Source organism: Lates calcarifer, linkage group LG12, assembly GCF_001640805.2.
Source record: "Lates calcarifer isolate ASB-BC8 linkage group LG12, TLL_Latcal_v3, whole genome shotgun sequence".
Lineage (NCBI taxonomy): Eukaryota > Metazoa > Chordata > Actinopteri > Centropomidae > Lates > Lates calcarifer.
In genome coordinates this window covers 11,766,385-11,907,673 of record NC_066844.1, presented here as the reverse complement: position 1 = coordinate 11,907,673, position 141,289 = coordinate 11,766,385, and the positions used below count along the sequence as shown (strand labels likewise).

Below are 141,289 nucleotides of genomic sequence, written 5' to 3'. Positions count from 1 at the left end.
CACAATCCTTCTGTCATCTTTCCATCTTATCAGCTCTAACTCTGCGGTATATAACAGCACCATTCTGCTCTTTCTGTCTTCTGTCATGACCAGCCTCAGCCACTCAACTGTCATTTTATGTTGAGCAGCTAACTTTTAATCTGTAATGAGCCTAAAAACAATGACTAAATAAATAAATAAATAAACAAACAGAAAAATAATGTAAATGAGGTTGGAAGTTACAGTTTTACTCAGCTATCTCTAAGTTTAACCTTGCCTGCTCTTTGTCAAGCTCTTTGTCAGGCTGGTTATCATTCGATATTAACATGTTCTGACATTTTATGCATTTTACTATTAAAACATATAGATGCGGAATTACATCCAACAGAGGTCCTTGAGCAGATGTGAACCAGGGACATTGTAGGTCTTGTTATTGTCATTATCATCCGACATTTTCAGTATGCTGAAATGTGATACCTGGCTGCCAATACAAAAACAAAATAAATGATGAATAACATTAAATAAAATAAAAGTTTTATTTAGGTCCTAAAATATGACCTAAACAAACTAAACAAGACCAAGAATTGTTTGCTGAGCAAGAAAAGTTTTCAATACTTACTACACATTTCAGGCAGTACTGAATTATTACTCAGCCTTGCCTGACAATGAAATATAAAACAATCAGAGATAAATTAATAGGAACTCTAGTGACCAGTTGCGATAGGACAGTATCATGACAGGTGGATTATAGATAGAACTGTAAAATGCAGTACATGACTACAGTGGCAGAAACCATGCAGTTCATTAACCTTTCTCTTGTTTGGTTATCAATTAGAGATTATACAACAAGTAGTTCCGACCAAGCAATCTGATTGGTCAACAAGACATTTAGAATGTTACTCATCACTAAAAATATTACTCCGCCATATGTATTTTACTTTGTTGGTAATAGTTGTATAATCGCAAAATTACACTCATTTATTTGTGCAGTAGGCTATTGATTTAGTTCGGTCAATTAATTAATAAAGCATTAATGCCAGCTCAGAGTTCACTCATCTGGGAGTAGAAAATTATTTCTGTTGCTAGGTCGTTACTAAGGGTCTGATTATTTGCCGTAGTGGTAAACTCGGTTCCATTACACATAGGAGTCCACTGGCGTGACTGATAGTGTTCCAGTTAATAGTCAGACCCCATGTATTTCCATGGAAACGGGAAAAACACTCGCCAAAACCTTTCAATTTTGAGAGCAAATTGCTCCTCAACATGGACAGATTTTGATTATACATTTTGCTTTGTTGGTAATAGTTGTATAATTAGATCATTTGAGCACTTCAGTGATGCTTGCGGACCGCATCACAGCTCAAATGACGTTAAAGCACATTCTCTCGGTTAATATTGTTTAAATATCTAGCGTAGTGCCAATCAATCCTGACTAAGTTGTCATTAAGTTTCTTCTTGTACTTGAACTATTGATATCATATGACCTAAAAGCTGTAGTAACGTTTTAAATCTTAAGTTATTCTCACGCTTTTTGTTGGTTTTTGTTTAATAAATTTTGTCTCAGAGGCCATTTTATGTTTAATGAACATTTTTCAAGTTTTATTATGAGGGTAGATCAGACGGAAGTAGGTGTAACTGAGGGTCATGTTACACAAGTCAGAGTTTGCGTTCTTCAGCAAACAGTTGGGAGTGTGGAGTGGTGACTGATGGATTACTCTGACATCTGCTTCATTCACTCCACAAAAACGTTGCTACAAAAACCACACTGCCCCCCAGAAATGCTCCTTGTCTCATTGAGAGGCCAGACTACCCATTAACAAAGTGGTACCCATGAAAAACCCAGATAAAATTTGGATGCTATTTCTATTGTGGAAATCATCTCTCATGATATGGCTTCCAAGTAATTCTGTCAAGTTGAAATAAACAGAAAGCAGACACAGATGGAGTGGGAAACTATTCTCATTGGACCACTCTGAATTAATAAAGGCTGAATAAGTTAATTCTCCATTAGTGGCTAGACTATTTTTTGTTTGTTTTGTTTGTTTCAGCTTTTAATTCAATGTGGATGAAAAGTCTGTAAAGTAAGTAAGTAAGTAAAATAATTACTTTCACTACTTTTTTGGAGAATAGCGTGAACAGTTAGCTGTTCAGGTGAATTTATGTGTCCTTAGCATTTTATCATACACACTCCTTAACTGCATATCAAATTAAAGCATGCACTATCTAAGAGTGACACACACTGACTATAAAGAGAAAATACAGTTTAGGTCAAAGAACACAATGACTCATCCTTCACAGGCTTCTGCAACAAAAAAACAAAACAAAACAAAAACAAAGAAGCAAGCACCAAAAGCAGATCACTGAAGCACCAATGAACTGTTTCATAAACACAACTGTTTCATGGCCAAGGTCCCAGGTGTTCAATGCCTCTGCTTGTTCAAGGGGTTTGGAATTGCTGGTGCCAAACTCTGTGTCTTTCTGCATGCAGTGCACCTGTGAACACCTGCACTGAGGTGGTATTTCAAGATTTATGACTGTCACACTGCTCCTTGCATGAGCTGACTGTTATTGCTGTGTCTGCCTGTCATCTCTGATATGTTCCTGAAGCTGCTCATGTGAGTGCTGGAAGGTGTCATGCTTGGCTTGTGCAGGAGAGGTTCTTTGTCAGAACATAGATTACAATTTACACATACTCTGGAAAACCGAAGATTTTCATGGAAGGATGCATACAAGGTATGGCTATTAAATAATGAGACTGCACTGACTGAGTGTTATATATTAAAAGCTGAGTATATATGCTCAATTCAATTCAATTCGATTTTATTTATATAGTGCCAAATCACAACAGAAGTTATCTCGAGGCACTTTTCATATAGAGCAAGTCTAGACTGTACGCTTTAGACTATTATACTATATATTTTTTGTACATTGTATGGGGAACACTGCATGTCATGTGCATGTGTGTGGCACAAAAGATTTTGTGTAGGCAGAGAGGATGTCCAAGACAGTGAATGTTCTGGACGTCCATGCACATCAAAAACTTCTGAAAACATTCAACAAATTGAACAAATTGTTCAAAATGATCAACAACTCAGTATAAGAATGATAGCAGAAATGGTCTCCATTGATAAAGAGACAGTTTGGCAAATTTTGCATACACATTTGAACATGACAAAAGTGTGTGTCAAAGCTGACCCAAAACATCTGTGCGCCAGCTCACACTGCACTCTCTGTAAAGCAGTTTCTGTCCCAAAAACAAATCGCAGTGCTTGATTACCCTCCCTAATCACCTGATCTAGCACCGTGTGACTTTTTAATTTTTCCTAAGATGAAATCTGTGGCCAAAGGAACATGTTTTGAGTCTGTGTCAGAAGTTAGAATCAGAGGTTCTGAGACAACTGTCTGAAGACGACCCACTGCACTGCTTTGATCGTTGGAAGACCCAAATGCAGAAGGGGAGTATATTGAAGGAGAAAGACATTGACATTTTTTTTTGTTCAATAAAATTACATTAAAGCATTAGTCTCATCATTTAATAGCCATGCCTCATAAATCAAACACTTCATATCAGGTACTTTAAACACTGCATCTACAATAAATCATAATTTGGCTCAGAAGTGATGAATGAATGATGTGTTATCTGCTGGTTAAAATAGGCCAAGATTGGAGCATGTCAGATGAAAAACGTATAGTCCTAAGTTAAACTTCTGCTGTCTGATTGTAAAAAGCTTTAAGTATTGAAATAACTGTACAAGTAAAGCAGATGCCATATAATTATAAAGGTAAAGGTAAGTAAAGGTGCATTTCCCATTAGAATATGCACCTTGTTAAAGGTATTTTGCCTTAATTTCATACGCAAATTATTGCACAGCTAATGGGATTTTAGAACTTGTGGCCATGTGGATCTTTTGATTCACAGGCTTGGTTCAACAAACTGCAAAAGATTTTTTTTTCACTTACGTCTAGTGGTATCTAGCCAAACACATTGTTTTGTTTTTATTTGATCAGGTCCTGAGATATCAATCTCTGAGGTTTTCTGGCTCAACTCCAATACAATAGAGGTGAATGGAATATTGTTGGCACTTGCAAGGTTAAAAAATTACATTTGAAATGGGACTGAATCACTTTCCCTGTTACTCTGGATAATTCACAGAACACGCAAATAGCTCAAATTTTTCCCAAGGCACTCTTAAGCAAATACTCACATACACTTATGTACATTTAAATTGATACTGGTCACTGTAATCTTTCCCTTTGTCCATATTGGCTGGGAAGAAATGCCTTCCTAATGTGATCTTAATAACAGCCATTGTTCCATTCAACAAATATGAGACTTCAGCAATCTGGATTAGCCAAATCAAGTAGGTATATTAGACTCAGTCTTGCTGTTTCTCAGTGATTGTATATAAAGAGGGATGATGTGTCTCCACTTTCTCCCCACTGCACAAAAATGCCCATACACCCGCCTGACCAGTCATGACTCAATCATAGCTGTCAAGTATCTGTCATGATGTCACACCCTGGTTTTATAATGTCAAAAAACTAATTAAAACCAAACTCAGAAACTCGGAAATTAACTCTTTAACATATATCAGCATAATAATAGCTACCATCCATGACAGAAACCATCTTTGAGAAAAATATATTTGTTGTGTACTTTGATTTTTTAGTTTGGCCCATGTCCCATCTGCTAATGTGGAGGGAGGGGGGCTTATGACCTATACTGAATTCCTCAAAGGGAATTTATTAAATTTATCTGTTCATTGCCATAATTAAAAGTTTTGAAGTCAGTCAGAGTCTTCTCTCTCTCACACACACTCACACACACACACACACACCTACACATGTACACTCACACACACACACACACACCTACACATGTACACTCACACATGGCTATATAAGTTTGTTCCTGCAAGACTGGAGCCCCTTTTACACAGATATCACGCAATTTTGGTGTTGAGAAGTCGCGAAAATGCCACGTGTGACTTGATACAGCATGCTGGCATCATACAATCAGAAGCCAGCTCACCCTTTTATACAAATATCATTCAGCTCTATAGTCCATTTGTATAGCGTTTTCAAGGTGGGATATTGCGCCATTATTCCGTATCGCTGTTCTGTTTAAATGGTGCAAAGGCGGAACAGGTGGGTCCATATTGCACCCCCGCCAAGAAAGGTGTAGCCTAGTCATCAAAGTGAATGATGTTTGTATAAAAGGGGGATCCAGAACGGAGGAACAGACATTGATCGACAACAATGGTGCTGTGTTATATATATAACGCCCCTGATTCCGAGATGCCGGCATTCTGTATAAAATTACCCACTGAAGCAGCATTAAGCCACCTTCATCTGTCTCTGTGAAAACAACCAAACGCAGAATATTTGAGGGAATTCTTAACACCAGTACTGGGCCATCTCTGCTTAAAAAGGGCTAGGTGCTGTGTTTAAAGATGGGGCAATGAGGTAATAAGGCTGTGTAAAAAGGGTTTAAAAGCCTTCAGGCAAGCAACTCTGTGAGGGTTGTCTGTAGACACAGTGGTGCAGTTTACATATAATGTTTGCCATTTTTACTATCTTTGTTTAGGTGGCATGGTGGTACAGTGGTTAGCACTGTCACCTTACAGCAATATTAGCTTTGGCTCAACTTTTGAAAGCATTTTGCTTGGTGGATTTTGTCCATCTTTCACAGTGGAATCGAGCTTGGACGTTATCACTTCACTTTCATACTTACATGGTATGTGAGTAATGCATTTAGACATATTTGAAAAAACTCAACCCATCTCCTGAGTGGCATCCACTTCCCACTTGTAATTTCATTGCGGATCCTACCTGAGAGCAGGTGTCACAATGCGGACACAGTGTTCTCATGATATTTTCGTGACAAAAACAATTTTTTAGAGGATTATATTTAAAGGATAATATGGGTTTCTAATGTTGCAGTCATGCCACCTACTTGTTTTTACCATCTCAGTCCAAACAGAGATCCATCTGTGGAGCAGGTAGCCATCCTGCTGGTCCCAGTCCCCCTTTGTTTCCTGCAGTGATTGACAAGTAGCTTAATCCCAGAAAAGCCAAAGGAAAAAACTAGGGATGCTCCGATACCACTTTTTTCAAACCGATACCATACCGATACCTGGATCTGAGTACTTGCCGATACCGAGTACTGATATGAGTACTTATTAATGCCATTACACTTCGTACATTTATTTAAAAACCTGTTATTTTCATCAGATATTGTTTCATTCTCTGGCTGTAGGAAATTGCTGTGACTGACATTTGAACATTCCATTATATATGGCACTGCCACACATTTTACTCAAATAGAAGTACTGTTTAAGTACTGTTATTGACATTTTAGCATTCAACTACATCTTTTTTTTTTTTTTTAACAAACAGAATATCTTCAAGGCAGGAGTGGGCTAAGGCGGAATGTTTAAAATGTCCAACTATTTTCCGTCCGACTGCCACATCATCAGCCATGCTCCTCTGTGCTAAAAGCCCCTCATTAACAGCCAGCTGGAGGGTGTGTGCGACACACGGCAGGCTTGGGAGTCCAGCGTCACTCATGGCTTTGATCATGTTTTTTGCATTATCACATAGCACAACATGAACAGAACTTTTAGGGACCCCCCATGTCTGAAGCATGTCATCAAACATACCTGCAATGGCTTGGCTGGTGTGCGAACCCCCACATTGTTTTGCATGCAGGACGACTTTTCGCGGCGTAAAATCCTCGTCAATCTGCTGTGCAGTTAAACTGATGAGGGACACTGGGCTAACGTTGCTCGTCCAAATATCAGTGGTGAAGCTGAGGGCCGAAATGCCTTCACCACTGATATTTGGTGGTGAAAGCTACACAACAAAGTTGTGTCCACACCGCCGACATTGCTCCTCCGTGCTCTCACTTAGCACCTGGCCGCCCAAGTGAACGTCACGCTGCCTCAAAGTGGTATCGGGCTGTGGTATTGGAACACTTTCACGAGTACGAGTACAGGAACAGGGTATCGGACCCGATACTCGATACTGGTATCAGTATCGGTGCATCCCTAGAAAAAACATATAGATCCACTTATTTACACTTTTTTTCTCCTGCAGGCCTTTCTACCACATGTGTGGCATGTATCTGGAATTACACTCCACATATGAAAAGGATTAGAAATTATTCTTGTACTTGTGTTAGCTCATACCCAGCTGCAAACTACCTAGAGTACATAGAAGAGTATCACACTATTATTGGAGTTACAGTTTAGGGCAAACTAAATTATGAGTTGTCCCCAAAAAGGTGTACATCAGACAGTACATCCCCTGCTTGTTTCACTGTAAAAATGTGTAAAGAATGCAGTAATGACACATGGTGTGCATTGCATGAACCACTCCACTGACAGGACATGGGTAGTATGTCCCCGTGGCCACACTGACATGAAAACCAAATAAGTGAGAGGATAACAGAAAGAGAACTCTAAACGAATATGTTGCTTTCTATTGGCTGAGTGTGTGTGAGTGAGTGTGTTCATGTTTGTTAACACACTGGCCATACTAGTTTCATATCATGAAAATATGTAAGTGTTGTATTGACAAATCTTCATATGTTTTTGTGAAGATTCTCAGTCATCCAGGTCATGCTATCAGATTGGGTGGGAAGTGTCTGTGAACTGACCCATCCTCAGATCTCTCCACAGATATGGTTTAGGTCTGGGCTTTGGCTGGGCCAGTCAAGAACATTCAGGGACTTGTCCTAAAGCCACTGCAGCATTGTCTAGGCTTCATTCTTCAGGTCAGTCTTACTGAAAGGTGAACTCTCAACCCTCTCAGGTTGCATGCATGCTAGATCAGGTTTTCTTCGAGGACCGCTCAGTATTTGGCTGCATTCATTGTTCCCTCAATTGTGACCTGCCTCTGAGAAGCACCACCGTAGCTGCCGCCAACATGTTTCACTATAGGGATGCTACTTGCCAGGTAAGGAGTAGTGCCTTGTATTTTTTAAATATAGTGTTTGGAGTTCAATTTTTGTCTCATCAGACCAGGGCATCTCTTTCCTCTCATGTTCTCAGAGTCATTTAAATGACAATGGCAAAATCCAAGTGGGTTGTCATAGGTCTTTTACTCAATGTGACTTCCATTTTTCCACTCTACCCTCAAGCCCCGATTGATGGAGTGCTGCTAAGATGGTCTGGCCAGACCTGGCAGGTTCTCCCACCTTCAGACTTTTGAAGCTCTGTTAAAGTGAGCACTGGGTTCTTGGTCACTTCCCTGACTCAGGATGGCCAACTCTAGGAAGAGTCCTGTTGATTCCAGAGTTCTTCCATTTCACAGTTTGAACGCATCTACGTGAGGCTGGGCATCTCATCATACATGTCATACACAAGTTTGAGGCAGATCGGGTGATGTTTTCCCTGCTGCCAGTACATGGCACTATGAACGAAAACTTGTATGTAAGACGTGTTCAGGCCAGACAAGTTTATTCAAGTATGACCCCTGAAAGTGGCAAAAAATACATACATTTTGCAATTTCCTGTCAAAATAGACAACTTCTTAAGTTTAGGGCAGGGCTCCAAGAGACTTTTTTGTACATCTGGGCATGCTACATACATGTGCCAAATTTCATCCACCTAGGGCAAACTAACTGCAATGGCAAGGGGTGTTTCAAAATTTGTAGGGAGTGCTATTAATCCATTTTGCCACACCCATGCACAAAACCCATAAAACATCTACATTTTCACCATGCCTGAGGCATTTAGAAAGTTTCATGAGTTTTCAAGCATGCTTAGCCCCTCAAAAATATGATTCATTTGGCAGAGGAAGAAAAAGAATTAAAGCTGCAAGCAGCGTTGAATGGGCCCTCACACCTCATGCTTATTGATGGACTGGCAGCCATCCAGTCATTGCAGGTTGTACAGCATGGTTTTGCAATTGCATGACCATTAACCACAGAACAAATTAGTTAAAAATCACATAATGTACCCCTCAGTTGGATATTTGTATCATGCATGAAGTCAGCCACCTGCACAGATAGAGCCAAAGAGCAGCTTATTCCTTTGTTTTTTTGTCCTCGGACTTGACAAGTACACTCTTGGCTGGTTTTAACTGGAATGAATGTCTCTGATCTAATGTGAAATGGTCCTTTGTCAACCTGTGTCATACAACATAGTTCTGAAATTGCATGACCAGTGGACACAGCACAAATGAGATAAATATCACTTACTGCGTCCATCAGGTGCATATTTGTATCTTTTGTGAGGCCAGCCCCATGCACAGACAGACCCTGAGAGGAGCTTAACCCTTAACCCTAAGTGACAAAACTGCGACAAGCAACGAAAGAAACAGACCATAGCTCCAGATAGAGTGCCTGAGTACTTTTGTGACTTTTTTTAAATGAGTACAAATCTTCATCACAATAAAGCATGCAAAAGGTGATAGGGTCTAATACTTTCTGAAGCCACTGTATGACAGCCGAAGTTAGACGTCTTGTCTCCGCTCTAATTTCTCCACCTGAGAATCAAGAGCAGACAGGATGTCTGAGCTTTGTTTTCCTCCCTGAATTCTGGGTGTGCTTAAACTACCTCTGCAGGACCTCGCCACATTATCCCTACATCCAGTCAATGGTCTGTTTCCACATTTGCATTGCTTCAGTTAGGAAACTATTCTGCTCACATTCATCGACCACATATCTTTATGAGTTTCATGAGGAATTACTGAGATAAGACACGTCCACATTGTAAATGTAGATGACTATGGAGTTTGCACCACAACTACATACTTCAACAGCTTCTGTTGTAAAGTTCCTAATCACGGTTGAAGGAAGAAATTGTTTCTGCCCGGATGTTTAAATGTAGATGCAAACTTTGCTCTGCACTGAAAAATATATCTTTTCATTTGTTAGTATTGAGGTTCACACTAAGGTCACTGCAATGGCACTGCCTTATAAACTGTGGAAACTAGGAGATTAGTATAATGATGAATGTAGGGCTTAGTCATTTGTGCTGGCAGCATTAACCAAGGATTGGATCAGTGAGCTGTCTGCTGTGTTGCTTTAAAATAACAAGTTTCAACAAGTGACAAGACATGGATTCTGAAGGGAAAAAAGATCTCAGCTCCCCTCTGTGCCAAAAGTCATGCGTTGGAAACTATATCAGCTCTCACTACTAGCTGTCTGTGAACATCCTAAGTAGGTTTATATGACAAATTTAAAGTCAGATTGCATGTTAGCTATCAGGGTACTGACACTGCAGAGGAAACAATGGTGACTTTTACTGTACCTGTGGTAACCTTTCATCTCACTGCAGCCTCTGATGTTCAGACAAAGTCTGGCAGAGGTAAAAAGGGAAACAGAGATACAAACCCTCTGAAAATCTACAATGCAATTATACTAGGAAACCAGTGTATTTTCAAGTTTAAAGAGATTCCCTTGTAGTTTGTATGAGCATCGATACCTGAAACCTGCAACCAGTGATGGTGGCAGAATTCCACCGCTTGTCATTGTTTTAATAACAGATTTTTCAGCTCAGTACGCCATATGAATTACATCAATAACAAATAATATCTGGATCTCACAATTTACATCCAGTGGCCACTGCAACCTAAAAACACTTTGCTAACATAGTGCATTTACTTGGTTGGATACATAATTTGAAATGCTGAGCCAGGTAACGTTACCTGCCTTGTTAGCGTAGCTACCAGTCCCCTCTTCTGTCAGTGTACTTGTACTGCTCTCCTTGAGTGTGTGTGCAGAGGTACACAATTCAGCAGTGAGCCTAACTCAATTCAAATGAATACGGGAGTCAGGATATTGCATCCAAATTTCTTCGCTTTATTGGGTACAACCTTCATATAAAGTCTGGATAGGAGTGAAACTAGAAAACATAAACAAAATACAGTGACCAAGATATGTAATCAAATCATGAGCTACTGTGTAGACTCCTCATAGCTATAATGCATTAGTAAAGGGTACAGCAGGTACTGGATACACTAATACTAGAACAGAGAAATACAGAGCTAGAGCCCATTTACAAACTTGAAAACTTCCATGACTCTGATTTCGATAGCAACTAATGAAAATAATACATAACAATTATGTATTGTATTGTTAATACTTGAACAGACTACAGCTCTTATGACTCAAGGACAATAAAACAGGTGTGGCTAAGACATGTGGCTAAGCTATTAACAACAACAGCTATTAACAACAACAACATACAAGGTCTTACAAAAATACACTACGAGAACTGTTTTGTATTAAACCATTACTTACAGACAATGCTTTCAAAGGCTTAAACAAAAAGGATTGTAATAGACCATGCAGAAAAGATGTGGCTGCAGGCCATGTTTAAAGATAACTAAAGGCACCAAGAATGGCACTAATTCACTAAACTAACGACCGAAAAGTACTTAAGTAAAAACAATCTAAACAACTAACTCTTGGTAGTTTTTACTTCTTTGTTTTTCTGATGTGTTTGTCTACATGTCTTTTGATTGATTGGATTTTATATTATGAGGTTTGTGCTTCAGCTGTGAGAAAGAATCCAGAGCGTCCTCAATGCCACATAAGACTCTCTGGATGTTTTGGCAATGCATGTTGAGGAGCGGGGCTTCTGAAGGAGCAGTGACAGAGGGGTGTTTTTGTTTTGATGTTGAGTTCAAATATCAAGTCATTCTCCAGAATTGTTTACTTCACCTTAAAATGCCCAAAAACTGTGTTCTCAGAGTTTTCTTGTTAAAAAAATTGCAAAGCTTATTTTTAAAGTATTTGAAATCCAGTCTTGTTTACCATGTTTACCATATCTTGGCATGTTATCTTCACCTAGGTGTGTGTATGGCAAGACCTCTCTCTCTCTCTCTCTCTCTCTGTGTGTGTGTGTGTGTGTGTGTGTGTGTGTTGGGGTAGCTGTGGCTTAGGAAATGGAACACATTGCCCACTAACCAGAAGGTCAGTGGTACGATCCCTGGCTCACCCAGTCTGCATGCCTAAGTATCCCTGACCAAGGTACTGATTTTCCAGATTTTCCCTGATGTATCAGTGGTGAGTGAATGGGTGTGTATGTTAAAGCACTGTATGATTTTGTGTGTGAATGTGATTCAGTGGTCAGTATGACTAGAAAAGTGCTATATAGGTGGAGTCCTTTTCCATTTCCATTTACCATTCATGTGTGTATACACAGAATGAGCAAAATCGGGACCCACTCATAGAGGAACAGCTCCACAGCACTACTAGAGGTCATTATGTCTAAATTTTAATGTGGACTATGATAGTCCGTAATGTCACAAAGGAGAAAATCATAGAAGCTCTGCACCTGGTGACTACAAATACATGTGGGATCTAAGTTCATATTTATCAGAATAAGAAAAATAAGGCTATTTTTTCCCTCCGCTCCCTGAGATGTACATTCTGCTTTCCCATGGCTGCCTCATGTTGCTTGTTGCTGTCCCCCCTCTATCATTGTTTAGACAGCTTGAGGCCTCCTCAAGAGGGGAAAGTTGATATTTATGTTCCTGCTTTCAGACTGACCATAAGCAGGAGGATCTTTTGCCAGAACCCAGGCAGCCTGCCACTGATACATGCTTTTCTTCATTTTATTCTTTATTTTTGGGAAAACACAGACAGGCTAAGTGGCCCTCACATTTAACAGGTGAGGCTTTCTCTGTGTCTTCTGTATCCCATGAGTGCAGGCAGGCTGCATCACTGAGTGCTCCACATACACATATGTTCCATGGAGCTCCTCTGGATGCCCCTCTTTTTCTGATTAATCTGTTAATATGTTCCATCTTCATTTGGTGTTGAGTGTGTTCTGGTGATAGCTAACTGCAGGAGCAGACCTCTGCTACCGCCTGATTGGCTTAGAGTCTAGTTCAGGATGAGCTCAAAAGTGTCCATCAGTGTCATTCTCCACTCAGAAAAACACAGCTGGCCAGACCAGTGATGTCAGACCAAGGATGATAATTAAATAACTAATGTTGGACAGGCTGATTGACATGGAGCTATTATGCTGTAAGGACACAAATGATGAGCATGAAGAAAAGGAACAATAACAGTACTACTTGTCAATTGCATAAATGTAGTGTCAGTTTTCTATCTTCTTTTAAAGAATAATTCATGTTAATTGTAACTGTTGTATCATTATTGTGTACATGGTGATGATAATTGACAAGCCAACAGTTTACAGACTATTTAAACCACTTTATTTGAAAGCAAAAACAAAAGTGAGTGCACACAGAATAATTTTACTGTTTGGTTTGTTTACTCTGTTTCACCTAGGACGTTTTAGGAATATGCAGGAGTACATACAACCCAAACATGGGTGGAAGCAGAAAGGAAAAACTGCTAAATGCAGAATCAGTTGGAAGTTGGAAGTTAAATTGTAAAACTGGTGGTGGAAGCTTAAGCTTAAGCTTAAGTACGTTGCTAAAACAATGCTTAAAATGGCTAAAAAGAGAAAGGGTAGATGCAGAAGCTGAAAGTTAAAACCAATAGCTGAAGCATTCATTTGAATAGCAAAATTGCAGACAAAGTTGAACATTGTGCAGCTTGTAAACAATTTGGATATGTTTTTAAGAAAAGTGATGTTTCTTGTTGGAAATTTGCCTTTGGACTGGCAGGGAAGACTTTTGAAGTGAATTGTGTTGTGGCATGCAGCAGTTTTCTCAACGTGCTCATCTAACTTTTTCCACAGTGCTCACTGCACTGACTGCCAATATTAATGTTCTCATTGAGCACTCTTCTCTGGTGAGTTGATGTTATTTGTTGTTTTGCCTCCATGTTTAACTAACGATTTGTTGTATTTTTTGCATAAAAGCAATTATTTTATCCATTTGAATTTAACGTGTACTGAGCTAACATTTAATTATTATTTAATTATTAAGTTTAATTATTGCCTCTCTCTCTCACTGACATAACCCTAACTTTGCCTGCAAAAGTGATTAAAAAGTAGAAGCCAGTATAACACTATTTATTGGTTATAACATTATAATTCAAGGTGGAAAGTTAGTGTTTTAAAAGTTAACAAAACAGTGGCCTGCTACAGAACTTTGTGCATGTCTGGGCATGTGGATAACTTAGAGGCGTAACATTAAGTGAGAAGTTTCACGTTACTTTTATGGTAAAAATGTTAGAACTTATCATGTATTTAACATTTTGTAAGGTATCTACAAACTCAGGCTTTGAAATGAAGCAGTGTGGGAAATAACAGTTGCAGTTGCAGAGCTGCACCTGGTAATTGACCTGTGTTTGAATTTTTGTTTAGTAATTTAAAATTGTTTGGAAATTATTTGTACTTTATTGGGTAGGTAAGGGCCTTATTCTGCCAGGGAGTTTAAATACATTAGGAATGCAGTGTTAGGTTAAAAATATTAAAGTTACTGAAAATACTAACAACTAAACACATTTTTTTTTTTAAATGTTCCCTTGTATGCCCCCCAGATATAGTACTTTTGTGAAAATTTTGCAACCTGTATAGGTTAAATCTTCTCTCTTTTAGCCTGAAAATGAAGCAGTTGGCTGCTACATGGAGTCCACAAACTGGTATGTTGATATTTTAGACATTTCTTGCTAGGTTACTAAAATGGGACTAAATATGTCTAAAACCTATCTCAATGTATCCTAGTTTCAGCTTTCCAATGGCTTGGAGGTGCAAGTTTTGCGCTGCTGCCTGTGATCAACAGACACAGTTGCTTGAACACCATTGTTTGGATCATAGCAATTTGTCCTCAGTAAGCCCATTGCCTTGTCTCTATGGTGGCTGTATCTGCACATTTCAGTCAATAAATGCTTTGAAAATTCAAAAGATTCAAGCAGCCATTCAATGATAAAAGTCTTCACAGTCATTTAAGATCACATTTTAAAACACACAAGATGGTGGATTGTCCATTCAAAAAGTGTCACTACCATACTAATGTGTATTCCTCATTTGGTGGACTCATCCAAATTGTGATGTCTCAGATTTTAAGAATGAGGTTGCCCACACAGAAACTGATAGCCAGTCAATGCAGAGTGAAGTTGAATCTGATGAGGATGATCCCTTTCAGAATTCCCCTGAATTCTAAGTGTAATCCTCCAGAGTCTGGTGATGACACAGGTGCATTGCAAGCTCAGTTGAGAAACAACTTGGCTTCTTTGTTTTTGAAAATGCACAGTGTTCTTCATGTATCAGAGATGATTATACAGGACATTGAAAACTTGGCACAGATATTCTCATTGTCTAAACCTCTAGTGAGAGACGCTGTCATCAGGGATTTTCAGGAATGTGATCAGGCAATTAGTGACTCCCTTCTTCATGAATTAGTGGAAGCTTTCATGAAAAGTAATGTTTTTGTCAGTGCCATATCAGATGGTGCAGAGCTGCCCACTACTAAGCACAGGAAATCACTTGTAAGGACTAATTACCCTCTGGTAATGCCAGTGCAGTACACTATAGATTCCAGTGGACACACAGCAGTGTATGTGTCAATACTACAGATAAATGATGTTTAACAATACTGACATTCTTGACAAGATTCAAGAAAACAAACCATTGCCACCTGGAAAGTACATGACTCATGAGGATGGAACATATTTCAAAAAAAATTTGCCATTGTCAGAGGGTGGAGAACTGAAACTTTCTCTGATTTTGTATGTGGATGACACTGAACTAGCTAATCCTTTAGACACTAGGCACTAGAAAGATCCACAAGCTTTGTGCAGTATACTGGTTGCTTGCCAATGTACCTAGTAAATATAAGTCCAGTCTGCATATCATTTAGCTAGTTCTGCTATGAAAAGTACCTGATCTGCTGAAATGTGATTATCAAAGTGTACTTTCACCTTTGTTAAGAGACTTGCACACTCCTGAGCAGGATGGTCTTTTCATAGAAACTCTAGGTCAGTGTATCAGAGGCACTGTATTGTGTGTGGTAGCTGATAATTTGACTGCCCAGTGTTCACCTGCCCATGGCCTTGCAGGCTTTGTGCAGAGTTTTTTTTCTGAAGCAGAGTTAAATGTGAGAACAAAGGCCTGCCATGATAATCATGTGCAGAATGCTGTGCAGGGAGAAAATGCAACTCACTTTGGTATTAAATGTGAGTGTGCTCTTAGCAAGGCATTGCAGCATTTTGATCTCATTACTGGTTTCCTCTCTGACATACTTCACGATCTCTTTGAAGGTATAGTGTTGAATTTTCCATATCAGCATGCTGATAGGCTTGATAAACCACAAGTGATCCCCAAAAAATTTGCAGCCAAACTAAGCATTGGCAGGAATGGGCATGAAAACTGCACTTTGTTGAGGTTATTCCCTTATTATTATTATGGTAGGAGGTAAAGTCCCAGAAGAAGATGAAGCCTGGGCCATATTGATGGACCTCAAAGACATTGTGCAACTGGTGTTGTTTCCATCTCTCACAGAGGAGTCCATCCAGGGCCTGTTGTTCAACTATGGACCATAAGGTTTGAAGGAAAACATCACTTTTTCAAAAGGGTGAAAACTCGCTACCAGGCATCAGTGCACCAGCATTTTTCAGACCCGACATACAAGCTTCTAGCATTGCCTCTGTCCAAGTTGCCACGCTACCTCAAGTGGCAAAGACTTCATAGAGACAGAGACTGGAGCCATAACATATACAGTGCACCAAAGGTCTCCATAAGTGGCTCAGAGTTTGCAAGGGGAATCTTTGTCTCTGCAGGTCAGACTGGAGGACTTCCAAAATTTAGCAGGGTTGAGCACATACTGCTTGTGAATAACTCTGTTTCCTTCCATTGTAGAGGCTATGACTGCTAGTACAGTGAGCATTTGAGATCATTTGAGCTGACATGCTCAGACAACTTCTCTGTGTATCAGCTGTCAGAGCGAAACGACACAGTAAGTCTCACAGCGTACAATATTGATGGGCATCTAGTGTTGACACAAAAAAGATTTATTTTGACCAGAGATTTAAAGGATTCAAATGTTTTTGGAAGTGTGGCCCTATAGAATCTCATGGAGCACTGTGGGGAAAAAACACAAGTGTAATCTCACATCCAATATTCCATTAATGACAATGCCCAGTTCTCACAAGCCTGAAAGAAGTGAACTAAGTGATTGTTTTTTTGTTTTGGTTTTTTTTGTAAATGCTACGCATTTGAAGTTAATGATACATAATACAAACCAATCAATGTATGTTTTTCATTCAAAACTGATAATGTGCTTGTGTGCTAGTGTTGCTCATTAATCCATTCTCTTCTCTTTCTCTTTAATGATAGGAAATGGCAACTCAAAATAATCTAATTCATGTCCATATTTCTGCTGACATTGTAAGGAAGATGACATTATCTTCACATCCAGAATCTGTAGATGAGCTGAAAACCACGATAAAAGAAAGGTTTAACCCTTGTGCACCCCTTTAGAAAATTATGATGTTTTACCCTTGGGCAAAAAATTTTCCTAAAATCCTATACTAAATCTTTTGACCATCTTTAAATTTACATGTAATTCGCAAATAATTTTAACCCTTTAATGCCATTTTGGGAGGATAAATCCACACATTTTAAATGATAAAAACACAAAATATCAAATATTTTCCATATACTAAGTGCAAAAATGTTCAGTTCCTAAAAAATGATATAAAAATATTATATATCAATATTTTCAGTTTCACTGCACTAAATCTTTTGACCAACCCTTTAATACCATTTTTAGAATATTAACCCAGAGGACAGCAGGACTGCAGTCAGAGCCCCCTCCTGTGGGCATAAGAAAGAGAGAGAGAGACAAGGATGTTCAAAATATGATGAGCAAAAAGATTTTCTGTTTTCCTATACACACACACACACACAAAAATATTTTTTTATGCAAACATTCATACCACAGTTTAACATCAATACCAACACAACCAGACCACTTTAGTTGTAATCATGTATTCTGTTATCAAGCAATAGCCAGAAATGCATCAGAAAAAGGCCTCAATGAAACTGCATATAATGGAGCCCTCAGCCATATAGTGGAAAATGATGTAAAACAATGTTTTATGCTTATTAGAGTAGAATAAAAAATATATGTTATAATGGAAGTCAATGGTGCAAAAAATGTTTTGAGGGTAAAAGGTGGAAACTTTTCTTCTACACAGTGTGTTATAGCCCTTTTATTAGATCAGAGGTTGAATTTAAAAATTGGCCAGTTGTGTTCTCTTGTAGACATTGAGGAGCTTCCACAGAAGGCTGTGTTAAAAGTGATACAGCCTGAGAGTGATGACAGTTCACTAGCATCAGATGACACAATAATATTACCCCATGCCATGATCCCAGACAGAGTTGAGAGATGGCCTGCTGTTTTTCCAGTGCTCACTTTTTCATATGAGGTGGTGCTCATACTTGGAGAGGGAAATATTGCATTTGAGAGAACAGGGAAAACTCTGTGGTTGTCTAGGGGCCAAAAACATGAAATCGTTGAGACTCATGCAGCCAAAATGTGTAGTTTCAAAGCGTACAATTTTTTGGGGTCGAAGAAGCACATGTCACTAAGCATCCACGTTTAAAAGAGCCAGGATCTCAGACAGGATGGTACAGTTGGAAAAATAATCTGTTTAATAATAAGTTTAAAATGGGGAACTACCTCACAAAGTTGATTCAGGCAGGATTTCGTGAGGTAGCTGTGGAAACAACCCAGAGAAACAGTCTCCCCACACTAACATTAAAAGACCAAAGAGGGCAGAGGTGAATCTCCTCCCAAATTTTGCAGCGTTGATACAGACTACCTTTGCCTTGCGGTGAAAAGAGGTCATCAGCAATGAGCTACCTGTTGGAGAGATCCTGGTAGCCCTTAAAATTGAGTCCCAGGTGAAAATAGTATTAGTACACAGATTTGATTATTTTCTGTGGGTTTTTCGGTGATAACTTGAGCAGTATTATTTTGAAACGTTACGTTTGAAATACTGTTTTGTGATGCACTGTTTGACTTACTAAATAGAAGTAAATTAGTAAAGTAAATTTCCTGTACGATAATGCAGTACCTTAACCATTACATAAAAAAAGACAGCCATAATGTTTATCAGTAAAGTTAGACATACAATGTATGTCAGGTGCCTTTAATCCATATTCAGGGTTCTGTCCTTGAAAATCTATAAAGATTACAGCCCAGATTTTCAGGTATGGAAAATGTGCTGAAAATTTGTAAACTTAAAAAATATCCTGGAAATAGTTAGAAGCTCCTAGAAAATAATAAAGACACTTGTGGTGTTTTGGATCATTTTTTGGTGATGATTTCTTTAAAAGAGTGGGAAGCCTTATATTGTTCATTTCAAGAAGTAATAGTTCAGGAAAAAAAAAAAATCTTCTGGCTTTTTCTGACAGTTATTGCACTAATTCAGGTATTTAGCATATAGAGGATTAGAATTTTACAAAACAGTTGTTTGTTGTTTGTTTACTCAATAAAACTGTGAGTTGCATTTAACCTTGATAATGTGTTTTCAATGTATGTGTATTGCATGGAGATTTTGAGTTAAAGCTACTTAAAACAATTTATGTAATTAGTTTCAAAAAAGTACCCGAACATCTTATTTTGAGTTAAACTTAAGGAAGTTTTTACTTGTAGTGGAGTTAGTAGAGCTTCTTTCGACTTGAAAATTTAAGTAAATATAAAGTGAACAACTTTGTTAAGAGAAATGTTACAGTAATAAAAACATTCAACTTACTTATCCTTGTTTTTGTTTTTGCTGTGAAAACAAAAACAACTAATAAAAAGTAATTAATCAGAAAAATTCGCACCAAATTAAGTTAGTGTCACTTAGAATTACAAGTAAAAGGTACTTAATCAAGACTGCTTCTTTAACTAAAAACTTTAGTCAATATTAATTTAAAATTTTTATGTAATCAGTTTCAACTTTTTTTGTTAAATTAACTTATTGGGTTTTACAGTGTATAATGGAGGTGAATGGAATTTTGTTTAGGTACTTTAGGTAATTTTGTTTAGGGTGAATTGGTTGAGTCAGTCCTTTAATGATAAAAGTTTTGGCCACTAAAGGTAAAGTGACGATGCCGTCAAAAATAATCCTATGATTAAGTTTTATCAATTAGCCTCATGCGAAGTGCAGTAAACTTTAAAACAGCTTCAGTTCTCCACAGTACACCCGTACTTAGGAAGTTTGTTCCAGCATCCTGGATAATTTGCCTCAGTTCTCAGTGTCTCCTGTCTTTTCATGTAATCCCAGACTGACTCTGTGATGTTGAAATCTGGGCTCTGTGGGGTTAGACCATCTACTGCTGCATGACTTGTTGTTATTCTTGTCTCTGAGGATAGTTTTTTATGATGCTGACTGTGTGTTTGGACTTGTTGTCCTGCTGCCGAATTAATATGGGACTGATCAGACATTTCCCTGATGGTACTGATGAAGGATAAAAGTAAAAACAACAGTGTCTAAATTGCTGTGTATGGTACATTACAATACGACTGCAGACATTGCCAACTAATCAAATGTTGCCCTATAAACATACCTGCATGTAAAAAGGGCACTGATAGGTTAAAACTATAGTCTGCAGATTTACAAAACAAAATTGTACACCTGTACAAGAATGTATTCCCATTGTGCACCAAAGTAGAAAGAAAAAATCTGATCAAATCCAGCTATTTACTTACTCATCCTTAATTTCTGGGCCACATGAAAGGCTAACCTAACAGAAACACAATGACCATTTTCCCCCTAGTATACTGTAGCCTCCTCTGGAATGCTTAGTGGGTTCCTGGAAGCCATTCCCCATTCAGCAAACAATCACTGCCAGGTAATAAAAGAAGCGTTTGTGTGTTATGTCAGCAGTGTGTGCGAGGCTTAAAAACAGGGAGATGGTGTGGCAAGATTGCATTCAATTTTCCTCCCAAAGGGGAAAGGTATACTATTATTACCAGTAGCTACTAACATAGCTGCAAAACTCTGAAATAAAATGTGGCAAAGGCACTGTCAGATGATACTTGTGCGATCATATCCACCATAAATTGCTGTTCCTGAAGTCCAGTGATTCTCTGGTTACAGGTGCTGGTACAACAAAGGCTTGTCCCAGACAAAATCCTTTATGTGTCTTAACATGAAAAAAATATGCAGAATAATATTACAGAATTCAGTGTCTCCTTTTACAACCACCAATCTCTCAGAAAAAAGTCCGGGTAAAATGAGATTTCATTGTATATGGACTTTAACCAAATTTGGTGAGTGCTCATTCCTGTTGTGTTTTTCCATTTGTTTATGTTAACAAAAAAGTTACTGCTTTTGTTCATGACACTTGAAAAGTGCTCTGTTTATTGCAGTATAAAACAGCAACTAAATTCTGACAACAATCTTTTGATTTCGTAAGCTTCTGTGAAATTTCCTCTGAATGCACAGACTTGCGATCCATCAGTAGTGTAGGAGGACAGACAGCCTGAGAGGAATAAAGCTAGTCTGTACATGTGTGTTGTCTACATGCTCTTTAAAACACAGAAACACACATTTGTTTTGTCTCATCTGCCTGTGGTGTTACCAGGAGCTACAGACTCATTAAACCCATTCATCATTCACTGCAGACTGTCACAGCAGTGTGGGAGCTGGAGAACAGCAAAGTTGTGGTTTGGAGCAATCAGTATTTGTTGATAATCCTTATTCTGTCTTGATTTGGGTGAATTTCTTATTTATTATGCTGACTTCTCTCCATGAGCTGCTCTCAAAAATGACCTTTTCCAGACATACAGCACTGCTTGAGATGTATCTATAAATGTGTTGAAAAGTACACAATATAGTACAGTTAAGCTATACTTTAGGTCTTTTGGAATCAAGTTTCTTGAGGAAGAACACTTCATTTTTTAAAAATTGATCACAGGGAACACACATAGTTATATTTGTCCATTGCATCACAATGTACCACAGAGCCCCCATGCCTGGACCTTAAATAACTCTCAGTTAACTAATGACCTCATGATTCTGTACAATTATGTCTTTGGATGATCAGCGGGCTATGGTCATTGTCTAATTACAAACTCGTGCTTTTCTTTATAATGAAGTCAAATAAAGCTGTTGTTGTTGTGATGTTATATATTGAGGTCAGTAGAACAACCATATGTAGTTAATTACAAGTTGCACCCAACTTATATATCAAAGCTGTAGCTAAAGACAAAATTGCATCCAAATGTGTAGTAAATCAAGCATTATTATAGTGTTCACAGGATATTTTACAGAAAGATTTTTTTTTTAAAGTTTATATCATAAAACCTTTTTCCCTTGGAGAGACTATCTGGTGATTTATGGTTAAAGGTTTCTATATGAATGAATGTATGTGCTTGTCGACCCCTGGATTGTTAAAAGTTAATCCTCTTAGCTCCACTGCAATGTTAAACACCGACAATGAAGCCTCATAATGTGGCTATTAGGAGCAATCTCATGGCTTGGGAGATGCTAAACAGCCTGGTGTGTTGGGTTAGACCCCAAAATAGGAGAATGCGCCTTGAAAGAGGCTATATCTTTCAAATCGTCTGGCTAGTAAGCAATTATAAAGCTGCCTGTCACATTTTTCTCCTTGACTACAGGGGTTCTCTTTCAGAGGAGCTCATAGACCCTCCGATGTGACACACAAGCACCCTTCCGGCCTTATTTGCATTCAAATGTGATAAAACTAAGAATTGACTTTCCCCCACAGCTGAACAGAAAATGGATTAGGTCAAAGTGACAGGCTTCTTGTCACACTGAGGAAGAAAAGAGGCCTCACTAAGCTCAGCTTTGGAAGAGGGCTTTGCTTTGCTATCCCTTTCACACTTCCAGTGTTCTCAGTGGCAGCTAGCCAGCCATGGTGAGTGCCTTACAGACAAGGTTAGCCATTCAGCACAATCTCCTCCCAGTATCATGGTGCAAACTCTCCCCAGCTCTAAGGTTGGACTGCAGTTATGTGAGGTTTGATTTTTACAAAGATATCACCAGTGTGATTTTTTTGTCTGACCATGAATGTGTATCAGAAGTGTAAAGCTCTGGATGTATTTGTCACAGTCAAAATATATTTCTTAAACTATGAGTAGTCATACAGACAGGTCAGGAATTAAAGAAAAACGTGAAAAATGAGTGGAGAAACAGGATGACAATGACCCCATCAATAGGGCACGAGGAGTTCACTGAATGGTTTGATAAAAACAATGTGAATCATATGTTAAGGCCTTCATAGTCACCAGATCTTAATCCAAATGAACTCCTGAGACAACTGAGATTTTGGATAATTGTAGAATCAATGCCAAGGCAATCTGGAGCTCTTCTGGTGGTTCGTAATGGCCCAATATCTTACTAGGACACTAGGATGACAGTAGGATGTTGTTTTGTTTTTTTTATTTGTCATTCATCTGAAGTTTCTTGTGGTTCCCATACGTTCCAGAAAAATCAATTATTATGTCAAATGTAAAACACAACTTAAAGCAGCAGGAAAGACTGAAGATGTCCAGACCCTGGACAGTGGGGCCACTTTTGATTCTGTTGCAGTCTCAAATTTCTCAAAAACTGCTGTGCATATTCTAGTAAAATTGCCTGAAAGTTAAGCCATGAGCAGAGGAAGAGCTGATAGTTTTTTCTTACAGGAAGTGCAATCGCATAATCATCTATAAAGAGCTTTGTGTGTTGGCTCATTACTCCTGAACTGCCTGGAGATCTTGGTTCAGGACAGATCCCTCTTTAAAAAGATCCACAGATTTTCTGCTATTCACCGATCCTCATCAAATTTGGAATGTTAAAATATATTTTTATTGTAATTTAGTGCAAATCCAGATGCAGGTTAGAAACTTATGTATTATAATAATAACAAATATCGAGGCTCGCGCAAACCTCCTCTTATGCTATGGTTGTCTGTTCATAGTGAGACAAGCTTCACTCAAAGATGTATGCCATGCTGCATTTTAGTATTTCTTTCCTAATAGACCCCTTCCCTATGATTGTTAGCCCCAGATTAAAACCAGTGGACTGTCCCTAAAGCAGTTTGTTTAAAGCTTAGCTCTCTGTTGACATTGGCTTAATCCACTGCGAGACACAGGATGCTCCAATTTGAAAACAAGGAAACACAGTTCCCTTTACATTCTGTGGAACAGATGTTCACATCACCACATGATCATGACAGGGTTTTTTGTAATTTCTTTTTTACCATATAAAATGTGCTAAAATATTTTGAGAAGCTGAAAGCACAAGAACTTTTCACAGTTCATGACAGCGCGTGCCAAAATAATACCAAATGTTATATGATTGATTGATTATGAATTAATTATGGCTCTGTGTTGCCAGTATACAGTATGTTAATGCATACAACCTCCTCATCACTTTGATTATTAGAGAGCTCAGGAACTGCAGCACCATCTGGAGGCTGATACTGTCTGAAGAATGAATTCCATCATTCATCAATGTGTTCATTCTACATACTATTCATACTATTTATATTTATGTATCAATTATTTTTTAAATTGTAACTATATACACTAATCAGGCACAACATTAAAACCAATCACAGGTGAACTAAATAACATTGATCATCTGGTTACAATGCAATCTCCTGTTGGGAAACATTGGGTCCTGGCATTCATCTGGATTGCTCCCTTGACATGTACCACCCACCTAAACATTGTTGCAGACCAAGCACATCCCCCATGGCAACAGCACTCCCCAACAAGAGCAGCCTCCCCCAGAAGGACAATGCTCCACACCACAAAAACTGCTCAAAAATGGTTTGAGGAACACAACAAGGAGCCTGAGGCATTGACCCGGCTTCCAAACTCCAGAGATCCCAATCTGATTGAGCATCTGTGGGATGTGTTGGAACAAGCCAGATCCATGGATGCCCGACCCCACACCAGAGGACTCAGATTTGCCAATGTCCCAGTGCCTGATGCCACAGACACCTACAGAGGTCCCCTGTCCATGCACAACAGGTCAGAGCTGTTTGGCGGCACAAGAGGGACCTACACAATATTAGGCAGATGGTCTTACTGTTGTGGCTGATCAGTGCATGTCGTTGTTGTTCATGTGAAGAGATGTGAATTAATAAATCTGATACAATGTCAAACAAAATAATTAAGTTAGTAGTAGTAAAGTATTATATATCACTATAATCATGTTCAGTCCAAATGGCAAATGTCTTTTTGACAGTGCTTCAAAAGGCTAATTAAACATGAATTAGAGTTTGTGATTTTGCTGCATGACCAGGTGACATTAAACGATGGTACAGTCATGCTGATGTGGTTCTTCATCGGCACTAATGATTTTGATGCATGACCAGGTGACATTAAACAATGGTACAATCATGCTGATGTAGTTCTTCATCGGCACTAATACTAATAACGCTAATTGGTAACTAGTATGAATAAATGAAATTTCCGAATTGAAGAAAACACTATCCTCCATTACCTCTTGAGGTTGGGGATGTTTTTGTTGTGTTTATTAGGAGGATGATATGTTGTGTTCGATTAGAGGAGCTGTAAATTTGTGTAATATACTAAAATTATTTGATAAACAGGCTGATGTCACTTTGAGTGTCAGTCCCCCACTCTCCCAGTTGCAAAAGGCTTTTCTGTTAAGACATACCAAATACAATGTTTCAACAGTTACAAATAGTTGTGAAATGTGGGAAAAACCTGTCTAAGCCTTGATCCTCAGAGCAAGGAGAAGCAATGTCAACTGTGTTGGTGAACCACTGACAGATATCACAGTGCTGATTCTATCCTAGTTGGCAAGTAAATTTTAAAAATATAAATCATCCAAATAAATATACAGCATTACAAGTGCTTTTAAGTCTTTTTAAATTTACGTTTCAGTGAATGTGATGAGGGACAATCCACAGTCCTCTCTGTGTATAAAAATGTCTAACTCTAAGATTAATCAAGTGGATATTTTCTGAGGTTACAGTCTTTTTAGTTCAAAATTCTGGCTTTGTTACTATCCTTCTAATGCATTATATCGCTACCACCATGACAAAACAGTTTGCTCAGTGTCTCATTATAATGAGAAAAAATGGACAAGAGAAGTTGTCTCATTCTAGCAGCATCTTTTTTCAAATTCTAACAACATATTATGTTATTATGACATTCACCAAGCACATCATTGGAAACACCATACTAAAAGGCCTACTGGTTAGGGCCTTTGTTTGCTCTAAAGACAGCCTCAATTCTTCTTGGCATGAATCCCACAAGATATTGGAAACATTCCCTTCAGATTCTAGTACATGTTGATGTGACTGTATCTCATAATTTATGAAGATTTGTCAGATGCACGTTCATGTTGCAAATCTCTTGTTCTACCACATTCCAAAGGTGTTGGTTTGAGACTGGGATATCTGCATCAGCTGAAGCTCCATGTACCATAAGGGCGAAGACAGTGAGAGGGAGGGTTGAGAAACAGAGAGATTATTAATGCCAGTCAGACTCTGGCCAAGTGTTCAAACTTACAGTTTTGGTGACTTCTATTGTAATTCTTTCAACATGTATATTCTTTTCTGAACTATAATTCAAAAAATTGTACAACTGAATATCTGATTAGATTGAAGTTTCAGTAGGTTTTTACCTGACAATAATTTCATACAAATATATATCTGGCTAAAAACCATACAGTTGTGGTAGAATGGAGATGATAGTGAAGTTGGTAGAGTAATGTTAAGAAAGATCAAGGCCACAGTTCACATCTGCACCTGGTGGCTTTAATGACATAAATGATCTGAATTATAGGGCAAATGTTTTATCTTTTCTATCGTCACCTGCATATAGCTGCACTTTGGAGCTAAGCTGTCTTTATTATTACATGTGCTGAGAGAAGGAACCTTCCAGGTGATGATGCACCAAATAAAGTGTGTCCAATCATCTAGTCTATATCTCTTTTTTTCTCTTTTTCAAAGAGAAATTTAAAAGTGAAATGTTTATGCTGAGTGTTAAGTCTAAGGCCCCTTCATCTGAAACCAATTAAGTTAATTATGTCCTCATGTACGGTGATGACTCAGACAACAGGAATATTACTGAACTGTCCCAATTAGTCAAAGGGCCTGTCTGGGAGGAACGCTACATCATGGCAAAGAAGAGACCGATGTTAAGCACAGGCCCTCCTCCCTTCCTGCCAGGGAGACAATGAGAGAACTGTCACTTTCCTGAAGCCTGAGGCTGAGAGATAAGTGATAACAAAGACAGTGAGGCAGAGCCTGATGGTACCCAGTTATCACATTAGTGCTCCTTTATAGTTCATGCAGACAAGAGAGGAGATAAAGGCAGAGAGCTGATGTCAATCATCAGGCACTTAAGAGGCAGGTGAAGGTTCTCTGTGAAAACAGAATTACTTTCAAGAAGATACAGGCAAGTGATAATTAATATGAGCAGAATACAGCACCTGGCATTACATTAAGTTGCGGTTCACCAGAAATGTTTACTAACTCCAAACAGATAAAGGTGGGTTTGTGCTGGGAATCATTGAGACTGACTTTATTGTATAAAGAAGCACGGTGGCAGAGAGAGGCAATAGCTTGAAATGAAAGAAGTTTACGTCCAGTGCCAATGATTACAAGTGGCTGGCTACAGCTTATGCTCTTTTGCTCTATTGTTTTTTTGTAGATGTAGAGATAATGCTGCTAGATAGATTCAAAACTGGTCTAGCGCATGATTAAAATGTAAGTACTTTAAATCAATAAATGCTCTCTGAATAAGTATAATGCAAAATGGTTACCTTAAAAATCCCCTCCACTCTCCTTTCAGACATCAGACTGGGAGGTTGTGTCTAACATAGACTTTTTTATTCTTCACTTTTCATATCTGAGTGCATGAACCAAGTCCAATGCTTGGAGTGACTTCTAGGAGAGACAAAATATGGGGATCACGGTGCACATTTTCAAACAATATCACGATAATATACTTAACAATATACATCACATCTTGGATCTTGGGCTAAAAATCTAAAGAAAAATAGATAAATAAATAAATTAAATTAAATCTCTTGTATAGAAGGTTCGTCCCTTATGACAATGCAGAAAATGTTTAGGCACTGGGTTGGTTGATGCTGAATGTATCAGCAAAATGTTCAGTGACAATATGTCTAATTTGTTTTCCACCATAATATCCAATCTCGCAATACAATATATTGTGCTGACTAAAGCATCTTTTAATTTTTTATGGTTATGTTTAGGCTCTCACTGCACATGGTCAAGGATAGGGATAGATGGTGGTCTTGATTTAATACATTAGTCTGCAGTGCACAAAACATGACACGTTTGTTATTATTTGACTTATTTTACTGGTTGAATAATGGCAGCTCAAGTTACAATGAAATAGACATTGTTCTCCCTGTTACATAAGACTTAGGAGATGTGGGTCCAGTGATCTCAACACATAATCATTAAAAAGGTGAAGTGAGCAGTTTAGTAGTTAACTGATCAATGATCACTTCAATGGGTGAGAAATAACTAAGACTAACAACCTGTGAAGATACTAAAATTTGACTTGCTCACAATTCAACTCATCTGTGTGTTTGTATTAGTTTATGGATAGTTAGCTAGCCAGCAGTTACTCTTAAGTAGACTGCTAAAGTGCAGAAGTTATTTTTTCTGGCAGTTTTGGCAGTTACCTAACTGTTTTAGGTGCATTCTGCCACCCTCTGGAGAAGGGCAAACTCTGATTTTCACATGGCCAAGGAAAACATGGAAGGACTGCAGTCAGATTTATAATCTGGTGAACAGAGATGTATGTGTCTTAGCTTTACCTTTGGCTGGAGGAGGTATTTGTGGGTAATGAGAGGGAGGGTGACAGCTGCTTCACAAGCATGCCTCACAAACATGCTGCATATATGTATTCAGGAAGTGCAACACCTGGTCTTTGTTGTTCATTGTCACAGTGAGTGCATGCAGACTATGTTCTAAATTATCATGTCTTCATAGATGTCACCTCACTGATCCTACCTACCTCCATATTAAGTCATTAAGTTCTCAACCTCTCCCATACAGGTTATTAATAGACACAATTTGTGCTTAATTACAGGCTTATGATTCAAAAGTAATTACAGGAAGCACTAAGCTTCTCTTTGAAGTGAGATCCCAGTTTTCTGGAAGATGGATAAGCACCAGTCCTCCGGATCAAGCTGATACCTTCATGTCGACAGTCTTAGAGGTCATAAAGACAAATGTCTGTTAATTTGTAAAACACACAATTGTTTCTTTTCAAGATTGCACATGGCAGCAAGCCTATATTGTTCTCTGCTGCAGTGGAAGAGACAAATACCTTAAAAGTAACACTCTTATTTGTATGTCTTTTATGTCTTTGAGGTGTCATTAGTTCAGGAATTTATAGCACATGTAGAGCTTTAAAGTTTTCTGTTACAGAGATGAATAATATCTCTGCATTTAAGGCATTTTTGTTTTACATTATAGGGAAGCTCAAATAAGCTGGATTTCTACTGTCGCCAGTTCATTCATAAACACAGCTAAACATATGAGTGGCTGAATCGAAGGTGGCCTATTTTGAACAGTGTTCCCTTTATGTGTCCCCTCCTGTGATCATCTGACATTTTCTGCTGTTTTATTCAACTACAAATCACTTGTCTCAGCTGTTTGTTAAATAAAACAAAATATGTTATTACAAGATATATGCTCCCAATACAGTGGCAAGAAAAAGTATGTGACCCCTTTTGAGTAATCTGGTTTTCTGCATGTATTGTTTATAAAATGTGATCTGATCTTTAGCTGAGTAACATTTCTGAATAAACATACTGGTATCACAAATAACACACAAATTGTTGCATTGTTCCTGTACACACTGAATACATCATTCAAATATTCAGTATTGGTTGTAAAAAATATGTGAACCCCTTGGCTCACGATAGCAGCAAAAGCTATGTGGAACCAGGTGTTAGCAAACCTGAGGCCTGTACTATGAAGCAAGTTCAACATACCCAAGATATATTTTCGTTATATGGCTTCACTACCTTATATGATATGTGAAGTAACACTGATATCTGCATGTTGTTTCAGTTCTAGCAACATCCAAAAATGACAGTTAACAAGGTGAAATGTGAATGTGAAATAAGTACATGAATGATTTTTACTCATTGAGTGAGCTTTTTTGTCTCTTTTGTCTAATGGTGATTTACTCTGAGTTTTTTGTGAAAGTATGATGTAGATTAGTTATAGTAAAGTCAGACTGTTTCTGCTGCCAAAGCAGTGTGATAAGGTCGATCTGACTAATATGTGGATAAGAGCATCTTTATTCAAACAAAATGAAGATATAATTACGTGATTACTTACGGTGACAAACTCTCTCCCGTTTGTTAGAAGCTCTGTTGGACATATAGAGAGACTGGAACAAAACAATTCCACAGAGCTATAAAAAAAATATCTATTCATCTTTATTGTTTGTCACCTTATTGTAAACTCTTTTGTCAGGATCGTGCAGAAGTGACAACACTACTTTATATGTGTGTGTGTATATATATATATATATATATATATATATATAGATATATATACACACACACACACACACACACACACACACACACAGATATATATATATATATATCACAGTAGTATAGCACACAAGCAGGTTTTACTAGTGAGGACAGGACTGCACCGGAATTCTTGTGGTGTGCACTAAGTAGGCAGTAAAAACACTATGTATCTATCCAGGACTCCCACACACAGTCAGCCTAGTGTAAAGTGGTCATGCATCGCGACTGATCTGTCACCAGATGCTTAGTGTGTCCCACAGTTGCTGACGGCCTTGGCCTGGCTCTTTGTCTGTCTGACTGCTGCACAAGAGAGCAAATTCACATTCCCCACATCCACAGGCAGCCCTTAGCACTGCTCTGAAGGAGAATACTTTATAACGACACACATTTTGTCTGCTCAATTTGTCATCCAGTGAAAGGATGTACATTAGCTGTGGAGCTATTTCCAATTTGACAAGCAGACACAGGGAGCATCTGGTCTTTATGGTGTGGTCAGCTGCAGCCAGAAACCCCACTGCTCAGCACTAGGTCAGGCAAGTGACCTAGCCAACAGTAACTGTTTATAGAGTTTTGTCTGCTGCGCTGTTGCTGGGAGTGGGTGAGGTGTACATCACAGAAAGGCTTCCTGCCTTAATTCACAAGAAGACAGAAGTATCAGCACAGCCTGAAACTCCACGCTAAATGGGGAAGTTGCCTTTTCATAAAATTTATTGTTAGCGCTTTATCAACGTGCATGATATGCATCTCACTAAGACTGCTTGAACTGCAATAAATGGTATATTTCCATGTGCTCTGCATTCACGCTCTACTTGTCGATATGTTTGGCCAATCAGATGGAGCTGTTCTTCTGTGTTGATTCTATAAATTGAGGTAGAATCTCATGGAGCGCTAGGTAGTGAGCAGAGTTTATGCTTGACTTTTTCTGACAGTCAGTATGTCCGTGAATATTCAGAAATTCCGACCATGAACAACCACCGGACATATGCTTTAAAAGTCACATAACAGCTACATTTAAACAACAATAAAGCATAAACAAGTCACATGATCAAACACTGAGTGAAACAGCAGAAGTAAAACCAAACTTTTGCATGATATGTGTAAAAAGGGATAACTTGTTTTTTTAAAACTTGGTTAATGTTTTTGGTAGTGACGAAAGGCTTTCGAATCAGTGCAGTATTGATCAACAGTGAACCCAGACACCATCAATAGCTGCTGCAACAAATGCTGTCAACAAAGTAAGCCTAAAATAAATTATCCTTTCAGTTGTCAACATATTTTATACGTCACACAACAGACTATTCATTTGGCATATTTTCCAAAGTAAGCCTAAAATAAGTTATCCTTTCAGTTGTCAACATATTTTATACGTCACACAACAGACTATTCATTTGGCATATTTTCCACCAGACATTTTGTTTTCACCTGCTAGTCAACAATGCATGATACCAGCCAAAAGCCGACATATGCTAGCTAATGTGTTGTTTTGCCAGCGAGGTGTCACAGTCCATGGGTGTCACAACAAAATGCTCACACAGTGTAGGAATGGCATGTTGTCTTTTCTAATGTGTACATCAGTCAGGAGATCTGCTAGAGTATTGAAGCTATGGTAACACAATCACAATGCTGGGCTGGCTAAACATACTGTCTGCTGACAATGGTCAGCAAGCAGAAAGTGCATAATAATTATTCTCATAAACATCATCCACTCTTCAAGGTAGATAGTAGAGTGCTGCACAGGCTTTGACCCCCATGAGAACATTGCCTCACACAAGTTGTGTATGAAGAGGCAGAGAGCAGCAAAAGAATAACTTTCTTCATTAAGAGTGTAAATTTTTTACTGTTATTTGCCAAATCAAAAGTTCCCAGGCCAGTGGTTACAATGGTGGCCAGTGATCTTGAAAGGATATAACTTAAAGTTGTCTCCTGTAATGCATTTCATTTTTTCAGTGTCAACAAAGCCATATCATTATACAACATTCAACATTGATATTGCACTAAGATAGGGAGATCAGAGGGAAATTTTGACATTTTTTGTACTTCCTTCCATCTCCCATATGTGGTCTTTGACCACTCCACTCTTTAAATTTTTTTAATTTTAATCTTGGCAAAAGGAATCACAGATAATGGTATGTCTGTTGTGTAGCTCTTCTGCATATTAAGGCACCTTGTACAAGTGTCATCTGCTAACCACACTGTCATTGCTCGTAACTAACCAATAATGTTTCAGGTTGGGTAGTCCTAATCCTCTCCTTGGTTTGGTCAGTTGTAACACTTTGTATCTAGGCCCAGAATATAGCCCAAATGTCTCCAAATGTTTCTTTAAATTAGGAATGGACTTTGCTGGATCACATATATATATATATATATATACAATTACATCATCGGCATAAAGCGACAGGCTATGCTCCTCCCCATTCACCTCAATATGGTTTATGTCTGTGCTATCCCTTAATAGCTGCGCAAGGGGTTCTATACTGAGTGTGAATGAGAGGGGCCAAAGAGGGTCCCCCTGCCTGCAACAACTTCCCAATTGAAACATCTGTGAGAAGCTTCCATTAGCTCTCACTGATGCCTGTGGGGATCTATATAGGAGTTGAATCCATGAAATAAAGCTATTTCCTAGGCCGTATCTCTTTAGTACTTTAAATAAAAAAATGTCAAATGCCTTTTCAGCATCCAAAGCTAATGCCATGAATGGTATTGCCAATGATTTGGCATGAGACATAACATTTAAAACCTGTACGTTTTACTGTCTGTTGTTTTTTTTCCCAATTGTCCTGTATCTCTTCCCAGTGGGCAGGGGGGAGGTGATGTCCGGGGTGAGTGGGATCCTTTAGAATACAGTCGGCCTTCTTTTGAAGTCTGCAAGTGTGGATGTCTGTGAGGGGGGGTAGTGTTTTGTCGATGGCACGCCTGACCACTTGTCGCAGGTCCCTCCTGTTCTCCTCTGTGCAGGCGGTGAACCACACAGAGCAGCAGTAGGTCAAGAGGCTCTCTTTAGCTGACCGATAGAAGTTGGTCAGGAGGTGATGAGGGAGGTGAGCTTGCTTTAACTTCCTGAGGAAGTAAAGCCTCTGTTGGGCCTTCCTCAGTGGGAGATGTGTGTGGTCCAGGTGAGGTCAGCTGAGATGTGTACACTGAGATTTTCTGAAGTCCATAATTATTTCCTTGGTCTTTGTGATGTTGAGGTCCAGGTTATTGTGATGACACCATTCTGTCAGATGCTGAACCTCCTCCCTGTAGGCTGTCTCATCATTGTTTGATATAAGTCCTACTACAGTGGTATCATTAGCAAATTTGATGAAAGTGTTGGTGGAGTGAAAGGGGGAACAGTCATGGGTGAAGAGGGAATAGAGGAGGGGGTTGAGGACACACCTGTGGTATGCCAGAGTTCAGGATGAGAGCGGATGAGGTGTGATGTCCCATCCTGACGTTCTGTGGTCAGTTGCTCAGAAAGTCCAGTATCTATGTGCACAGTGAACTGGCTAAGCCCAGGTTTCTCAGTTTTCTGAACAGTTTGTGAGGGATGACTGTGTTAAAAGCTGAGCTGAAGTCCACAAACAGCATCCTTACATAGGTGTTGTCGTGGTCCAGGTGTGTAAGGGTTATGTGGAGTGCTGTGATAACTGCATCCTCTGTTGATCTGTTTGCCCGGTATGCAAACTGGTGTTAGTCAAGGTTAGCAGTGATGGCAGACTTAATGTGAGAGAGGAGGAGTTTCTCAAAGCATTTTGTGAGTACTGTACTTTTCTTTGGCACTGGGATGATCGTGATTGACTTGAGGCATGTGGGGACTGCAGACTGTAGTAGCGAGAGGTTAAAGATGGTGGTGAATACCTCTGCTAGCTGATCTGCACAGTCTTTCAGAAACATTCCCGTGACTCCATCTGGACCAGCTGCTTTCCTCGCGTTGACTCTGTGCAGGGTGGATCTGACCTGATGTTTTTGCAGCTGTATGGGGTCGTCAAGTTTGTGGCTGTGTAACTGTCCTTGTAGCCAGTGAGAGTCTTTATCCCCTGCCACATGTGTCTGGTGTTGTTGCTGTTAAAGTGTTCCTCTATGCGCTGCTTGTACCTGCAGCTTGGCCTCTCTGATGCCCCTTCTCAGCCATCTTTGTGCGTCTTTGTAGGCCTGCAGGTCCCCAGATCTGAACACAGTGTCCCGTGTTCTGAGGAGGGACCTGACCTTGCTGGTGAACCAAGGTTTTGGGTTGGGGAACACTTTAACAGTTTTTGTATCCAACACACACTCAGCACAAAAGTTTATATATGAAAGGACGGCTGATGTGTGTCCTTCCAGGTGTGTCTCCTCAACAAAAATCTCCCAGACTGTGTCTTTGAAGCAGTCCTGCAAACAGAACAAACGCAATAAAGACAAAAAAGCTGCCAAACTTGAAGAGCGCTGGGCTGCTGCATCTGGACATGCCACCATCTTGACACAAGTAGATATCTGTCTACCAGCAATAAATCCAGTTTGATCTGGATGTATCGGAGTTGTAATTACTGTTTTAATTTCCTCTTTTTTTATCGTACCATCTATAGCTTGCAACATTTCCTCTGACAACCTTGGCAGTTTTATGTTTTCTAAGTAATTGTCTATTTTTCCAACATCTGTACGTGTCTTCAACTTTAGTGAGTTAATTATCAAGAGCCCTCCTAGCATTGTGGTGGGATATGTTGGGTCTCTCTCTGTAAATACCTATTTTAAAGAGTATGGTCTAGACCTGCTCTATATGAAAAGTACCTTGAGATGACTTTTGTTGTGATATGGCGCTATATAAATAAAATTGAATTGAATTGAATTGAATTGAATTGGTAAACATGTCAATTCATCAGTCACATTGGTTGCTTGGTTGACTGTTCACCTAGTGCCATCAACTTTTGTTCCATAATCTTTAGCAGAGCATTTTAAACACCATAGAACACATACACACCAATGGTGATGGTTAATTCAAAGTGCATGGTGCAAAACTGGAAACTATAACTCTCTGGGTCTCTATTCCATTACAGGTCAGTATTGCTTAGCAATATTTTGCCACAGGTCAATGGTACATATTCATGTGTCAAAACTTCACCAAAGTTGAACTTGATTCAAGATTTGTGTTGATCCACTTGTCATGTGAGTGATTGTCAAAATCCATTTAAATTGGTAGATGAAAAATTGACCAATTCAGCTGTTAAATGGCAGTGTGATTGTAAACATCCATTACAATTTAAGACTATACATACTGTAGTAGTGCACACAGTTTTCCTTTGCAATTATTACATTTTAGGTGCACTCACATATAGTTTTACTCCCAAATGAAGTGTTTTAGATAATCATAATAAATGATTTGTTTAAGGACTTAACAGAAAGCATATATGGTAGTAAGTATTTCTTACCTTGTCAGATCTTGTTGTAGCAATATTGCACTGTTCTCAGATCTCAGCAAATACCTTTACCATAACTGGCAGAATTCATGAAAACAATGAAAATACAACTCTAAAAAATAAATTAAATGATCCAAATCTATCAGTAGCCAAAACAATAACATAGGCAAGTGCACACAGGACCACAAAAACTGAAAAAGTAATTCATTCAAATGCAATCCAATGATCTGTTGTCATTGTTAAATTGCTGACACTTACAGTAAATATGGGATGAATATTATCTACATGAACACATATTATTATTTTTCTCTCCTAAACAGACTTCTTAACACTTTATGGATAAGCCCAGTACTTCACCTGAAAACCTTGACAAATCACATAGAAATTTCTGCATTGTGATTCAAATGCCCAAAAATTCACTCTGAGACTATGAGTAATGCCTGCTTGCCATTGTTTGCTGGTTTTTCTTGTGCATGAATGCACTTGGGTGAAACCCTGCATGTGTGATTCACTTGTATCTTGTGGAGTCTGGTGGAAGCCTTTTCACAGGCTGTAAATAAATCCCCTTGAAACTGAGCTGATTTTGGCAGAGCCCAACAAGTAGTTTTGATTGAGGCCTAAAGTAATGTCACAGTCTGTCTGTGTGCGTGTGTGTGTGTGTGTGTGTGTATGTAGTCTAGTGTAGTGTTTTGTAGTGTCACACCAGCAGCACATAAGCAGAATGCATGCCACACAGTGAGAGAGCACTGGGATCCATCATCAGAGCCATTATCCTTTGTTGTAGCCAGACCCACCTACGTAAGGCGATGAAAGTTCAGGTTAAAGTGCATTCGGCTAAGAAAAGCTCTTGGCTCTCCACTTTCTTGAATCCCCACGTTAATTTGGCTTGATAGGATGGAAATGTTTGCATCCATTACATGACTCATTGTGCAGGGATCTTCAAAAAGAGTTTTTTAAAAGTACTTAGTTCCATTTTCTTCCTATGTATAGATATTGTTATACTACTGACATATATAAGATTTATTTATGTATTTCTCCATAGATTGTAAAGGCAGCTAGAGGGTAATGAAGCCCCAGAGGGTAGGTCAATGGGGCAAATAGGACACATTTGACTCTTATTTTTCAGGAGGATGTGACCAGCACAGCTCAGACCTCTACTGTATGCATGTGGTAGCAGAAAGCTGAGCGAAAGATATGTTAAAACCTAGACAAATAAAACCACAGTTTTGTTGGTTACTGTTTGTAAACAGTACCATAGACTGATCTTTTCTAAATGCAATACTTACTTGCAAAGACAACACCTGAATGATGAACCTTTTGTAAAAAAACATAAGGTGAGGTGGAGGATTACTGATTGAGTGTGCAGAGGGACAATAATAGGGTCTAGATTCACAGAAGGCTACAATTAATTCCTCCTAAACCTCACAGCCAAACCACAAACACAGAAGAGGCCACCCACAAAAATGTTTCTCATAACAGCTCCAATCTCCACTGATAAGCCCAAAGCCAAGGTAAATAAGAACACGATCCTCTGCCATCCTCCTAGTTTACACTGTAAATACTGCAGGAGTGTGCAAGGCAGTTGGTCAACATTTCCTCTTTTAAATCTGCCACACCCCACCTAGCATTACAGGTCGTCAGCTGTGGGCTCGTCAAATCCAGAGGTAAAAATCCACTTCTTGGAGTATTTCAGAAATCTGGTCCAGGGATCAGTCCAAACAGCTCCTGTGAATTTCCCTGTTCTTTTCACTGAAGCATTGTTTGTTCAGTAGGTATTAAGATACTGACTGAAAAAAATGCTTTTAGATAAAAAAAAAATGCAATGGTCAATTTAACAATTGAATGGATAATCTGATCAATTATTGTTAACCTTTAAAACTGAAATGTCTCATCTACCAAAACAGCAGTACATGACATTTCCAAACCCTCTTTCATCTTGAATCTTGAAGTGTACATGCTAACCCATCCAAATTCATTATCATCCCGATGATTTGTACAAGTTAAATAGATGAAACAATCCTTGAACCCTTTTTGTTTATCAAACAGAGAGCTTGGTTAAATGTTTGCCACATCAGAGGGGAAAAATAGTCAGTTTGGGAGGGGAATTAACAGGAAACACAAAATCATGTGTTGAAAGACAACTGATGGAACAGAGGAAGAGTTGTGCTTTGTTCGTGTCAGGTGTCGTCTCTTCTCTGACCCCAGCGCAAGCTTTCAGACAGCAGCGCACACACCCTGCATAAGAAATGGCTATGGTAATTTGTGTGTGTGTGTGTGTGTGTGTGTGTGTGTGTACACTATATATAGAAGATGTAAGCATTCAACAACATTTAAGATACAGTATTTGTGAAGCCCTCTCTCTTCTAGTTTGTACATGTTCTTCAGTAAAGTACAGTACATGTTTCTGTAAATCTGACAGTGCCACCTAAAGAATGTAATCAGTGTCTGTGCATTTCCCCATAGTGATTATGTTTACGTTCCTTTTGTAAATGAGGGTAGAGGGTATTGCTGTATTGCTGCTGGTGCTGAGGATCACCCTGCGGAGTTTATTAATAATATAGCAATATGATGGTTATTGCTTTTATAAAGCAGTTATATATATATATATATATACTTGGCAAGGATTCATAAAATATGCAAATCACCCAAAAAATGCAATATTTTATCGATAACAAATAATTAATGGTTGCCAAGCAACACATAGCCAACACACTGGCAGCTATATAGACTGCTGGAGAGACGACAAATGTTTGAAGGCCAGCCCAGAAGCTAACATTACCCTTATTCCCTCAACAAAAAGCCAGAGTTTTTTTCATTGGACTTTTGAATTAATGCTGAAAATAAGCTTTGTGACCAACAGAAGTTTTTGATACTTACACGCTTTGTTTAGCAAGAAAACGACTTCCATTATTTTTGGAGCCTAAATACAAACACCAGAAGAAGATAACATTAGCACACTGCCCTCTTCTACAAAAGCCTTTCCTCTTTGAAAGTTAATAATAGTTTGCAAGAGCTTAAGTATAAACATAAGGCTGTAAAGTCTGACTGGTGAGTAGATCAGTTTCGTTTTCTGCATTATGATTTAGCCATTTGTTAGGAACTGCCTTTTTAAACATATTTATGTCCAGGTTTTATGACTCATTCTTACAGCACTCTACTGACACATAGATGTCAAAGATTGGGGTGATTATTAACATTTATCTGGATATTACCTCATAAATCACATGAATACTTGTTTACAACTCGTCACTTGTCTGGCCTCATCAATGATGTATGATTCAACTCATGGTGGAGATTAAAAAAAATCACAAAGAGCTCTATAACCCACAGAATCTGGATTATAAAGACAAAAAAGGAAAAGGCAATCAAGGAGGTCTCCTCATCAGTTTATGTTTTTTCACCTTTTCTATAATAACTGTCATCAAGAAAATTAGGGCTGCCTCCTAAAAGTTGGTGATTTGGTGCATGAATCATTGATCCAATGATTTGTTAAACTTTTTTTTGCTGCCTCACCATTCACACAGAGCAACGCAGGAGCAACACTAGGTCAGGCAGTAAATGTTGCAACTGTGATGGAAGTACAAACATGTTGAAAGCAGAGGGTTTTTGTATGCAGATTTGCATACAAACACCAACAAGCACAAGCAGGAGCACAGGCTTACATGAATCAGCCTTTCATCTTCTGAATGTAGAGATAATGATCAGCATCCACTGTGTGCTTCGCATTAACGCAGCCATGAGTTCTGGGAATGCCAAGACTCCTCAACACAGCACCATTTACAGAATCAATATAAAGCAAAGTTTCTCTATGGTCTGAAGCTCAGTAGCTGGTTATCCCCCAGCACAGTTCGTTTCATGATGGGACCCCTACCTTTGTGTCACATAGCAACTCAAGCATACACCTCACTTCATAACAACTTAAGAATACAGAATACTAACAAATCAGTCAGCTGAACAGATGATACTTCAAAACTATTTTGCCAAAACAGATTTTTAAAAGAAACATGAATGCCACTTAAATTATTTCCAGGGGGAGTGCATAGCTTCTTTTACCCCGGTTTTTTGGTTTTCTGACCCACAAACTCACAACAACCACTTGAAGCAGGAATCTGTTTTCAGTGAAACAGCTCTGATAAACCAACTATACCAAATAACAACTTAAATTCACAAGGTGGCCAGAACAACTCCAAATAAATGTTGGTCCCTTTATACTGGATAATGAACATGTAGTTGCTGACTGCAGCATAAGGATATTTATAAATTCACAGTAACTGTCTCAAATGATGAATAAATATAGTTATGTGCAATATTTTCATCTGAAAATGGACATGCAAAACTGGCAGTGCAGTATGTAGAAAATATGTACAATATTACAACACATGCTACTGTTAGTGAATAAATAGTCTCAGTATTTTCAAAATATGTGTAAAAGTGGCATTGTTCACATGACACACACAGGTGAGTTGTTGTACAGTGCTATGGAGAATGGCAGGAATGATTTCCTGTGTTTCTTGTGACAGCAAACCTGAATGAGTCTGTTGGAGAATGAGCTCTACTGTCTCTGTATTGTATCATGAAGGGGGTGGGATGGGTTGTTCATGATGGAGAGCAGTTTGTTGAGTGATCTCTTGTCCCTCACTTACTCAAATGTTTCATCATGTGTCCAATGACAGTCCCAGCTTTGCTGATTAGTTTGTGATTCTGGTGGCATCCCTGGCACTGATGCTGTTCCCCCAGCAGACTACTGTAAAGTAGATGGCACTAGCATCCACAGACTAGTAGAAGATCTCCAACAATTTGTTGCACACATTGAAAGATCTGAGCTTCCTCAGGAAATAAAGTCTGCTCACCCCCATCTTGTACACGGCATCAGTGTTGGTGCTCCAGTCCAGTCTGTCACTCGAGTGGACACCCAGATATTTGTAGTCCTCCACAATTCCAACCTCCTCATCCATGATGGTTATGGGTCTGGGCACAGTCCTAGTCCTCCTGAAGTCCAAAACCAACTCCTTGGTCTTGTTGACATTTAGGACCAGATGATTCCTGTTGCACCACTCCACAAAGTTATCTATTAATCCCCTGTATTCTGACTCTTGCCCATTTCTAATATACCCCACCACTGCAGAGTCATCTGAGAACTTCTGCAGATGGCATGATTCAGTGTTGTTCTGAAAGTCAGGGTGTGCAGTCAGAGGTACCAAGCAAGCAGGGGTGGTGGTGAGGTTTTTGATCCACATGCTGCAGGTGATTGCCTCCACTACACCTGGGTCACACTAAAGCAACAATCAGAACCCCACACATATTATGAATATCACCACATGAATATAAACAGACATGATGTGATGTTTCTCCTCCTCATTTATACCATAATATGATCATGGATTTTACATCTGAAAATTAACAAATGACCTCCCATAACATTCACCTTTCACTCCTCTTCCTGATTTTTTTTTTTAAATGAGTGTATTAGTGCCAGAGACTACTGAAGCTTAATTATTTTTCAGCTGAGATAATCAAATGAATTATCAATGCTACAGCTTACCTTGTACAGGTACTGAAAGCACTAGAAGTAGCATGTTGATGGTCTATTGTTTTCTCATAATTACTTACTGCTCATCTGTCCTTGAAGGACACTGATTTATATTTACTCATGATAAGAGCACAGTTTCTTAGCTGTAACAGCTAAGCTTCACTGCTCATTCATCATAGCAGTTTGGAAAACTGGGTCATAATAAGGGACTGTTAATCGCTTTTATGTTGTGTTTGTGTCCTTTATCAAATGACACACCCACACAGAATTCACTAAAATTATTAACAGTGCTTATAGACTCCAGCCCCCCCACGACCTTTAAGGGATAGGCAGTATAGATAATGGATGGATGGATTTGTACGTCCTGTAAACTAAGAGCTTTTGAAAGAAGAGTAGAGGGAATTACCACAGTGCCCCGGGGGCTGAGACAGAACTGATAATTGCTGCACTGCAGTCATTATGGCATGCAGTGAGTAATTAAACGGCTACCTGTAGTTTCTTGCTGCCTTACAAAAAATATGAACTGCTCTGAAGGTCAGTGTGAACAACTGTTTTCCACTTTCTGTTTTACCTTCATAAAAGATAATTAAATGAAAATCACTATTTTCAAACAGGTTAGACTATGAAACTAATCAGTGCTTTTATATTATAAATGGAGATATACTATTGTTAATGGATGGATGGATGGATAGATGGATGGATATTTTATGCGACAGGGGTTGCTCACAGTATCAAACCCACAGATATTTCAGCCAACACTGCAACTCTGCGAGACTTTTTAATCCACTTTTGCATTTGCTGCTCTACAAGTCTTTGTGTTACCTTTATGTATAAACCAAACGTTGTTGTAATTGCAGTGATCCATTAGTCACCAGAATAAAAATGGTGATATCTTTACATAGTAATACAGTCCAAGAGGACAACTTCTTTGCAGATGTAGATGTTTGTTCCTAAAGAAATGTATCCTCCTGAGTGCAGCTTTGAGCCTCTTAATCATAGCTCTGGAGTGACCTGTGGCTGATTCAGCTGACCTGAGGATCAAAGCAGCTCAGTGTACCTGTGCGAGCATCACTTGTTGAGTACAAAGGCCGGTGCTGTCAACCTGACCCTCAATGTAGCTGACCTGTGGCATCCAAGCTGACTCAGATGTGAACCTGCCCAGCCTCAACAAACACACTGTTGGACAACTTCAAACACAGCACTCATTTCTGAACTTCATTACCTCACATGAAAGGCAAGATTCATCTTTCCTTTGAGCCAGACATTTCATTTGATGCAATGCACTGACCTGTATGGGCACAGTGCATGTTAGGTTCTTTACAATCAGACTTGTGTCTCTCACATTACATCATGTTATGTGTATAAAAATGACATCTCATCCTCTTGCTATAGAGATTTCTTTGGTTCTACGATGATGAAGCTCTTATAATGTCATTTGGCAAAAGTCAATGCCCTCATTACACACTACTGCGGATATGAATGAGGGAACTCATTTCCTAATGTTTCTGTTACATCAGCTCTTACAAAGCAGTTACTCCTCAGTGAACCTGGGAAGCAAAAACATTTCAGAGTTGGGGGAAGATTTTTCTCACTTAGCCAAAGGAGCAGTGCAGGGCTCTGTGAAGCAGAACTGGGGTTTGAAAATAACCTGTCAAGCCACTAAAATTCAAAATACTTTTTTTGAAGTCAGTGGAATGCACTTTCCCCAGTCCCTTAGCTACAACCCATGGCCTTTAGAGTCACAGTAAAATGATTGCTTTCTGAACAGCACAGGATATGTTTTTTTACAGGTTACAAAGGCAAGCAAATTTGGAATTTGATTTACTAACTTAACTCTCTAGCTGCCTCAAAGTACCATAAGCTTTCAGCTAAAAGGAAGTTAAGTATAGCATTTTACTGGTTTTACAAAGTCTCAAAACACCAATAATTATTATTTTGCTACTATAGTGGAACATGCTGCAAACATGATATTTATATATAAAGTTGTAAGCACGTTAGCTAAAAGTTGCCTTTTTGCACATGCAGCAGACATTAACAATATTAGCATTCATGTTCCTGCCCACCTGATGAATAAAAGTCAAATATTCACTCTGCTTTTACTCTACTTTTGGCCTTCATAAACTTCTATCTGGCTAAATTATCTTGAGCTGCTGAATGCTCCACTATGTTCAGCAGCCAGTCAGTAACCTTGTCTGTCTGCTGCTGGAAATAGTTTTGTTGAGAACTGCAAGACTGAATTGAAACAAACAGTTGCTGGGCATAAAAATCAAAACGATGAGCTGAAGGACACTAAAAAAGCTCTCCAGAGCTGAGTAGTCCAGCAGAGTTGTTTTTTTTTTTTTTTACATGACCACAAGCTTGCTGTTAAATGTATGTATCGTTGTAATGAAAGAGTTCTGTATATAAATTAATTAAGCCCTGAATGAAAAACTCCTCTGATGACCAGAAATAACATACGTTTTACCAGTTTATCACAGTTGTATTTTCCTCACTTATAGAATACTGTATTAATTTTAACAATCTTCTTCATGTAAAAAACATGAAACTGAACTTAACAGTGATAAGCTACATGTCAGCCAGGCTCCCTGAAGGCCGGAAACATGTAGGTTAAGGAATGATGAAGAGAACTTTCAAGTCTTTCATCCTCTTTTTACAGTCAGTGCCGCAGGGAAAATTAGTGCTTGGTATGTAAGGGAAAGTCTCTCCCTTCTTCTTGTCATATATCCATGTACATATGTATTGCTGAAAAAAAGTTAACAGACAGAGAATTATATGTTCGACTCTTTTTGGGATAAAATGAAGCCTTCACAATTTTCATAGTTGACCATAATTTGTCAGTGAGATTGTGCAAGTGTTGTTATTATCACTCTTGTTATCACTCTCTCTCTCTCTCCCTCTATAGTATAGGCTTTCTTGGTTTGTACCTGCATTGTGTGACCCATTGTAGAATCTCTTAGATTAAAAAAAGCTTCTCAAGGCACTGGGAAAGTTATACATACATACATACATACATACATACACACACACACACACACACACACACACACACATATATATATATATATATATATACGTATATATACACGTGTATATATATATATATATATATATATATATACTATATATATATATATATATATATATATATATATATATATATATGTGTGTGTACATATGTGTGTACATACATACATACATATATGTATGTATGTATGTATGTATAACTTTCCCAGTGCCTTGAGAAGCTTTTTTTTAATCTAAGAGATTCTACAATGGGTCACACAATGCAGGTACAAACCAAGAAAGGCCTATACTATACATTTTCAATGCATCCATGAGGTGGATGAGTAAACGATAAAGGAAACACTCAGACTGCATTGCCAGAAAATAATCAGTTATGTTCACCTGACAAGCACCTTGAGCAGCTGTGTCAATTATTACCTCAGTTTGTCAGGAACAAAGGTTGGTCTATGGTGTCTACATGGGAATTGTGAGCTACACATGAGCTCAGCAGTAGAGCTCATTTTCAATCTGTATCAATATAGGATGCACTTAGGCACAGTATTAAGAGTGGGTCACCCACATTTTGGCACATCTCAGAGCTCAGCACACGTACACCACTGTAGTCAAGCATATAAGATGGAAGAAAATAGACCTGAAGCCCAAAATTGTGTTTCAGGTCATGCTTATATGCTTATAGTGCCATTACATGGCATGTAATGACAACTGGATTGATTCAAATAAGTGAAATGGAGGGCTTTTGAATAATTGCATTTTTCTATCAGTACCTTTACACATACACTGTGAAATAAAGAAGAACAATGGGAAGACATAGAAAACAATAGAGACTGAACTGGACTTGTGGATTTGAAAGTTTATTTGCAAAGGAACCTCCTGACACACAGAACATGTCAGTACTTATACCATAGTCAATATCTGTCTCCCTACTGCAGTCACCGCTGCATCATTAGTGATACGCCTGTCTGATAGTTATGTCTATCTACTTCTGTCCAAGTACACATCATTCTTTCACACTGCTTATACAAGTACATACACACATCACTGTATCAGACAACTCATTACACCATATAATCCCCTGTTGAGGGTTACTAGACCAACAACCTTCGGTCAATGCAGGTGAAACCCAGCATCCATTTGCTGGGAAAATTCCCCCACGACCCCAACAGACTCTTCAGGTCAATTTTGGGCAATCATGGTCTCCGCCTGCACTTATCATATTTCAACAAACATTATTTATAACAAGTAATAATGTAAATGTATGTATGTATGTAACATAATCAAAATCAAAAATATTTCAATCAAAACCATGAACTAATGTAATCAAAGTCAAAAAAGTATCAGAATCAAAGACCTAAATCAAAATCTCCTTAACTACTAAACATGTTGCAATATGGCATCTACTAATTTTTCTACTAATGCATATGAGTTACTGTACCTAGACTGAAAATTAGATGTAATGATATTATCCTACTTAGCAAAAACTAAACAGATATACAATTAATATCATAAGTACAATGCTTAACAAATTTATTAGACCACCACCCAATGTAAGGTTTATGCCAGCTGCCCTGTTAATTTAGGGCAGTAAAGTGCCCTAAATCATTTTTTATGTTTCTGTAATAGTTAATACACCAGCATATAGAAGCTCTTTAACCGAAATGATTTTTAGTGCTAAAATATAATTATTATTGTTATCCATGAATTTTCAAATGTACTGTTTAAAAACAAACAAACAAACAAACCAAAAAAAAAAAAAAAAAAACAGAAAAAATAGTCAAGCACATTATTATTCTTTATTAATAATGTGCATGCCAAATTATAGTTATTTACTTGCATTCCAGAACAAAAATATTTGTTTAAATGTTATGCTTGATTAATTTCTGACTTCTCAAAGAAGCCCAGTGTGGTGGCTCAAATTTGGGTATAAAAAGGTGAATTCAGTTTGAAATTCCTCCTCAAAACGGTAAAACGTTGAGAGCTCAATGAAAATGAAAGAGTCTGCGTTAAAGCACTTCATGATGCTGGATGGTCTCTGAAACAAATAGGGAAAGACATAAAGTGTTCTCACAGTGTGGTCAAGTATGCTCTGGAGTCAATTGCCATGACTGGTACTTACAAAATGCGCCAAGGAAGAGTCAGGAAACAAAAGTAAACTGAAGCAGATGTCAGACACCTCAAGATTTTAAATACTAGAGACAGAAGGACTCTAGCACTGCTGACCTTCAGGCAGAGTTGAATGCTTCTACATCAGAGTCCGAGAAAGTCTCCAGAATGACCATAAGTAGATGACTGAAGGAACAAGGCTTAAAGGGAAGAATAGCTGCTAAGAAGCCATTATTGAAGCCTGAAAACATCCAGAAGCACCTCAGACTTGCCAGGGAGCATAAACTGTGGACTGTTGATGACTGGAAGAAGGTACTCTGGACGGACGAGTCCAAGTTTGAACTCTTCCATCAGCATTGTCATGTTTATGTCTGCAGGAGAGCTGGAAAACATTTTGATGCCAGATGCATTGTACCCACAGTGAAACATGGTGGAGGTTTCATTATGGTATTGGATTCTATTTGTGGATTCTATTTGTGGGCAAATTTGTGAAAATCAATGGTATCATGAACAAGAACGTCTACCACAACATCTTAGTGCATCATGGAATCCCTTCTTGACTGAATCTGATTGGTCATGGGTTCATATACCAACAAGACAATGAAACCAAGCATACTTCAAAGCTGTGTAGAGACTATTTGACCAAGAGAAAGGAATCTGGTACTGGAACTGATGGACTGGCCGAGTCAAAGTCCGAATTTGAATCCTGTTGAACAAATTTGGGATTTAGTAGATTCAATGATTGATCGCATAAATGTTTAATCTAAGGCAAGTCTGCGGGAACAGCTAGAACCTATTTGGAACTCAATAACAAAAGAGATGAAATACATAAAAACAATACCAGCAAGAATACAACCTGTTATCAAGGCCAAGGGAGGCCATACAAAGTATGTATGGGTTTTTTTGTTATTAAGTGATCACACGAACACTAAGGCATCTTCATACCATAACGTTGAACTTCATCATCATAAACTACATACCTATCAACAAAGAATTGTGATGCCTATGCAAACTGAATCATAAGATGGAAATAACACTTATTTGTTTACAAGGAATACATAAAAGGTTTTTGGCAGGCAAAAAAGGCTGGAAGGCAAAAAGTGTCTTATCACGTGTGATGCAAAATCTGTAATCTGTGTTGCGAATATGAGAGCATGTGCACTCATGTTGTTGGTTTCCTGCATCTCCTTGCACTGTCCCCTGCATTAATCTGGACACTTGGATCCAATCTGCTTCACCTTTGACCTTGATGGCTGTTTTGGTTGTCAACAGAACCAGGAATGATCATTTCGCCTAGGAGACAGATACATACACCCTCACCAGAGGTTTGATTAGTACAAAATCTCCAACTTAAAAAGAATGAATTAGCTCCTCTGATGGTTTTGGAGGTCTGCATAACATCTGCCAATGAAAGTTTCTCTGTTAGTCTGTTAGAGTAGTTAGGTGTCAAAGTCGGCTTTGGCCCTATGGAGATAGCCTGTGCATCATTTGTATGATTTCTATATTTTTTAGAACTTTGGTAACTTGTAATATGCACAAAATCTATTGACATCTCTTCATGGAGAGAGTCTTTGAGATGTGCTTGTCTCAATAGTAGCAATATAAAACTCAATTCGACTGGATTCAAGGGAAGGGAGTACTCTAAAGAAATTTGGGGACTGGATTTTTAATCCTTAGGAAAGTAATGTGTAACATATTGCTTACCTCTGTTTGTAAATGCAACTTCAGGAATTTTTGGTAATTTTCATTTCATATTTTCAATCAAAGCTCAATCAGTGTCAGTACTTCATTACAACTGTTTCAACAAAACACAGAACATCTTCAGTGAATTCTCTGTGGTATTATTAATAAAAACATAGAAAACCTCAGAACAACTTCAGAAAACCCTTAATAATGTATTAATCAGAGCTTAACCAGCACAAACACCCGAACACAACTGTTTGAACAACCACAGAATAACTTCAGAGAATTATCAATAATTCAGCTCATCACAGTCCCATTCAGAATGCTTCAGCAAAAACATGCAGTATAGAACATTGCAACATTCAACATAGCAATTTATAACATCAGTTATTAATTCATGGATTGCCACTCCAGAAGGAGCATTCATCTCCCAGATTCTGACCGTAGCTCCATTACTTCAAGCCAACCATGCAGTATTGGGCTATCTAATTTTAATTTACTCTTACTATGTTGTTTTATTATTGTGGCTCATAGGCTCTGTTTAGATACACCTTCTCCTTTCTCCCTCTCTTTTCTTTTTTTTCTCACACTCACACAGTCTCTCTCTCTCTCTCACACACACACACACACACACAGTGAGACACACACACACACACACACACTTTTCTTTCATTCCTGCTTTGTTTTAGTCACACGCACATATATTGTATTTTTCTTGGGTTTTACCTAGGTTTTTTACACTGCTAAGATCTATATATTATCTAGAATTTAGTTGGTGCAGTGGTTTTAATGACTCAGTTATTGATTGTTTGGATTATGTTATTTGTCCGTTTTACTGAAGTCTTATTAGGAGATATTCTACTGGGTATATTTCATTATGTGTTTGTGCACAAACATCCTTTCCTAAAAGTGTGATTTAGTCTGATTTAACTCTCACACAAGGGAGAATTCATCTCAATCAAGGCTTATTCTTAATTATCAGGGAAACAATGAGGACACAGTAGGGAAGTTTGGGTGGCCTTTCCCTTCTTTCCCCTTATGGTATTATCTCCTTTATTGACCCCTAAGTTTAAATGTGGCTTAAGTGTGTCAATTCTGTAGCCTCTGAATGTAACAGCTGTGTTATCTCTTTATTGAGGAGTTTGAGAAGTGTCTCTTAGTTGTTGCTATTTCACTCCAGATAGTATAGACAGTTATCATTTATTATTATCATTAAGAATTAGTCGGACCCGTTCATAGAGGCTGCAGAATAGTTTTCTGAATTACACACCAATATTACGTAGCAAATTACTTTATTGTTGTTCGTTCTATATTCTATTTAGCGTGCTTCTCTTTGTCTAGTGAATTACCCCACATATATAAATTATTAGATAATTCCTTTGTTTCCTTATTCTCTGCCCCCGGGTTAAGGGTTACTGCCGTACCTAACGTGTTACCTTAACCCTTTGTACTCGCTGTACATCAGACTTTTGAAGTCTACTTCAGCGCAATACCTATTACGCAGTGTTACCTTTTTCCCCCCCTGTTTGAGACACTTACTCACATAGACTTTAAGTCACGTAATACCTATTAGGTATTACCTATTAGGTTCCCCTGCTTCAGACAGTTAAGACACTGCTATATACGAACATATAGACATACATGACAGACAGACATAATTCGAATCCACAGTATTTCTAGTTATTTCACAATTTGGTTCTTTTCTGGAGAAAATTATACGTTACTCGCTGCACTTGGGCTTGGGTGGGATTGAAGAAATAATGGCAAAAAGCCTCTTACTTTATTTGCGACTGTGGTCAGTGTCCAGGTGCGGCCAGCAGACGCTTCTCTTTCCTTCCAAACTCGCCAACAAACAACGCCTGTATGTCGTGGCAGACAGAAAACAATGGGGACTGAACCGTACTTGTGGATTCGAGGGTTTATTTGCAAAGGAACCTCCTGACACACAGAACATGTCAGTACTTATACCATAGTCGATATCTCTTTCACATTGCTTGTACAAGTACATATGACCTATACACATCACTGTACTAGACAATTCATTACACCATAGATTATGATAAAAATGAGGAAGATTTTTCCATCATGGGCTTATCCAAGAAAAACACTCAATCACTTGATCATGATTGCTGTTATGACAAAGAAGAATTAGTCACAATGAGATGGTGCTTGACAAATCAAGGAATATTCCAAAACACATTAAACCTGGGAGGACTCAGATAAAGTATGACTGATTGTGAATGTGCTGACAACTACAAGGTATGCTGCACAGTAAACAAAATGAGGATCTTACGTAAGCAGAAGCTGTTTGATTTCTTAGTTGGTTTTGTTAGGCATACACAGGCCTCACTGACTGGTACAGAATGATAAAAGAGGACTTTTGTATCTCTGTCATAAGCCAGAGTAGAGGAAGAATAGTAAACAGTCTGCAATCAAGGGCATCAGTTTACTGGAGCCCCAGACAAGACCTAGCATTGGTGTCACAGAGGGTGGTCTCTAATTTGGAAGAAACACATCACATCTATCCATGAAAAAACTGACATGATTTCATGCAGAGTCTGCATGATAACCATCCACTAATCGCTTGGACTGACACATTATAATACAGAAGATCTAATTAAATGCAGCAGTTACATGGAATCAATGGTGTGGTTTAATGGTTAGGAAGCTCAACAGGTTACGCAAGCCTACTGAGCAAGTGAACATTCCCTCAATAGCATACCGAGGCTTTTGGAGTGATACAGTCTGCTGCCCCCTATTGTCAACCTGCAGTTACTGCAGAGAAAGTTAGAGAGCACTATTAAACTGACTGTGTCTGATACTCAGGGGCTGAAACATTTTAATAATTTGGCCAAACTTGAGCACAGTTGAAAAGATGGTGGGCTTATTTGTGATGAGTGAAAATGTGTCAGCCAGTCAGTCAGTTTCTTTTGCTTATCCAGAATCGGGTTGCGGTAACTATTAGTAGTTATGATATTTTTTATTCAGTGTAATAAACAAATGCCAAATAAAAAACTAATATGATATAATATCTGTATATATCTGCCGTTTGTAACTCCAAATAGCCTACAGATATATTATGAGACATTGGGCCCTTGGACAATGAAATCTCCACCCCTCTTACAATGGCGCATGACCCCAGACTGAAAAAACTCTTTCTGGTCGTTTTTGTTATCTTTTTGCATCCCTTTCTAGTTGTTGCATTCAACAACTGTATCTTTGTAGTTGTTTTGCATCTCTTTATGGGCATGTACCTAGTAATGATCCATGATCACGACAAGCCAATTACTTATCACCTTATAACATCCATGACTGACAATGTAATATGTTTACAGTTTTTCTTGATTGCTTATACACTATTACCGGGTTTATTAGCTAAGAATTCAAAACCATAACAGGATTTACTGAAAAACAAATCAGTTTCCCTAAACTATAAACACTATTTCCCTGTTTTGACAGATGATTCAACATTGTTGAACTGTGCAAAACTCTACACACAAATCCCTTCTTGTATCACTGCCCACACCAGCTGCTCATTTAGAAAGCACTACCAGTCAATATTGAAGGGAAAGGCCAAGGAGACAAATTGTGTCAGATTATTGGAGCACACAATAAGCAGCATTACTCACTGCCATTTTTTACATTAGTGTTTTGAATTGATCTCACTAGTGTGAAAGACTATGTTCTAGTGTCTGGGTGTTTGAGGACTTTTGTGTTATGTCTGAAGCATAGACTGTATATAACAGTCTGAAGGCAATGTTTGGTTTTTCAGAAAGAGTACAAGGTTTTGTGTGTTTAGTAGTTTAGTTTTGACCCGGAAGTTTCTGGAACTGAGAGAGAGAGTTTTGCGAAATGCAGGCATAATTTGTAGTTTTTCTGTCCATCTCTGCTTGTTTCCAACTACTGGCTCTTGCTAACTCTAGAGCATTCATTGGCTTCTAGTTCTTTGAAGGTCACCTGGTCCTTCAGAGCAACATTTTCTGAGCCCAGCTTTTTTTTTTTTTTTAAGAATTCATAACCCTGCGAGACTGTCCTTATTTGGGCCATGTTCTGCAGCCTCTTATCCAAGTCGGAGAAAAACATAAATACTGTAAATAGCCTTCACATTAGATACATACATACATCTGCTTTAAAGCACTGTGAAGCCTCAGTCCTGTAGTGTGATCAAGGCTAAGTAGTTTCTCTTAAATGTTGAACTATTCCTGACACCTAGACAAAGTGTCATGAGTTTTTGAGCATGTTTAGGCCCTCAAAAGGGTGCCTGTTGCACTACGGGAATTTAATACAGGATTTTAATACAGGATTTTTGATATCTTGTATAGTTTTTGAATAATCACAGTTTATATTTTATGCTGACTTTTGACAGTTTTTGAGTTTATAATGGGTCTCTATTGGTGAGTGATGTCAGCAGTAATGTCATCCACTCTTTACTAACTGTTTGTACCTCTCTCTCTCTCTCTCTCTCTCTCTCTCTCTCACTCACTCTCTCTCTCTCTCACTCACACATACACACACACACATGCAACTGTGACCTAGTTCTCTCAATTTTAACTGTTCTTAAACTTCTTCAGATCATTTGTCAAAGAATTTCTTCTTTCACTGTATTCTAAGGCTTTGTATTTCAACATCCAGCTTTGGCTGTGTATTATTTGCCTTTAAGCTGATTCTACAACATGTTTCTGCTCTCTCTTTTTCCATTTAATGCACTTAAGCTTCCAGCTCCAGTTTTACATTCACCTTCAACATAACTTCCAACTTTTTATTCTGCATTTAGCTGATTTTCCATTCTTACACATAGGCGCAGCAAAATGGCTCTATAGCACCTGCTGGAATTTTTTAAAGCCCCCTTGCCATTGGGCTTAGTATGTCCTAGGTGGATGAAATTTGGCACATGTGTAACATGCTAATAAGTACAAAAAAGTCTCCTGACGCCATGGCCTCAAACGTAGAGGAAGTTGGTGAAGTACTCTTAATAAGTTTGTTAAAAATTAAAAGTTATTAGAAACTTTATAGAATATCAAAAGGTGTGGCCATGACGGCCTCTCAAGTTTCAAATTTCACAGGTTTGATAATGATCCTGGCCTGCACACACTCATATCTAAACATTCATCAAATGTTAGCCGGTTGACCCGATGCACTTCAAATCTGGTCAGGAAATTCATTCATTCATTATGACCAATTGTGAAAATTGTTGCAATCTGTTTAAAGGTGATCCTGTGGTGCTGTAACCAATTTCAGTGTTTCGCCATGAGCTAAAAAGTTGATGTAACTCATGCATACGTTGTTCAATCTGGGCCAAACTTCACACAAAGTGTCCTGGCCTGATGACATTGGTATGTCAATACAGTATTTAATTTATGACGTTTACCGGGACTTTTATTTTGAAGGGGATGTCACCGGTAGAAAAACAGACGGAGCGTATACGAGTAAAACTCGCGGGTTTTCAGCTGTTGTCGGTATGGGTCTCAATATGTTTAGCACCGGCAGAGGCACAAAGGTCTGTATTTAATTTAAGCCAGTGTTCCATTTTGTGTTCATTATTTTGAGACTTTCTTTAGGCAAGCCTCTCGTTGATTGTGTCACTGTGAATTTCTTTAGCCTACTATGCTATACTGTAGTTTCTGATGTTGATTAGTGTTCTGTAATATATATATAGAATGCATAAGACTGCAAATAATTATTATGACAAATGTTAGTTTAAAAGGGATAAAAAGGGCAGACATTTCATGATATGAACAGACAATAAATATCTTCAGTATTTCATAATTTTTGTTTCATTAAAATGTGGTTGATTTCATTTTAAATTCACATTGGATTTGGGAGTGAGTAATGTTTTTGTATATTTTATATATTTGTATATATTTTATTTAATGTAATTGTCCAATAAAGGTGTTCCATCAGTATTTAAACAGAGCCAGTACCATCATTCAACCAGGGATGTTACAACAGCCTTAAGACCTTCATGATGCCTTACTGTGAAAATTGTGAGGTTGCGTTGAGGGGCGTGTCAGCAGCAGCGCGGCGTATTCAGTACTTTTACATGGAGTGGTAGCTCAGATATACAATGTCCCAATTGGCCCAAACTCAACATGTTCTATAAGAGTCCCTCCCTGAATACATCTATAGGGGTCGTACTGATGGGAGTGGCAAAATGACTTGCCTTGCCATTGGACTTAATTTGTCCTAGGTGGACGAAACTTGGTGCCAATATGTAACATAGACACACAAAAAAGTCTTTTGATGTGATGGCCTCAAACCTATGGTAAGTCGGCCATTTTGATTTTAATATACAATTTTTGTTTATTTTTTGCCATTTGGGGATGAAACACCCTTATCATTGTTTAGCTTAGTTTGTCCTAGATGGACAAAATTCGGCCCACATGCGTAACATGCCAAGATGTACAAAAAAGTCTGGGGGCGCCATGGCCTCAAACCTACAAATTTCATCATATTGACTTCAACCTTGGTTAGGATACTCTTAATGAGTTTGTGACTTAAAAGTTATCAAAAGATTTACAGAATATCAAAGGGCATGGCCGTGGTAGCACCTCAAAGTTCGATGTATCGCCATGACACAGGAAGTTGCATTTAACTTGCTATAACTCTGTTATACTTTGTCCAATCTGCCCCATTTTTGACAATAGGCCTGTCGTGAACACATCTACGTCCCACTAAACAGGTATAGCCATAGTGTCACCTATTGACAACAGGAAATGATGTTGATTTAAGTTTCTACTCTCATTGTCTCATGCAGCATTTGGTCAGTCTGGGCTGATTAAGCTTCAAAATACAGTGAAAAGCCGATGATGACACACTGGTCTTAGCGAGAGCCACAGAAGGAAATGTGTCCCGTTGTCGTTTCATCCAGGTGGGTTGATCTGATTCACCTCAAATGTGGCCAAAAAAGCACTAATATAATAAAGGTATTATATGGTGAAGACTGTGGGTCTTCATGTGAAGCCCTTGCTGTGGCGGTGTGGTGAGGTTTGATGCTTCACCATGAAACAGGAAGTTGTTGTAAGTCCCATATGCACTGTCCAGTCTGCCCCAGACTTCACATGTCTGATGAGTGTCATGGCCTGAACACATGTACGTGACGATATTCAGCTGCAGTCATAGTGCCACCTACTGGAAACAGGAGGTGTTTGAATAACGGATAATTGGATTTAAATTATAGAAATGTGCCTCAAACAAAACTCTATCTAATTGGTTTTATAATAGGGCTGTCATTTTTTGTTTGAAAATCAAATGTTTATTCAAACATGGATTAAAAGTTCATATTTGAACTGCAATGATCTGAAGTGTAGGCTGCAGTCTTAAAGTGCATCAGACCATTTGAAGTAGTTTGCTTGTGATCCAGCAGAGGGAGCTCTATCAGCATAACCCATTAACCTAAAAAATAGCCCTATTTTATACAATACATTTTATCACACCATAGATAACCTGGTGTGTGGTAATGTTAAATTGAACCTACAAGCTCCATTGTGATTATCAAAAGAACATGTATTTCTGTGGTAATTAAGCCTACATTGTTTGAAAGTGACTAGGTCTGTTTGTATTTGTGTATTCAGGACACAGTGGTCAGTAACTGCTCTTCCTCTGTAACTCCATCATTTCTTTTCTTCACTCTCCTCATCTTCTCCCATATGTCTTCCCTTTGCCAAAGCTGAGCATGGATTGATGCAGTCTTTACAGTTTTGTTTGGGTCATTTAAGAATTTACACACACAAAAGTGCACAGTGCACTGGCAGCTGGCCAGCACCCCCAACAGGTGAGGGGTTATGAGGGCCCAATCAATGCTGCTCGCAGCTTTAATTAGCTGTCGTTCCCTCCGATAAAAGATCTTAAGGGAAAACCAGCAGAGTCTCAGTGGATTTTCATTTTTGAGAAATATGTTGAAACCTATATATATATTGAGGTTACAACTGTTTAGTAGACATGGTGAAATGAACCTGTTGCTATTTAAGACATGAGCAGAATATGTTACTGGAGGTCTGCTTGTTCTCATGTTACAATAACAAGGTGGGACCTCATCACGTATAGTTGTCTTGATAAGCCTTTCAAGTTGAGACACATAATCAGAGAACACACCCCCACGTCTGGGATGTCACCTCAATAGCCGGATGTGTTCAGACTTCAGCAGAGAGGGAAGAGGCCACTCACTACAGACCAGTGTTACCACTGTGCTGGCTGAGCAGTTTCCTAAACAAACTTCTATATTATCCATTCCCAATTAAGCGTTTTTAACTGTTGAGATTAACTGGGATGGGTATAATTTAGTTACATTTGGTTACATTTCAAAAGCCTTGAAATCTGGTGGGTCTTTCACTTTATGGTTCACAAGAAGTGGTGTTTTAGATAGTTGTGTTTTGTACTAAAACAGAAAAACCACCAGCAGAAAGCCAAAGCTGAAATATTACAGCACTGAACATGAACACACACACACACACATACTTGGAAAATGCAAAAATATCACAGCAGCAAGTGCTCAGTACCAAGGTGTAGATGAAATCAAAATAGTGGGGCACTACTTTTCAAAAAGTCATTGTAGATATTGTAATCAAGATAAGACTATAATAGCAATAATTTATTACAACCCAAGACTCTGTTCCTTCAGTGCGTTAAAGCCACCATGAATCAAAAGCAACATGTACACAGACCCGGCACAAGCAATCAGAAACTTAATTGCAGATTTGTACATGGTCTAGAAATCAGATCTTAGCCAGTGAATAACCAGCAGCCAGCAGTTCAAATTGCATTAAAATCTGAAGCCTTATATGAAAAGTGCCCTGAGATAGCGTCTGTTGAGATTTGGTGCAATATAAATAAAAATAGACTTGACTTGAATTTAAAAGGCAAGCTATCATGGTAGCTCAACTGTGATGTTGTTTCCTCTGCCAGTTTTCTGTTCATACAAGACTATAGGTTAGAGTGTGATTTAGTTGAGGATAGTTTATCTGTTATTCCAAGTTGGAAACTAACAGTTATTTCTAAAATTCCCCAGCTTAACTTCCCATGGAAAGTTTCCAGAAAGTTTCTGGAAATTTCCAGGCCCTTTACAACCCCACCTCAACTAAAAGAATCTATGCCAAGGAGCTTTGAATCTGTCCTGCAGTCTCATGCTGGAACAGTACCTTATTATGACACTTTAACTTGGTTTGTCCATTACTTTGTCACACAGTAGCTTTATCCCAGAAATATCAGTGTTGAGAATATAGCTTCTAAAATTCAGTGCACTGTTTATTTATATGGTGACCTGGGAGTGATTCACCCTGCCTACTTTCCATTTGAGAGGCTATCTGTTGGGATGTATTAATAGGCTGGGGTAGCAAAGCACACACACTTTCCGGGTGGGAATGTTGGAGGGTGTAACGCACACTAAAATGTTCCAGGATAAAACTGTTAAGATAAGAAGTGCTCAGAGTTACTCTGAAGCAGGTGATTTTCAAAATAACATCTAAAATTAAATGTTGATACAATTGATACAAAATAAATAAATATTCACTTAATATAATATAATAGGATGGAGCTGTAGGGAGTGAGGCCCTGGTCTAATGACTCTTTCACCAGTAGATGGGGATATTAGCTCATCAGCGCTGATAATGAAAAACTGACTGCTAGAATTTAATCTGTACTTTCATTGAGGAAATGATAACAGTTTGATCAGCATTTATTGATTGGTTTATAGATGGAAATGTCATGTGACATCTGAAACTGTACATGCTGTGTGAGGCCAGTCTGGAGCTATAACAGCTGACTAGTTTATTCCTGCACATTACATAGGAATTTGTCTGGCATATACAGAATGACATGATTTTTACCCTGAGATAATTACAACACAGTAATGTAGAAAGCTATTTCCATTAATTAAGGAATATAACATGGAGCAATAAAATGATCATCAATAACGCTACATTCATATTCTTAGTGCTAAAATTTTCTATACATTAATGTGTGATGTGCACTGATTTTTTGGCACTTACATGTCATCAGGTCACATCTTTATAAAAATGTATACACCAAATGCTTATGCTTAATGCAAAATGTGCTATTTGAAGGATCTGCTGCTTTTTTCTATCCACACTTAAATTGACAAGTTAATAAAAAAGTGTAACTAAATACATCAATAATTAATACTGTACTGATTTTACATTTCCCTTTCATCTCTGATCATTTGGTAAGATCAATCCAAATTTCAATTATTTAATTCAAACTAAATTGAAATTTATTTTACTCCTATATTTCACGAAACACAGGAAAAAGAATAAAAATACAGTCAGATAAATTTGTGCCAAGACAATACAACAAAAACAAACAAACAAATGCTGAAATAAAATAAAATAAGGTGAGACAGAGAGAGAGCAGCCAGCCAGAGAGTGAGTGAACAGAGGGAGCAGTGTTAGCAAGAACAAAGTAGTGAATCAGAAAAGCAAAAGGTTATTTTCATGGTGGTCATGTTTTAAAGTACAAATAAACATGCCTACACCTCTGTACCATCCTGCTGGAAGGATGTGGCCGAAGTGCTTGCTTCTCTCTCTTCGCTCTGTGTGTGTGGCTCAGCCCTGTTCTACACAGTCCTACAGCTGTTTATACATTTCTTTCATTTATGTTTCTTTTTACACTTTATTCTAATTATTAAACTAACTACATAATTGATCAAAACAATTCAGTTAGATATTTGAGTCATCTGATCAATTTTTGGCACATTTAATCAGTTTCAGGCCTACACAGTGAAAGGTGCCTTTAACTTCAGGTGCTTTGGTGGTGGTTTACTTGTATCTTCAGACTTTCAGGAGAGCAAGAATTTTAAAAAGAGTAGAGCAGAGCACTGCCACTGCCACTGTCTGTATTAACAAACAGCTTGAGCACACCTTAACAACAGTGGTGGATAAAAACTATATCATGTGAGCAAGAGTCAAACACAAGGTTTCTCAGAAAATACAATATTCAGAGAAACAAACAGAAAACCTGCTTTTTTTGCAACATTTTACAAGATACTTGAACATGTATGAATGTGTGTGGGGGTGGGGCTTGGATCATCATTAATAAAAGAGTCTGCACATATAAAAAAAATTGTAACATATGAAATGGTCTCTTTCTCAATCTGTTTGGTGTTACATAGTGCTGGCTGTGATGAAGACATATATCCTGGCAAGGAACGAAGTTAACTTCCCCTGCCTCAGCAGCTTCATCTCCACGTCTATTAGGAAGTCTTTGGGCTCACGGACTTGTCTCTGTAGGTAGACAGCACCCATGAAGCTGTTTAGCTTCCTGGTGCTGAAGTAGCCCTCCTCATTGCCCTTGGTGATGCTGATGACAATATGGTCACCAGAGTATGCGGGGGAAGGTCCGATTCGAAAGATCTGTGCTGGGATGATGATGTTTGTCTGGAGGTTGAGCTGGTAGTATGTGATCCTTACAGGAAATTTCTGACAGTCTAAGGAATTGCTGGGACAGCTGACCCGCTCACAGCGCCTGAAAATGAGTTAAAAAAAGAAAAAGGAACAGGAAAGAAGAGAATGACAATATTTAGAGGCTAGGTACTTTTGGTGCATTGAAAAACTATACTGCAAAATTAATAGAAGTGATGGTAAGTGCATTTTACTGGTAAAAAACAAATGTATTCAGCATCTTTTACCTGTAAAGCTTTTTCTTGGCTGTGAGTCCTGCTACCAGCTTTTCAAAATTTGCATGTTTCTTTCTCATTACTGTGTTTGTGGTGGCACTGATGTATGAGGCTACACACAGCAAAAGTAACTTGACACATCTATTTCATATCAATAAACATCTACTGTTAAGTAATATAATAAACAAATGCCCCTGTTATTTTGTGGTGTCATTTATTACAATATAAAACATCTGGCTGTCAGAGACAGTTTTTCAGTGTAGTTCCATCCACTTCAATGATTAATTAATGGCAAGGAATTCATTACACAATTAATAAAATAAAGTTTGATTTTCATTTCCCTCCCTCTGTGTGTACACAGATCCCCTCTCTCTTGTTATTGTTGTTGGATACTCTCTTGAATTAGAGGATGGGGTAGTGTGGATGAACAATCTGTGTAGCAGATAAAATATAATGATGTTATGTGTGTTTGGCTGTGAAACCTAGCCACTTATAAGAAGACATATTATGCAACTGGATATGAATGTTTGATTTTACAGAATGATACTGTGCTAAAGGAGTGCTTCTAGGACTTGTAGTTAAACTATTAATTTTGCTAAATGTGGCATTGTTAGTCCCCATCACTACCCCTTTCATTTTTTCAGTGAAAGCACAGTGCAGTATAGCAGTCCAGTGCGAGTGTAGAAAGTGGGCATCCTCTAGTGGCTGCTTGCAGGGTTGTTCCAGCCTGTTCTATTCCAATGCTCTGTGACTGCTTATCAATCACACATCAGAATTTACAACCTGGAGTAAAGCTTGATGTAATGTACAGTAAATGACATTTCATTTTCATTCCAAAAGGAGAGTGTCATGGAAGCTGTTGCAATGAATCTCAGGGTGGCACTAAGGGCAGACCAATAGATATTCTCATCTCAGTTGTCTGTCTCAATGCTTGCCAATTCTGCCCATGAATCAAAGATGTCTCTCAACTGAGCAAACAAGGCTGAACCAATGTGCAACCAAAAAGAAGTTTTTATTTACAACAAAACAACGAGGAACCAGGTTAACCCACGATCTACAAACAACGAAACAGGAAAACACAGATAAGTTTAACAATCACACCAAACACCCTCCTTTCCACTGAAAGGAGCTCAACATGCTGTTACTATAGCCCTCACCACCGACTTGGCTCACACCACCGACCTGACAGGCATACAGTGGCCCACTGGCCCCAACTGGCGTCTTGCTCTCTCCCCTTTTTCGCTTCTGCCAGTAATTACTGACAGCTGCATACAGGAGGAGGGGTGATCACCTGGAGAGGAGCAAGAGAGCACCACCACATACACAAAAAAATGAGACCCCTGGCACTAGGGCCGTAACACCCCCACCCCCACTCAAGTGGGTTCAACTACAAACATCAAACTATAACCACGACCATATCCATACACTAGATATTATATAGTACACTGTATAGTTATACTGTCATTGTTTTGTTACTCACCATGTTTCATCAGTAAGGGCATTATCACCCTACCCACGAGACAGAGCATCAGCCACCACATTGTCACACCCTTTTTTGTGTTTAATTTCAATTGTACCGCTGTACCAAGAGAGTCCAACGCATAAGGCGTTGGTTGTGGTTGTACATCTGAGCAAGGAAGACTACAGGGTTATGGTCAGTACACATGGTCAAGATGAGGGGCGATCACCTGGAGAGGAGAGAGAGAGCAACACCACATACAAACACACACACACACACAAAAAAAAAAAAAAAGATGACCCCTTACACTAGGGCCATAACAAGGTGTCTCTTGATAACACTTGATAACCCTCTTTCTGTCCACTGGAGTGAAGAGCAGGGAGAGCTGCAGAGACTGCCCCAGGAAGCACCAGGCTGATCAAAGCCATCTGAATGAATGTACAGTATTTCTCATTAGAGGAGTGTAGGCTGAGAGGAACTAAGGGGAAACCCTAACAAAAAACCCCAGATTCAGGTTGATGCTTAAAAGGGGCAGTATGCCAGATTTTTAATGCCCAGGATACTGTAAAATAACCTCACATATACTGTGAACAGAGATTTTATTGGTCCTGTCTCCCAATAAGACTGCTTAGGAAAATGCTGAACTTGATAGTACTTTGAAGAGTTTTAACACATTGCTGTAGTGACATGCAAAGTCAGATAAGAAACAGACAACATTAAAGCACAACATTTTGGATTTTAAAGATCCTGAGAGATAAATGTGACTCACGTGTCTGACACCCTCTTGTAATTTTGAGGACAGTCAAAGGAGAGACATCTGAAGCCCCCCTGCAGGTTATGGCAGGTTTGTCCATATGAACAGTTGTGGGTGCCAGTTGTGCACTCATCAATATCTGGAAAAAAGGATAAATAAAGGCAATAACAACACTGGTAGTATTTGGTTTTTCAGTTTGATTCTGAACAAACAAAAAAGGTTTTGAAATGCAATCATATAATTTTGAGTGTAACTTAAGATATTTATTTTCAAATTTAAACCGCAGTTCCACAGTCAAATAACATAGTTAAATAACAGCACAGAGTAACAACACAGGAAACAAGAACACACACAACATAAACCCACCTATCATTAAAAAAAAGATTAAGTATAACTCCTTAATCTTCAGAAACTGTTTGACAAAACAATCCTAATTCCAGGTCCACGTTTCTTAGCTTTCAAAAATATCACATGATAATCAGCAGATGGATTCTGACCACAGTAGCTGTTATGATTATTTACAATTTCTGGGACTTGTCTGTGTTGGCTTATTATGAATTTGTATTATGATGCTAAAGGAATAGTTCAATATTCTGAGAAATACAATAATAATAAACAAAATACACTTTGCTCTCATGCATAGATAGGAAGACTGATACCATTCTCAAGTCTGTTAACTATGAAGTTAGAGCCAGCAGGTAAACTAGCTTAGCTTAACATAATGACTATTTTGGCAACCAGTGACCAGATGCATTGACTTCTTGGAGTCTTGTTGTCTCTGCTAGTTGACCAATACAATAATAAGTAAAATAACTATAACTACCCACTTGTGGTTGTATGCCTCTGCCCACCAGTCCGGTTGCAGTTAATTAGTGTGTGAATTCTTGAGTTATGGCCAAAAACCTGTTTTGTGATGTCCAACCACCAAAATGTAACCAGTAGAAAATGGAAAATATAAATACAAATCTGACTTATTGTTAGCTACTATTTGCTTCTCTTTGTCTCATCTTTCCCTTTCTCCCTCTTGGCTCAACTGGGCAAATTTATGATTGCTGCTATAGCAGCAGCAGCAATAATTTTCCTGTTTTGGGCCGTCACTATAAATCAAATATAGTGGAGACACTGCAAACATAAAGTTGGTATCTTGGTCATAGCTCAGTTATCTCTCTGACACCCTCTGACACCACCTCAGCCGGTTTTAACTCATCACATTACCGGAGGTTTCAGCTTTAGCTGTGTCCATTCTCATGACTAGCATACAACTCTCCCCTGACACCCACACTGCCTCCATCGCGGTATCACTCTGTTCTCCATTATTCATCAGGTACTTATCTCTACAGTTAGTTTTGTGGTTTTGTCATTTTAATAAAAGATCTGTTTGTAAAGTTTACAGCCTGTTGCTCCTGCACTGCTCTGTGTATGAACTGTGAGGCAATTAAAAAAAAGTTAACAACTTGTCCACTGACATTCTGTGAGTTAAAGCAGGGTCTTCCCATCATGATCCATCAAATAGTTGACATGCAAGGGGTAGCCTTAAAATTGACCTTATGGTATCTTCACATCTCACTTAGGAGTAAAAAGGAACCTCTAAGTTCAACAGAAATTTGATTTATATTGAGATATACAGTACTGCAAATGTTTTAGGCAGTTTTAGGTACTAATGGTGAGTGAGGATGCTGTCAAAAATAATCCCATGATTAATTTTTATTCAACAATTAACCTGATGTGAAGTGCAGTAAAAGTACACCTGTACTTAGGTAGTTTTTCCAGCATCTTGGAGAAGTTGCCTCAGTTCCCCTGTGGATTCAGGCTGTCTCAGTGTTTTCTGTCTCTACATGTAATCCCAGACTGACTCCATGATGTTGAGATCAGGGCTCTGTGGGGGGGTGTCAGACCACTCCTTGTTCTTGTCTCTGAGGACAGTTCTTAATGATGCTGACTGTGTGTTTGGACTCATTGCCCTGCCACAGAATTAATCTGGGACTGATCACACACCTCCCTCCCCCTCATTTGTCCTCTTTTTTCTTTTAAACAGGCTTTAATCTTATTTTTGAATTAATTTTAGACACAGAATAAATATAAAATGGCAAACACAGTAAGTGCAGCCATTTTCAGAATTTTTAGGTTTCTAATCTGTTTAGTTTTTATTCCCTGTAGAAAAGTTAGGTGACATAAAATAAATTAGTTATGACATACTGCAGAGTAATTGATATCATAAATGAGTGTACCAATGACTTCAACTGTGCGCTGTACACACTGACATCCAGTTAAACATTTTTTATTTGGTTAGGACAAATTAAGTGTTGTTTTTAACACTTTAGTCTGCCCACAGTTTCCAATTTGAGGAAAAATAACTTAAATCATGGGAATAAAAGCTTCTTCAAAGATAATTTTCTCTAGTTTTAAATGCAGTTACCAAAACTCATATTGTATGTTCATTGAGGCTTCACCTCTGCAGGTGCGTCCATTGCCCGAGATGATGTATCCATGAGGAGGACAGGCACACTGATAGCTGCCTGCAACATTAACACACTGGAAGGAACAGAGGTTCTTGATGCTCTGAGAGCACTCGTCAATATCTGTTAAATACACACACACATACACACAAAGACACACACAGTGACACACACACACACACCACACACACACACACACACACACACACACACATCTCATCAGTCAGATTAGAGCCAGGTGTGGAATCACATTCACATTCAAATAAAGTAGTGGCACTTTATCTTTGTATGTGTGTGTATGGGTCCTCTATGCTTGTGTCCTGTCTAGAGGAACACAAGCTACCTTGAGATGCCCTCACACAAAACAAAATAAAATCTCTTAGTGACGGCTGGAGTTATGTTGCTTTCAATTTTGGTCTCTGCATTCACTACAAACATGAATGGTTATTTGGATCATTAATATTAACCTTCTGATTTGTTTTAGAAGTTATTCTATACTGCAAGTGTTATTAAGATTTAAAAAGTGTTCTCCTACACCAAGTCTGTCCAGTGAAAAATGTGTCTGTGTTTCCCATATTTTGTTTCCCTCTCTGCCCACATATCTCTTAAATGCATAATACCATTCAATGCAGCAGGTGTATGCACTGCTTTCAGTTCTGATACACTGTGCATCTGTATAACGAATAGGGCTGCAAAAATAATCGTATTAAAATCAAGCTCTATGCAATCTCATTTCTAAATGACAATGATTCTCTTGTGTTTTCATCAGGGACGCCAGCTTCAGCAAAACAAATACTGCTATCTTCTCCCTCAGCAAGTGACAATGCACCTTTACCCCAAGTGATTCAGAAACAAACCCAGCGAGAGTGACTGAGTAACACTGGACAGTGACAGTGTGAGACAATGAATCCAGAAGAAAACCCTACTGATGGTGGTAAGAGCCATCCTGCTCTGCTTTGCTGAAAAAAGATTCTTTCTGCTATTTTCTCTTTTTCTCCCCTTTATCTCTGCAACTTTATAATATTGCGGCAGTGGAAATAATTTTTGTAGCTGCCGCTACAAAATGTATATTTCAATTCAATTCAATTTTATTTATATGTCGCCACATCACAACAAAAGTCATCTCAAGGCACTTTTCGCATAGAGCAGGTCTAGACCATACTCTTTAAAATAGGTATTTACAGACAGAGACCCAACAAATCCCACCATGAGCAAGTACTAGGCAACAGTGGCAAGGAAAAACTTCCTTTTAAGAGGCAGAAACCTCGAGCAGAACTGGACTCAGGGTGGGTGGCCATCTGCTTTGACCGGTTGGGTTAAGAAGGAGAGAGAGAGGAGGAGAGGGGGTAGAGACTAGCGAGAGAAGAAGCATAACACGGGTTATATTTAGCAGAAACACTGCAGACATAAAGTTGGTGTCTTGGTCATAGTTCAGTTATTTCTCTCACCAGCCTGCTTAGACTGTCAGCTGGTTATAACACAGGTAGTTTATGCTTTGGCTGTGTCCGTTGTCGCGATGGGCATGCAGCTCTCAGCAGGTAGAACTCACCTGACACCAAAGCGGAGAGAATCAGAGCGACTAACACTGCCTGCATCATGCTGTCACGCTGCCCTGTGTTATCAAGTATCTATCTCCATCACAGTTAGTTTTGTGGTTTGGTCATTTTTAGACGAAATTTGGTTATAAAGTTTACAGTCTGTCTATTGACATTTCACTCAATAAATCCTGATAAATAAACTCAATGAGACCTGAGTTACACCGCATTTACAAGGATGTTTGCTCTGCACTGATTAAACACAAGGGGCTGCATTGGTGGGTGTGTGTTGTTTCATGTGCATGTGATACAGTGAAATATGGTCTACAGAGGGAACAGGCTTACATGTGCACAAGCATGAATACTATGTGACTGGCCAATACAGCACTTTTTCAGATGACTGAATGTTGAGTTGAAGTACAAGTTAAACCATGTTCAACTGTCACGCGACCCAGAAGTTTCTTCCCCCCAACCTAGACGCCAAGACACAAAGAGATCTGTATAAACAAGGTCTTTGTTGTTTTCGATACACATACTTGATTTCATCCATCCCTAATCATTAAGGAAAAAATATATAGAAAACCCTACAAACATCTAATGCTGGAGACTAATTTAAACTTGCCATACATGAATATTTTATATGGTTACATCATTTTTTAATATAACAGATTATTGCTATAAGAATGGATCCATGGAGTACAGGATGAAGGGGGTATGGGCTTGCATTAGAGTTGCTCCATTTTTTTTACGTTAACACTGTGGACCACTATAGAGTTTTAAGGTTGCATTGTTTCATTTTATTTTATTTAATGCTTTGGCCATTTGGTAGTAAAGAGACCTCACAGCAATGAAAAACATCTTTGGCTACTTTCTTAAGGTACACCCATACAATCTAATGCATTCCAGTACAACAGCCATGCCACATATTCTACTTTTACAAAACTTACAATTATATTTCGCTAAAACTCATTTAGAGGTGTCAGTTCGACTATATATTGAATTATATTTGTGTTCTAATATTCTACCCCTCTCATGTCTATAAATCGGGTGGGCAAAAAAAAACAAACATAAGAAACACCTATCAATATGATGCACTCCAGTTCAACACCACTGCAAGGTACAACCACAATAATAAAAAACATACTTAAATTAATACTTCTCTGAGGTGTCAATCAAAACTGAATTTTACCTCTGACATATTATTGACATATTATTGTATTATAATGTTGTCTAACATGTTTAACATTGACTCACATTAACTATGTGTTAGCAATCAATAACTTATTTATACACCCAGCAGACCCAGAGCAACATTATTGTACATAATGTCCAACTCTATCAGTTTACCTAGTAACCTTGGCAGAAAGTACCTTCACAGGTGTGTCCGTCCTCTTTCAGGTAGTAGCCTTGGCGACAGTAGCATTGATATGAGCCATAGATGTTAGCACATTCCTGGCTACAGGGATTTTTTTCACATTCGTTTAAATCTAAGCACAAAAAAGAAAAGGCATAATTAGAATTCTCCCTGTTTTATTGGTAAGACTGAATTATTTAAAAATGTAATGCATTAGTTATCCCTCAATATTTTCTGCCATTGCTGCTGTGTCTATTGGTCCCTACTTAAGATGTAAATCTTTAAAAATTGGTAAAAAAAAATAAAGGTTCATCTTTAACAACAATTTGAATTCAGCAGTTTCCTTAAACAGATGGTCCCTCTAGTTTTTTGCAAACGTTAACCAAAAATGAGGATATAGTGCATTTGAGTACTTGTGAGTATATCCCACATGTGAGATTGACTACAGCTTGTGTGTATATTATGTGTATTATATATCTGGTATATTTTAATATGTTTTGGACAATAGTAAAGCCCTGTGGCACAAAAAATAAGATCAGGCTTTGGATACACGGTATTATAGTTTAGATGATGTAATTGACTAATTTTCAACTGATGGAAAGCGCCCACAGAAACAGAGCCTACAGATACATCAGAAGAAAGAAAACAGGATAAAGGAGTCTGACTGAGAGGTGACTTCTGGGGAGGTGCATAGTGGAAACTAAAAAAAGATTTAAGTAATAATAAAAATAAAAGAGATGTTTGCATTTTTATGGTGCATTGATGGCTTTGTTATCAAACTGCCTCCTCAAGAGAGACATGCTTCAAGTCTCTGGGACAAATTAATTTGAAAAACACTAATCAAAACCCTGATCATGTTGCTTAGACAAGCTTTCATAATAAACCCAGATAAATGCAAAGCTTCACCGTTGGAAGGTGAACAGATACATTCTCAAATTGATTAAGTTCCCTCAATAATAGCTGTGACAAGCTGAATGTAATTTGAATCATGCTCCCAACCAGCTTTGCTCTTTCCTCAACAAACTGATAAGTGATGGCACCTGAACCTGGAAACCATTATGTATGCAATGCCAGACACCTAAGCATCCCAGAGATGGAGTTAAATTCCACCAGAAATGCTTTTTACTGATAACAAAGACTTACAAAGGACTCATAACAGGTACCCATCAATATATATGTAATTGCCAAAGTCTGTGTGAAGCCTGTATTTGGCTTTTGATACTTACCTCCACCACACATAAGATAAAGGAAAATAAGACAGTCAATATAAACAAGGCGGCATTTAAATTCTCAATGTGTTAGAGAACATAAACACAAAAAAATAGCTTACCTTCACAGTTCTTGCCATCAAAAGCTAGGGAGAAGCCAGCTGTGCATGAGCAGTGGTAGGAGCCTGGGGTGTTTTCACAGGTCTGAGCACACAGCCTGCCAGGGTAGCGCCAGCACTCATTTACATCTGTCAGTGCAGGAATAAGAGCTATTAGACAGCAGGCAGATACCTCCAGGCCACAAATGACTCAAAGCCAGAACTCATTCAGACACATGCAAAATTATGTGTAGACTGACTTTTTCACCTTGTTAGAATGTGAGTATGAGAATCTATCTATATTCTTAAAACACATTAATTGTTTTTTTTTGCCACTTGGGGTCAGACAAACAAGTTGTAAACACAGCACTGACTATTATCACGTACCCTGCGTACACTGAGCAACATTATCACTCACTTGGAGTCATGTTTCTGTCCACCTGATGATTGTAACTCCAATATTCTCTTTCCTTTTAGCCTTGTTTTGGTCACCACTACCTCTCTTTAGCTACTGAATGCTCCACTGTGTTCACCACCTAGTTGCTAACTTGTCTGTCTGCTGTTTGTTTGTGAGCAGGTAGTATATAGTGGGTTTATTAGAGCTTTTTCACTTAAAATAGCTGTCAATAGTAACTGAAAATGAGGGACTCCTGTTGCAAAAGACAATAACTTTGTTGACTGCATAGCACAGCTTTAATGTGGCCTGATTGTATTTTCCACTTACTGTAACTGCTACACAATAACAGGTCTCTTGCCTTTTTCGCTGAGCTTTAGTCTACCTTTACTAATCACAGATAAGTGTTTCCAAATTAAAGCATAAGTCACCACCATTAATTATTCTATTGAAGTAACTGAGAGAAGCAAATGAATGATACAGGAATTATTCAAGTAACACTTGTGTCCAATACTGAACGTAGCAGCATATAAACTATACACACAGCACAGCACCAGATTGCTTCAAAATGATATTAAACTTTATACCACTATAACATAGTTACCTAAAGATCTTACATTGCACTGTTACATTTAGTCCAATATGCCATCACTCTGGCTCTGTGTAGTGAAAATTAACAGTGACATTATTTCTGCTTCCAAAACAAGTCTGGCTTCAAAAACAATTTGGACAATCAAACCTCCAATCTGCTTGTCATCATCTCAAAGACATGGCATTGCAATACATACCAGTGCAAACTTTGCGGAGGGAATCATACTGGTAGCCCGTCTGACAGTCACAGCGGTAGCTGCCAGGGAGGTTGTGACAGATCTGGCCCACTCCACAGCGGTGCGTCCCCATCTGACACTCATCAATGTCTAGACAGACAGTGAGAAAGATAAAGCACCTCTGCAATAACCCACTCTGCACCTGCCTGGGTCTATCTTAATACACAGCCAAACTCCTGCTCAACAGTTAGATCATTTCACAGTTACACAGTCCTGTGGAGATGATCTGGACAGCCTAGTGGACGTTATTTGTTCATATGTTGCCTTTTGTAAGGACATGATCAGCCCATCAATTGTTCAGTCCTGCTTACAAAGAGAGAGAGAGGGTACAGCATCTGATCAGCTTTCAGCTACAAAAGAGCTGAAGATTGAAATACTAAAAGCCAAGCAAAACTACAAATCAGAATTGGAGAATAAGTTGGCTGCAAACAATCTTGGCTCATCCTGGGTGAGTATGAAAACCATGACAGGGCTTCAAAATACAGGGTGTAGCATGGTTATAGCATGGATATTGATTTGCCTAATGCTCTTAATTGTTTTTATTGTCATTTTGATACTTTTGATTTTTGCAAGGAAGTTCTGGAACTAAGCCATAATCTTAGGGGGCAATCAGCATTTTAACATTACCCGACAGGATGTTGAAAAAGCCTTCCTTTCGGTAAAAGTAAACAAAAAACATGGCCCTGATAATATCTGTGGTTCTGTACTTAAATTTTGTGTAAAGAACTGAGTCCTGTATTTTATCTTCTATCACTTTGTCTGACGGAAAGTGTACTTCCACTGGTTCACCACAAGGTTATGTGCTATCTCCCTTATTGTTTATCCATCCATGCATCCATCCATCTATCCATTGGTTATCCATTAAGGGTCGTGGGGTGGTGGTGGCTGTAGCCTATCCCAGCTGTCATTGGGCGAGAGGCAGGGTACACCCTGTACGGATCGGCAGTCCATCGCAGGGCCCCTTATTGTTTATCCTCTTCACAAGTGTGTGTCAGAGTAGATATGACAACAGAACAATATTATGCTGATGTTTCAGTGATTGTTAGCTTGCTTAATGAGAAAGAGACCAGTCACAGCCCAATCATCGATCACTTTGTACAGTGGTGTGATGAGTCTTACCTCCAGCTCAACATATCTAAAACTAAAGTTAATTAATTGACTTCAGGAAGAGACCTCAGGTGAACAAAGCCACTGTAATTAAAGGCCAGGCAATTGAATATGTGCAAACTTAGAAATACCTTGGGACCATTATTGATTCAAAACTGAACTTTGAAGTGAACTGTGAAGCGGTGTGTAGAAAGGCTCACCAACGTTTGTATTGTTTGAGGAAACTGTCACACTTTAACATTGATCGAACCATAATGACAATGTTTTATCTGGCTTTTATTGAATCTGTATTGTCTTTCTCTCTGGTTTCATGGTTTGGTCATTTATCTTTAAAAGACAAGAATTCTTTTAACCTAATTGTTAAATTGTCCAGTCAACTTACTGTACAGCATGCATCCTTGTACAGCAAACAGGTACAGCGGATATCTTTTTCCATTTTAAACAGTGTCTCTCACCCCCTACATGGTAACGTTCAGCTGCTTCCCTCTGAACAGAGGTTTTTAGCCCCAAGGAGTAGAACAAAGCGATGCAGAAGAAACTTTGATTAGGGGAACTTTGAGTACATTTATCATTATATCATTTGCTTGTTTTCATTGTTTCATTTCTTTTATCATTCTTTTATCAAATCAGTCAAGTGATTTGTACACCTCGGTGTGTCCAGCGACTCTAGAGTGTTAAACATTACTGTATTCAAGCTGCAATGACTCCATCTGCTGGATAAAGTAGCAAACTACTTAAACTACTTCAGATGCACTTAAAACTGCAGGACTGAAATTAACCATGCCTTCACATGCTGCCCTTCAATGAAAACTCACAATTTTCACATTAAGTCATCATGAAGGCCTTAAGACTGTCCTGACAACATTTGAAATGAATTGGGTCAACCTGCTAGTAACACACCTCACTCTACAAAATATGTCATTTCCTGTTCTCTGTAGGTGGCGCTACAACAATTTTATGCATATTGATATATGGATGTGTGCAGGTAGGGACCATTAACAATACTGTGAAGTTTGATGCAATTTAAACTAAGTATGGCTGAATTACAGCAAGTTAAATGCAAATGCAACAAAACTGTCTTGGGGGCGCTACAGAGTCATTCTTTTTGAGCATCTTTAGGCCCTGAAAAGGGCAATTCATTTGGCTGAAGAAGAAGAAAAAAATAAAAAGAAAATGAAAGCTCTAAGCAGCATTGAATGGGTTGTCGCACCCCACGCCTGTCGTGGGACCCACGGCTGCGGGGTCCCTGCAGGTTGTACGACGCAGTTCTGCAACTGCGTGACCGCCAGGCACAGAATGAATGAGTAAGAAGTCCCTGACTGCCCCCATCAGGTGGCACCATGACTATACCTGAATACTGGCATGTAGATGTGTTAAATGGTAAATAGACTGTACTTATATAGTGCTTTTCAACCACTCAAAGTGCTTCACACTACAGATCACATTCACCCCATTCACACACACATTCATACAGCACATGTTTTATACTGTCTAGAGACAGACACACACATTCGCACACCGATGCACACACATCTGGTTCAAGGATACTTCGGCATGCGGACTGGAGGAGCCGGGAATTGAACCACCGACCTTCTGATTGGTGGGCGACTGCTCTACCTCCTGAGCCACAGCCGCCCCACTTGACACTTAGCAAATATGACAATATATTGACATATGGGTGTGTCCATGTCAGGACCCTTATCAACACTGTGAAATTTGGGGCAGGCTGAACAAAGTATGGCTGAATTACAAAATTCAATTACAAAATTTGAGGTGGCGCCATGGCCACAAAGTTATTCTTTCAATAACTTTTAATCACAAAGGCCTCAAGAGTATCCTGACCAAGTTTGAGGTCGATATGATAAAAACTGTAGGAGGAGTAAAATCAAATACAATGTACACAAATGCCAAAAAGTGGCCAAAATGAGCAAAATTTACAAATTAAAATTAAAATGGCTGACTTCCTGTAGATTTGAGGCCATGCTGTCAAGAGACTTTTTGGTGCATCTCAGCATGTTACATCATACCTTAGAATTTCATTCACCTCGAACAAACTGAGCCCAATGGCAACGGGGTATGTCCAATGGGGCACTATGGAGCCATTTTATGGTGCCAATGAACGAGACCCCTATCAGATGTCAATTTTTGCCAGGTCTGATGCATGTGCAAAGTTTTGTGAGTTTTTGAGCATGTTTAGGTGCTCAAAAATAAGATTTTAGCATCACGAGAATAACCCCCAGGTGTCAGCATTACTTCTCATATCATATTATATCATATATATCATACGTGGAACTCTGCTTCGTTCACATGAACACACTCAGGAAATCCTGGGTTGACTTAAGGAGGTGATAATCACCATTGTATAACTACTTAGTGAGACTGTAGTTGTTGCTGGAACCCTGATCTTTTTTATTTCAGTTTAACAGTTTAACAACATGCACATGCTACATGCCTAGCTGGCTGTAACTAAGTAGGCCAGCTTGTACAACCCAGTCTCACGGCAGTTTGTGAAATAGTCACAGAGACGTAAGATAGAGAACAGCAATAGAATCTAAAAATGTTAACATACATTAAAATGCCTGACAGACACTTAAAAAATAGCAAACATACATAAACGTAAAAAAATGAAACAGTTTCCACACTGCGGTGTCCTGAGTGACAGAAAAAAAAGCGTGGCGAGGACACGAAAATCATTTCTAATTGAAATACATGAATCTGAAAGTCGTGCTGAGAGGCACAAAGAAATAAAAAAATTGTGTCTGTGGGCACGAATCAACAGATTACATTTTGTGACTATTTCATGAACTGCTGTGAGACCGGGTTGGCTTGTAAGCTTGGTTTATACTCAGCGTCAAAGTGGAGAGATGGTGTTTAGAGCAACATCTAATGTTAACTAGTTAATTTAGCATAACCTCAGCAGTGCTTTGTTTTTTGATTCTATAGCAGGTTTGCCAACTGCGGGCACCTGGCTGGAGTGAGATTTTAAACTGTAGTCTAAGAAGCCAACAGCTATGTGATGTGCAAAAAGTCACATGCCTCTAAAAGAGAGAATATTGCAGCAAGTAAGAAGCCAACAGCTATGTGATGTGCAAAAAGTCATATGCCTCTAAAAGAGAGAATATTGCAACAAGCTAATGATCTTAAAGGAATATTGTGATGCAATCACTGTTTACATTTACTGTGTGATTCAAAGTGATTCAAAGAAGATATGTGATGTATGTTAAATGTTACTGTGTGAGAGTAAATGTTAGTGTTCACTGCATATAATGCATGCTTTGTGTACTCAATATTAAAGTATGAAAAGGTTACATATTTTTTAAAAAATGATGCAAGGGAGAGTTAAGAAATAATTGTGTAAAATCAAAGATAACTTTGTTTTTAAAAAAATACAATCAGAGTAAAATAAAACAATATTTATGAATGTTCATTCATTTATGAATTTTAGACATCATATACATTTATATGATTTTTATTTAATATTATCGTTTATATTTTGTTAAAATTGAACTGTCTGAGGTTTCATAGTAGGTAGGATTCAGACATTTTCCGAAAAACCTTATGTTTTATGGTTTATGTTTTTATGTCTTATGCTTTTACAATTTAGAAATACAATACAATAATTTTTTTCTTGTGCATTTACATCTTTTCATATGGCTGCCAGCCTTGTGCATCAATGGTGTTGTGAGGAGAATCTCACCGGCACACTTGGTTCCATCAGGGCTGGCATGGTATCCATGACTGCACTTTATGATCTTCTGCTGGCACATGTAGGAGCCCACTGTGTTGATACAGTTAAAGCTTGAGCTGCATGGATCACTCAGGCTGTTGCACTCATTTATGTCTGCAGAACCAGAGAGAGGAAGAGAGAGGGGGAGATAGAATCAAGCCTCAAGACAGCTGAGAGTGACTGGTAGGAGGTTTGATCCTGATTGACAGGTCAAAGTATAGTTACTTCCTCACAGTAATTGAGGCAGATCTGGCAATATTTTTCCTATTGCTAATAGGTGGCACTATGATCAAAAACTGGTACGTAGATATCTTCAGGCTGGGATTCGGGGACGCCCTGCAACGAATTGCTACAATTTTCACATCAAGTCATCATGAAGTGCCTTAAGGCTTTCCTGACAGAATTAAGTGGATCAGGTCAGCCTGCCAGCCTGACTTGCAGCAAGTTAAATGCAACTTCCTGTTTCATGGCAAAGCACTGAAATTTGAAGGGCCGCGACAGAAACACCCTTCAACAAAAACTCAAAAACCCTACAATTAAACCTTGTCAATGCCTTAATATCAGACTGACAATGTTTAAAGTCAATCTGATAAGGTGTCTAGGAGAAGTACATTCAAGTATGACCCCTGGAAATGGCTAAAAAATACATCAATTTTTCATCTTCCCATCAAAATAGCCCTGTTGGGTTTAGGGTATGGCTCCAAGAGACTTTTTTAAAAGTCTTGGGATGTTACATAACTGTGCAAAATTTCATACCTGTAGATTATTGCATAAAATAGGGCTGTCACTTTGGCAAAAAAATAAAGATCAAATAAACAAAAAAATCAAAACAACCTGCAATTCCTTCGATTAATTAATTAATTAATTTGAAGCCAGTTTGAATTTCACAGCTTTCACAGCTGTGTATACAAGTTTCTGGGGATCTTACATAACATTGGGATGTTACATTACTGTGCAAAATTTCATAACTGTAGGTGAAATGAGCTTCAGGGACTGCTTGGCTGAAATTTTGTAGGGGGTGATACCGAGCCAATTTGCCACACCCATGTTCAAGACCCCTAGAAGATGTAATTTTCTTGGGGCCTGAGGCATCTAGTAAGTTTCGTGAGTTTTTGGGCATCTTTAGGCCCTCAAAAAGGCATTTCATATGGAGGGGAAAAAATCATAAAAAATAAAATGTTTAGTATTATTATTATGATAATAATAATAAACTGAGTGAGAACTGAGAGTTCTAATAATAATTAAAGCCCACCCCACGCCCATCAGGGGACTGGCAGCTGCAGGGTCATTGCAATTCGTACAACTGCATGACTGTTGGACACAGAACGAATGAGTTAAAAATTACATGCTGTGCCTGTCAGCTGGATATTTGTATGATGCATGAAGTCAGACACCTGCACAGATACAGTCCAAGAGCAGCTCATTCCTCTGTCTTTTTGCCCTCAGACTTGACAAGTATGCTCTGGGCTAATAAAATGTAATAAATGTCTCTGATCTGATGTGAAATGGATTTTTGTCAACCTACAAGTCATATGACATAGAAATTGCATGACTGCTGAGCACAGAACAAATGAGCTAAATATCTGTTACTGTGTCCACCACCTGCATATTTGTATGATTCATGAAGGCAGTCATGTGCACAGACAGACTCTTAGAGGGGCTTAATCCTTTTGAGGACTCCAGACTAAATTTTCCTCTAGTAGCACCAGTACTCCTTACTGAAAATTTTAGGAGCACCAGCCAAAAAGTTAGAAGCACATTTAAATCAACGTTCAATGCAACATATTCCAATTTTTTCCATGTTAACTATATTACTGATAAATTCTTTGTTAAATAAATACACAATTTACAGAAATAACAATGTGTTTTATTAGGTAAAAAGTATTATTAAAATCTACATGAATGATTTAGGTTGCCCTTTATTGTGGGAGAAAATAAAGCAATCCACATTTCTGAGTGATTGCACTGTGTGCCATAAGAAATAATAATCACAAAAAATCACTGGTTAAACAAGGCTTATAGTGAAGTGATTTAAACAGTGATTTGCTCATCTGCCTAAGTCAGGGCGAAGCCACTAACCACCTGCAGAGATGGGTATCATAAGGATTTTATCTTTATCCATCCAGACCCCTATCAGTCTAGCTCAGTCTGTTACTGGTTCTTTTTCATTACTAAATGATTGGGTTTTTTAATTTATAATTTTGTAAAAGAATAAATTCAGGACATGAGAAGAATTGAGTTATATATTAAGTACAACTAAATACTGTTTCTAGAAAAGCAACAGTAAAATCACAGTTAACTCAATATCTCACTGGACAGAAATCTAAAATGTCTAGGGCTTGTTTGTCTTAGAGAGTAAAGTTTACAGCAATTTGCCAAATTTTAAGATTGGTGGCAAACAAACCAGTTACACTACTGTCACAAAATATGACTAATTGGCAGTCTGGAGCCCTGCTCTTTCCTCTCATCCTCAGACTTGACAAACATGCTCTTAGCTCATTGTAACTTAAATAGGCGATTTCTGACCTCATGTGAAATGGAACTTTTACTGTTGCCAATAGGTGGTGCTATGAGTATGGCTAAATGTTGGCATGTAGACGTGTTCAGGCCAAGACTCTTATCAAACAAGTGAAATTTGGGGCAGAATGGATAATGTATATGTGAGGTACAACAATGTTCAGTTTTATGGCGAAGCTTCAAAATTCGCCATGCTGCCATGGCAAGGATGTTTAATGAAGATTCACAACCTTCACAATAAAAGATAAATATAGTCTTAATCCTTTCTGACCACATTGAGGTGAATCTGATCAACCCACTTGGAGAACGGTACGAAACATGCCATGTCATGTCATGCTGTAGGTGGTGCTATGAGTATGGCTGAATATTTGCATGTTGATGAGTTCAGGCCGGGCCTCTTGTCAAACGTGAAGTTTTAGACAGATTGGACAATTTATATTTGAGCTTCCTCTTTCATAGCGAAGCATTGAAACACCCCCACAGGCACGCCGCTCGATGAAGCCTGAAAAGTGTCGCAATTTACCACCACAGCGGGACTCTAGAAGTCACCTATCAAATTTGAAGTCAATTGGATCAAATTGCACACTAACATCAAGTTCCGTGACTTATGACATAAAATTCTCAAAAAGATTCAGTTTGTCCACAGTGATGAGAGCAATGGCCTCACTGAATTTCATGAAAATCCAAGCACCTTCTTTCCAACATGGCCTGTGTTTGGGGGCACTGTGGAGCCCACCAACCACGCCTGAGCCCAGTCACTAAAGGATAATACAATTTTTACCAGGTCTGAGGTATGTGCCAATTTTGGTGAGTTTTCAAGCATCCTAAAGCCCTCAAAAATGTGATTTGTTTGGCGTCCTTTTGCTCTCAGCCTTGACAAGTACCCTCTTCACTCCCTGACCAAATATTAAATGATTCAGTCAAGCCGCTTGGAGACCCACAGTCTTCACCAGATAACACCTTTGTGATATTAATGCTTGTCTGGCCACATTTTAGGTGAATCAGATCAACCCCCTTTGGATGAAACATATCATTTCCTGTTGTCAATAGGTGGTGCTATGTCTATACCTGTATACTGGAATGTAGATGTGTTCAGGACAGGCCTGTTGTCAAACTTTGTAAAATTTGGGGCAGATTGGACAAACTATGTTTGAGTTACAAGAAGTTAAATGCAACTTCATGTTTCACGGCGAGACATTGAAATTTGAGATGCCACCACGGCCATGCCCTTCGCTATTCTGTAAAGCTGTTGATAACTTAAAGTCAAAAACTCATTAAGAGTATCCTGATCAAGTTTGAGGTTGATATGATAAAATCTGAAGGAGGAGTTTGATCAAATACAACATCTCCAAATGGCAAAAAATAAGCCACATCTGCATATTAAAATTAAAATAGCCAACTTCCTGTAGGTTTTAGGCCATGATGATTTTTTTGTACATCTGGGCATGTTACATATGTGTACTGACTTTCATTCCCCTTAGCACAAAAAAGCCCAATGGTGAGGGTTTTTTTCCAGGAGGTGCTATTGAGCCATTTTGCCATGCCCACGAGCAAGAGGGACCGTTGGTCGGGTCCTAATAATAATAACAATAATTAAAGCTACAAGCAGCATTGAACAGGCCCTTGCACCCCACGCCTGTTGGGGGACCAGTGGCCGCAGGGTCCCCGCAGGTCGGGACCCTTATCAACACTGAAATTTGGGGCAGATTGAGCAAAGAATGGCTGAGTTACTTAAATGCAACTTCCTGTTTCATGGCCACACCCTTTGACGCCAACAAAATCTTCTAATAACTTTTAATCACAAAGGCCTTGAGAGTATCCTGACCAAGTTTGAGGTTGAAATTATAAAAACTGTAGGAGAAGTTTGATCAAATACAACGTACCTAAATGCCAAAAAATGGCCAAAAATGAGCAAACTTTTCAAATTAAAATGGCCGACTTCCTGTAGGTTTGAGGCCATGATGTCAAGAGACTTTTTGGTGCATCTCGGCATGTTACATCATGCCTCTGAATTTCGTTCACCTCGGACAAACTAGGTCCAACGGTAAGGGGATTTTGAGTATGTCCAAGGGGGCACTATGGAGCCATTTTATGGTGCCAATGAACAAGACCCCTATCAGATGTCAATTTTCGCTAGGTCTGATGCGTGTGCAAAGTTTTGAGCATGTTTAGGCCCTAATAATAATAAACACAACAATTCCAATATGGTCCTTGCAACCTTGGTTGCTTGGGCCCTAATTACAGATTCGTGCATTTACTTGTTGCCTTGTTGGTAGTAATAATGCTTTCTTAATAGGGATTGGTTTCAATCCTTGTTGAGCACTGTCAAAGTAGATTATGAACCATGGGATTAGTATGTATGAATGTAGTTATGTGGATGGTATAAATACCAAATATCACAAAAAAGAACTGTTGAATCATGTTGAGCTGTGATTACTGGTGTCTGTTGGCTCTTAAACAGCAGTGATAATCACTATGTGAAATGAGAAAGCATTTTGAGGGAACACAGTCACAGAACAGCAGATGCCTAAATCATAAAATTTCCATAATCGTGGAAGAGAGGTTAATTAGGAAAATCATAAAAACATTTTAAAAACAGATTATACACAAGATTTCTAGAGAAGACGATGATGAAGAATGATGATTACTTTGGTCTGTGTGGCTGTTTATCAGCCGAGGTATATGAGGTATTCTATGATATCAGGAGCACCCAGACGTAAATATTCTGGCTACTTCATGATATTTCCCCATTCCAAGATGATGTTTGCCTATACACAAGTAAACAAATTTAAAAAGAGATGTCATTTGTTTAATCTGCGCAAAATTCAAATCAAAAACAACAAATTGTGTTTTCACTGGAGGTTTCTTGGCCAGATGCAGGAACTTCCTGCATCTGGCCGAGTCTAGTCACCAGGAATTTCCCAAGGAAATGGTGGAGATTCTCCAAGAGGTTACTGCACCCAGCCGGGAAATGATCAAATAATTTTTCTTTTTTTTTTTTCATTTTTACACTTTTGTACAAAATATAGTTTTTGTCAGAATGAATGCTTAACTTCACCACCAAGTTAACTTCACCTACTTAAACCTTATTCATGAAAATGCTGTTAAACTCACAGGATACATATTACTGCCATAAAACATGTGACATTAAAATAGAAATCACAAGATCTTGTGCCAGTTAACTATTTCATATAAATAGAGAAATTACATATTGACTGAAACAAAAAGTATATAACCTTTTAGAAACAGCCTTATGTTGATTGTATGAAAGACATTCCTGATTCCTGATTTCCCTCAGGAGTTGGTAGAGACCAAAAACAGAGCTGGATGTGTAAATAATCAACTGTTTGAACGTGCTTTTGCTGAGCTTCAGTGGTTTAACTTCTCATTTTGCTGCAGTGTTATAAAGATGTACTCTGCACATCACTGCTGGTGGTTACAGGTGCAACAAAGAAAACCTTTGACTGCACCCAGTCAGTGATGCTGGTTCTGATCAGACTTTTACTTTTTTATTTTAGTTTTTAATGTTTGAAAACTATAAACACCACAAAGAAAATATGAGGCCCTCCTTGGCGAGAGGTAAAAAATTGACCCCAACCTCTCTATTAGTTATTTAATAATAATGTGTTACTAATATGTTTCCATTAGCCAGAAGAAAGCAGCCCTGACTTACCGATACAGTTGCCATGAGAGTCCTGTGTGAAGCCGGTGATGCACTTTTGTTTGGGATTACACAAGAAGGAGCCCAGTGTGTTCTCACACACAAAACCCATACCACAGTTATGGGTTCCTTGCACACATTCATCAATATCTAAAAAAAAAAAAACAGAACAGATAAGCATAAATGCGATTACTCATCTTGAAAAAATAGTGCACACTCTATTCAGTTGCAAGAGACTTTCATCTGCTGTTAACTCTCACTTTCAATCTCAGCTGCTAACTTGTTAACAGTACAGTAGGTGGCACTGTGGCACAAGCGTAGAATAAACAAAAGCAGCATCCCAGAAATTCACACTTTCACTCAGACAAAATTGTTACTTGTTTCAAGTCTATTATTAACAGAAGTTGAACCAAACTTCCTACATAACAGTTACTGAATCTCATGAGTGATGGTTGGAGTTATAATGGAAGTGCTGTAATGTGCTGTAAGCCCATATCTCTGGAGGTCACTCTATATTTGGTCCACTGAGATTCCTCTAAAGGTACACAGACAGAAGGTCTTAATTTGAGTTTTTAGGATAGATTTCCCACATCACAAAAAAGGAGATCTCTCCTTCTTTTTCATGCTAAATAGTTTCCTCCCTTTTGGACGGTTGACTAAATATTACCTTCATTATCTACTATCTATCTATTGATTAGTCCCTCCCTTGTGCTGAGTGCTGATGGCACAAGTCACAGAGCTTCAACATACTTTACTGCCTATGCAAGGCTCCCTCTCTGGGTGATTATGTGGTCATATACTGAACCTGGGCATAAGGTTCAGTATACTACCTGCCAAGGTAGTAGCTTCCACAGTTATTCATGGTGTACTACACAGCAGTCTTGTAGTCAGGGATTTCTGAGTCATTAATGGGGCAACTTTAAGGACAAATTATTTTGGGTTTGCAGTGATAAAATTAGAAAGAGCAACAGAGGGAATGTGATGACAAACTTTAGGGACCAGAAAAGCCTGTGTTTGCATGCTTGAGCATCTCATACACAGTGCCTATAAATTGCTAATACACTGGCACACTCACAGACAGTTTCTGCTGAATTGTCACAGTGTAATATTGATTGCAAATATACTGAAGATGATGTTTACAACTTCACAGCTTGAAGACTGTGGGTTTTAATTAGATGTATTGCAGCCCAGTATCACCAAGAATTACATAAACACTGGATAAATCCGCAGCTTAAGACTGCTCACTGCCCCCTGCCCCTGGACTGTAACACACCCATTACACAAGGACTCTACCTCAGCTTATTGCACATTTATACCCAGACTTCCATTATCTGTTCTATAACATTACTATCCACAATCTATCTTGCGCCTTAATGCACCATTTGCACAACTGTCCTCTGTTTGTATATAGATTGAGTCACATATTTTGTATATTAAATTTTTTATACATTTTTATGTTTTATTTTTATTCTGTTTTGTATATATATATATATATATATTATATATATATATTATATATATATATATTTAGAAATCTTTCAAAAACTTGTTTAAAACTAAAAGTATTATTGTTATTTATGTGACAAATAACAAACTGAAACAACTAAATAGTCCTTTTTCACACATATTTACCAAAAAAAATTATATTTTGTATGGTTCCTTTGGCCTTGATCACAGCTTGCATTCTTGCTGGCACTGTTTTTATGTACTTTTGCAACAGTCTATTTTGTTATTGAGTTCCAAATAGGTTCTAGCTGTTCCCACAGACTTGCTTTAGATGAAACTTTTGTGCGATCAATCTTTGAATCTACTAAATACCAAATTTGTTCAATAGGATTCAAATTCGGACTTTGCCTTGGCCAGTCCATCAGTGTCAGTACTCTAGATTCCTTTTTCTTGGTCAAATAGTTTCTGCACAGCTTTGAAGTATGCTTCGGTCTATCGTCTTGTTGGTATATGAACCCACAACCAATCAGATTCAGTCCAGAAAGGATTCCATAATGCACTAAGATGTTGTGGTAGACGTTCTTGTTAATGATACCGTCGATTTTCACCATGACATTTCCACAAATGGAACCCCATGCCATAATGGAATCTCCATCGTGTTTCACTGTGGGTGCAATGAATCTGGCATCAAAACGTTCTCCAGCTTTTCTGTGGACATAAACATGACGATGTTATGATGTCCAGAGTTCCTTCCAGTCATCAACAGTCCAGAGTTTGCACTCCCTGGCAAATCTGAGGCATTTCTGGATGTTTGCAGGCCTCAATAATGGCTTCTTAGCAGCTATTCTTCCTTTTGAGCCTTGTTCCAACAGTCGTCTGCTTATGGTCATTCTGGAGACCCTCTCAGACTCTGATCTAGAAGCATTCATCTCTGCATGAAGATCAGAAATAGTCTTCCTTCTGTCTCTAGTATTTAAAATCTTGATGTGTCTGACATCTGCTTCAGTTAACTTTTGTTCCCTGCCTCTTCCGTGGCGCATTTTGTAAGTACCGGTCTCTGCAATTGACTCCAAGGCATATTTGACCACACTGTGAGAACACGTTATGTCCTCTCCTGCCCACGCAAGTTGCTTAGGCCCTAATTAAAGCTGCAAGCAGCATTGAACGGGCCCTCCCACCCCACACCTGTTGGGGGACCTGCAGCCCGCAGGTTGTACGACACGGTTCTGCAACTACATGACCGCCGGACACAGAACAAACAAGTCAAAAGTCCCTTACTGCACCCATCAGTTGCACATTTCCATCATGCACGAAGGCAGCCTTTGTCCTTTGTCCTCAGACTGGACAATTACCTGCTTTGCTTTCTGACCAAATGTGAGATGGATCTGTGTCAAGCTACTGGGAGGAGTACATTGATGAAGAACACATGTCATTTCCAGTAGGTGGCTGAATATTGGCATGTAGATGTGTTCAACCCATGACACCAATCAAATATGTGAAGTTTGGGGCAGATTGGACAGTGCATATGGGAGTTACAACAACTTCCTGTTTAATGGCGAAGCATCAACATTCACCATACTGCCATGGCACGGGCTTCCAGTGAGGACTCACAATCTTCACAATAAAGACTTATGTTCTCAGTGCTTGTCTGACCACATTTGAGGTGGATGTGATCAACCCACTGGGAAAGCATATCAGTGTGACATTTCTTCTTTCCAGTAGGTGGCGCTAATACCATGACTGAATACTGTTTTGCAGATGTGTTCAGGCCATAACACTAGTTTGGGGCAGATTGGACAGTGCAGATGGGAGTTACAACAACTCCCTGTTTCATGGCGAAGCATTGAAACTCACCACAGCACCACAGGACAGGCATCCCATGAAGACTCACAGTTTTCACAGTGAAGCACCATTATGATCTTAATGCTTGTCTGACCACATTTGAGGTGAATCAGATCAACCTACTTAGATAAAACACATCATTTACTGTTGCCAATAGGTGACACTGCTGTATACTGGAATGTAGATGTGTTCAGGACAGGCCTGTTGTCAAACCTGTGAAATAAAATATTTTTTACCTCTTCTCATGCATTGATTGTGACAATGTGATTAATTCTTGATAGATAAAATGTATATCTTCTCAAAACAAAATTGGTAACTGGGACTCAGTATGTAATCATTGCACTTGGTCAAAGGTGATTACTGATGTGTATAAATGGGAACAAAAAGAGGAATGTGTCTGAAAAAATTATTCCAACTTTATGGGCAAAAGTGTATTTACATTCTGTAATTTCTCATCTATATAGGTGCAGGGTGCCACACTGGATTCAAGTTGCCTCCCAACACACAAGGGATTCTCATGCATTTCAGGCATTACTGTTTGTAATGATGCACACATCAATCTCACTGTTAACTGTTTACATTCCCACACCTGCAGTGTGACACTTGCAGTTACCATGGTAACTACAGGGGTTTCCAAATTAACCAAAAACACAGGAAATAAGAATTTAAAAACCACTGGCAACAATCCTGGGCTTTGTAGAATTGTCTAATAATTATGTTCTTCTCTGGTGATAGGGTTGTGTATCAGTGAGTGTGGTCTTGTTGAACTGTCCTTTCTGTCTCATGTTTGTTTACCACTATAAACAAATTAAAAATCCTATACTGCACCTTAAAAAAACATAATCAGCATTTCCACAGACTACTTAAGTGGCTCAGGAAATGAAACCTGGGTAAATTGTCTAAATGAAATAAATCAGGAATAATGAACTCACCCTCGCAAATACTGTTCCTCAGCTGGTAGCCTGCAGGACAAGTGACCTGCAGCTTGCATACAAATGAACCAACTGTATTTACACAGTGCTCACTGGGCTGACAATTGTGGGTGTTGGTCATGCACTCGTCCACATCTGCAGAAGAACAGAAAGAAGAGGAAAAATGGTGACAGCGTGTGTAATTACAGGGAAGAGAGGGATACAAACAGAGGATGTATGATTTTGAGGTGAATATAAGACATACTCTCAGAGTTTGTTGATGACAGAGCCTGGACCAAAACCAAAAATGAATAAGAAGAGTGAATATTGGACTTAAAGTCATCATGTGACCAAAAACATGACTTAAAAATAATGCTAATGTTGTTCTGTGTGTGCTGGATGTGTAATTGCATAATACTTTGCATACATTTGTGTGTAAGGACTGGTAAAGACAATGAAAATATGTCAATAGTGTATTCGCAGGCTGTCCAAGTAGCCAATAAAATGAATACTGATTTGAGGATCACAACATTTTGCATCTGAACGGATTGATATTGACATTTTCAGGTAGATGTTTAAGCTGTGGTGAGAAGGTTCTGGGTGGAGTTTACATGCTCTCCCTGTGCCTGCGTGGGGTTCTCTCTGGGTACTACGGCTTCCTCCAGCGTGTAAAGACGTTGGTGACTCTAAATTGTACGTAGGTGTGAATGTGAGTGCAAATGGTTGTTTGTCTATATGTGTTGGCTCTGCGATGGACTGGTGATCCATACATGGATGTTTAAGGTGTTCAACATGCTACAGCTGACTGACTAATTAGTAGCTAATCTAGCCATTGTACTTAATGTTTGTTAGCACATCAGTAAGCTAGGATGCAACACGAGATAAGTCATCATGCTTGCATATTAGAAGTGGGCAAAAGCTAGAACTAATATGGGTTGCTGTCCAAAGTTTTGGATTCTTTTTGTGTTACACTGTATTGGGCGGCTGCAAATATGTTTACATTAACACAATACATTAAAAATGAAATAATTTAATTGGCTTTACATAAAGAACGGTCTTCTCACTGGTGTATATGCACATGTAAAATGTAAGTTTCTCCACTTTGTATTAATATTTTTTCTCTCCAAAAAGCACAGGACATGTTTTTAAAAAGCTGGTGTATGTGTGACAGAAAAAAACAGCAATTTACTTTTAGCAACACTAAATGAAGATTTGTTTTTAGACCTGTAGATACTGCACACATTACCCTCACAATGTATCTTGCTGTTTGGTGGGCCACTGTATCAACTTTGACCAGTGACTGCTGTGTAAATCCTAAATCAAATTTAGAATATCAGGTCTTGGCAAGAGCTAAGTGATGTTTTGCTTGGTATGTTTGTACGAAATAAAGTACATAGCTGCAAACCTTTAAAGTTTTATCAAACAGCGCTATAGATGGTAAACAGCCACTGTTGATTTATGAGTTTGGTGGGCTCATGCCAAGATAGTGGATCCTCATTCTGTTGTGGCTAGTCTTTATCAAACTGCTGCATTCCCTTCTCATGCATCGCAGTGCATGGCCAATTAGCTGGATACACTGATAGGGCTGGATTAGAATTATTCTATGTATCTGCACATTTGTGTGAATGCAAAAGTGTGGCAGACATCCAGATTTGAAGATCACCTCAAAATATGGCACATTCCACGGGGAACCAGACAAAAAGGTTTTATAAAATGTGCATGAAGGAGCCAAGGCTTAAAAACAAAAGCAGGGACAAGAGGGGGACATATTCTCCTGTTTTCCCATGTATCTGTTGGCAGTCCCTTGCAGAAATGCCTTTCTTGACTTTGCCAATGGTAATTTGAATGAACTGTGGATGAATACTGATCTGAGGTTTTCAGTGTGTTCCCTGTGTGTGACTAACATCCTGCAGCTCTTTTACTGTAAGGTTATTCACCTCAGAAAACTACACAAGCATCACTCACAGCACAGAACATAGCTTATTATATTATATAAAGCCTCTGTGGAGCTGCAAGCGAATACATTTGTCTTACTAAAATTTAGAGTTTTCCTTTTTAACACTAACATTTTGTTTAATCAACTAGGGTTTACATGTTCTGTACAGGCAATATACTGGTGACATAGTCTTGTTTTGGGGCTAGCCTTCTATATGTCCTCAAAAGACATTTGTTGTCTTCATTATTTCCAGGGACAAATCATACTGAGTCTATCCCATCCTCTGTGCCCTGCTCTCCATCATGCCTAGGGATGAATGGAACTGTTTCCAGTGTTTACACATTGCCAGTGGTGCAGAGAGTCACCATCTTCTTTCACCACTGGGCTCTGGTGTCCAGCATTATTTCCAGTGCGTCATTCGAGGAGGGGAAAAAAAGAAAATTAAAGGAAAAAAGGCCTTAAGGTCTCTGCCTTCTGGACTTCAGTGATGCAATACAAAACAAAGAAACAGAATCTGTTTCTGAAGAATAAATATGTTTAGTTGAATTGAGAGGGGTAATAGTTTTAGAAGAATTCCATTAAGAGACAAGAGGAGGCTGTGAACAGAAGCAAATCATACTGACCAGCACCATTAAGCCCTGAAGAAAACATACACCCTGTTGTTCTTACAGATTGAACCCAGCAGACAATTAGACTTTTTTAAAAGTTAAAACTGAGGTAGGTGAAGTCAGACTTGACTTATTGGCAGATTAGGTGTGAGACAGGAGGGTTAGGGTTACACAGATGCAGACTTGTGGGACTCAAGTGCAAGCTGTGTGATTTCTTAATCATCAATGACAGGAGAATTCAGAAGGATGTGTCAATTTAGGGGTCCCCCAGAAAAGATCTAGGGCTCTATTTTAAACTTCACTTGGCACCTATTACTTACACTGACATTTGCCAACATCTTATCTTCAGCCATCTCATCTGAATGAAGCCCCTATCTCATTGTGTCTCAGGTTCACTTTTCCACATCACTCGGCTCCAAAATGAGGGGCCTCAAAAAGCCTGTCAAGGTTATTTAAATCCTATTACGCAGGGATATTACATGCACTGGTCTTTGCCTTGCAGAGTACCTACATTGATTCTATTACCTATTTAAAACAACACAATATTGAAACATGTCTAAGGCCCTATATAGAGAGATGATATCAATTTTAATAATTTTTCATTTTGACTAAAGCAGCAGATGACTTTTAGCCTGGATGGGACCATAAGGTTTCTCTCTGTTTAGCTGGGTGGGTTCATGATTCTGAAAATGATGTGGTTGATCAGTGTTAATATCTTCTATGAGGTTTGGTAGAACATAAAAATATCTCTCTCCAACAATCCCAGCCATGCAAAGTTAAATATTATGTTAGCAATGTGACCACAGAGAGGATGATGCAGTGGGCCTTGATTGCTATTTAGTGTCTCATCCATTGTTACCATCCATATAATAACTCTGAAAGCTGATCTCCATGCACAATTTGAATAATGCAAACCAAATCGAACCTTGCCTGTACTGGTTTCTTTAGCCCCAAGAGTAAATACTGTAAATGTGTGAAAGTGGCAACCACATGAATTAAATCTGGAAACCACTATGATCTCTGAATTACCAGTGTGCTTGTTTGTGAATGTCTGGAAAATTTAAGAAAAATGTAAATATTCATTCATAGCCATCAGAGTGCTGATTAACTGTCTATACCCACACATTTACTATTCAGGTTGCGCACAAAGCCCTCCTCACACAACCCACTCTTGCTTGTTCATATATCAGATATTGGATTAATCAGTATTACTTATAGAAGTGCATAATTACAAATTTCAGATTACACCAAACATCCGAAGTGTTACTATTTCCACAGTGTTTTCAAAGACTGTATGATATATCTGCAACAAGTACTCCATAGTTTACTTCACAGTCTACTTACATTTAAGTGAAATCCTCAAATACCCCCCCCCCCACACACTGACATCTTGTAGTACTATTTGCTTTGTTTCATTCCATAAAACAAACAAACAAAATGTTGCCCACCCACATCTTCACACGTGGGAACACAGGAGAAAGTGTTCACTCTTTTCACTGAATGAAGTGATAGGAAGGGGAACAGTAACTCCTTTGTAATGCTTTTGGATCTAGAGGTATTATCCTATCTGCTGACTGACACATTAAATAAACTCTGCCAGGATTGCAGCTCCAATTTATATTCTGTGTCACAACTACATGGCCTTTCACAGCAGGCCTTCCCTAGTAAACAGCACACAATCTTTCACTTCCTACCTGTTCACCCTTGCAATGCTATCTTACACAGTCAGCAGTACATGTGGTGTGGGCAGGGCTTTACTCAAGTAACACTAGTGTACTTTCACAAAGCAAAATTGCTGCCAAGTTCACCCTACTGTAAATTCATGGATCAATTTACAAACTATGGAAGCAAATTTATCACTGTAAGGCCATTCATGGGAAATGATCTTTGGCAGCATGGTAACAATTACATTCCGCTCTGGGGATGGGTTTAATGTTGGTCTATCTATGTGATTCCATGCCCTCCAGAGTAAAATGTTAACTTTGAGTCAGCCAGTACCTCCAATCTGTCTTTGTTCAATGAGCAATGATATTTGCTGAGCAGTGATCTTTAATTATGAAATTTTTCATTTTCAAAAGCAATGTTGGATCTATGACGTAATAAGGGTAGACTAAATACTTAAAACATCTCAGTATTATGCAACAAAATTCAACAGCAGCACAAACCATAGCCTACAATATGACCAGAAATTTTAACACTTCTCTATAACAACAACTGACTATTCCAATTGGCTTACTGAAGGTACTATTTATTGCAGGACTGTTGCATTTAAACTGAAATAGTTTTAGCAAGGTGTACCCAATAAACCGCGAGTGTATTATCGTCTTATAAGCTGTAAAGGCTAACATGTTAGTAAACAATTGATTATTTAGACATGACACAGAACAACATTAGCATTTATTTGAAGTTGTCATTATAAAAATAATGAGAAGTGCAGTTTTAATCTGCAGAGTAACTAGGCAGTGGCATTAAAAGTGTCTAGGACTTAATTGTGGAGGCACCCTACTTCACCTGAAATAGCCTTTTACAAATGTTAAAATGTTAAAATTACATCATTTATTTATGTATTACATTTTTATAAAATGTAATATTAGGTGTATTTAACTTCAGGGAAGATACTATGCAAAACACAGAAATTCATGGGCAAGGCAAGGTTAATCCATCATAGCTGAACTATAAGACAACCAACAGTTATCTTCATTATCAATACACATTTTGTAATTGATTAATGATTCGGTGACAAAACATCATAAAATGGTGAAAAATGCCTATCATCGGTCTCTGAAGCCCAAGTCAACGTTTTAAAAAAAAAAAAAAAAAAAAAAACAGAAAACTGGGAATCAGTCAAATATTCATTGACTTCTGACTTGACATGTTTGCCTAAAAAAACACCTCCTAATCTACTAAATGATTGATCAACTAATAATTTCAGGCTCTAAAAATCTGGTTAGTTTCCAGGTGCCTAGGGGGTCAGTGCTTATATTATATTAAAGTCATTAAAGGTGCCACAGACTACAGTTGTGAATGCTGACCTTCTGTCAGAGATGCTGCACTGTTGTGCCAAGTTTTAAAGGAAGGTAGCCAAGTACACAGATGCTATGTGTAGTGTTTTGAAGCTATTTTTGCAACAGAGTAATTGGCTATGGTTGACTCACACTCCCAGCAATGGTCTCCACGACCAGAGGTGCTCCATTGCACTTTTGTTCTGTTGTCATGGCTGTGTGTGTTTGTTGTTCATTTATGCAGTATTGTTGATGATGTTAGGTTGTTTGTTACCTTGTGCAAACCCAGCTGGAGGGAGACAGCTTAAGGGACACACACAAGCTTTGTGAATTGCTCCAATTACTGCCAATGGTAACATGATAAGAAGGAGCAGCAGACCTTACCTTCACACATCTGTCCATCTGTCATCAGTGAGAAGCCTGGGAAACAGGAGCAGCGAGCCTGGCCTGCCACCACCGTACACTGCTGACTGCACGGACCATTTTCTAAGAAACAAAAATACAAGCAGCATGACTACAGCTATACCTCCCTGACAATCATTCATTCATAATGTCTTAAATCTCTCATCCTTGTGCTGTTTCTGCTGTCCTAGTATTCAGTGCCTGTTGTTTACTACCACATGGCTCTTTTGGTCCCTGCCTTCACTCCCTCACACTGATCATGATTCCCTGCAGGAAAGCGGAAAGCGCCTCTTATGAGCTAACACATTCAACACAATGGAAACAATTCTCCCTATTCAACATCTCCATAGTCTGTCACAAACGCATAGCCCAGGAACTGTTTTTTCTTACACATCCCTCACAAAAGCTCTGCAGTGGTGAAGTATCAGAGGGCCGCTCCATACATTGATCAGGATATTCTTGGAAATAACAATCACAGACACTTTAGTATGAGCCTGGAGTAGAGACTCCAGCAGCTCAAGGGTTTGTGGTCCTTTTCCCTTCCTGACTATCAAGATTTGATCTGTGTAAACACAAAAAACTACAAATCAAGCAGTTTTGGTGGATCATCTCAAAGCCTGAAGATGTCCCTGTGGCTTCATTGCATACAGTATTTCATTTTAAATGAGATAAATTAGATGAAAAGTTTGTTTGCAGTGTTAATTCTGTATCTGTCATGAAGCTATCTGGCCATCAGGCAGTATTACTCATCTTATCCTATTATTCTATCTTATTCCTTAATCAAAGAATTCCTCTATATCGCCACGGATTTACTAATAGTGATAGGAACTATTTATTCTTCTGTCTGGGTTATTTCGATAAAAATTTGTGAATGATTTACTGACACATTATCCATGTTTGTATTCATTCATTGTTTCTTTCTTGCCAGTAACAGTGCCAGTTCCATATATCGTCTTGTGCACTGTCTTAATTGATTATGGTAGGCAAATGCGCATACTTTTTCTGACTAAAAAAAAAGAAAAGTTATAAATAATAATCAATTAACATATTAAATAAAAAGTACAGACTATTATGCTTTTTGATTCCTGTGAGTTCATAAAGCCATTCACTATGCACTTTATCCCTGTCGTTTTACATTCTTTCACCGTGTGCTCTTCAAGTAACCTTTTCATTTGTCTCTATGTTCAAGTGTTTTCCTCAGGCCAAGCAACAACAAATTTAACCAAAAGAACAAACCTGTTTCAGTAGCCAATATCCTGTGTTTTCGCCTTTACGATTTTTGCATCTTTAGCCAAGGCCAAGCTTTTCTTAGATTGTTCGGTTTAAGTTCAGTACAGCAATTAGTGCTCCTATTCCGTCATCAACCGGCATGAAAACCATGCAGGCCACACCAAAAGACGTCTACACTACGAGCAGCTGAGACACAGCAGATTCATCGCCAGGCAACCTCATAAAGCGATTTCAAGAGCTGTTCTACATTCCCACGAGCTTAGTCTCCAGCAAAAATCAGAAGTTATGGCTACAGATATTAGACTGACTGGATTTATGATTAATATTAGTATAGAAATTTGTATTATGATATTAGATTATGAATAGATGTCTTTCCAAAAGTGGTGCTCCTCCTACAACGAGTGCTTAATATAATATAAGCTTTATTTCTCAATTTTTTTCTTGCATAATCGCCACAACATTTTACAATTTAAAGTAGCAGTTGCTTCAGAAAGTATTCAGACCTCTCCAATTTCTGCATGTTACATTATCTTGTTGACTTAACTTTAAATGGATAAAACTGCAATTTTGCCCATCTACAATATCTACAATGACCCAGGACTCTTCTTACAGTTGGCCAACAAAACTGAGTTACTAGGCAAGAAGGGCCTTGGTCAGGGAGACAATCAAGAACCAAGTGGTCTCTCAAACAGAGCTTCAGACAGTGACCCAAAACATACAGCCAAGACATGCTGGAGTGGCTTCAGGACAAGCCTCTGACTGCTCTTGAGAACATAGAACATATGTGGAGAAATTTGAAGATGATAGTTCACAGACTTCCCATCCAATCTGACAGAGCCTGAGAGAATCTGCAGGGAAGAATGGGATAAACTGCCTAAAACCATTGAGTAAAGCATGAAGAGACTTACTCAAGAAGCTGTCATTGCTGTCAAAAGGGCCTTCTACAAAGTACTGAATTAAGGATGTGAATACTTACCTACTAAAAATACGAGATTTCAGTTTTTAATTTTTAATACATTCGCAAAAATTCTAAAAACATGTTTTCACTTTGTCATTTTGGGTTATTGAGTGTATCCATTTACAATTTAATCTTCAACACAATAAAACTGTGCAAAATGTGAGGGGAGCTGAATATCTTCTAAAGCCACTTTAAATTTGTGAAATATGAAAATAAGTGAACTTCCATTCTTCCATAGTGAACTTCCATAGCAGGTTCATCCGCAATTTATATATTATATACTATATATTATATATCATAACACCGGGGGTTAAAAAAACATGAAACTGTGAGTGAAAGCTTCATTCTGTAATTGAGGTATGTTGAGAAAAGCATGCTGAAATATGCTGAGATTTCAGGCTGTACAAAAGTTCTGATGTAATAGAGGCCATCATAATCAATACTACACAAAGGTTCCTGACATATATTGCATTTGTACCATAATTTGACACAGAGGAAACAATATACTGAGGATAAGCCTAAAGAATCCCCAAAGTAGGATTCACAAAATCAGGTATGATTTTACCTAAAAAATTTACTCTATATAAAATAGTAACATATTACAGATGCCCAACATCTTGCTGCATTTGCCTTTAGGAGTATGTAAAAATCTGTCCCTGAAACTTTTCAAATATAAAATATGATTGAATATGTATGTTTAAGGCACATATGATAAAAGTTTGAGCCTTTATCATTAAGGAGAAGCAAGACTGTGGTGATTCCTACACACGGTGATGTCACTATGCATTTTAGTATAATGCTGGCATTACCTGCACAAAGACTGAGATGGACAGGGTTGGTGGTGGTTGTACTGGTTGAAATGGTAGTCGTATTAGTAGTTTGTGCTGGGACCAAAGGAGGACTGTCCTCTCTGACCCTGTTGTCTTCATCCAGACTCACTGCAGATAGAAACACAATAACAAAGACCATGGGGTATATGTCCATATTTGAAGTACCATAGATAACTGAGGGGTTCAATAACATATAGGAAATGACTTGAGACTACTTTATGTTTCTGATATATGAAACAAGTTTCAAAAAGAGTAATATTTCGTACAATATCAATTTCTTAATAGCAAGACATAATTTGACCCATGCTGGATGCTTTTGTCATTATACTCTTTTATTGAGAGGAGAGGGGCCTGCAAATAAATTTCATTTGAAACTTTCATTTGAGGTTGCAGGTAATTGTGATAAGCCTATTTAAGTGCATAAGTATGATGATTAAGTATGTTGTTATTTTTACCACAGCATAACTATAGTAAAATGACCATAAATGTTCAAAGCTCTTTTAATTATGTTAATTATGTTGTTGTGCCTTCTTCTTCTGTGACTGTTTGATCCAACTGGAGAAGTAGAGCCACCAACTATTTCACTTGCTCAACCAACTCCTGAAGTCACATAACAGTTGTAATTAATGCATTAGAAACCTGCATCAATTCTTTCTTTCTTTTGCAGACTTTCTGAAAGGTCATTTAAAATTTGCACTACATTTAGATGGAAACTTGGAGATTGGAGAAAGCCTGTGTTACTGTTTACTAAGAGCTTAAAGTTTGAAATGAATGACACTATCAAGTTCCATTATGTGAATGGTAAGATCCAACGTTTGTGGAGGTTGAGCCATGGTTGGGACTGAAATTTCAGGCTCTGCCTATTTCAGTGTAAACCATTTTTTTTAAATATCTGTCATCTGTGGCTGCCCCAACTTTACTAAATTAAACACCCCTTTAATTGTCCATCAGAATTTTTTTTTAAATAAAGAGCAACCACATACCTAGACTCTGATTTAGCATACATAGATATTTTAAACCAAATTCTGAAATTTACAACCACGACCAGGTGACTTAAAAGTTACAGTTCATAGTTGAATCAGCTTTGAAGGCGAGTTACAGTACTTGGTGCACAGGAGTGTCTGTCTTGCTGCAGGATGTAGCCATGGTGGCATTCACAGTGGTAGGAGCCCCCAACACTGGTACATGTGTGCTGGCACAGCTGGCCTGCATACAGCTGGCACTCATCGACAACCTCCTGCTTCTCCACAGCATTGGCAGCTTCATCTATGGCACTGACTGAGAAGGCCTCCTTGGGATACTTGCCGTATGAGACTGGAAGGAGTGAGAGAAGAGGATGGGTGGTGGTGGTGGTGGCGGGAAAAGAAATATACAAAATCGTAAGTGTTTTTAGAGAGCTATTATATTGAGTAGAGAGTGAAATTCATTTAGTAGCAAGGGACTGACATCAGGCACTTACTGAAAAAATGTTGTTTAGTTTCTCCTGTCTGAGAACAAATTTTAATGTGAACTGGCCAGTTACTGAACATTTTATTGAGCTTGTACTGTGCATTACCTCACACTACATATTTTAATCTTTCAACAGGGCCAAAACATACCACTTTTATGATAGACATAATAGATTTAATATACTTTTATGCTATAACTTTTACAGTTTTATTGGCTAGTCACAACAGGGTGCTTACAATGAATGTACGGGTTTGCCCATTCATGGTTTTGCCATCAAACATTTTATTCAAACAAGATGGGTGGATCCTAAAAAGAGAATGGGATCTTTACATTGTAGAGTTGATTGTCTTAAGTAAAACCAACAATACAGCAATTGTAGCATGACAGTTTATCCACCATAATTAGGCATAGAAAGCCTGTTATGCATTTGGATTTCTCCACATCAAAATAGTTGGCATAGGGTACTAAAACTTGAGCCATATTTGAGAAATACTCTGTATCTAGAGTAGGAATTTACAGTAATATAAACCACAACATTGTTTTGTAATAAAATCCCTTTCTCATGTAAAAGTCAGGTATACTGAATGTGATGCATAAATATGTGTACTTTCCAAGAATATTGTATATTGTAATATTATAAGTGTGGGCCAAACACCAAAAGCTGTAGATACTACATTTCCCATGATGCAAATCAATTACATCTTTCATAAGACCTTGCCTGACTGGTATGTCCATGTCTTTCAAACTTGACAAACTTGGCCCAGTTTGCAAAAGTGAGTTTCTCTTAGAAAAGTAGTAGTTCTTAACCCAACCAGTCGAGGCAGAAGGCCACCCACCCTGACTCCGGTTCTGCTCAAGGTTTCTGCCTCATAAAAGGAAGTTTTCCTTTGCCACTGTTGCCTAATGCTCATGTGGATTTGTTGGTCTCTGTCTGTAATACCTATTTAAGAGTATGGTATAGACTGCTCTATATGAAAAGTGCCTTGAGATGACTTTTGTTGTGATAATGCGCTATATAGATACAATTGAATTGAATTGAATTGAAATTATGGAATTTAAGTAAATATTTCTTATAGTCATTATCTAGAGTTTAACTTCAGAGGGGCAAGGTGTTTGTTTGCTTCCCAGTTTGAGTCATAAGACTGAAAACATATCCCACATGGAAATAATTACAGTATATCTCATCCATTTTTTCATCCTTAAAACACTCAAAAGTAAAGGCATCCTTCATGCACCCTGAGAGTGAGTAAGTGTGTGTGTGTGTGTGTGTGTGTGTAAGAAAGAGTGAAACACACACATCGGCTGAGAGGTTGAACAATTTTTGCAGCTCCTAAAACTTTCACAGCTTTCTGCAGGTTAATTGATTCCCACTTCAGAATGACATCATTCAAATTTCCCTTTTAAACTGAAGGAAATGAGATGCAGTTGATGGTTAGAACAGACTCTAATAAAGGGCAGGATTAGGAATTCCTCTGATGTTGTGAATGAAAGAACAGACTAAGGCAGAAGACTGACCTTACCTCATCATCATACTTGAATACAACTATTCCCATTAAAGCACAACCACTAGGGCTGACTAATATGGTGTGCTGGTCCCAAAATAAAAAGATGAACAGAGACCTACCAAATACCAAATCAATGATATTGGTGTGATACTTTTTAAGGGGCATTAAATGTTGTAATTTCACAGTACAAAGAGGTGAACAAACTAACAAATGTGGTGAATTGCTGTGATCTTTTTTTAAAGTCTCATTTCACCCATCACACCTTTGATATCACTGATGAAAAACATGTAAACATGTCTCAAGAGCTTACAGCTGCAAGCAAGATTTGTAGGTCATTTTCAGAGCCCAGTGCACTGTGGCATTTTTCTGTAGAGGCATATCTATCCCAAACTTGCTTGAAAATTCAGTGATGCAAATGTTTCTGGCATTATGTATTTGATGACAGAGGGAAACTTTGCTGGCAAAAGTAGAGAGACAACAGCCTGAACTGCCATCTGTTTCTGATTCATCACAGCTTGCACACATCTTTCCCCATCACTCTGAATGGTAATGTGACTCCTGACCAATCAACCAAGAGCATCTGTCTTTCGGAAGATCAAACTCAGCCCATACTCCACCTCTGACATAAACTTCAATGAAAACAAAGTAGTGATGGTTCAAGCCAGGATTGTTCCATACATCAGTGGAGTGCAAAGTTTATAGAGGCTAGAAGCAGTAGCCACAAATATATTTTAAAGTCAGAGATGGTAAGGAGGCAGAATTAAGGTCATAGTTATCCAAAAAGGGTGGAATTGTGGCAAACAGGACTTGGTTGTAGATACTTGCTTCTTCACTTTAGACTGACTGACGGGGGAGATTTAGGTATTTAATCTCTGTGGAATTGTTAATCAAAATGTGTGATTGTTCATTAATACTCCTGGCTGTTGTAACAACAGATCATTAGAGTCATTTGAGCCACCTGAGGTCAAGTGTGAATGGTTGTTCAATCTCCTGGGAAGGGATGAAAGGACGGCATTGTAAGTGGGGATAAGTGGTGTTGTAGACTTCTTCTGTTGAAACATGGTTTCTCTACTTCACTCCTGTTTCAAACCACCTATCCCTTATCTAAAATATGTACAGTGTTGTCCTGGAAGGAGTGTCCCTTTTTCTTCAGGTTCAGGTAAACTGCTTGACCTGAGCCTTGACCTGAGTTGGCCCTCCTGTGCTGAGCCATACATTTGTTAAATGATTGTTTAGTTTCACGGATATATAAGTCTGTGCATTCCTCACTGCATTGGCCTGCATACACCAAATAGTTTTTTTTCCTGTGGCTGGGTGTGCAGTCTTCTGGATGTGCCAGTTTTTGTCTTAGTGTGTGGCTGGCTTTGAAAAAGACAGAGATACAGAGCTTGCTGAAGATCCTCACAATCAGAGTTAGGGTTAGGGTTACAATACTCCAGATATGGCATGGCAGTCCTTTTGCATTTTTTGCACTGGCATTTGGGAAAGGATGGAGGGATGAGGGGATGAAGGCAACAGGGTTGCAGACAGATGGATGACATGGGATTGGATGGATCACATATGCTGTGGTGGATATTTGGGAACCATCTCTTTGTGCTCTGTTGAATAGAGCCCCTAAAAGGAAACTATTTTTGATGTCATTCATATTGTTTAGAATATAAGGGAGATTACTTAATTTCCATGAGGGAGTCATCCCAAGGGATCAATAAAGTCTAGTCTAAGTCTAAGTCTAAGATATGCTGGGGGAAGGCCAAAAAGTTTGATAATGTCATCAGGAATTCCTTGCCTGGAAGTGGTGGAGGCAGCCTCTACTACAATAATGTGTTTAGAGACAAATCTTTGAATTTGCCTTACACAGACTTTAATTTAATTTTAATCTTTTTACACAAACGGTAAATCCTAACACTTCCAATGTGCATGATAAGTTTGTTTTCCATGTTGAAAGCTTCATTCAAGTAAATTACAGTAAATTTCTGTGCTGTGGATAACAATACCTTTCCTTGGTACAGCAGTTGATTGAGGTTTCTGCTTTCTCTTCAGCAGGATCTGACTCGGATCTTTCTCCTCGCAGCAGATGAGAAAGACATGACTACATGGGTAGTCCAGGTACTGGTGGGCATCGCAGCCCCATCCTTCACTCCATGCCCGTAAGCCAAGGGCACAGCAGCTGCAGCACACCTGGCCATGCAGACACAGCAGAGCCAATTAGGAGTGTATCACTGGGGTGCCCTTTACATCTCTAATCATCATCTCTCTTTATGGCCCTCTACTTTTAAGGGGCATAACAGATAAACAGGAAAGCAGGCTAGTTCATCCCTGTGAACATACTGTTAAGGATTTCAGCTGCAGCCTCAAGCTGAACCACATGTCATCAAGAAACTAGACTTTCACCTTTTTTTACTTTTCTCTAAAACAATGACCTGGCACAATGATTTGGCTCAGCTGCCTTAACACATGTACCATTGGCCGGAGGGCTAAACCATTGGGTTTCCTCTTGGAGAAACAATGGAATGGAATGCTATTTGAGCTGACTGTGAACAAAGGCATGATTCCAATTTTCAAATGGAATTATTCACAGGTCTTGAGGATGCAAAGACAAATTGGAGATTTTGGCCATTCTTTACTATTATATTACAGCCTGTTTGCCAGTTAACACAAATCAACTGCATGGGCATAGGTATCTAAAACTGAAATCTCGCTCTGGCTAAAACAATGATGCATTCCAGGAGATATTTAAACTGTTTAAAGTCTAAAATACACTGTTTTTTACCAAGTTATTGTGGCAGTTTTAAGGACCTTCTGTGCTCAACCACAGCAAATGGATGGAACTGTATACACCATGAAGTTGTGTCTTCTTGAACCATTTGAAAAAGTGAGTAACACTCAACCTGACTCCCAAAAACAGTTCATTTTCTATTCTAGAGGTAAATGTAACAACCTTTAGTCATTTCAATGTTTCTTTTGTAAAGAACCCAGTGTTTAGAAAATGTGGGCATCATCATCTATGAGGTGTTTCAATCATGACTCAAACATCTACCTCTTGTTTCTTCACTCTCCATTGCATGCTATCTAATAAATCTATGGCAGATGCCTTGACTTGACATCATGCTTCTGATTCTGGAACACTGGTATGTTGTCTACAATAACACAAGGGAGGCGGCATTATGCTGGCATTGTTTGGTTAATTGTAAACAAGCAAAGTCAGCATAATGAAGGGTCTTCTTGATACAGTACAGTGGGATTGCTGTTTAAAAGAAGCAAGTAATGTACCTGGTGGGAGCCATCTGTGCACTGATCCTCCTGATCCACTTCACAGGTGCGCCCTTCTCTGGCTGAGGTCATACCAAATTCACACTGGCTCTCCTTCACCAAGTTGAGGCAGCAGTGCTTTTGAACAACACTGAACACACACACACACACACACACACACACACACACACACACTTTTACATACTTATACATACAGTACACCGACTGGACACAGGGTAGCAGAACAACTGAGGGCTTTTGCAAATAAGCCAGATTTTCAAATCTTTCTCACTCTGTGTGTGTGTGTGTTCCTTGATTATTTTTCTGTTGGGTTTTTATTGCTGTGTGGTAATTAATTGGTCTCAAGGTAACTAGTGTAGTATTTTATGAATACAATATTGCTCCAAATTTTAGCAAAATTAGACCAGCTGTGTTAACAGCTTCTCCATTGGTTGTGAGGGTATCAATTTGGATGTGAGGGTATTAAAATGGATCTCTTAAGTAAATTTTTTGTTGGGGGTAATTCTGGGCCATCAGATTTCAAAGTTTTATTTTAAAGTACAGAAATATTAGAGAAGGATTTCAGCATTGGTTGATTAGGGTGACACATGTTGTTAGTGGTGACAATGGCACTTGTTCCATGACATAAATCTGTGTAACTGCTGACTCAGAGCATTAGTTACTTATTTTAATGTAGAAGACTAGAGTAGACAGACATGTTTGATATAATAAAAATCCTAAGGATAACAAATTTAAAGGGGCACCTCAGTAATTCAGTTTGTACTTCCACAATGTTGGGGCTTTGTAAGATGCAGAACATTAAAAGACTGGTCAAAATTGAAGCAGATGTCGAGATATCCTGACTAGCCCCCATGCAAAATACCCCCCTAAATTCGGGGTCCTCTAGTTTCAAATTGTTTGGCCCATTCAAAATGGAGAATAAGACCAAATGGCTCCTTTTGTTGTACAGACAAAGGAGGCTAAAATCTGCAATGTCACCAGGCCATACAAAAGGAGAAGCACACTTTTCTTGACCTCATGCTCTCTTACACTCTCTCAGTGAAGTCTTCTCAGCTTTTCAGTCTTCTCAGAACTCCTGAAGAAAGCAGTCTTGCTTCTCTTCTCAGCCAACTCCTCACATAAGGTGCTGAGTTCAGCTCTTCTCGGTCAGTTCTCTGACCTCCATGAGGCCTTCCTGAAGCACAGGCCTGCACTGGACTAAACTTTGGTACCCACCAAAAGATTTAAGATCAAGCACTAGCAGGTACGACACAAGGTCTGCCAGCTGGGTTCACCAACAAAAGGGGCCACAGCACAGAGTTAGCAGCAACTAGCTAACTCTGCAAGGAGAACAAAGGAACTGAACTCCTCAGTGACACTGAAACTACACAGCCAGGACAACTGCAGTTTAGTGGACCTTAACAGCAATGACAGGACTCTGTGAGCAGCACACCAAAAGGCATTTTCTTTTTTCTCCTGCACTTGGTAATATGTAACTGGGCCTAGTTTACATTACCTTGCATACCTTGCACAGTTTGGCTAAGCATAGGACTTTCCAACTTTGCCAGTGTAAGCACTGACTGAATTCAGTGTATTACTTGTGTGCTGTTGCTATGTCAATCAGATTACTGATTGTTAGCATGTTCACACACGTAGGTAAATCTCACTGTCTTGCATGCAACTTGCTAACCTCCCCCTTTTTCTGACACCTTCTGATTTTTAAACAAAGGAATGTTTCTTTGTTAACCTACCCCACTTGACATGCAGTCGGTCCTAGAGGTCATCTTTGATTCTGCCATCTTTGTTACAGTTTCTTTGTTTTAAGCCATGCGGTTTCAGACAAAAGAACTATCTTAAGGTCAGCCATCTTACCATTGTTTCCCTCAGACACATACATATTCACACACGCACACATTTACATAGTGTTTGTAGATGAGGTTAGAATTTGTGTTTTGTTATTTCATTTGGTATTTGTTCAAGTAAATACGTTTGAACACTTAATATTTTGCTAGTCTTTTTAGTATAGTACAGTTTAGAGTATTGCCAACCTCTATACTGCGGAACTCCAAATCCATCAACTTTTAATAACTACTGATGTGATTGTAGTTATTAACTTAATTATTAATCAAGGTTAAAAATTTATAATTAGTATATTTAATGAGACTGATTTAATGAACTGGCTATCTCATGGCCCATGGTGGATTTAATGTAAATTAAATCCTATTAATTTATGTTTATGTAATTAGTTACTTATTAGTTACTACTTGATATTTTTTATATTAATGTTTCTGCAAATTTTTGATAGCCAATAATACCTACTTTTGCCCAACAAAATCTAACACGTTCTTTTCTCAGACTTTACAAAGCAAACTGTTCTCACATTCTCAGTAATGCTCCTCACGATGATTCAAATAATCTTCACAACATTAATACAATAATAATATTGATAGCAATAATAACAAAATCTAACACGTTCTTTTCTCAGACTTTACAAAGCAAACTGGAAGCCCCTTAAAATAATCTTATGTTTAGTTGTATGTCACTGAAAAGGGGCGGCTGTGGCTCAGGAGGTAGAGCAGTCGCCCACCAATCAGAAGGTCGGTGGTTCGATTCCCTGCTCCTCCAGTCCGCATGCCGAAGTATCCTTGGGCAAGATACTGAACCCCAAATTGCCATCTGATGTGTCATCGGTGTGTGCATGTGTTAGAAAGCACTTATATATAGAACAAGTGCTGTATGAATGTGTGTGAATGGGGTGAATGTGATCTGTAGTGTGAAGCGCTTTGAGTGGTCGAAAAGACTAGAAAAGCGCTATATAAGTACAGTCCATTTACCAAAAGGTAAAGAGGTCTTGTGACAACTGGAACTGGGGGCATTTTGCATTTTGTTTCATCCAACCAATGAAATTCCAATGAATTCTTCCTCCAAAGCAAAATGTGTAACTAAAACTACATTCTGACACCTATGGACACACCACTTACTTGCATGTGGATTGCTTGTCATTGTTCAACAAAGGCATGTTGTTGCAGTGGTGGTTTTCAGTGGCCCATCTCTGGCCAGCAGCACAGCAGCTCTGCAAAAGGTCTTCTGCGGGGATACTTGGACCTACAGCCAAGAGACATGCAGGTATGCAAACATCAGCACACATAAGACTGATGGAATAAAAACAGTTCTGCAGTAAATCCTCCATGTCTGCACTGCAGACATGACTACAGTAAGCAGTCAGACACAAACATATGGTAGACTGCACCAGGTCTCAAAGGCTCCTTTAAGATGTCTACAGCTAACTTGAGAGGTGCAGTCCTGTAACCAGAATACAGTAGCCCATTTTATGATTGGAAACTTTTTACACAGGTCTGGGGGAAGCTACATTTGATTCTATAAATCGTTTTCCTCTGGTAGGCCTGTGAGCAAGACATGTGACAACATTAGGTTTGATGAATTTGATCATCAGAATAAAAGACGAGCAGCTATTTTATAAACTGGTTAATAAATCTGGTTTTTATCAAAGAACCAAATATTTCCTAACAGTCTACAGCCATGTTATGAGACTGTATGCAAATGCCAGTATAGTATGCACACAGTGACAATACTAACATGTTTACATGTTCAGCAGGTAATCTTTAACATTACCATCTTAGTATATCATGTTAGTTTGCTAACATTTTATAACTGGCACTAAACTCAAAGTATAGCTGACACTGATAGGAATGACATTCATTTTGCTGTACTCTGTATTCTTACCAGTTTAGCAAGTTTCAAGACAATCCATCCAATAGTTGCCAAGACATAAAATTATGCTGCATGAAAGGTCAGGGGATCAACAAGGTCCCCTAGAGACCTTGAGTATCTGTACTAAATTTACTGGTACAAGGCTGTGTGTGTAAAAATGTATAGAGAAAACCCCCCAAAGAACACTTTGGGACTAAACACCCAGTTACCAGCCTTAAAATTCTACAGTGTATGTCACTAAAGGCAAGTGGTAGTTTGAGTTTACATTTATCAAATCCTCATAAAACCTTAACAGCCTGCCTTCAGTGGCTTTCTGAAGTACTCCTGTACAATGTAATGTAATCCAGTTCAGCCATGAATTTTTTTTATTTTTTATTATAGTTTTTGAGCTTTTTACCTTTATTAGACAGGACGGTAGAGAGACAGGAAACGGAGAGAGAGTAGGGGAATGACATGCAGCAGGGGTCCGACCGGACTGGGCTACAGCTGTTCAGGGCACTGAAGTCCACATGGTACGCACCCTAACCATTCAGCCATTGGGGTGCCCCAGCTATGAGTTCTGATTTTACTAAGCTTATATATTTACATTTTTTGTTGACAGAATTTCATATTCTACTTTTTGTTTATAATTGAGGTTATTGTCAGTGGCTGTGTAATATATTGACCATAAAACCGATGGAAAATACATGATTTGTTAGAGACAAATCTTAAATATACTATATAAGGTGGAGACTTCAGTCCCTCACACAAAGTTGATTGTGCAGCACTACGAAAGAAATTCTAAATGGTTAATGAAGCTGACATCAGATAGCTTCACGAATGGCTTTGTGAATTAAATTAGTTGTCATTATTAAATGGTTATTTCAGTCATTCAGTGAAAGAATACCAAATAAAATTCCAGTAATGGCTCCTCTTCAAAACCATCTGCATTCTGCCATCCACTTATTCAGAGGAAAAATGACATGGTTTCAATGTCATCAACTGAGTGTTAAACCAGGAACCTATTAAATCCCCATAATTGAACAAATAAAATTAAAAAATCAATCCATCTTTGTTGTCCTGTTAGGGTATTTGAAGCAAACCTTGCCTACATCAAGAGCATGGTGTTATGGCAGCCGTCACAGTAACACTGACATTCTTTGTTACTCTGCAAGTCCCACAGAGAGTGAAATGGCCCCCTACTGCTGAGTGTGTAACAGTGAGCCTGGCAGCTTTGCACGGAGCTCAGTTGGTAGATGAACACATTGAGGCAAGTTGCAAGATGCTATTGCTGTTCTCTATCTCACGTTTCTGTGCTTTATATCAGTTTTGTTTTGGGCTCAACAATACCCATAATCCTCAGCTGTTTTGCTATGGAGAAGAAGCACATCCGCTTTTATGATTTAATATTGTCTATGCCACCAAACTCTTGAAAATATATATTTCCACTAGCCGGACAACCCAAAGGGATATGGAACACACCACGTCTACCCACAACACAGTAGCTGTCCCAAACACTGATCTACCTGCCTTCACACTAATTTGCAGCAAATCTAGTAACATGGCACAAAGACAGGGGTGACACTATTCATGTCCCTCATTTAATCCATGAAGTCATCACTTTTAATAAGGTTATTTCATAAAAAATAACTTTTGAATGCTACACTGCATTTAATCTCCATTATTTATTTATTTGTTCATTCATTCATTCAGTCTATGCCTTATTATATGAATATATATTTTTTCTGAGATGAGAGGCGATTTAGAGCAGTTGGTGACAGGTCTTCCATCCCTGTATCCCCCATTTCATTGAAAACAAAGAGTAATAAAGTATGTGATGACAATTATACTTGTAGAGAGAGAGGGCTGCTCACTACAGCCTACTTGAGCCTAATATCCTGCTAGCATTTCTATATACTGATATATATTGACATATAGTTAAGGGAACACTTAATCATCACAGTATAACACCATGTAACACTAAACAGGTACAATGGAGAGGCAAAAGCAAGACAACCAAAAGGCAATGGTTTTACATGTGGTGGCCACAGACAGTTGCTCTCTCTCTGACTGATTCGTCTCTAGTTTTGTATTCTGCTAGTGTCCTTGTCACCACTGGCAGTTGCACAGGTAGTCCAACTCCTTGAGGATGGTAGCATACATCCATATGAGCAGTTGCAAGACGATTTGCTGTGTCTCCCAGCACAGTCTCAAGAGCATGGAGGAGATACCAGGTGAACGGACCGTTACACGAGGAGAGCTGAATAGGCCATGGAAGGGCATCAACCCAGCAGTAGGACCAGTATCTGATCTTTTATGCAAGGAGGAGCAGGAGGAGCACTACCAGAACCCTAAAAAATTACCTCCAGCATGCATTATGTATCTGTGCATCTGATGCCACCAAGTACCACCACTGGGCAGGCTGGGATGGTGTCCCAGAAGATGTCCTCCCAGATCGCGGTCAGGGCATTGGTTAGCTCTTGGACAGTCTGTGATGGTACTTGGTAGTAGGTCATTTTTTAGGGTTCTGTTAGTGCTCCTCCTGCTCCCCCTTGCATAAAAGAGCAGATACTGGTCCTGCTGCTGGGTTGATACCCAGTCTATGTCTTTCTAAGTCTATGGCCTTCTCCTTCGTCTCCTGGTATCTCCTCCATGCTCTTGAGAAAGATGGAAATGCATAGGCCTGTCACCAACTGCTCTAAATCACCTCTCATCTCATAAAAAAAATCATATAATAAAGCAACAGTTTCCGCACTGCAAAATACATGACGAGGACACTAAAGTTATTTCCAACTGAAATACATTAGTCTGAAAGTTGTGCTGGGAGGCACGAAAATTGTGGAAATGGAAATGGAAAATTTGTGTCCCTGGGCATGAATCAATAGATTACATTTTCGTGACTATTTCACAAACTGCCATGAGACTGGGTTGTTCATCAATATGCCTCCTAAACAAATCAATTGGGCAGCGTAGAAACGACTTTCTCAATCTCCAGAAAACTATATAGACACTGTCAAAATTATACAGCATGTGTAATATAGTAGATTGACAGGATATTTTTAAACATTCAGAGGCATATTAAGCCACTGAAATGCAGTTATAAGTTAGTTATAATAAAGGATGAAGAACATTTTCGTTGTGTTGTCATTTGTTCAATCCAGTATGACCACAATGGAATGAGATGTCTGGAGATGTAAGGAATATCCTTCAGTTCTTGTGAGAAATAGGAAAATATATGAAAACATGAATTTCATCACTGTATAACCCCTTGTACTTAGATTCTGTCCTCTCTCCGAGTCATAATGTAATGCTTGCCTTACATTCTGTTATGTCTATCACTCACTGTGTTTTGTCTTCTGGTTCACTAACATACACAGCACCAGGCTTAGTGGCTTAAGCTCAAATGTTTTCAACAAAGCTGTTCTTTTGATAATGCCTGACATTTCTTGTGCTAGATCCAGATTTTCATCTCTCCCCCATACAATCTTTTGCTCAGCCCATCACAGATATTGGGAGATATTGCCTGACTGGATGAATTTCCGACTGGGCTACCTTTTATTTATATTGAAACATTGGGGTGGTTTCCATCAACAAAAAGCTAGCCTATATTTCAATAAAAAAAGCCCAGATGAATGATGACCACCAAAACCAAATGTAATTTCAATTAAGTCATACATTGATCCAATCATTATTCTCTCAAAGCTTTGTGGTAAAATATTTGTCAGTTTCTGTGTTGTAGAAGCTTTAAAGTTAAATCCTTAATGAGTGTTTGGTAACTTGGTGAACTTCACCATTGTTGACAATGCATTGTGAGTGTGTGCAAATTTTCTTCATTCATAGCACTCATTGATATTGCAATATTTACTGATGTAAATGTGACTCTTGACGCACTTAAAGAGTTCAGGGCACAGGGTAAAATGAGGAGACAATTTTTTTTGAAAAAAACTCATTTTATTAATTTATTGAGAAGTAAAGCTTAGCTGCCTAACATCCTGCTATATTACATATATTATGCTACATTACAATTCTTGCATTTGATAACAATTTGATTAAGCTCAACATCAAAAATTATGCAACCTGGTGTGAGGGTTCTGCTAAGAGCTGTTTTACTGCATAAAAATTCAAGTTTTGGCTGGGTTCAGTTTTAATTAATATGAAATGTAATCAATTAAAAGATTCCCACTAGGTGCCATGGGCTCCAATATGAAGACACAATTTTCTGCCAAATTCAAAGCAGGTGTTTTTGTCTTTGCTCTTCTCACTTATTTGATTTGGGCAGGGTTCAGCTAAAAAGGGTGATGTCGCCTAAGTCCACCAATCCAGGATTTACACCTGAATCAGAATATGATGACATTTGTGGTGTTGTCTGTTTATGTTTCCAGTCTTTGAGTGTTAAAATATTACAAACAATACCTAAATGTTTACCTAAAGATTTTTTTGGCAGTTTCTGAGGACTGACAGGAAAGGCAGGGTAGAGACAGGGGATGAGAGGGGATGACAGGCAGCAAAGAGCCCAGGCCAGATTTGGACCTGAGCCACTGTGGAAAGGACTCAGCCTCAATACATGGTGTGTGCTCTACCACATGCTCTGACTGTTGCTTATTTGGTCAAGGACATTAATGTAATGATGAAAATCTTTAAGGACTTCATCAGATGTCCAAGTCCATTCATGCCATTTGAATACGCAATACCCACTGGGAGGAAAGAAAAAGACAGCATAGCAGCTACATTAGCTTCACAAGCTTACAATTGGTTATGTCTAAAACACAGCAAAAATATAGCTTTGACTTTTGGTCTTAAGCTAACCATTATCAGTCAACAGTATCCCGCCACTCGCCCAGTGTCAGCTGGGATTGGCTCCAGCCTGCAAGCCTTAGGAATAAGTGGTATAGATGATGGACAAATGTTGCTCTGTATGTTCACACACAGCCAGTATTTCACTAAGTTTTAATTTGCAATTTCCTGTCAGTAAATAACAACTATTTAATTTTTGCAAACAGGCCCCTTTTTTAATTTCAGCAGGAAAAATATACATTGCTTTTACTGTTGCTTTAAAAAATAGCTACAGTTGAAAAAATAATAATGGTTTATTGTGGTCACAGGTGGATTTTCTTTATCTCTGTGATGTCATCTGGTGAACAACCATGACCAACAGCCTTGTTTTTAAACTGTCCTTACACTCAGTCAGGGTTGTCCCTTAAATATGTGGTTTCACCAAAATAGAAAAAGAAAGGTCTTACAGTACAGCACTTTATCTTTGTTTCTGTCTTCCTCAGGGGCAAAGCAATACAGTATTTTTTGCTCACTCTCTGCCTCTTGTTTCTAACACAACAGAGCTTTCAGCTTTGTTGTTGCTGTTAACAGTTGAGCAAATGGGCATGCTGGGTGCTGGGTCTAGCATGCCTATTTGGCCTTCCAACACCAGTCAGCCCTTTTCACGTATGGCAATCTATCAGCCCCAGACACCCATCAACATCAGTCTGTTTACAGTAGCACCTCTGGGCCCAGCCCCTGCTGCCTCATGTGAAATGTCTGCTGTTGTTTCCCTCCAAATATGAAACAGCAGAGCAGTGCAAACACAAAATGTTGTAAATGTTCCAAAATTCATTTGTTTTACTTCTTGACAAGCATGCAAAGTTAATGAGGTCACAACCGATTTAGCTTTACAAGTACAAATGACATAAATGCTATAATGCTGCCTTCATGCTAATGCCATTTATACATGTTAACATGGTTTAACTTACTTACTCACACCAAAAGTGAGTAATGAGTAATTTCCGTTTCTATATTTTTGGACATACTTCATCATGGTTAATGCTTCCAGCATCAGGCAAGATCACTCTAGTGGGAATGCACCTGGCCTTGAAAGCAAAGTTTAAAAGAGCTCCATTGTTGGCAACAAAATCCAAAATTCTCTTTCAAATTGACATCTCACATCTGCCAGTCATAGCAGCCCCACTGTGGGGAATTTTGGTCTCTGAGTTGAAACGGTGGGGGGAAGAAACACAATTTTGAATGATTTTCCAATAGAAAAAGATGCATTTCAGCAGTCAGTGGACATATATCTTTGCATATGAGGGAGAAAATACAGAGCTTGAGATCCTTATATTACACTAAAAGGGATATTAGAGCCTGCTGAGACGAGAGGGAAGAAAGGTTTTGTTTGTTGGAAACTGATTACACACAAGGTTGGATTATCAACTGAGCATAACAGGCAACTGCATCAGGGCCCTAGCCACCCAAAATTCCCTTTCGTGGGAAGAGTGGGATGTGAAATAATAATAAGTGCAGTTCCCCAAAAATGTTCAATCATTTCTTTTAAGCAGCACTGTTATTATGCTTACATTGTGCATATTCTTAAACATGCATTGACAGATTTTTTGGGGACTTAATTGTGATAGTGATTTGTTCTCATTTGAAGTCTCATTTCTGTTCACCTGGCAAATGTAATACTCTGTTTAAGCTCTGTTGTGGTCTTACCTAATTTGAGGGAAATATCTGGCTTTTTAGCTGCTAAATGCTTTGCTATCACTAGCTAGTTTCTAACTGTGTCTGCTGAGCAGGTAGTGTACAATGGGTTTTTAGATCTATTTCTTTGAAAACAGCTGCCTGTTACATCCAAAATCAACACTTTGAGAGCAGCCAGACTGAACCAAAACAGTAAATTTGTGGGCCAGAAAGCTAAACATTACAATTAGATGAAAATCACTATAAACCTTCATAAAGCTGAGACAAGCTACAGATTCAGATGATGTCCTGTGGACAGTGCTTAGGGAGAACATTTTTTTGTGTGTGACCTGACTCTTTGTAAAAGATGTCTTCTTTTGTCTTCAGTTCTGACAACTTTGGCAGCAGAACACCACGTGTACACCACACTTCCTCCTCTTTCAACAGTTTCATGTGATTTCCTCACAAGACTATGTTATTACAAGAGGGCTCGTTGCCTTGATTAAATGCAAAAATAACATTCTTTGGTTTCCATAATTGCCTCCACTCCTCCTCAAGAAGAAACAAAAGTTTTTTGTACTCGACAGCAGATCCAAGTGTTTGTTGACTCTGCTTCACTCTACAAACACAGAAACAAATCTAGTTTCTCTATGATTAGCTACACGATGCTCCACTTTGCTGCTGGCAAGCGGCACCAAGCAGCGTGACTGGGGTCATATCAGAAGTAGGCAGCCCGGGCTTACCCAGCTATCTCTCCGTATTCAGAGATAAGTAGAACGACCTTGGTGACAGATGAGGGGCCCACTCTACATCATCATCCACTTTTATCTAGAGGATTTGTTCCCTGCCAATGAGCCCCATGAGCAAAATGGCTCTGACATCGGCTGGGAACAAAGCAGGAGATAGTATACTGAGAGGAAAAAGCTTTCACAGATCCACTTAAGATATGTAAAAGAAAGCCATCAAGTAGATTTATATGCAAAAATAAAAAAATAGAAGATGAGAATCAATATCATCCATTATTCACAATATCTATGCCAGTTCCTTTAATGCAGACATCTTAAGAGACACTCTCTCCATTGTTGGGAATAACAATAACAGTACAAAAATCTGTCTCTGATTTTTCCACCCAGACAGTTGGTGAAGAGCTGAGTTTTATTCCATTTAGAGCCAAGGAAAATGCCAGAGGCAGTGGAAATAAAAGAAGTACATGTTCTTTTATGTGTCAAATTCTGCTCAGACAGAACAATATGACTCAAATGGGAACAGTACAAGATAGGATCAGTGTTTTTTTCTAGGCCACTATGTAAACGTAAACACACCCTTTTGGCTTGTGCACTGTGTGCTAAAACACCAACATGTGAAATCTTCAGGGGTCCATATTTCCATATTCTCATCTGTGCAGAGAATGCTGTATTGTTTTGGTGATTGGAGTCATACAGTAGGTCAGACTGACACCAGGAGAGGAGTGTGCAGAAGAGCGGGCCCTCATAACAGCAGCATTATTCAGGGAATATCATATGTAACACTGCTTTCACACCCAGACTTCAAATGATAATAAAAATAATTTTAAAAACTCAGGACACTGGATGATTTTGTGCTAAATCAGGGGATTGGAGACACATATCTCAGAGCTGATAATCAGATGGAGCTTCTTCTAAAATAAAAAATAAGAGGATTGTGTCCCTTTGCTATGTTTGTCTCCAAGTTATTGACATCCAACCTCAGTCAAGCCAATATTGTTGGCAACACTATTAGACAGCCTGATGATGAGTGCCAACTGCTGAGCCTGTATTTAAAAAGTTTTCCTCATGCCCCTGTAATTTTAACAGCTTGATTCAACAAAGGTCAATCTACTAGGGTGAACCCTGCACAGTTTACATGGAGGCCTCAGTATGTTGTAACTAAGAAGCAACAACTGGGAAAATAAAAAAAATATATATATATTACTAACTTCCAGGTGTTGTTCTAGAAGTAAGAAAAGCCTTCAAATCTGATATTAACAGTAATTCAAAATAACAAAAACTTTAAACTTACAATCTTGGTACAAAGTGTACTCTGTAGTCCCTCTCCCCCCATTGTCTAGAGTAGGATGATGAATTTATTTATTTTTCTTAATATTTCTGTTTTTAACTGCTTATAATGAACAACATTTCACACAAGCCCAAGACTGTTTCAGGTTAAAGGACACCCACTTGATTCTGAGGGAGTGGTAAGAATAGATGTGGAATCCCAACCATGTAAAAATAATTGATCAAATGTTGAAAAGACAATGTGAAAACAGCATGGACGGATGTAATGGATAAGAGAAAATACATGTAAAGGCACACTGCCAACATGCAAATATTTAAATAGGAGCTGTGGTCAAAGGTAGACTATAATTAAAAGTGCTGTAGTGGATTCTAATTTATCTTAGAATATGGATAATAGGTAACTGAAAAGAAAATTACTACTACTACTAACTATTCAGTGCATACCATAGTTTTGGGGTTACACTTAAGCAAGCTTTTGGTATACACAACAGAAACATAAGATTTGGCATTTCTGAAAATGTAAACATAAATTGTTGGCTCACTGGCCAGCAGGACATGGCTCTGCCCTGTAATGAACCCTGTAAGTCCTGCATTATGTCAGAAGTTTTCATTGTCTGACACTGACAAAATCAAGACAAGTATGTCACTCCTTCAACTTGTCCCTGTTGCTTGTCTCTGTAATAACTATATACATTTCTCCCTTTCACCTCACACAGTATCTTTGAGAACTTCTACTCTGAGGTGAAGCTTAGGTGAAGGTTTAGCACATTTCATTTTCAAGAGACACAACTTTCATCTGTTCTTTGTAATACTGGAAAACAATAAGGCCCTTTAAATTCTGGTTTCTCATTTGCCATTTTTACACCACACAGTGACACTACATCAAGTGGCCAACCCGACAAACATGGCTTGGCTAACAGACAAAAACAGTTTCAGCTCTACATTTTGTTCAAACTCTAATTGTGTACCAAACAGAATGTTCTCTATTGGTATGGAATGAGTAGATATGACATTAGAACTGCACTAGACAACAAACCTCAGCAAACGTGTAACTTTTTCAGAAAAGCTGATAAAAGAATATGTTAACGAGAGACTTCAACTCTCTATAGTAATGTACTTGAATTGAAGGTCTTTTAACCCATGGTGTTTTGGAGTATCTGGACCTGAGAAGACATAATCCTTAACCTAAAAATAAATTGACAGCTATGTAGATACAGTGAAGCTGAAAGCAAGAAACTGGAATTGAAAGTAAGAATGTCTGGAATTGCTAAAAGTTGAAATTATTTAAGAGAATGAGGGATGATTATACAACCATCTGGAAAAAAATGATGTGTGTTTTTGATGTGTTTACTACAGTGTGATTTTGGCTGAGTTTATTTTAAGACAATAAGTCACTATTCCTGGAATTTATCATTGCAACAGGAAGACACCAATGTGCTCCTTTTAATGCAAAGTTAGTCTCCCACATTGGCTCCTATGCACACACACATCTTGCTGAGAATGGCATTTAAATAGTCAAATATTATAGAATCAAATCATCTCTGCCCTTAAAAGTTTAACACCATCATAGTATGATGTTCTCACAAACCTATGCTAATGTGGCCATCAACCACACATAGGGTACAGAGGAGGAGCACACAGAATGTCCTAACCTTTAAAGGGCTTTCCTCGGTTTTCAAATTTACAGTCTCACATAGAAACTTCAAATACTAGCCTCTACACGCTGCAGCCATATACTCCTGTAAGTGACACATTCATTAATTTATCGCTACATACTTTACACATGAATGAGGTAATGATCAAATCGTAGAAGCATGATGACAAATTGGAGAGCAATTCTGACCAAAAAAAAAACAAAAACAAAACAAGGACTTAAATCACACAAGTAAATGGCAGAGGAAAGAGAAACTTATTTTTGACTACTTAGTTGTCCACAGTAGTACTGCAGGTCAATGAAAATACTTAGTGAAGATAAGTGAATTTGATTGAAGTCTTTATGCCTTCTGTCTGTAAATTGGCCACAGATTTATTTTAAACAACTCTGAAAAATAAAACTCATCTCCTTCTGCAAGTGTTAACAAAAAACAAAAAAGCTTTCCTGCATTTAAGATTTGCTAAATCATTGTTTTCATTAGCTAATAATAGATAATAACAATAACTTTCAGTAGTAGAAAAATGCTGCAAAATACTGCCTTATTTGCTTCTGAATGGAGACTATTAAAATATTGTGTATGTCTCAAAATTACCCTTATCCCTCACAACTTCCAGCACTAATTAAATTCCCCTACTGAGGTAGTTATTATAATCACAATGCAAATGCTCCTAATCATGTTAGTGTTGGAGGAAGCATATGAGCGATAAAACCGGCATTGGCTTAAATTGCAGGCAGCAGAGCCAAGGACAAACTGCAAATGGCTTCAGTGACTCTAGCTCCTCTATTTGATTTTTTTTATAATGTAAAAATAGTAATTGCGAGTATTTAAGTGGTGACTTCAATGTGATCATTTGAATTCTGTATAATTTGAAACTGGAAGCAGAATTATACAGAGCCAGGTACCAGGGTTGTGCTGGGAGCATTATGTGCAAGTTTGTCTTTATGACATGGAGCTAAGCCAAAAATTATCGCTGTGTCTCTAAGACCAACTGCAGTGATTCTGTTCATAAATAAAGTCCTGTTACCTCTGCCTGTCACCATGGCTGTTCTTTTATTAACACCATATCAGCCTTTTATGATGTGAAATATGGAGTACCCCAGGGTTCTGTTCCTGGCCCCCTGCTTTTCTCTCTTTGTATTTCTCTTAGCCAAATTATTCGGAGTCATGGAATTAATTTTCACTGTTATGCTGATAATACCCAGCTGTATGTGCCTATAAAGGCTGACAATCAAATTAGGGAACTAGAGATCTGATTGTCTTCTGTGAAAAGCTGGATGTCTCGAAACTTCCTGCTTCTTTACTCAGACAAAACTGAAATGCTGGTTATTGGCCCAGCGCGATATAGATACCAGTTCGATCAAGTAACTATATCCCTTGACAACTGTGTGATTTCTCAAAGTACAACAGCCAAAAATCTGATTGTCACATTTGATCCTGCTCTTTTCTTCGCTCAGCACATTAAAGACATTACAAAGACAGCCTTTTTTCACTTACGCAATATAGCTAGGATTTCGTCTTTTCTCTCCATGGCAGACGCTGAAATTCTAGTTCACACCTTTGTATCCTCTAGACTGGATTATTGTAATGTTTTGCTTTCGGGACTACCACAAGCTAGCACTAAACGTCTACAAATGGTTCAAAATGCTGCAGCTAGGAATGCTAAACAAATTGAGAAGGTTTGACCACATTACTCCAATTTTAGCCTCCCTTCATTGGCTGCCTATTCATGTTAGAACAGACCTTAAAGTGCTCCTAATGACTTATAAAATTCTAAATGGGCTAGCCCCCTCATACCTGTCTGAGAACGCAGAGCATGGGAAGGAATATAAGCATTAAGAAGCTCAGACTGCAGGGCTGCTATCTGTCCCCAGAGTTAAAAAGAAGTCAGCAGGCTGCAGGGCCTTCTCCTATCCGGCCCCCTTCCTCTGGAACAACCTCCCTAATGATATTAGACAGGCTGACTCAGTTGAGGCCTTTAAATCCAAACTAAAAACTCATCTTTATGCCTTAACTTTTGGTTAGATTATTATTCTGATTCTTATTTCAGGTTACCATTTTTCCTTTGGCGGGTTGGGTCAGTCTCAATGCATCAGTTAAGCTTAGTAGTTAGTAAATGTTGGCCATGATGTTCTGCCGACGAGATTACTATAACTGTGTGTTTCTTCCCTCAAGCACATTAGTGCCCAGACTGTGCTTTTCTCTCTCTCTCTCAACCGATGATGCTACAACAATTAAACATTTATTAGTGTTAGTGATAGTGTTATTGCTACTAATGTTTCACTGTTCTGTCATTTTTATTCATTTAGTTGTTATTATTATCATTATTTACATTTTGACCTAGTCTGTGTATTTGCATGTTGTCTTTCTCTTACCCCATCCCCCCACCCCCCTCTCTCTGTCTAAACCCAACCGGTCGAGGCAGATGTGAGCCCACCCTGAGTCCAGTTCTACTTGAGGTTTCTGCCTCTTAAAAGGACGTTTTTCCTTGCCACAGTCGCCTAGTGCTTGCTCATGATGGTGGTCTGTTGGGTCTCTCTCTGTAAATTTTATAAGGTAAAGAGTATGGTCTAGACCTGCTTTATATGTACAGTGCCTCGAGATAACTTCTGTTGTGAATTGGCACTATATAAATAAAATTGACTTGACTTGACTTTTAGCAAACTAAAATGAAAGTGATGATGAAGAAATCGATAGCTGACCATGCTGAAATCTCAATTTGGGATACTTTGCTGGTGTAGACTCTTAGAGGGGTTTATGACAAACTGGGATTTATTTTTCCAGTTCTAAGCATAATTTCTAAAACAAGAAAATAATTAAGAAAACTGAATATTTTATTTATACTATTTAACTAATATATGTGCTCTTTCATTTCTGCTCAGTGCTAGAGTCTTTACTCTGTGTCACTGTCATTTATAGTTACGTTTCCTTCCTCCTGTTTCACGTGTCTGTTTAAGCCCCTTCAAACACATTCATGGAGTAGAGAAGCAGAGGAGACAATCTGACTACTCACTACTTGAAGTGCAATAAAAGCTCCTACAAGTGTAAATCTTTCTATGTGGGGCATTCTAAATGTTTCACTTAAAAACACAGTTGTTGTCTGCTTTGAAAACCCACAAACTATGAAATATGGTTATAGAGAGAGTTCATTCTTGACCTTGGAAAAATTGTGAAATCCTAAAACATTAAAGTGAAAAGAACTGAAATCCCACAAGTAATGGGACAGCCTTACCAAAGCTACAGTGTGTAATAAAAAAATGGAAGTAAGTATTGGAATAAACCCTGTGTGTCTTTATTGAACAAGTGGGCAATGACATGAAGCATAAGTCAACCACCACTGTGGTCAATTTGTGCTCTGTATAAGGTTTGAATCCCTTAATGTATGAGACAAGTGCTTGACACAACCATTTATTATGTGATGAAAGGAAATCCAGTCTTAGTCACCTGATCCAACATCACATGGTACAGTATTTATGTAACTCAGCTTGAACTGTTTCTATTATAATACCCTTGAAGAACTAAATAATTTGTGTCATTAACCACAATTTCATTGTACTTAACTGTACAATGATAATAAAGCCTATTCTATTCTATTCTATTCTATTCTAATCCAGACATGCAGACACATGCTTTTTAAATGTTGTGTACATACTCCCTTGATTGGATACAGTCCAAATTTCAGATCAAAGTCAGAGTTTTCTCAGGCACACATAGCTCAGTGTTTGGTATTGTATATCTCAGAGGAAGCAGGGTGATTATAGATAAACAGATGGAAAGCTTTGTCTTGCATTTACTGAACACATGCAAACTACTAGACTACAGACTACAGGTCTGAGAGAGTATGCTAGATGAGCTCTGTTCACAGAATTGAAATAGATTCTGTAGAAATGCTGATGTGAAAACAAGTATTTTGACCTTATTGTCATTTTTATGCATTCCAAGTCCAAGCTGTATAAACTTGAATCCTTATTGGATTTAAGCATTATCAGGTGATGAGTATTTGTGTAATGAGGGAGGCTGTGGCCTAAAGTGATCAACACCCTATATCAAGGTATGCATAATTATTAGGCAGCTACTTTACCTTAGACAAAATGGCCCAAAAAAAGATTTAACAGACTCTGAAAAGTCAACAATTGTAAAATGCTTTTCAAAGGGATGCAGCACTCTTGAAGTAGCTAAGCTATTGAGGTGTGATCACCAAACAATCAAATGTTTTGTTGCAAATAGTCAACAGGGTCGCAAGAAATGTGTGGAGAAAAAAAAAAGACACAAATTAACTGCTAAAGACTAGAGAAGAATTAAATGCGAAACTGCCAGGAACCCATTATCCTCCAGTGTTGCCATATTCCAGAAATGCAGCATAAAGTTGAGGAAAACATTATTAGACCAGTATGAAATTTAACAATTTTCCTAAGTGCTTTTTTAAGAGAGCAGGGAATTTTCAACATAGCATTTTAAGCATACTAGTTTTCAAAATAATTTTTTTCTTTTTGCATACAATAACAGAACTATTTCAGAAAAACAAGGTCAGGGTCAATATTATTAGCCCCCTTAAGAACTGACCTTTTTATTGAGTCATAGCACAAACCACTGTTGTGCAGTAATGTGCTTTAACTTTGTAATGCTCAAAGCTTGTCAGTTAAAACTGAGGGTTATCTCCCAATTTACACAGTATAAAAACTTCAGTGAGGGTTTGAGCTGTCACTTGAGAAAGCATCATGCCAAAAACAAAAGAAATCAATTTAGACTTGAGAAAAAGAATTGTTGATTCTCACAAAGCAGGAGAAGGATATACAAAGTTATCACAGCAAGTGTCAAGAACTGGAGTGAGAAGTATCATCAAGACATTCAAAGAGAGCCACACAGTACAGAACAAGCCTGGCAGAGGTAGGAAGCCAAAGATTTCAAAGACCCTGAAAAGAAAATTAGTGAGAGATGTAGACTGTGCGTCTAAAGGCCCCAGTCTGAAGACCCCAGAACAACTGCTAAGACACTAGCGAATGACTTAGACAAGTCAGGAATTGTAGTCTCCAATAAGACAATTACTAGAGCTCTGCACAGGAATGGACACGAGGTTGCAGACCAAGAAAAACTACTTCTGCAGAAGAGACACCTTCAAGCTAGACTGAAGTATGCTAAGGACAACCTGGGGAAAGGTTACACATACTGGAACCAGGAGACGTGTCAGAGCCTTGTTGAAAACTACAACTTCTACAAGGTGTTATCCAGCAAAAAGGATAAAGGATAGCATCGGGGCATGGGGAGGCTAATAATTTTGACCCTGGTAGTTTTTGGTTTTTGAGGAATTATATTGTTTCAATTAAACTTTCATACAGGGGCTAATAATTGAAATGAGAGTGGCTCTTGACGGACCAGATGGATGGGCCTGTGGCTGAATCACTAATGGACACAGAGCTCCACTTCGAGTCAAGCCAGCAAGGTGGAGGTGGGGCACTGGTATGGGCTGCTATTAGGATGAGCTAGTTGGACCGTTTCGGGTTGAAAATGGACTTAAAATCAACTCCCAAACATACTGCCAGTTTTTAGAAGATACTTTATTCAAGCAATGGTACAGGAAAAAGTATGCATCATTCAAGAAGGCCATGACTTTAATACAGGACAATTCTCCATCACATTCATCCAAGTACTCCACTGTGTGGAAAATAATTCAGCATGAGATAACAGTCAGTCATCTCCGTGTTGTTGTATCTTATTTCTAAAAAGGCATAATAAATAATGTTTTACAGTTCTATAGCAGATGACTGTAATAAATCTTTAAGCAGACATTGTTGCTGATTGTAACCAGTGAGTCAACAATTACTTCACTGGGAACTGAGATTACTTCCCAACACATTTTCCAGGCTGTATTGTATATTAGAAGAAACACTCCCACACTACTAGAGTATAAATCGCTCCCAGCAGCTACTAACAATGCAAAACATTTCTAAAAAGGTTAGGTCCTTTCTCATTCCAAAATGGCAATTTTTCATGGTGATATACTTAATGCATGTTTCTCTTCGATTGTAGCTGCATTGATTGTTCACAAACCAACTAATCAAGCTTAGCAACTGTAACTTGGCACGGCAGACCTGACAATAGCAGTATATGTTATACAGAGTTTGGAGGATGGTGTCTCTTTTTTGTGCTTTTACAAATCCAACAACACAAGCGTGTAAGTTTAAGGACTGGATTTAACAGACTATTCTTGTTTGTCACCATAAGATGAGAATACTGAATGACATAACAAGATACCTACCTAGAGTAGATATCTAGTTATATCTAGTAGAATGCTAATTTAGTGCATTATTTTAGGGTAATGTTAGCAACTCTATCCTGCTGGGTTTGGAGTAATTTCCCAAGGAAGCTAAGCCCTGTTTGCTACCATTCAACACCAGAGCTGACATCAGTCTGCCTCCATTTCTATTTCCTCGTTTACCTCCATTGCAGTTAGTTTTGCAGTTAGGTCATTTAAACACAAGAATCATTTCAAGTCCAGCTGAAATCAAACTGGATTTTCCCTTTTTTGCTACAGCACTCATATCTACCATGTAAAACACCTGCATCCTCCTTTGAGAAAAAGAAATGTATTACATTTATTCTATTTTTTAAATTTATTTATTTCATGTTTGGTCATGTTTCACATTTAGCATATATCTGATGGGATACCATTCCAGTATCGGTCCATATAGACAGGTAACTTATTACCAGTCTGATTTAGCATAAAGCAGCAACATCAGCAACAACCCAAATGAGCTTCCCTGCTAAAGTCTGCTTCTTATCTAACTAACAAAACTGACCACACATCTTTTCCTGCACCTTAGCTTGTTGAAAATAAACACTGACCAGGAAAAAGTGTACTGGTAATGTCGGCTTGCAGGCTATATAGCTAATTAACGGCAGGAAATTAAATAGCATATAAATGTACCTGCAAGTGTCACTTAAGACTGGTTAGATGCTAATGAGATTCTTACTCTTCAATATCGCTAACAACAAAGTCTGCCCATGACATCTAGTCTAGAGCAAGTTTGTTTACTCTGTCTTGCTTTCTCTACCGTGCAACACTGACACTCTGCCAGCTGCTGTCAATCAAACACAGGTACCAAGACATTCCCCCAACTGGCTGTGAGGAAAAGGGGCATTTCTGATATTTCCCTAGAAACTTCTTTTCTTCCTCTTAATGGCTGGCAGACAGCCACCCTGACATTATCTTGTAAGATACTGTGATACAATTGGGAATTCATGTCAAGCTGTCCAGTAAATATTTTTCTTTTTGAAGAGCAGCAGTCTCCCCTATGCTCCATGCACCCATCCCCCATGATTTGCATAGGTGACTGTAAACATCGACACTGACATTGAACATGAGACAAATTCAGCTACAATCATATTTTACAACAAACCTATAAATAAATGCATGTAATTCCAAAGGCTTCATTTACTCTCTTCCCAATGTATTTCCAGTGCCACATTGCCAAGCTTACTAGCAAGAACACTTTTATTATTTAATGTGACTGATCTAACTGTAGTGTTTCTTGTCACAAATGTCTAACAAGTCCAAAGCAAGATGAAGTAACAGATGGAAATCTGAGTCACATATATGCCTCAGACAGCTGTTGTCATCATGCATGATTTATCATGACACTAACCCTTGAAAAGCCACTTGAGGACTCACTCACCTAAGTCCAGGGACAGAGAGAGTGAAGCAGCCACTCCATCACCCTGGCAGACTGTTAAGGATATCTGACTGGCTGAGTGTCATTTATACAACTCATTGTAAGCAGGGATCAGAAGTTCTACACTGACAAACATTTCCTTCTACAAAGCAGTAAAAATGAACTAAATCTAGAGAAAATTGGTGAGGAGTATTATAATGCAGATTCAGACTCTCGAAGATTTTGACCTCTACGACTTTGTGCATGATTCCCTACACCTTGCCTCTTTGACACACACAAGAAAGGAATAATTCCTCAGCATAACCTAATGGAGAGCTCCATCTAATAATTGTTTTTGTTATCAATTAATCTACTGATTAATTAATTAATTGCTTGTTCTGAAAAACATAAGAAAATTGTGAAAATGACAACATTGAGAACAGCCCAAGGTTCAATCACCCCAAATTATTGAATTAACTACAATAAAAGATGAGGAAAAGCAACAAATCGTCCCATTCGAGAATCTAGAACTGTCAGATGTTTGACATTTTTGCTTGCCAACTGACAATCAATTATCTAAATTGTTCTATGAAATGAATTTCCATTTTTCTAAATTTTTTTCTAAAATGATAACATTATGATGGTCAAACAGTATGTACACTATGGAGTATAAAGGCAAAAAAAATGTTTTTCATTTTAGTGTCACTTCAGAAAGAGTTACACATGCAAAAACATAAGCAGATGTAACTCTAGCAGTTAACTATTGAGACAAAGCTCACCTATCATCTTCAGAAAGATCACCCAGCCTTATAACAAATGGGGCCATTTATGTCATATGTTAAAGAGTTGCCAAATCCTGCATGCTTTGCCAGTGCTGTTCTGAGATGATGTGCCATCAGCACTGATAAGCTTCATTATCAGCAGCGTAGAGAGAGGTCCTGTCTGGCTCTCCCCTCCGTCACTAGTATAAGATTGTGAACAGCCACTTATCTGTAATCTGGAGTGTTTCTTTCAGGAGAAAGCAGTTTATCTGCTATAAGAGCACCCTGTCACGTGAAAGATAACTCCTTCCAAGCTTATCCTCCTGCATATGCTACACAGGACAAAGCAATGCATCATTTTTGGGAAGAAACTTTGTGACCATGTCTTGATCCACTGGCACAAGTTTCTTCTTATTACCATGAATCAATGTGCAAATAAATCAAATGTGGCACACTGATTATGTAATTACATTATCTCATCAAAAGATTAACTGATTGAGACCAGCCTCTAAATAGATGAAGAACTGAATAATCTTATCAGCTGTTTAAAGTCCACTTAATGTATTGAGCGTATATGTCTCTTTTGATGTAATTTTAGTGGAAAACCTTGAACTCACAGTAAAGCAACACCTGTACAATCTAGTGTGATAGAGTACAACAGCCATGCATTGATCCTTCTTTTAAAAAGGTTAGAATATTATAAAATATAAAACATTACATCTTTGGTTATTCTGTCAGAAGTCGATTCAACACTGATCATAGTCTTTCAGAACCAAGATAACCCCTGTGGGCTGCAAGGTCAGGTAAGTTTTAAACCTATGATTATTTACATTTATCATACCATTTTAAGCATGCCAAATCAGCTATTAGCAAGTTCCTATGTAAACAGCAATCACTACAAGAGTTGCTAAATGGTGATTCATTGATTTGGAACAGTGACAATAAAGATCTATTCTATTCTAGATCTATTCTATTCTGTGATGAAAACTTGATGATTCTCTTAATGACACATGATGTCTGGAGTTATAAAGGTAGGTACATAAAACCACTTGCTTTGATGTCACTGATACCAGCACAATATCCAGTCTAAGGGTGGTCTCCATGATATATATATTTTTTTTAGGTCTGGTGTTTGGTTGTTCTCCTGCTCTCACAAAGGTGATGCTACGTTTTGCTGGTCAGAGGTGTTTGGCTTGGTCGATGGCACTGCAGATGGACTAACGACTACCTTCAGCACTTGTTCATGACACCAGCGGTAGCAACCCTCCACAAGTGCTTTAGGACAGCTGCTGAGGATGTGCTCCAGTTTTCTTCTTCCCTGGAACAAGGATCATGATGGTGTTTCAGTCTTGCCCCAACAGAAGAAGTAGATCAGCTGGGCAAAACGTTGCACACTGACTGGATGAGGAACTTGATGCGAAAGGATTCAGCATTTCACAACTCAGACCACATGATCCTTCATTCCATTGCTTGTTCCCGTCTGGTCCATGCACCCTGTTGTCACAGACCCAGCATCTGGCTTGCACGCAGCTGGTTGACCCCGGCTCTCACCTCTTTATGGACCGCTTTCCACCTGTCTATTGTAGCGGGTTGCTGGGGCGCTGCCCAGAACTGCTTGGCTGATTGGCACAGATCCCACCAGCACTTTGTGGCACTTTGTGGACCAAACATGATTCTGCCTGCTCAATTGCCTCCTGTGCTCTCCCCCTCCTTCGAGTCCTCACCTCAATTCCAGCCAGTGGATTCTCTGTATTGCAGCACTTCCCTCATTCGGCTCACCATGAACTCCTCACTGAGGCTGTTAATGGGGAGTGTTAGCTTGTTTACACTGTTGTAGCTTTGGAGGCAACAGCTAATCCTCCTCTCAAAGCCTTCCACAGTAGACAGTGTGAATTGATATACCAACAATGGCTACAGGATCCTAGTCAGAATACCATGTTGGTAAATCCAGGCTTTGAATTTCCCTGGGAGTCCTGATTTATTAACAGCTATCAACCAACCATCCAGCTCTTGGTTGGCTGCCCTGATTGATGTGGAGTCCTTCAGGGTGCAGGCAAATGTTTTTCCCAGGCTCTTTATGGCTTTCTCAGTGATTGATGGGATGGGCCCAAAAGGCTAGCCTCTCTAGACAATGTTGTTACAGTTAAGTCATCCATGAAAGCTCTAATGGGGGGCTGCTGGACTCCAGATTTGGTAACTGGGTCTCTGCACTCCACTTCAGCTGACTTGACCAGAATGTTCATGGCCAAGGAAAAGAGGGTCACCAAGATGGTGGACATGGTAATAATCTCCCTTCTCAATTCAGTGCTACTCAGATGTGATGCTCACGGAAGTGAACCTCAGATTGAAATTGTCATAGTAATCCATGATGAGGTCCTTGATGTTGCGCTAGACATAATCTCTAGAGCTGCCTCCACTAGTTTGTGGGGTATGGAGCCATATGCGTTTGCTAAGTCTCCTCATTATGCAGCCATGTCCACGTTCCCTTAACAGGCCTCTCTGATCAGCTGCATTACCACTCTGTTGTCACTCTTGGATGACATCTTTCCGTGGTAATGCTTATGATCACAGCTGTCAGAGTGTGGAGTTTCCTATCCACTCCCCTCTTCATGGTTGCTTCTGGGATGCTGTCCACATCTTCATCAAATTGGAACCACGCCTTCCCCTTACTTAACCCTTGTTTGATGTTTTGAAGTGCGTGGCTTCTTCACAGAAGATATGGGGTGGGTTGCTGGCCCTTCCTATCTCGGTTGCCGTCATTCTAAGACGAGGCTTGAGCCAGATGTCCAAAAAGCCTTTAATATTATATTACATAAGAGAAAAGCAGCAAACTTTCACATGTAATATGCTAGAATAAGCTGGAACAGTTTTTTTTTTTTTTAACTGAATTAACGACTTATGCTAAAATTGATTCTTAGATGCACTGCATGTGGACATGGACGATTCTGAATTGATTCAGAAATGTCAAAAATTGATTTTCAAAGTGTTAATTGATAATGGAATGCTAGCGCGGGGGTCGGCAACTTTATGTCTACAGTGTTTCCGCTGTATATATTTTTTGGTGGCAGCCTGCCACAGGAAAATTATTGTCACTGCTGCAGTGTTATGAGGTGGAGAAAGTGGTGATACCTGGTTGAGGCAAGAGGGAGAGAGAGAAAGAAGAGAAAACTAAGGCTAATTTAGATTTAAAATAGATCTCCTGGCATAAATCCCAAATCCAGTAAAGCTGTTATTGATTGTGCCTGTCTCTTTTGCGCTATGTTTGGAGCTTTGGAGCCAAGATACAACCTCCCAGATACTTTATTAACATAGCAGTCCTGACACTACAACGAGACCAAAATCGAAGTCAGGGAATCACAGAAGAATGTGATATGAACGTTATTATGGGTCATTACAAGTACTTTGGTACCAACTTGTCACATAGTGAGAAAAAAAAAAAAGAAAAACGATGCATCAAGATGCATAGATAATCATAGCCCTCTGAATCGTAATGGAATCAAATCAAGATTCACAACACTATCATGTTCTGTTATTGTTTTAATCAATTCATCAACTAATCATTTCCACTCTGAAATGTAATATTATCTCCCAAAAAACTACTAGTTTGAGTGATGGCAGTGAGACATATGAGACTGCTGTGAGAAGATGTCCACCATGGAAGTAGCATTTGGCTCCCTGCTCCAGGCAAACTCTGGGCTCACTATTTATGTTTCTGTTTCTGATACAATACCTAGGGACTCCTCTCCTTCCATACACTCATATGGCTTGGCTTGGTATGCGGAACTAATAGAAAAAGGAAACATTGTTCTGTGAGGACAATTTTGTCCTAAATGCTAGACTGCAACCCAGAAATATTTCTTACAGCTAAGTAATATAATTAAGATCTATGAATTGCTACAGTAGCACATACAGGTGTGTGTCATTTAGACTTTAAAAATTAAATCTGGTAAAGTTCAAAAAGAGTTATTGTCTAAATAACAGATTTAAAGCTGTACTAACCAATACTTTTATATTAAAAAAAAAAAAAGTGGGTGCATAGAGGGTCAAAAACCCACCGTGCACTACTGCCAGTGCAAAGAAATGCGAGTAGCTGGTGAAAATAGGGAAGCAATAGGAAGCAATTCTTACGGACTAAATTCTGTATGATATTTGGAAATTATGTGGCGGTCAAAAACTCTTTGCCAATACCTCTTGCTATACTCCTGTGTCACCAGACTGTGACTCTTCAACTACTGCATACAAGCCTTCCTGAAACCTCTGAAACTTTTAAACTGCAACAGCAGTCTTCAAAAGGCACTGTAGCATAAAATATGCAGCGCTCCTCAAACCTCACTACTCATTTAAGATGGACTGTGCACTGACGATAAAGTTACTGAGAGTTGCTGTTTTATTTATAGTGACATGCCCATACAGCATAACTTAAAATAGCAAATTCAGAAAAACAACCACAATTTGTGCCCAGGAAATAATTTCGCACAATTAAAAGAGGTAAAAATACCAAATCCTAATTACTGCTGAGATCAGATTGTGTCATTTTTGTATCAGATTATAAACTGTGTATCTGTGAATCACATGACAGGGAGAGAAATATAACTAAACTAAATATAACTAAAATAGGTCACTGTTTACTAAAAAGTTAACCAGATCATCTTTTATAAGGTTGTAAATGCTACAGATTGACTCCCACTGGCCAAATTATCAGTCAATAGTCCATTAAATTAATTTGGGTTAGTTGTTATTCTCACTCATGCATCACCTTTTGACAAAATTTGTTTCTGTTGTAATGTCCATAATTCACCTCTACAGAAGTACTGTATAGACAAGGGAATGTGAGAAGGCTCTCTGATACACCATGGTATTTCATTGCCACCCAAGATAGTGGTACCATTATGGTGAGAGATGGGGTGATTTGCAACAAGTGCCCTGTCTTAACAATTGGTACATTGTACATTGGTAGCTTATGTTTAGCATATGTAAGAGTGTATACAAGCAGAACAGTAAAATACTGACTAAAATAAGAAGTATAGCCCAACTAACACTGGATCTTTGACACCGATGTCGATATCTGGGACTGTAAAATCATATATATTGGCCAACAGTATTTTTTTTTTTTTTTACATAAACACATAAGTAAAAAAAATCAATTTCAATCTGTTTGTGCAACCTGGTGGACACACTATGTGACAGAGACACTAAGAATTAGTTTCAGCATCTCTATTGAAATTTCTTGTTCCTTATCAGCTGACTTACACACCAGGATCAATGTATCTGCAATAAGCTAACATCGGCTGATACTTTGGCCTCACTGATTTATCAATCTATAAGCAATAAAAAGTTGGGATTGTGCACTCTGGGCTTTAGGTGGAGGCCTGTAACAGTGCGTGTCAACATAGCATGAATTCTACCAGAGCTGAAGAGGCAGAAAGCAGGTGCTGCAATATAGAAGTCAGTTTGAAAAATCTGTTTCAATCAGTCTTTATCACATCTTTTTTTTCTGATATTCCAATTTTTTTCCATCTAAGCCAAACATAAAAAGTATTTTGCTTTGTTTTTGCAGACAAATTGACAATACATTAACAAATCTAGTCAGTCAGTTTATTCTGTAATAGAAATCACTGTCCTCTATTCAAAAAATAGATTAATAAAAAGAATAGTATTTTTTGAACTGAGCATGATGGTCTGTGCTGTGAAAGCATCTAAACATCTTTTGTCTTACCTTCATCAGGTTTGATGAGTAAAACAGGCTGATCTTTATCCTCCATCCCCTCTTCATTCACCTTCTCTCCGTCTTCACTGTGAAGATTAAACAACCTTTGACCTGGCTTTCTGCTGGGCTGACTCTCATCCAGCTTGACCTTTACTGGCAGTTGAGTGGTCGTGGTTTTGATAAAATGGACCGTAGGTGTTGTGTGGTACTCACGCCCCCTGGGTGAGCTGGTACTGTGCTCAGGTGTGGTCTTTTTGTAGCTGCTTGTTGGGTTGTTGCTCTTGGACTGCTCATTGCTTTTCTCCTGTTGTGATGACTTCATCAGGTAGGGTACATCTTTTCCTTCAGGCTCAGTGACACTCTGAAAAGTTACTATTTCTTCCTTTTCCTCTTCATCCTCTTCCCTCACTCCTGCATCCACACCTTCCTCACTGTCTGGTGGAGCTGTACCCTGTAATTTTTTTTGATCATTTGAACTTGCCTGGGGATGGACTGAGCTCTCTGGTGTTCTCTGAGTGTACACTGGAAAATTCACTCTATCTGATCTTCTCTGTTGATTGGTTTGACTGTCTGTACCTCTCAATGGATGACTAACATTGAACTGAGTTTCTGAACCTCTGGGTATGATACTGTCTGATGCATTTTGGTGATGTGTCTTAGTCTCAGAGCGTCTCTGATTATATATTCCATTCTCAGTTATATGTGGGTAGTCTGGGTGTTTTTTATCCCCTAAACCTTGGTGTAATGGAAAAACGACACTACCCAAACTCCTGTGTGCAAGCAATGGGTTCTCTAAATGTGTCTGTGGACTGACACTTTGTGCACTTGTCAGACCCTGTGAGGGCTGCCAAGAAGTTGTGGTGTCCTCCTGCATATGTGGCTTGACAGTACCCTGATCTTCTCTCAGGGGATTTTCTGTCACTTCCTCTCTGCCTATGGGATGGTCATGCACTCCATATCGCTCTCTCAGCTCCAGCTTGCTGTGTTTGTCAAAACTCTGAATTTCAGAGCCTCGAGACACAGATATGAACTTGCTGGAGGAGGAGGACTGGGTGGGGAAGACCAGAGATTGAGGGTAGGTCTCTGGAAGGTCTGTAGGACCTGTAGTCATAGTCTTCAGGCTCCTCCTTATCCAACGGCAATGATTCAATGAGAGGAAGATTCTCATCTCTGTGTGGTGTTGAAATTTGATCTGTATGGCCTTGTTGGTCAAACCTGTAGGGATAACTGTCATGCCTGCTGGCTGTGTCTTCCTCTGTGGGTGCAGGTAACATGGGTTTATGGATTTTCTTCGGATCACAGTCAGGGAAAGGGTAGCACATCAGCTTCCCCCCTTCATTGGGGCAGTGGCAGACAAAACAGGGGTCAATGTGGAAGGAGTGTCCAGCCTCATATTTTTGCCCACCATGAACACACCCGATGCGTTCACACTGCGCACAACCATCTGCAGGTTCTGAAACTTCAATGCAGTTTGGTGACATATCAGGACAGCTGATGAAGTGGCAGCTAATCCGTCCTCCTCCCACAGGGCAGGAGCACTCTGTGCTGCCGTAGTCCACAAAGTAAGAATCTCCCTCGGGCACTTTGCCATTCTTGAATCCAACATTGACGCAATCATAGTATTGGTAACCCTCACATGTGCATCCTTTTTGTAAGCATGAAGTGCAACAGGACCCAGTCTCCAGCACTTCTTCTATACAATTGTCGAGCAGGGGACAGTCCACACTGGTGCAGTCAGGCTGGCACAAGCTGACACTCAGGTAGAGAAAAAGCAATGTACACCTCAGCAGCGCTACTTCAGCTCTTATGAGATAGGCCATGGCATCAGGTGTGCATACAACAATCAAAAGGAGATCAGGTATAATCCAAGGCCTTTAGTTTATCATCAAAGATTCTGGCACATTCTGTCCATCTGAATCATCTCTACTCTGCAAGAAATAAGAGAGAGAGAGGGACAGACAGGCAGACAGAGGCTTACTTCTCAAAATGAAAGCAGACCAACATCTGGTTTCATAGTTGAGCTCACAATAGTCCAATTTTTACAGCCTCATGGTTGTCTAAATATTAAGACTACATACTCCTCATTAACATCAGGTGCAGTACAATGTTTTGAATCATTACGGAGACTGCTGTGATGAAACTTGGAGCCTGTCTAAGTTCTAACTTTTTTCCATGTCTATGTCTCAAAATTCAAGCTGACTGGATTCACACAGCTCTATTTTGTAGTCGGTTCATTAGTGCATTTCACCATCATTAATAAATTAAATAATAAAATCTGTTAAAAACAGAATCTACCATAAAAATCATAACCTCAAATTTAATACATACTCCCTTTGCAAAAATGTTTTTGGACAGATCTAATGTCAATTGCCAACCTGTATCCTAACCTATCATGAAGTATCTAAAAGCTCTATCACCTATATTTGACACCAGTTTCTTATGAATATTGCTGTCACAGATCAGTAAACCTATTCTTAATAAGATCAGTAATTCTAACCATATGTTAATCTCACTGTCATCTGATTCATGAACCACAAACTTGAAGAGGGATCCAGAAATGACCTTAACAGACTGGGAATAGTTTACACATTTTACTTATTAGTTTCTAATCTTAAAAACTGCTTGTATTACCTTTACCACAACTTCTCTAATACAAAACCAAGCATTAAAACACATCAAAAATGTGACACCTTGGCCTTAGAAAATGTTGTGAATAGTGAACATGGCTAAACTGTTCCATTTATGGAGGATATATAACTTGATTTGTGTTTGTTTTAAGTCACGTTTCAGCCTCTCATTAACAAATAACTGTAAATTAATAAATTCATACAGATCAAATCATTTCCCCTCTGTAAGATAAAGATAAATGTATGCAACATATTTCTTAGGCTTATTGATATAAAAGCCAATTGTAAAATAACTGTATTTGATGACAAAAACCCTCACAAGCTCTAACCACAAAGCCTAAACCACAAAATGCAATCATTGAAACAGAGAAGAGGGAGAGGAATTGAAAAAAAAGAATTCTCAGTGTTGGAGCTCCTGCTGCAGACTTGCTGGGGATAACTAGCCCCAGCCTGCACTGAAGGCTGTCCAACACTAAATTGAGCTTATCTCTAGCCCGAGAAGTGAATATCACTGCAGCTCTGACAGGGAAAGTGAGGTGTGGCTACCATATTTGACACTGAAAGTTGGAAAGGCATGGCTCCAAAAAAAAAAAAAATTAAAAAAAAATGGAGAAGTCTAAGCAGCTTGGTAAGGGGTGGGGGATTCCTCTCTTTCCCTCTGCTGCACACACACTCTCTGATGTCTAACAGTCCCTGATGTCATGCAGCTCTCCCAACATGGACAAAAGGGAGAGAGTTCATTTAATGAAAAGGAACTGTGGCAGAATTTTTTAGAGAGAAAATCTGTTTTTGTAACGGAAAGACTACCCTTCTTACATACACTCTGTGACTAACGCACTCTGAAATGCATGCTGGCTGATTCGTTTAGGCTATATGGTGAGATATTGAAGATGCAGTTAGCCTACGGAAAGTGATAATGCTTTAAATTCACTTGTATGTTGTAGACAATGCGTAAGATGCGTAAATAACACAAATGTTACAAAAAGCTTTAAAAGTCTGGTCAGGTTTTTCACACCTGTATGCAATTAGCAACATTAGAAATCGTCCCTCTTCCCTGAGAGACCAGAGAAAACAGTTGAATTCGCCGGTAAAAGTTTAGGCTGGAAAAAGTCATCCGTATCGACTAACTCATGATGTTCTTACCACAACCATGGATTCATGTTTTAAAGCAGACAAGCAAAATCAGATTTGCAAATTGATTTAAAAAAGGACGAGTTCGACGAGTTAATTTGTGTTAAAACACCGGTTTGTGTTACCTTGTCATGTACGGACTGATGGACTGGAGAGCCGCCTGCTGTCGGTCCTCAGAGCGCCGCAAGTAGGAAACCTTTTGACTATCGCGACGCTGCTTGGACTAGCAGGCATGCGGAGGGGGAGGTACGAAAAGTTTCCCTGCTAGAGAGTCCGGAGGAGATCCAATCACGATTCAGAGCCGGCCCATGGACTGGCTGAACTCTGAACTCTAACATTTAGACAAGTGTGTGTGTGTGCATGTGTGTAATCAACCTGAAAAGTAAGATACTATTCCACTGTATTTCTCTATTTTCACGGCATTTATTTATTGTAGAATATACTCATATAGCCAGTGTTACTGTGCTACTGCACACTCTTATATTTCCTTTAGAGCCATGTTGTCAGACCCCAGGGTAAGCTGCTGTGTACTGCTGTGTTTTTCAGGATCCTGCATGCGCCTCTTCAGTGGAGGGCTAAATAAGAGCCTTGTGCTCACACCATTACTCATGCTGCTGTCTGTCTCTGCAAGTTGCAGCCCATGCGTAACACAAGGCCATAGGCTATCTCAATTGCACATAAAATTCCAAATCTCCTTCAAAATACAGGCCTGTTTTTAATTACTTGTTTGATCCCACAATGAGCCCCACTCCCTAGAGAAATAAAGATGCATGTCATTCAAGTGAGTATGTCTCAGCATTCGCATGTGGTGAGGGAATAATTCTTCCAAAATCATTTTAATACATTTCAGAATCAGATTTATTGCCAAGTAAGTTAGCACATACAAGGAATTTGTCTTGGTATGTCAGTGCTAAAGAACAGTGATAGTAAAAAAAAGGCAAATGAAGGAAGACTATGTAACTTTACAACTTCAGACAAGTCATGTGTCTCACTTTCACAACACCCTTCCATCATTTGAAGTGGCTCTTTTGCAGGGCAATGTAAATTTGGCCCGACAGCAGCTTAGAGCATCTGAGTTCAAAGACTCTAAGGAGTCTGAGTGTTGTTTGGAATAAAATGTAGCATACTAGAGGTTTGAATGGACTCACTTATCATGTTAGAGCAAAATGACTTGATTACCAGTCTAGACCGAACCCAACAGCCCATATAAAGGTTCTAACCAGAAGCTGTCAGGGTCTGGGGTGAAGTGGTGGTCAGTGCTGTGATAAACATATTGGCTCTGATTGCAGATAAGACCACTGCCAGGGGAGTAGACCAGCTCTCAACTAGAGATGAGAGATAAAGTAAAACAATAGAGAGGACATACATTCAGAGTGTCCAGAGCTGGGTCAGTGGCCTACTTGTAGGTCATTTATTTAATCTTCTTCACTGTGGGCCAGCTGCCTTATTTTTCACATATGAAAATAGCCTTGGTTATGACAGCATGGCTCCCTGGAGTTAACTGCAGTTTTGTCTGAAGTTGAACAGATGACACAGAGTAGGATAGTAAGATCACAGAGGGGTTGCCATGATGTAGTGGACAAACTTGGGTTTTGCATGTGCATTACAGGATAAGGTTTAGCCCCACTACAAGACAATGAGTGAGACTCAATAACGTATGGTTGAGATCTGTGGAATCCCAATGTGATTTCTGGGGAAAACTGTTAGATGCAGAAAAGACTTTGAAATAGCTGGAGAGGGCTCAGGAATCAGACTTCATGTGTGGGGTTACTGGGGAGCATCTGGCAAAAACCTCACTGATGTCCGTCGTGTATGGTTTATTGAAAAGAGGTTTGGCAAAGGACCAAAAATGGTTTGGGAACCACCTCTTCAGCCATTTTTGGGTTGCACTTGGAAAATGGATATAAGTAGCGTCACATATCTGTATAAAGGTTGCTTAGAGTGAGTGCCAGTTCAATGATAGGAAATTTAAGTCTATAGGAAAATGAAACAGTGTTCAGAGTTCCAGTTGTGGCTAGGAATTTAGACTGCTATCACTGTCTTCTCCAAACCAGCTGGAGCTTGAGGTAAGTGAGATCATGTTATATATATGTAAGATGTACTTCAAGATAATTATCTTGTGTCATTTGAGCATCTGGAATGAATGTTGTCTCTTAAGTAAAAAGTTCTGGAAGTACAGACACTGTATTATAGCTGTATTCTGTTGACTAGGATCACCATCAACAGAAACACATTAAGCTTGAGCGGATGTTGGAAAAATACCTCAAAAGTATCAGTTTTATTATTTTATGAGATTGTCACAGTGTTGGCAGAGGAATTTTGGGTGAAGAGCATTCAGAGGGCATTTGCCATTAGGTTATTACAGCAGCCATACACGACTTACCTGACGCGCCCTCTTACGTCTTGGAGACTGCAGGCTTTTCTGCTGCTGCTTGATCTCTGGGTTGTAGCTGTACATCCAGCTCTTCCTACTGCTGATGATCCTAGAAGTCTGAATGATCCTGAAGTCATCCTGGGCCTGCTGATGGAGATCCTCGCAGACATAGTGCTGCTTAGGCTCCACGGTGCAATTACAAATTCAAGAGTGCAAGTGGTCACAAAAATGCAAGTAAGACAGGTCTCAATGTTGATTGTGTGACGTAATGTATCTGACAATGCCACAAATCTAACTGCAGACTATTGTGATTTTTCCCAGGCTAAACTGAAATCAGCAAATCACTCTAGTCCAGAGAATGGTAGCAATAACTCTGACACTGTTAAGTCAACTGCTAAAAAATGCCAGAAAAAGAATAACTACTGTTTAGTTATAGCAATAGCAGTTTACCTAGCTAGGTAACAGTCAGCCAACAAATAACAACTGGTCACTTGAAATGCCAAGTATATATGGTTCCTTTTACACATGTTTTAAAAAAAATCATTTGATCATTGGATCAGCTCAAGATGCATGAAATGATGACATGTAATGGGGTAAACGGAGAGGGGCTATAAATCGTTCAAATGGGGATGACAGCACACATCTTCAGCCTCTCCTCCAAGTTATCCATAGTGTTGTCCGTGGTAATCGGGCAATGGAAGTAGTTTTTATGAAGAATGAAAAAAGTGCTTGAAAAAACTGTTAGACAAATGCGTCCTAGTTCCAGTGTCAGAAATGTGTGGGATGAGAGGGTTTCATATGCCATTTTACAGTTCAACAAGCACTCAGTTTGAAGCATACTGAGGCCTTCATTGCAATACAAATAACATTTCTTTGTTCTGTCAGGTAATGTGTTTGCATTCCTCCTATGATTCAGAGACTAACTGGCTATTGTCTTCTTTTGTGGTAGAATATTCTTGGTTTGTTTTGTTTTGTTTTTTTTAGAACAACACATGAAAGACAGGATGGGATACATATGCCACCTAATGATGCTGGCACCTTATTAAAGTCATTACACAACATATAACATACCACCTCCATCTGCTGAGCAGTTCACATGCAGGTCACCAGTATCCTGTCTGGCTGCAGGTGAAATGATTATCATGCAAATAGTCTGCACAGCCTGTCTTTTGTTTTATGTTTTACAACCGTTATTTTTTAAATGGGACTGTGTTAGGTCATTGTGCAATGCACATTTCTGCTTATGTCTCAAATGATGAGTTATGGTTTGTTTAAGACTGGCATTATTTAACTGGTAGATGAAATAAACTATAAAATATAAAATATAATGGAGATATTTAATATCTGTAAAGTTCTTGATTTAGTAAATTTACTGGCTAAATCATTTTGGTTAGTGAATGCATGAAATTACTTCCAGACTAACTATATTCAGATGGTGATGTGTATTGAAAGTACAAATAGCATGTTTTGGGAACATTTTTCACATCACTGATTGACTGGGAGACTAAAAAGTTCGGCAATATCTGCCTCTGTGTGAACAACTATGATGTGTGCAGCATGTAGTAATTAACATCTGGCATAAGGTCAACTGCAAATTCTTATCTCCTGCAGGACACAGAGTCCACAGAATGTATGTCATATCCTCTGTAGTTAATGATTTACAGGATATGTGACTATGTGATATGTGAATAGAAAATATTGTCACTAGTGCAGTGTTCCATATGCTTGGGGAGGAGTGACCTTCACATGGGCCTCAGTGCCCCAAGTTATCTGAGGGATACAGCACAGTGATTTGAAGGACAAACGTGAACTCTAAAGAGAGAAGGGAAATGGGTGGTGTCGTGCTCTGGAATCTCCATTAACCCAGCACTGTCGGGAACAGAGCGGGCCTGCGCCACACCACTAATTCTCTTAACACTGGGTCAGAGCCCTTTTAAAAGCAAATGCAAAGCACAGTGTCAGTGGACTGTTTTATAAGAATAATATGAGCTGAAATCTCAGACTTTAAAAGACTCAGGTGAACCCTGCAGCTACCTAACACATGCTGTGTTCCATCTGTATTTGCCTCTACACACATATTTCATTTCTGTCTGAGAATGTGCTGCACACTAAGGCCCCAGTTAAATCAAAAGGGCTACCTGGGCACATAAACAAAAGCTTAATACCATGATCACATTTTTGCCCCCAGGTTGTTGTTTTGTACAAAAGGAATGTAACTTTCCACTTAAATTAATTAAAAACACTGGCTCACCAAACCAAATCTGAATCTATTTGGGTGAATAAAACTTGCCAAATTGGGCAAACGAGCATCATAATGCCTAGTGTGTGTTTGCCAATGTGTCAGCTTGTTTTAGTTACTGGCTGACCTGTCTTATTTGGCAGCACAGTATGTTTGGACTGAGCAGCATGTGCAAAGAAGGGGATACTGGCTGACATGTGCTCTGACTGCTGTCTGTGCCAGTCAACAGGATGCTGGAGACTTTTATCCTCTGTGCACTGATTGAGATTAATAGCTTGTTGTAGACAACCGAGGAAAACAAGAAGGGAATTCTTCAACAACACCATACAGACAAAGGTCAGTATGGTGTTGTTAAACTAAACAGTTGAACAGCCAAAAAAAAAAAAAATAAATTATATATATATATATATATATATATATATATATATATAAATAAAATCTGCTGGCCTCACTGTCACAATTACTGAATTATATTTTCATATATGTTTTTTGATCCCCAGCTCCTCCAGTCTGCATGCCAAAGTACCTTTGGGCAAGATACTGAACTTAGGTGTGAAATGCACGGCCCGCCACTGAGTTAAAGTTGCTTAGCCACACATTCTGCAGATACAGAGAAACATTCATTTGGAGCAATGGATATAAGTCAATAGTCACCATCCTTTTCACTCTGTGTTTGCTTTCCAAAGACTCCTGGGTAAAATATCTGGCTGTTCAGTCACTACATGCTCCGTTCAATTCACCAGCTATTTGCTAACTTTATCTTTCTGCTGTTAGGTGCAGGGCTGATGGTGTATACTGGGGTTTTCAGAGTTTTTTTTCTCTGAAAACAGATGAGTGTGAAACTAATAGGCAATTAAACCAAACCAATGTGCTAATTCACTGATACACTGTTTGAGTTTAAATGCAGTTTTCAATAAATTGCCTACTATCTATTTTTTGTCTCTTGCTTCTATTTATCCTTTTGCATTTTGAAGCTCTATTTACAACCTGGTTACGATCCACCCAAGCGAAATGCAAATACTTGTAATTTTTTCATTTAAAGTGCCCCAGACCTTCAGGGGGCACCAGTGCATGTTGTGTCTCACTTGATTAGTCGCTATTTGTTTCTTGTATGTATGTAATGTTAAGTGGACTCTTACATTTTTACATAATCTTACATAGTCTTTAAGTCCTGTCTTGTTGCGGGCCATGTGTCAAAATGTTGTTTCCGAAAGGAAAAGTCTTAGCTTGTATAGCTGATATAGTTTATACATGATGCAATCAATGTCGTTTGGTTCTTTTTCCTGGATTGCAAAATTGCAATTTACAGGGGGGCTTTTATTTTGAATTCATGATTCATGGACATGTCTTCATTCTCAGTGCCTAAAAAACAGAGCTCTTAGAGTGTGTGGTCATGTCTTATCTAAAACTTTATTCCACCTGTATTTTAACTAAAAATGTTTTTTATATTAAGTGATTGGTTTTGCTGAATGCAACTATTCGCACCCATTCAGTTAATCAGCGTCTGATTTCATGAAATATGCATGGACTACCGGCAGGCACTCAGTGGGGAGCTTTGGTTTCCAGGGGATATTGCTTGAAACGGAGCACAGCATCCAAATTATGCATTGCTCCAAATTGGCTTGCTGTGTCTTCAGCCTTCCACACTGCAGCAAAAACAGTCAGGGCATTACAGCCCATAAGTATCAGACATTATCTCAAAGTTCCTTCACCCTGTTAACCTTTGTGGTATGACTGACTACAGCATCTTCATTTCCCTGTGTTGACAGAAAGATGCATTGCTGAATGACCACTGATAGTCTTTGTTGTCATTTCTCTTTGTTATATTGGAAGCCAATGCTAAGCCAGTAGACAAAGCCAGCTTTTAAACATGAAAAACAAAACCAACCCCTGGAGTAGAGTCAGCTGTTCCCTCTCTCATTGAGATATCTGGCTTCAGAAGAAACAACAGTACTGCAATGTGGAACAGTTCATGATCATGTCATAATATTCTGGCCTTTACCTTGAAGTAAAAGAGAGAGCAGTAAAACGTTATTGCTCTTGCACAGCCTCTGTAAATGTCACACATTATCCTGTTTGCTTTGGAAAATTCCTCCTCACAGTTTTCAAAATCCTCAGCCAGTTATTTTAATCTGAATATAAAACAATCAACAGAACTGAGTAGTGATATTAATTTACAAAAAACTGGTCAAGTTCTCAATTTATTTTACACTGGGAAAAACATAAAGCAGTGTCATTATGTTTCATTTGTTAAAAAAGAAAAAGCTGTTTGCTTTTGCCTGTGCTTTTTTCTTCCATAATAACAGCTATTCAAATGGGTAACCCTTGAACTCTGCAAATGTCAACCTAATCAACAGTCATGCTGAATGTCAACAGTACACCATTGTTTTATGCAGTCCTGAAGGCCATTTAAAAAAGCAGTGATTGTGTATAAAACAGGATAATGGATTTCTTCCCATATGGACAGCAGATCCACATGAGTTGGCCACAGAATATCCAGCTGGAACTATAGGGAGAAACAATAACATATCCGCTTAAAGCTGCTTGATAGCACCATGTTATGTTGTTACAGCAACATGTATTATTGCATCACTTTTTGGCTTACCTGAAACTGTTTGGGAATGCACGATTTTTAAGTTTGTTTCACATTGAAAGCCAGTGGGGCAGATTGGTTCTGCCTGACCAGTCCCACAGGCCATCCTAGGTCCATGTTTATTTTAATAATGTGTGCAATTGGCATAGCTATCCCATGTCATCCCTGATGAATAAAACTGATGTGAGATACCTGCACGAAAACACCTGTCTCATTGTGCTGATACCACTTGCTCGACTGCTAGTGATGAATGTGAATTCAAAACATGTTGAAGTTAAAAAAGGGCTGACAGATGATATAATGCACTCCCTGGTGGTCAAATTGGACATCCTCACATAGGACATCTGCTTGTGTCTCTAAATGGACACCTTTGTTGTCCCAGCAGAATTAGATAGACATGAGTTTTGTTGTGGTTTTTGGTTAGAGCTCATGATAACTAATGATACACCAGTCATTTTCATTCATATTAGCAAGTTAGCTTATGACACAGTCAACTAACCATTATTATTACGAGAATTTGGTAATCATCTGATGAGAAAATGGATCAGTTCACTAAATAAACATTTTCCTATTTACCTCTGGTAAGATAATTTTAGATTTATGTGCCCAGGTTTTGAGATATTTGCCCCTGAAAACCCTTGTGCGACCCAATTTCTTTTGAAATTTGTGGTATTTGCAGTGATAAAGCCTTTGAAAATATGGCCTCAAATATCAGTATTTATTGATAACATTGAATATTTGATACTAAATGTACAAAGTTTGAGAAAAAATGTTTGATATTATGTAAGAGGTTAGTTAATTGTAGGTATGGCTTAATTGCTTTTGATTACCATGATATCTCCCCCAGGAAATACTGGCAACCAACCCAGAAACTAGGGGTGAGGGGAAAATTTGATTCACATAAGATTCCATATTCTCATCTTCTACAAATATGCATAATAGCTCTAACAGGACAATGATGCACTCTTACAAGAGGGAGACTAACTATTGTTTTAATAAAAGGCATTTGACTAATGGTGGTGAACATTAATCACATTTCATTTCCTTCTTGCTGTTCACTTTAAATGACAAAACCTTAACTGCCAGCTATTTTTAGCTGGCAGTTAAGGTTTGGGAAGGCCCTACTGTAACTGTTAGGATTATTAGGGCCTGGGAACCGAAGGTGCAAGGACCCTATTGTAATCGTTCTGTTTATTATTAGGGCCTGAGCAACTGAGGTTGCGAGGACCCTATTAGAATTGTAGTGATTACTATTATTATTAGGGCCAGAGCACCGAAGGTACAAGGACCCTATTGTAATTGTAATCGCTCAGTTTATTTTTAGGGCTCGAGCAATGAAGTTGCAAGGAACCTATTGTAAACGCTTTGTTTATTAGGGCCCAAGAAACAAAAATTGTGAGGACCCTGTTGTAATCACTCGGTTTATCATTATTAGGGCCCAAGCACCGAAGGTGAGAGGCCCTATTGTTTTCCCAATGATTATTATCAGGGCCCGAGCACCAAAGGTGTGAGGTCCTATTGTTTTCCTATTGATGATTATTAGGGCCCGACCACAAAGTGTGTGAAGGCCCTATTGGAATTGTTAGGATTATAAGGGCCCAAGCATGAACCGTGCAAAGGTCTTATTGGAACTGCTCTGACTATTATTATTCCTGTAGCGCAACAGTTGCCGTCTTGAGGGCCTAAACATGCTCAAAAACTCACAAAACTTTGCACACGCATCAGACCTGCCAAAAATTGACATCTGATAGGGGTCTCATTCACTGGCGCTGTAAAATGGCTCCATAGTACCCTCTAGAAACTTTCAAAACCCCCTTGTCATTGGGCTTAGTTTGTCCGAGATGAACGAAATTTGGAGGCATTATGTAACATGCTCAGATGTACAAAAAAGTCTCTTGACATCATGACCTAAAACCTACAGGAAGTCAGCCATTTTGATTCTATCGCACACATTTTGATTATTTTTCGCTATTTGGGGATGTGGTATTTGATCCAACTCCTCCTACAGATTTTTATCATATTGACTTCAAACTTGGTCAGGATCAAGGCCTTTGTGATCAAAAGTTATTAAAAGATTTTGTTGATGTCGATGGGTGTGGCCGTGGAGGCACCTTAAATTTTGATGCCTTGCAATGAAACAGGTTGAAACAGTTGCATTCAAGTTGCTGTAACTCAGCCATACTTTGTTCAATCTGCCC

At 38.7% G+C, this 141,289-nt stretch overlaps 1 protein-coding gene across 8 annotated transcripts; it reads right to left on the bottom strand.

The window, feature by feature from the left end:
• Nucleotides 1-57,728: 57,728 nt before the first annotated feature.
• Nucleotides 57,729-132,130, bottom strand: fbln2 (fibulin 2). Of its 8 annotated transcripts, none has more exons than XR_007814293.1 (18): nt 132,011-132,129; nt 128,137-130,055; nt 103,149-103,272; nt 100,189-100,318; nt 98,913-99,096; nt 95,069-95,278; nt 93,944-94,072; nt 90,929-91,030; nt 85,020-85,154; nt 80,812-80,949; nt 74,592-74,735; nt 69,749-69,877; nt 68,591-68,716; nt 67,277-67,393; nt 64,366-64,494; nt 61,931-62,054; nt 61,183-61,589; nt 59,415-59,551 (listed from the first exon to the last, which is right to left on the bottom strand). XR_007814293.1 is itself a non-coding variant. In XM_051074504.1 (17 exons), exons 2-17 carry the CDS (start codon nt 129,359-129,361, stop codon nt 59,191-59,193), a joined length of 3,507 nt encoding a protein of 1,168 aa, XP_050930461.1. In that variant the 5' UTR covers nt 129,362-130,055; nt 132,011-132,127; the 3' UTR covers nt 57,729-59,190. The 8 variants fall into 8 exon arrangements, 6 of the variants coding, with proteins under 6 accessions (XP_050930461.1, XP_050930465.1, XP_050930462.1 ...); XR_007814294.1 differs by having other exon boundaries at nt 61,183-61,390; XM_051074504.1 differs by lacking the exon at nt 61,183-61,589 and having other exon boundaries at nt 57,729-59,551; nt 132,011-132,127.
• Between the last annotated feature and the right edge of the window lie 9,159 nt (nt 132,131-141,289).

What these genes read in the sequence shown, in the direction of transcription:
- fbln2 (XM_051074504.1), bottom strand. Translation starts at nt 129,361, where the DNA reads ATGACAGTTATCCCTACAGGTTTGACCAACAAGGCCATACAGATCAAA. An exon ending in GCACAGATGGCTCCCACCAG is followed by an intron (nt 99,097 to 100,188) that starts GTACATTACTTG and finishes CTGCATGGCCAG; the next exon opens with GTGTGCTGCAGCTGCTGTGC. An exon ending in AACTGCTGTACCAAGGAAAG is followed by an intron (nt 95,279 to 98,912) that starts GTATTGTTATCC and finishes CACTCCTTCCAG; the next exon opens with TCTCATACGGCAAGTATCCC.